Source organism: Xiphophorus maculatus, chromosome 3, assembly GCF_002775205.1.
Source record: "Xiphophorus maculatus strain JP 163 A chromosome 3, X_maculatus-5.0-male, whole genome shotgun sequence".
NCBI classification, from domain to species: Eukaryota; Metazoa; Chordata; class Actinopteri; order Cyprinodontiformes; family Poeciliidae; genus Xiphophorus; species Xiphophorus maculatus.
Genome location: NC_036445.1, coordinates 12,879,029 through 13,019,308, shown reverse-complemented (window position 1 = coordinate 13,019,308; position 140,280 = coordinate 12,879,029). Strand labels below are relative to the sequence as shown.

Genomic DNA, 140,280 nt, shown 5'->3' with positions numbered 1-140,280 from the left:
TTTTTTTCGTAGTTTTTTGCGAATTATGTCGCCATGTTAATCCCGAATCCCACCAAAAGTAATAGCTGGAATGGCGTGAATTTTCTGCACGTTTTGATACCTCTTTTGTAGGTGTGCACGCAGCGGTATGAGCCGCATTAACGGTTACGGATGAAAAATAAAGAATAACTAGAAAATTTCGGAAGAAATTTAGCCGGGGCCTGCCAAGGCGCGGCCGTGGGGTCTGGGCCCGGCGTCGTCACGCTACAAATCGGCATCGACGCTAAAGAACGCCGCAACGTAATCAGTGGCATGCGGAGAATCGCAAGAACGTTAAGTGAGGCGGACGTGCACCATTCAGTATTATAAAGTAAGTATATCAGCTAAAATCAGCAGAAACGCTAATGTTAGCGTCATTGCTTTCATCAGTATGTGGGAAATCACTAGGATATTTTCTGTAATTGATTTACTCCATTCAGTATACTAAACATTGCTAAAAAGTAAAATAAATAGCTAATAGCTTATTGAAGCTAAAATGCTAACGCTAATGAACCTTGCATTGAACTGTTTAGTAACAGTTCAATGCTCATAAACTGCAGGAAGGCAGTTCATTAGCATTTACCTAATGATTGTCACAAATATAAATTTTCAATAACGCACACACACACAACATATTACAGTTTAAAAATATATATTGACCTTATGTTAAAGATTTCTACAAACTTTTTACAGGTAAAGTTTACAATGAACCAAAATTACAACATTTAAAGAATACCATAAATTTAAGAATCTAATGTCTCTGCAATAAAAAGAAATTGCTATCTTTTTTATTTTTAAACAACACCTCATATTGTTAAATAACTGATTTTATGTATTCAAGTTTTAAATATTACATTTGAGTTTGCATGGATGTAAAATTACTGCTCAGTTTAAAAATTACAGTATTTTTAAACTGAGCAGTTTAAAAATATGCTCAGTATTTTTAAACTGCTCAGCTAAACTTCGCTCTTTAGCTTGTTAGCTTGTCGATGTTTCAGTTTTATTCGCTGGGAAAATTATTCTTTGTCTGCTTTGAAGATAAGCAGACAAATAATAAAAAACAAGTTTTGATATTAACTCTCAACTTCATTCACAAAACTTTTTCGTTATTTATTACACAACGAACATGTATTTCACATAAGAACAAAACAATGAGGTGACGTTGCCTGTAATTGAACACAAAGCTGATCCCTCTTCACCCTGTCACCAACTCACACACATCCTCATTGCGTTGTGTTCTGTAAATAAACAAAACACAAGCAAAATCAATAAACTATATGCATATTCCAGTATACTGAGTTTTGGTTTTACATTCATTCTATTTAAATGTAGTTTGTTTGTGCTTACCAATGTTTTCTGGCCGGATGTCAGGCACCATTTCCCCCTGGTCAGTTCGTCGATGTCTGGTTTTAGTTCTATTCTGTGGCAATCCGCAAAACGGCGTGTAGGTTTTCGTCAGTAATGCGCGATCTGTGCTTGGTCTTGTTTAAAGTCATTATTGAAAACATCTGTTCGCACAGATAGGTGCTTCCAAACGTGGACAAAACACGAGCTGCATGGAGTCGAAGCTGTGGCATCAAATCAGGGGGCAGTAGACGGTAAAAGTCCTCGATTGAAACATCACGGGACTTTGCTCTTTAGCTTGTTAGCTTGTCGATGTTTCAGTTTTATTCGCTGGGAAAATTAATAATCAGCTTGAGGTGACTCTGCTGCACTCTAGTGGCGAGAAGCCGTAATGTTGGTTGGTAAGAATCGGAAGGCATTATGGGATATGTAGTTTGTAGTCAATTCGTGCTCAAAACCTATTTTAAGTCAATCAATGGGGCTGTAAAACGGTGGTAGGGGGGAGAGGGCCACATAAAATGACGTAGCGGGCCACATGTGGCCCGCGGGCCTTGAGTTTGACACATGTGCAATAGAGGATCTATCTGCTGCTCATGCAAAACAGTCTATTTTAATCCCATGTGTAATAGTCATTGGGTTAAATCAGTTATATAATGCTCAAAACACAAGTAGCTGATGTAAAAATATTCAAGGCTTTTATTTTGAAATTTTCAGTATGCTTCATTTTAAAGTTCTGAACTAATACCACGTGTAAGAGTGCTTTGGATGAAAAAGTCAAATAAAGCCAAAAAGAGCAATTACGTCATGTAAAAATATTCAAGGCTTTTATTTTGAAATTTTCAGTATGCTTCATTTCAAAGGGCCAAACTAATACCATGTGTAACAGTGCTTTGGATGAAAAAGTCAAATAAAGCCAAAAACAGCAATTACCTGATGTAAAAATATTCAAGGCTTTTATTTTGAAATTTTCATCAAGCTTAATTTTAAATTGCCACACTAATCCCATGTGTAACAATTGCTGGGTTAAATCAGTTATATAAAGCTCAAAAGAGCAATTTTCTGATGTAAAAATATTCAAGGCTTTTATTTTGAAATTTTTGTTAAGCTTCATTTCAAAGGGCCAAACTAATACCATGTGTAACAGTGCTTTGGATGAAAAAGTCAAATAAAGCCAAAAACAGCAATTACCTGATGTAAAAATATTCAAGGCTTTTATTTTGAAATTTTCATCAAGCTTAATTTTAAATTGCCACACTAATCCCATGTGTAACAATTGCTGGGTTAAATCAGTTATATAAAGCTCAAAAGAGCAATTTTCTGATGTAAAAATATTCAAGGCTTTTATTTTGAAATTTTTGTTAAGCTTCATTTCAAAGGGCCAAACTAATACCATGTGTAACAGTGCTTTGGATGAAAAAGTCAAATAAAGCCAAAAAGAGCAATTACATGATGTAAAAATATTCAAGGCTTTTATTGTGAAATTTTTGTTAAGCTTCATTTTAAAGTTCAAAACTAATCCCATGTGTAACAGTTACTGAGTTAAATCAGTTATATACAGCCCATAGCAGCACGTAGTTCTAAAGGCCAGTTCAGTCCTGATCTGTTTCAACTGAGGATAGTTAGAACTACAATGATGCGTATTTGTAGTCCAAACCAGCAGCCAATAGCCTCTTGAGTTCCGTTGCTATGTTAAATAAGTTTCACACCAAGGTGTGAAGTGTTAGTGAAACAGCCTGAGAGCCTCAGAAAATCCTGTCGCATGACTTTGCTCTGAAGCACCGTGACAGAAAACCGTACGGTCTAGATAAATTTCGAAAACATTTTACCGGAGCAGACAGGCGTATCAATGTCAGGACCGATTTTGATACTAATCGTGCGATATTTGTGGGCGTGATGGCGATTTCAAAAATGATTTGGGCTGAAAAAGTTGTCTTCATCTCTCACTCTAATCAGCGAGAGAAGCACTCTAACTTTAGGAAAAATGAGAAACTTTGGGTCGCTTAGAGACAAATTGTGGACAAACCGTAACTGGTATCGACGAGCCGTCTTCACTTTCGAAGAGATCACAGACGTATCTACAAAATGAAATTTGAATGGCATTTCTAGGTGAATTTGTGACGACACAGACAATCCTCAAAAATAGGGTATTTCCAGGATTTTTCCCATTGACTTATAATGGGGTTTTTTTCGTAGTTTTTTGCGAATTATGTCGCCACGTTAACCCCAAATCCCACCAGAAATAATAGCTCCAATGGCGTGAATTTTCTGCACGTTTTGATACCTCATTTGTAGGTGTGCACCCAGCGGTATGAGCCGCATTAACGGTTACGGAAGAAAAATAAAGAATTATAATAATATTAAAGAGACACTTTGTTGGGTGTAGAGTAATAGGTTCCTGCCATTGCTTTGCATGGCAGGCCCCAATAATAATAAAGAAACTTTTCTTGGGAGAATAGCAATAGGTTCCTGCCATTGCTTTGCATGGCAGGCCCCAATTACAAACCAGCGTTCTGAAAACTCAGTTCATTCCCAAAATGAATAAACAGCTGTTTATTATTTTCCCGAGGTAAAGTCAGTGACGTGGTATTTTTGTGACACAGTTTATCTTTTAACAACAGCAAGGTGTAACATATAGTGGAGGGGAACTTTTCCTCCATTCAATAAACACGTAAAAAACAGCCTGATGCTGTTACAGTAAATCAAATCACAATATATATCCACTTCCACTATAACCATTGATTGGTTCATGTTAAATTCTCTGCTGCTGCTCTGTTCCCGTGTTTCTACTGACTGATCGCCTTGAGCTTAAACTGCGTCGTAAGCTCGTCTCTTAATAGGAGCCATTTTGGTGTCTTTACACAAAACCCAGCCTGCACCGCGCGCTTCTTCTTCTACGGGGGAAAATGAAGTCGGCGGCTGCTTACCGTAGTTGCGAGACCAGTTGTGGCTCAGTATTGGTCCATATATAAGGCGCAGCGGATTATAAGGCGCACTGTCGGCTTTTGAGAAAATTGAAGGTTTTTAGATGCGCCTTATAGTGCGGAAAATACGGTACAATGAAATCCACCACGTGTCAGTGAGACGTTAGTTACGGCATACATCGCCCTCTGCAGGGTCAGATTTGTTATTGCACACCTTTCTGAACGGTTAGCGCTTCAGGAAGTGGAAGCAAAACTTTCACGGTTTCAGTTTTGTAGTTGCTGAGTTTTGCTAACCCTGCTGCTGTTTTAGCCTGGCCTGGTCAGGTTTTAAACTGTTTCCTGTGGGACTACAGAGATGCATTCTGGGTAAAGAATGAACATCAGGTGGAAGAACATACAGACAGGAAATGGAACCACTGCATAGACGCTCTTCACCAACTTCAAAATAAGAGCGTGAATATAAACAAACTGAAAGTTTATAAACAGCAAAGTAAATTTAAGCAAAGTGCTCTAAATGTTTTCAAAGTTCCCTAAAGCGATAAACAACAACAACAAAAAAACATGCTTCTCATGTGACATTACTTCCAGGAACTTTGTAACTGGCTGACAGCCATCTTGGTAGGCAGGTGCTATGGCGTTGCTATGACAACAATAAACAGTCACCAGAACCTCTCTCTTCACATGGAGAGTTTGTTCGTCCTTTGAGACGTTGAATCTATCCGACCAAAGTCTTCAGCTGAAGTTCCTCTGAACTCATTCTTCACTGTAGCATCAGATCAGATGCATTCTGGGTAAAGACACATTTACCCAGAATGACACATTTTCCTTCTCCGTCTCATACGGGTCGATCCCGACAGCAGCCATTTTGTTCGTGTATATTTCTAATGCACATTGGTTCATATATTTTTGATTTTTTGCGGTCAGCTCTGCTCTGTGCTTGCCTACCAAGATGGCGCACATCACTTCCAGTTCTGACTTGTTGGAACTACGTGTTAGCTCCGCTCTGAGCGCGTTAGCAGATCAGTGTCCAGCTCTGGTCATCTAGAAACCATCTGACCCAGAATGACAGAATTTCTAATCTAGATGTCTTCTGTAATTTAGTGTTTGCAGATAAGTGAGTGATTAATGGAGGAAATATGAGATCTCTGTTTCTGTGGCCTTCAGTCAGACTTTCTTTGTTTAGTTGTGAAACCTCCGCCGCTCTGTTTTCACTCTCCAAACCACCAACAAACCGGGAGACAAAACCCTGAAACATGAGCGATCATGTCATTGGTTCAGAGCGATGCAGACGTGTTTCTGGGTGATCCCAGCGTCAGAAACCACCACAAAGCCAAAAGCTCCATCTCAGACTCTACAGTTAGCAGGCTAAAGGTTAAAGGTCATGACAGCACCGCTAGAAAAACTCTAGAGCTGCAGAGCAGATTGGCTGAATAAAGAGAACGACGGCGTTGTGAAGCTTCCATGTTTTTCTCAGAAACGATTTAAACTATTTGCTGATTGAATCTGAGTCCTGATTCCTGATAGAGACTTTGTCTGAACCGTCGCAGGATTTCACATTCTCCTTAAATCCAGGTTTCCATGGTTACCTTCCTGGACTTAATGTCTCATTTTGCTGCTCTGGACCGGTTCCTATGATGTCAGGCCCAGAGAGCGGTCTGAGTGGCCCGGTCCGTTAAGCCTGGGGGGGATAAAGTGCTGACACGGCGTTTATCAGGCTGCCTGCGGCTCGGACCAACAAGCCCCGACACATCTCTGCTTTCCTTCCAACTGTCAGAAGCAGCTTCAGGACAGAGGGCTGCTGAAGTTCACCGGGTCTGAAATAAATGAGGTTTTCCCAGAAACAGGAAGGTCTGAGTCCAAACGTCGGCCGGTCACCCGACCCAAACGGGTTCTTAATGGATACTCTGATCTGCAGAGGGACAAACATTTAAATCCCTTCCAGGTTTTTTCTGTTGTGTAAGAAAATCTGTTACTTTCACTTTGAGTCTTTAGATTCCTGCGGCTTGTTTTTGAAATGAGATTTTATTTCTCTATCATAACATCTGGGTTCATTATTTGCTCCTCCCAGATCAGCTGCAGCAGATTCTGGTGTTTAAACTGGTTTCCCTCCCCAGCATTGCAAGCCTGTCCATTTTGCTGCAGTTACTGTCAGATCCTCCTGGCTTTCAGGCCCCGGTTTGTCTGTCACCAGGTATTTGCTGTCTGAATAGTTTTCGCCTTTACCAGAGATCTGGGTCGGACTCCACTTATTTATTTTTCCTCCTAATTTGTTCAGATCTTTTTGTTTTTTCTTCTTCTTTCCTGTAAATTATTGTTCAGACCAATTTGCTGCTGGAAGAGAAGTTTGAATCCGTGGCATCTCTGAGTAAAGCTTGTTTGGATAACAGCAGCTCTTCTAGCCGCCCCAGGCGCCGACATGCTGGTGCCCATATCATCTCTGCTGCTGCATGAGGCTGGAACAGACCTGCAGTGTTTTAACCGCTGGATTAGCTGAATTAGCTGAATTAGCTGAATTAGCTGGATTAGCTGGATTAGCTGAATTAGCTGAATTAGCTGGATTAGCTGAATTAGCTGAATTAGCTGAATTAGCTCCTACCCTGTGTTGCTAACAGACCTGGCAGCTCTGCTGAGGCTCCATTAGCAGATCAGGTTACTGATGGCATCTTAAAACAACAGCAGGTTTTAAAACTCCTTGACTTGAATTATAAAACAGAGATAAAAAGTTTGACAGTAAATCCTCTTTCTATAACGAATGCAGGAGAATTTTTCTTTTTGTCACACTGTTTCAGATTAAAGACATTTTTATATCAGATGAACCTGAGTTAACACAACAGAGTAGAAAAATATCCAAAACAAACCTGGATGAACATGTAAAGATAATTATTCACCTGTTTAAATCACAAGTGAACTGAATGTAGAAATTAATTCCTTCTCTGTTATTTGAGAAGTTGGGATTTTCAGGATTTATGTATTTTTTAGTTCTTACTCATTAACTTACCCTACATTTTAATTTGTCACCTTTTTGATGCTTTCATGTATATTGCAATATGTTTACACTGTTAAAGCTATATTGTTTTATTCCCCCTTAGCTTAGCATAAGCTAGCTTAACCTTAGCTAGCTGCTACGTGGATGCTAAGTGTTCCTACCTTCCCCAGAATGCAAAACGTTACGTTAAAAATATCTATTTTAACCAAACACAGACCCGACCCAGCAGGAGGCGTCAGCTGAGGAAGCCTCTCGGCCTCATCCAGCGCCGGCCATGCGGCTCGGTTCCGTCCCGGTTCTGCGCTGTGATGGACGGCTGTTGGCTCTGGCTGGCGGCCAACCAACACATGACCCAACCGCTGGAACAAACTCAGCTCAGCAGGATGAGAAAAATGATGAGCATCCATAAAACAAATAATAACAAACAAGATGAAACGGAGAAAACCCGTCCCACGGAACCAACAGAAACTTCTGGGTTTTATTGCAACAATGTCTCTGATGTTTGTGGGGGTTTTCCAGCAGTGGCGGAGCTAGAGGTTTAAAGTTGGGGGGCCAAAGGGGGCCAGGGCTATCTCGGGTGGGGAGGGGGGGCAAAAATGAGAATGTGTGTGTGTATATATATATATATATATATATATATATATATATATATATATATATATATATATATATATATATATATATATATATATATATATATATATATATATATATATATTTCCGTTCCCTGGCACCACAACAGGGAACGGAGGTTGAGGTGCCAGAGATACCATCATGGCAGGAACAGGCCCTAAACACTAGAGCAATAGAGGCCCAGATCTACCACACCAGACAAGACCCAAGGTGCAGGCTGTGCAAGGAGGCCCCTGAGACAGTCCAGCACATAACAGCAGGGTGCAAGATACTGGCAGGGAAAGCGTACATGGAACGACATAACTAAGTTTCAGGCATAGTGTACAGAAACATCTGTGCAGAATATGGACTGGAAACCCCGAGATCAAAGTGGGAAACACCCCCAAAGGTGGCGGAGAACGCCAGAGCTAAGATCCTGTGGGACTTCCAGATCCAGACAGACAAAATGGTAATGGCGAACCAACCAGACATTGTCGTAGTGGATAAACAACAGAGGAAAGCCGTTGTGATAGATGTAGCAATACCAAGCGACTGCAACATCAGGAAAAAGGAGCACGAGAAACTAGAGAAATACCAGGGCCTCAGGGAGGAACTGGAGAGGGCCTGGAAGGTGAAGACCACAGTGGCGCCTGTGGTCATCGGGGCCCTCGGGGCAGTCACCCCCAAACTGGACCAATGGCTACAACAGATCCCAGGAACAACATCAGACATCTCAGTCCAGAAATGTGCAGTCCTTGGCACAGCCAAGATACTGCGCAGAACCCTCAAGCTCCCAGGCCTCTGGTAGAGGACCCGAGCTCAGAGGATAAGAACCACCCGCGGTGGGTGAGAAGGGAATTTTTTTATATATATATATTTATATATATATATATATTTATATATACAGGTTTTAGGAAAATGTTATTTAAAAATGTGGATATTTTAACTCTGAAGTTTGAACTAATTAATTCTGTTTCCTGACAGGAAATGTTAGCAGTGACGATGAAGAAGAGACGATCCAATCCAGTTACAGTGAATCAACAACGCCTTATTATGACTACGACTACAACGTCACCTTCGATTATTACTACGGTAACAGCAGCGCTCCGGCACACGCAGCTTCATTCATATTTCATTTACTGACAGAAGAATCTGGGTTTTCTGTCCTTCCAGTGAATAACAGCTTCATCGGCTCAAACGAGGTGAGTAACGGCTCTGCTGCTCTCATTTATCCTTTTATATCATCCATCCGTTTATGATCATCCAGTACTTTCCTCTTTAGCTGCAGTAGATACAAAGGAAATCTTTTACAACTTGAAGTCTAAACAAATTTTATTTAAGAATGATTTATTTGTTTAAAAAATGATCTATCAGAAATATCCAAATCAAGTCAAAACTGGAGATGGGCTCTTATCCTGCTTCCGTTTTTACTCACTTTTTATTCAGTAAATAGAAACATTTCAGATTTAGGTGCAGAAAGTTTCTGTAAAGTTTGTTTGATGAAAAGAAGTAAATCTGCTTTAAAATGCACAACCTGGAAAAATATGTTTACAGATTAACAGTTTCCAATGAGAGAACAACGGCGACACCTGCTGGCTGCAATGTTAAAAATCATTCTAAATAAATTGTCTTAAACCAGAAAACTGTCAGATCTGAGCAGAGGGAGAAATCACCCAGCAGAGTGTGCAACATGAAAATATCGCATTTATTTTGACAGAAAAGTGTTTTTGTTTTATCCAAGTGGTTCATTTTAAAAACATATTTTCTTTCTCTTTCAGACTTCTCCAGAATCGACCACTACGGTAAAGACAATAGATTCTCAATAAAAACGCAGCTTCCACGTGTTTCCGGTCTGATTTGTTTAAACTGAATATTTAGATTTTAAATATTTATAAATTAGTAAATTAGTAGCTCGTTAGCGTAGCTTGCTAGCTTGTGTTGATAGTTGCATGATTAACATTAATAGTTGAACAACTTAAAACTTAAGCAACAGGAGAAATTTGAGGATTGAGTCAAGTCAGGAGAGTCTGAATTCACACACTAATTCATTAGTATGGAGCTAAATTGGTGTCGATAAAGTTTGTTTAAAAAATAAAAATTTAAACGCAAAACTGTTTTTTAACTTTTCTTTCAGTTTAAAATCTTTTTTCGCTTCAAAACTTTTAAAATCAGTTTTATAAAAATAACATTTAAAAACTTTTAATTTCATAAAAGGATGTTCAGTTTGAATCATTTGCAGAATTGTAGAATAAAATGTCTCAACATTTCACTAATTAGAACAAACTTATAATCCAGAGAAACTACTCATTACCTTAGATCAACTTTATCAGAACAAGAATCCAGAGAAACTATTCACGAGCTACGATTTAGCTTAGCACTAATAGCTAACGTTAAAACTTTACTGCGCTGAGCTTCCCCTGCAATATTTCCAGGTAAATATTAAAGCACTAATTGACTTGGCTGTTTTATAAACTTTCAGTTGAATAAAGTTTGAGGTCTGTTGAATTCTTCAAGTAGTCAGACATTAATTTTGGTTATTTTGAAGTGAGTGAAGATTGTTTACAAAGGATTTCCATTTCCTCTCATCAAATTTTCACATTCCCCAAAAACCATTTCAAACGGGAAACATTCAGGAACAAAATGAGATGTAAACATAAATACAGTATCAAAGGGCATTGTAGAATATGTCATGTCAAAAATTAAATTGAGCTGAAGCTTCTAGTGCCGAGGACAGATATTTGAATGGCTTTCCTGTAAATATTTTCCATAATAAAAATGTTAACATAAGTTCTGCATCACTAAGGTCACATTTTCAATTCCAAATCCAACAGCCTGATTTGTTAAATAAATTTTTGTCACTAAAATGTTCCTCCTGTCCTCCTCCACCTGTGATGCTGTGCATTAAATGCCTTGTTGTTGTTGTTTTTGTGCTGTAGCATTAGCTTCTGCTAACTAATTTGTGTTAGCATAGCATCTTAGCGTTAGAGGAACTAAAGTTTGATTCTTCTGGTGTGTGGGAGAAATCACCCAGCAGAGTGTGCAACATGAAAATATCGCATTTATTTTGACAGAAAAGTGTTTTTGTTTTATCCAAGTGGTTCATTTTAAAAACATATTTTCTTTCTCTTTCAGACTTCTCCAGAATCGACCACTACGGTAAAGACAATAGATTCTCAATAAAAACGCAGCTTCCACGTGTTTCCGGTCTGATTTGTTTAAACTGAATATTTAGATTTTAAATATTTATAAATTAGTAAATTAGTAGCTCGTTAGCGTAGCTTGCTAGCTTGTGTTGATAGTTGCATGATTAACATTAATAGTTGAACAACTTAAAACTTAAGCAACAGGAGAAATTTGAGGATTGAGCCAAGTCAGGAGAGTCTGAATTCACACACTAATTCATTAGTATGGAGCTAAATTGGTGTCGATAAAGTTTGTTTAAAAAATAAAAATTTAAACGCAAAACTGTTTTTTAACTTTTCTTTCAGTTTAAAATCTTTTTTCGCTTCAAAACTTTTAAAATCAGTTTTATAAAAATAACATTTAAAAACTTTTAATTTCATAAAAGGATGTTCAGTTTGAATCATTTGCAGAATTGTAGAATAAAATGTCTCAACATTTCACTAATTAGAACAAACTTATAATCCAGAGAAACTACTCATTACCTTAGATCAACTTTATCAGAACAAGAATCCAGAGAAACTATTCACGAGCTACGATTTAGCTTAGCACTAATAGCTAACGTTAAAACTTTACTGCGCTGAGCTTCCCCTGCAATATTTCCAGGTAAATATTAAAGCACTAATTGACTTGGCTGTTTTATAAACTTTCAGTTGAATAAAGTTTGAGGTCTGTTGAATTCTTCAAGTAGTCAGACATTAATTTTGGTTATTTTGAAGTGAGTGAAGATTGTTTACAAAGGATTTCCATTTCCTCTCATCAAATTTTCACATTCCCCAAAAACCATTTCAAACGGGAAACATTCAGGAACAAAATGAGATGTAAACATAAATACAGTATCAAAGGGCATTATAGAATATGTCATGTCAAAAATTAAATTGAGCTGAAGCTTCTAGTGCCGAGGACAGATATTTGAATGGCTTTCCTGTAAATATTTTCCATAATAAAAATGTTAACATAAGTTCTGCATCACTAAGGTCACATTTTCAATTCCAAATCCAACAGCCTGATTTGTTAAATAAATTTTTGTCACTAAAATGTTCCTCCTGTCCTCCTCCACCTGTGATGCTGTGCATTAAATGCCTTGTTGTTGTTGTTTTTGTGCTGTAGCATTAGCTTCTGCTAACTAATTTGTGTTAGCATAGCATCTTAGCGTTAGAGGAACTAAAGTTTGATTCTTCTGGTGTGTGGGAGAAATCACCCAGCAGAGTGTGCAACATGAAAATATCGCATTTATTTTGACAGAAAAGTGTTTTTGTTTTATCCAAGTGGTTCATTTTAAAAACATATTTTCTTTCTCTTTCAGACTTCTCCAGAATCGACCACTACGGTAAAGACAATAGATTCTCAATAAAAACGCAGCTTCCACGTGTTTCCGGTCTGATTTGTTTAAACTGAATATTTAGATTTTAAATATTTATAAATTAGTAAATTAGTAGCTCGTTAGCGTAGCTTGCTAGCTTGTGTTGATAGTTGCATGATTAACATTAATAGTTGAACAACTTAAAACTTAAGCAACAGGAGAAATTTGAGGATTGAGTCAAGTCAGGAGAGTCTGAATTCACACACTAATGCATTAGTATGGAGCTAAATTGGTGTCGATAAAGTTTGTTTAAAAAATAAAAACAGAAGCATTTGGTGAATCAAGATATACTTTTGTTTGCATCACAAATAAATGTGAGTCAGGTGTGTTCATTAGTAAATATTGAGACCATTTTAGCTCCATAATGAATGGGATCAGGTGCTGCTGCTTGTCTCATTGTTTTTCCGATGATGATGATGATGACATCACGTTTCATTCTTTTGCAGATGGTCGACATCAGACAGCTCAAGTCTGAGAGCGACAACAGCAGCTGCAGATCAATAACCGACCGATCGCTGCTGATCAGCTCTCTGCTGCTGTCTCTGGCGGCTCTTTTCCACTAACAGCCATCGTTTCCATGGCGATGCTGCCACTACACTCGGTTTTATTGTGTAATAAATGATTTCACTCGCATGAGGAGCCGTGTTGGTGAAGCAGCTTGAACCAAACCTTAGTGGGACGTTTGGGTTCGGACTTAAAGTCGTCGCTAATGTCTGATCAATGCTGATCCATCCAGACGGGATTTCTGTTAGCAACGGTACCAGTTAGCATCTGATGGTTACCAGTTATTGATATGGGATCGTTGTTCAGCCATGATGCTAAAACAGCTGTTTTAAATTCAGGGTAATTATGACACCAGGACGGGTGAATCCTCCGGATAAACAACATTTTAGCCACATTAGCATAATAATCTGAAGATGAATGTATTATATCCTAACTTGGACCCAAATGAAATGTTTGTTTTTGAATTTAAATCTTTGTGTTTGGTTGGACTGATCTGATTCTATTTGTCTTTTTATATAAATGGGGTCTGTTTGTTCTCATGTCTTCTGAGGTGTTGGTGTTATAAAAATAAACTGGATTTACTATTTCTATTCTATTTTTTAAGAGTATTGATGACTAAAGTTTTACATTAAAACCTGAGAACTGTCCCGATAGGTCAGTCTGATTTATTAAATTTTAAGACTTTAAAGAAAAGCATCACATCATCTGCATTCCACCTGTATCTTAGAAATCACATGTTAATATTTTAATCGTCTTTCTTTGTTACAGAGAAACCCAACAGGACCAGAACTTGGCCTGGAGAGTCAGAATTGGCTGAAAAATGTTAACATAAGTTCTGCATCACTAAGGTCACATTTTCAATTCCAAATCCAACAGCCTGATTTATTAAATACATTTTTGTCTCTAAAATGTTCCTCATGTCCTCCTCCACCTGTGATGCTGTGCATTAAATAACCTTGTTGTTGTTGTGCTGTAGCATTAGCTTCTGCTAACTAATTTGTGTTAGCATAGCATCTTAGCGTTAGAGGAACTAAAGTTTGATCCTCCTGGGTGTCTCGATTTCAGACGTCCAGCGTTGAGTTATTTTCTGTTTCATATGAGCAACAAAAACCAGGAGGGAAGAAAAACCCGACAGAACATTTTCATTTTGAATCCGTTTATTTATGATTATAAGGCCACTGTGGACTGTGCAGAAGTTGGAAAGGAGAACAGAAATTAACTGACACTGAACCCAATGATACCTGTCCCGTTCACTTACTCTTCTCAAGGAGTAAAAGTCTCAGTCTGTCCGACCCAAACTGCCGTTTATGGATCAGAACCAGGCTGGAGTGTCTAAGGCCATTTCCCATCTACGTGACAAGCCAGGCGTCTGGGACCTGGAGCTTCAAGCAAACTAACATCAAGTGATATGAAGAATGAAAACTTCTTTGGTTTCTTCTGCCAAACTCAGAGGATTAGAGAAATGTTTTCACACAATCAGCCGTCGGAGTGAAGAAAATGCAGGAATTCATTTATCATCCACAGGAAACGAGGAAAAAGAGAAACTGAAGCAGTGAATCTGAAACTGACCCAGGCCCGATCAGCTTTCACAGATCCGACGTGAATCTGCGTTTTCTAAGCAGAAAACGCTCCAGCAGCTTCCTCCTCTGAACTCCCTCTACGCTCTAAGGTCTACATGAAGAGAAAAGACGCGATTCTAAGGCCTCATGGTTTATACAGCGGCGACAGCGCCTGACACACAAACTCACAGAGTCCAACCAGGTTCCTCCTCTCCGCAGCTCCGGACGACCGCAGGAGCCACAAGGGGGAGCTATCGCTTCATCCTACCACAAATCACACCAACAGGATTATTTCACAGCAAGTTTCTCCTGGAGTTTGTTTGAAGAATTGGCTGCAAGCTTCTGTGCTGCAGCTTTTTCTGCTGCAGGATTCTGTGCTGCAGCAGCTTTCTCCGCTGCGGGTCTTGGCGCAGGCGGGCGCAGGCCAGACTCCGTCCCGATGTTGACGGTGATGTTGGTGTAGAGAGGCAGGTAGTCCCTGGAGACGACCTCGTACTCCACCGTGTTCATGCCGTCCATCTTCCAGGTCTGACGCGTCTTCGCCAACATGTTGAACCTGAAGAGAGACGAAGTTAGATTGACACAAACAACAAACGTTTTCAATTCAAATGATTTGATAAATAGACACAACATCACTGATAAAGATATTCTTCAGTTTCTTCTGTTTCAAATTAGTGATCATTCATTGAACTTTAGAGATATGGATTGTGGACGCCAACATTAGCAACATGTTTAGCATTGAGCACTAACTCCTTCTACAACTTGAACAACAATATATTTATTTTCCGGATCATTGATGAAGCAGGAATTAAGCCCAGTGGGTCGAGAGCAGCAGCGTTGTCATCAGTTAGCGGACGTAGCTTGTCCGTCAGATTTACGGTTGTACCAGAAACAAAATACAAAAGTTCTGGCACTTGTATGTATTAAAACTTAAAAACGCAATTGTGTTAAAAATATATTTTTTAATGTGCCAAAATCTATGTAACTGATTATTCAAAATTAACTTTAACATATATTTTGTCTATTTCTGACTAAATGTGTCATTTTGTTTGACTTTGTGTGGGTAATAAGTATTAACATAAAATATGACAGAACCAACTCCAAAATACACTAGCAGTTAGCAGCTAAGCTAGCATTGCAACTGGCATGCTACATGCTAACAGAACTTTTGTTTTTATCTCAAAACATTGTCAAAATAAAAAAATAAAAATCTTAAAGAATCATCATTTGGTGAAAATTATCAACCTGGAATTAAAACTCTTTACTGCTTGTCCACTTCTTCATGTGTCTGTGATGACGGGAAAATGATGCATCGCCACCCTCTGGTGTAACTCAGTATTACACCCTCATTCAATACACCTTTACCTCCTTTTAGTTCAGTTAAATTACCAGTAAAGCCAAATGTTAATCAATATGCTACATGTAGGATTCATGCTAATGTGCATTTAAAGGCTGGTTGCTTTGACTAGACCATGGAGTCCAGGCTGGGTGTCCAGCAGCAGTCGTGCGGTTGCTCTCTACCTCTTGGGATTCACGTCGTTGCCTTTGTCCAGCTTGTGTTTGATCATTTTGTAGCGGCCGACTTTCAGAGACGGACGGCTGATGAACATCCCCGCCAGAGACACCCTGAGGACGGAGAGCAGAAGGTCAAAGGCAGAAGGTCAAAGGTCGGTCGTAGAGAATCGGAACGGGTCTGACCTGACGCCGATGTCGTCGTCCTCGCCGCCCCAGCCCCAGTAGTTGTTGGGGAACCCGTTCATCTTCAGGTAGTGCAGCGGCGACAGCGCCGACACGCCTCCAAAGTACATTTTGTACGGAAGCCTGGAGGGGACAAGCAGCAGAGGCAGCGTGAGTCTACCAGTAGGAGGCGCCGCAGACTCTAACGGACGCTGCAGCGGCGCACTTGTAGCCAAACTTGTCCATGGCGATGGCGGCGTGCTTGGGGTTGGCGTCGCAGACGTAGAGGTTGCGGTCGTCCTCGGGGATGAGGTCGACGTCGTGGAAGAAGAGGCAGTCCCAGTCTTCCTCCCTCATCGCCTCTCGGAAGCCAACGTTCATCAGCTTGGCCCGGTTGAAGGTGTAATTCCCCACCTGCGCCGCAAAAACACCCAGAAAACCCAAAACTTAACAGAAAACTTTAGGAGACACGCTGCAGCTGCAGCCCTTTTTATTTTATCTGCTAAATAATGAACTAAACTACTTCACTTTTACTAACATAAGGAAAATAAAGTTTTGTAGAAAACATGTATAAATTACTTTGGAGACAGAACATGAACGACCGGGTTCTCATCTTTTTTTTTGCTTTTGATGAGAAGTAAAATTAGCTTTTGTCGATATTTGTGGTTCCATTTACCCCAAAATTTAGATCAATGCAAAAAACTTTAATGGCAATTTATTATTTTTATACATAAAATTTTAAAGTGTTGCTTTGTAAATAAAACAAAAATAAATGCAGCTGCAGGGGGCCGCCTAAAATCCACCACAGGGCCACACATGGCCCCGAGCCACACTTTGGTTCAGAACAAACCAAAGGTTCATTTCTGAGTCATGATGCCGATCCTTAATGCGGCTCTGCATTCAGGGCTTCGCAGCCAGGGGGCGCCAAAGATCCGGCTGGATGAGGTTTTAATCTGGATTCACTGCAGATGTAAAAACGTTTCTGATTCCTGTCGACGTCATTGAAGCGGATCATACTTTTATTTTTATTAATATCTGAATAAATCCAGGAAAGAATTAAAAACTATTTGATTTTATAAAGAGAAACGTTTTCCATAATAATCCAGGCTGCATGTTTTCCAGAACCAGTTTATGGTTCTTCACATGACCCTGTTTTCACCAGTAGACCTGAACTGGTTTCCAGTCTGATGCTTTCAGAGCCAGACTGGAGACATCGGTATGGGTCGATACCGAGTCAATGTTTCAATCGCTGCAGATCATAAATAATCTGGTGGAAAAACAGAGAAATGACGAGATTTTCCTCAGTCATGCAGAGAGCAGCCAGCAGAGGGAGCAGCAGAGCCGGCAGCGCCTGGTTCTGCCGGGTTCTGCTGGGTTCTGCGGGTCTCACCTGGTGGATGACGTAGATGCCGTAGCTGAGCTGCTGCCGCTGCAGGAACGGGTGCAGGTAGTAGAGCAGGAACTTGAGGTGATGCTCGCGGTGGCGGTGCGGGATGATGATGGCGGTCCGGTGGCGGGCCTCGCAGTCCGGCGGCCGGTACCGCCCCCCACTCACCACCAGGGGGTTCTTCCTCTCGACCTGGGCCAGGGTCAGGCCGGACGGGAAGCTGACGTGGATCGGCCCGCCTGCGGACACAAAACGGGTTCTGGTTTACCGGACCGGAGGCAGAACCACAGAGCAGCATGGAGGCAGAAACCGGGTCGGCGGGCGGTTCAGGTGGTTCTGACTCAGACCACCAGGTAGCCAACAGAACCAGCTTAGAGCAGCAACAGTTTCATAATGGCACCCTGAGGAAAAGCCAGCAGAAGCAGAGCTGACTGGATTGATCCATTATGGAATCAATGTAATCAATTAATCATTAACTGGAGAATATAGACTCTAAAAAGGCTGTTAAACCTTCAACTGTTTGACCCAGAACTATTCTGGTGTTTTAGCTCCACATGGTTCAGATTCTGGAAAAAAAAAATTTCTATCTGGTTAATCAATAAATAATCACCAGATCAGAAACGACTGAATTTTTCACTCATTGATTGATGATTTATAGAAAAGCAGCTAAAAAATCCTTCAAACATTCAGTAAAGGAAAACAGCTCTGCATTTTAGGCAAATTGTTCATTTTCAGATTTAGAAAAGAAACTGAATTATTTCTAACATTGAATAAAAATATGCAGAATCTGGGCGAGTCGTGGCGGCGCAGCCAGGTTCGATTCCCGATTAATCGTTAGAACAATCGATTAATCGATAACTAAAACAATGGAGAAACACCCACTGACTTCAGCAGAGGGATGACCTCTGACCTCAGCTGGTCGACATGCAGACCAGCCACTTCTGTCAGAAAATTTTCCCAGAATTCCTGGAGTTTTCCACCTGAACCACGATGAGACTGGAGTTGTGTAATTCTGCGATTGATGGGTTCAGCGGCACAATCTTCATGTTTTAGAGCCTAAAAGGCAACAAATAAACAGCAGAACCAACCAGAACCATCCTTTCTGGTTCTGGTTCCATCTCTGCGGCGGAACCAGCGGCTGCTGCGGAGGTGAAGTCAGACGACAGATTCATCCTCCTCTTTTCCGTCTTTAGAAGACCGACTTTCACCGAGATAATTAATCCCAAATCCCCAAACGGCCCGGCAGCGCCGCACTCATCAAGCTGGACCCGGTAAATTAGCGGCGCTGTGCCTTTAAGGCCTCCCTGCTGCAGCGTCGGCACGGCGACGGGCTTACATAAGCCCTGATCTCGCCGGAGCAGAACGGCACAAAGATGCAAAGCAGGAACACAGGAGGGAGGAAGAGGAGCGGGATGAAGAGCCCGCAGGCGGCGCCGGTCCGAATCAGAGCTGGAACATGAAGGTTCTGACCCAACAGAATCTTCAGCCCTGCAGGATCAACATTAAAACATGGCTGCTGGACGGGAAATACCATAATAATAATAATAATAATAATAATAATAACTTGGCGAGACGAAGGCAGCAAATGTTCTGATCCGAATCAGTTTCTGTTCATCTACAGAACCAGAACCAAACAGCTTCACAGCAGTTTAATCACGATTAATCGATTAGTGAAATAATAGTTTAATTCAGTAATCGATCATTTAGTAGCATAAAAGATATTGGACCAAAACCGTATAAAAATATTTTACATTAAATAAACCTCAGTTATCCAGTTATTGATCGATCGATCGATTAATCCAGAAATAATCCCCAGACCAGCCGAACGCTGCATTAATGTTCAGCTGAGGATTTTTCCTCTGGTCACTAAACGCCTCGAGGTTCCAGAGGAGGAACCGGCCCAAATGACCGGGGAGAGGGAAGTCTGGACCTCCCTACTGACCCCGCGACCCCGGAGGGGGGTATGGGGGAGAGAGAGAGAAAGAGAGAGAAAGAGGGGGATGGATGGATGGATGTTAGTTTTATTATTTTCTCCACTCTTTCCTCCCTGAATCGTCGTTAAATTTTAACAATTTACTCATAAAAAGTATTTATGTTTGCTGCATCAGGCAAAAAAGTAGCAATAAACAGTTTTTAAATTTTTATCGTTATCGGAATAATACCAAAAAATATCGTGATGAAATTCTTGAAATCATCCCTAACTTTGGTCTAGTTAAAGTCCGGGCAGAGTAAACTGCATGTGTTTACGTTTGTGATGGTGGGACAAGACATACTCGTCTCTGGCCTGTAGATGGGATGCAGCGGTTGCTATGGAAACGAGCGAGTTTCCATAGCAACAAGTGGAGACGTTTACTGGATGAAAGCAGCTCTTCTGTGTCGCATCATCTTTATTCCCCCAAGAAACCGGAAGTCATTAATCACCAACTAGAAGGTTCCCCCTTGTTTCAGAGGGAAAAACGGCAGTGATGATTTGCCGGGTTCTGCCGGGTTTGGACCGGAGGGTTCTGGACTCACCGATGAGCGGGGACGTCTTGGGGCAGTAAGGCATGTCGTCGGCGTGGCCGTGTCCCCGGGACAGGTGGGACAGGTTGGCGTAGACGTCCCCGCCACCCAGCGCGGCGCCGGTGCGGTTCCGGACCAGGCCGGCCACCTCACCCTTACGGAAGATCCGGATGAAGTAGCTGACCCGCTTGTGGTAGCCCTCCCGGGACAGCAGCGCCATGACGACCAGCTGGATGCCCAGGAACATGAACAGGAAGCGCCACTTGGACTGCAGGGTAACCATGGCGATGGCTGGACGAACGGAGCGGTTCTGAAGGGTCCAGGTGAGGACGTGAGGCAAAACGGATCAGTTCAGGGACAGGAAGGCACTTCTGGCAGGCGTGGGGGAGGAACGTCCCCCCCAGACAGGAAACAGGAAGTATCAACCGGCAGGAGAGGAAACGAGCGCCTGGCGATCCTTCAGCTCATCACCGGGCCGACCTCTGAGACCTCTGGAGGTCCGGCTCGTCGTGGGGTGAAGACCCGGCCCGCGGGCAGCCCGGCCCGCTCATTCTGCCGCCGTCGGCTGATTCTGCCGCCGCCCCCCCATCATGGCCCCCGCAGGCCGCCGCCGGAACAAAGGAAGCGAGGATTACAGCCGGTTCTGGAACAACGATGCCGGCCCGCAGGACTCACTGGCCCGTTGCCGTGGAGACCAGGCTCTGAAAGACAACAGAAGAAGAAAAGGCGTGAACAAAACGATCGAGAGTGACCTCTGACCTCTGCTGCAGCGTCAGAAACAAACCCATTAATTAGTCGGTTAAAGCAGCCGGCCAGGCGGCGATAATCCTAATCCTAATCCACTGAAGGCGAGCAGCTTCCAGCTAATCACCTGATCGCGTCTGACAGAGGAGGAAGAACGACATGAAAACTAAATCTGAAGAAAAAACTGAAATACAGGAAACGTCGATCCACTTCACACAACATAAATGTTTCCACTCTAAAAATAATCATGTTTTTCTCTAATGACTTTGAAAAAAAACAACAAAGTATTTTGTCGCAGGTCACTTATAAAAAAATCTGATTTGTTGCTACTGGCTGTTGTGACAGAAATAAATAAATGTATGACAGGCTGCTAAAGCTGCTGCTGGTCTCTTAGGAAAAGTCCATCATTTTTCACTAGTCGCTTTAAAAAATGTGTCAGATTCTTACAAAACAAATCAATTTCCATTCGTCACTTTTCTTAAAAAGATTTATTTTAATTTTACTGAGGAAAAAATAAGAGTCTTGATTTGCTGCTTGAAGTCAGAGTAATGTTTTAGATTTGTCGCTCAGTTTTAAATTGTGAGAGAATGAACATGAATCCCAGGAACCGGATCTGGAGTCGGTTTGTTTGGGCTCAAATGAACCATCATCCTCTTCATCATCTTCATCCTCTTCATCAGCTCTTAGAGAAGGTTTCATACCATACCAACTTTATTTATAAAGCACTTTAAAACAACCACAGCTGATACAAAGTGCTGTACATCAAAACACAACATAACAATAAAAAAAAAAACATAAAATAAAAACTTACAGTTTAAAAACAAAAACATACAATTTAAAACTAGATCCCGCTAGAGTTGAAAGCCAAATAAAATAGATGGGTTTTAATACGAGCTTTAAAAGTGGACAGTGAAGGGGCCTCCCTGACCTGCAAAGGCAAGTTGTTCCATAATTTGGGGCCCATGACAGAGGAAGCCCTGTCCCCTCTGAGCTTCCTTCTTGATCTCGGTACCTCCAAAAGCAGCTGATCCCCTGTTTCAGGGGAAAATGCAGATGATCCACCAGAACCAGAACCGCCGGACGGCCCAGGAGACCCAATAAGAGCTGCAGAAGCTCAGAGCATAAGCGGCCTGCCTCCTCACATCCTCAGCACCGAACATTTATCCTGTTTATGATGAGAATCAGGACAACTAGCTGCCTGAACCACAGCCCTGCTCAGCAGCGCCCTCGGTGGAGACGCCACTGCACTGCATGCTGTGTTGTAAACAGATCGGTGAGGAAACGCTTCGCACTCAGGAGCAAAGCAGAACATCAGGACGGGTTCACAGCGCAGCAGCAGCAGATGATCCGCTTCAAATCCGACTTACACGCGAGGAAGGAGGAAGGAAAAGCAACGAGCCAAAAAACCCGCTGGAGTTTTTCAGACAAACTGTCTAAATTGGTCTTTAATCTTTTGATCTGTACGTTTCTGTGCAAACAGACACTTTTGTGTATAAAGATTCACTAGAATTAAGAAAGACTGAAGATTTGTCGCCTGTCACTGATGAACAAAAGCTGCTAGATTTGTTGTGACTGTTTAAACAACAACAAAAAAAACAAGCCAGTGTTGTTGCTAGTTGCTTTTTTGGGGGGAAAATGGCTGGATTTGTTGCTGGTCGCTTTTAAAAAACACACACTATATTAGTTGCTAGGTTTTTTGAGAAAGATGCTACATTTGTTGCTTTCCTCTGTTGGAAAACGTTCAGCAGTTCAATCAGATTTGATTTTTGACAAATGATTTGATTTGACAAAAGAAGATGCCAGTGTAAGTTGCCACATTTGTTGCTAATCACTTTACTGAAAAAAAATCACTCAATCTGTCGATAATCGTTTTTTGTATAAAGGAAAAAAAACACAGTTAGAGTCTGTTGCTACATTTAGCAACTTTTCAGATTCTAGCGACTTTTTTTTCTTTTTATACAAAAAACGACTCAACAAATTTAGTGACTTTTCAGATTCATTAAGTTAGAAACTCCACTGTTCCTCCTGAACACACCCTGCGAGCGCCACACCTGGCCACGCCCCTCACTGGCTCTTGGCTCCGCCCACTGTGGAGTTTTTCCAACAAAATCCCGAGAATCAGTGGAGTTTTGTCCAGAAGAAGACTATATGAGCATAAGTTATTTTTAAATTGGTCGGATGTTAAATACTGACTGAATTTTTCCAGGTAGAAATAAACTGACATGTGGATCGCTCTTCCTTTGGTAGGAGATGATAAACTTCTGCTCATGTTTAACGTCCCAGTAATCTTTAGCCGCAGCAGCGGATGCTTTCAGTGTGCAGCCCATCAATATTGCATCTGCTGCAGACTTAAGAGAGAAAGACTGCCATGAAGTTAGCTTGAGGATGAGAGGAAGCTGGCGGTCACTAACAGGAGGTAAACTCATTATTCTGAATGCGTTAACCCATGACATCCGTAATGATGACTGATTGAACATTATGAGTCATTATCAGCCGAGCTGCATTTCCTCCTGATGCAACATGAAGCCGACTCCTCAGACTGGAAGAGATCAGCAGCAAATCCACCCAGTCCACCAGGTTTCTGACGTTTAGCTCATTTTAGCTCTCAAACAGGCGTTTGCTCACTGAATGGAGTAACTTAATGTTAGTCTACATACTATTGATGGTATTTATGTTAGCATTTGATCTAATTTTAACAAAGTTCAAGCTAACATACTACATTCAGCATATTCGCTTTAAAAACGATTGTTTCCAATGTCATTTCAACATGCTAACGTTAGCTTTGCATCAATCATTTACATTTGAGCTAAATTTAAAATTAACATACTGAATGGAATGAATTAATGTTATAAAACAATTAGCTCTTTATCTAACATTAGCTCATTTTAGCTTAAACTATTGTTTCCAACATCAGGTATCATCCTACTGATAGCCCACATGCTAATTCTAGCTTTGTATTCATCAGCTACATTTTAGCTAATTCTAACATTAACATACTGAAGTTAATGTTATCCAACATGCTAGCCTTAGTCAACATGCTACCGTTAGCATGTTGTCTAATGTTAGAATTGCATCCATTATATTTGAGCTAATTTTAAATTAAAAGCTTCAACTTACATCCTGAATAGAGTAATTTAATGCTGTCAAACATGTCCGTGTTAGCCAACATGCTATAGTTAGTATTTTAGCTAGCTTTAGCTTTTCAGTTCATTTTACCTTATAACTGCTGTTTTCACACTTATGAAACATGGGCGTTAGCAACCCACAACATTTAGCATCTTAGCTAAAAACATTTTAGCTCATCAAAACAGAGCGCTCTTATTGATCTTTTGCTCATTACGCTCCTCAGCAGAGGGTTTAGCTTTGTATGCAGAGTTCTGCTCTAGTTTCTAATACTCGTCTTCTTCTCATTCTTTAGGACATTTCTATAATTTACAGCACAAACATTCAGCTTACAGAACTCAACGCATTCTTACAGGAAACGTCCATTTTCTAGCTGTGTTTATAGCCTGAGCTCTTAAAAACTGCAGTGAAATTCCTTGCTGAGCCTCAGTCCAAGTCAACAAATCTGTTTCTGATTTTACGCCGGTTGACCCGAGCCAGATGTTCCACACACAGCTGGTTTGGATCAGAACCGGTGAGGCAGCAAACAAAATGTCCCAACAGAAGCTGGAAGAACCTCATTTCTGAAGTTTCTACATGGAGAGAAAAGCTTCAACCACCAACGACCGTCATCCCCTGACCCCCGACCCCTGACCTTCTGACCCCTGGGGATCTGCTGAGGCGAGTCCAGAATCCGAGCCAGGAATCCGGGCCAGGTTTTCAGGGAAACCGTCAGCAGGAAGTCTGCTGCTGGGAACGCGCTCCTGACCGGCAGACATCAGGAAGTGCTACGGCCCGAGTCGGACGGCTGGTTTCCATGGAAACGGAGAGGAATTCACAATCAGATTAAAACCTGTGAAGTCGGGCCTAAAATCGGTCCTGGATATCTGGAGTCATTTAAGAAACTAATTAAAACATAACGGATTGAAATATTAGTTTGTGACTTCACTAAAGGGTTAATTTGTTCAAATGTATCTGAAATATTCATCCATTCATCGACCCAAACCAGGTTTAGTCAGTTTTAGTTTAGCTTTATTTTATTGTAATTTTGTTTATTTCAGTTAGTTTTAGTTAGATTTGATTAATTACTAGTTTTTATTGGTCATTTAGTTTTTATTAGTCATAGCAGTAGTTTTAGTTTTTTCAGTTTGATTTTTAGGTGCAGAATTTAATTTTTTTTAAAGTTGTTATGTTTACATTGATTGGATGATGAATATTCAACAGAACGTTTTCTAAAGATGGACTCAATCTTTATCACAACTTCCACCATTTTGTCTCCAGGAGGAGAATGTGGCGCCGTAATTTACCGACAGCTGACGTAAACTGCTTGTATGGGGAAAAATAAATGTCGCATCAAATCGAAAGGCTAATAGATTAACAAACATGAAAATGAAGGATATATCTCTATAATTTCAGCATGTTATATTATAGCTCCAGTTACTTATAGTTTTCCCCCATTAAATGAAATGTATTTCAATTAACAAAAATATTTTCTAACTTTCAGTTTTTATTTTGTTCGTTTTAATTAATAACCATGATCCATATATTGATTATTCAGTCGATTGTGTTTTTAGTCAGTTTCTACAATAAAATCTGATCAGGGCTGATGAACACAACGCAGCTAACTTTATATTTCTTATCCCTACATGTTGATAATTTTGTGTTTAAAGTGACTCCATACATCGGCGACGGGCCCCCTCCTGTCGTCTCTGACCTCTGACCCATATGGAGCCGGAGAGGTTTGGGGGTTTCCGTCACATCAGACTTGCAGGACAGCAGAGTCATTAAATGATGCAGTTGGAGGATTTTTCCCTCCAACACGGTAAAAACAAAACCAACTTCCTGTTGGAGGTGTGAATATTTCCTCCACCACTAATGAACTTCTGTCCTTCCAGCCATTTTTTCTGTCTGATAACTTTATGGCTCATATTTTAGGCTGCAGCTCTACATACATGACAGCTGCTGCTCTCCGTGACGGTGCGTTCAATGACAAATGGGAAATCAAAGGTCAGGTGTTCCGTGTTATTGTCTGATTGCTTTGATTTAATCTGCAGTTCATCATGAAACAATAATCCAGGCATCCCAGTCCTTCAGATGATGTGATGAAGCCAGTATGAAGGAAAAATTATGTTTTTCTGATTCAAAATTAATTTATTCATTTGAAATCATTCTGTTACGATAATTTAAAATGTTTTATTTTTTCTGTTTGATTTTTCTTTCAAATCTTTTGTTCCAGACTTTTTTAAAGTTTCTAATTCTTTTTATGTCTTAAATTAACTTTTTAGTTTCAAAATGTTTTTTCTGATTTAAAATGATTTTTTCTGTTAAAGATTATTCTGATCCTATATTTGAATTATTTATTTCTATTTTTTTCTGTTTCCGGTCATTGTTTAAATTTAGTTTTTCTAATTCATATAACTTCTCTTAAAGATGTATTGTTTCAAATATTTTTTTGAAAAAATTAAATTACAATAATTCCCCCGATGTAGCTCCGTAGGCCCAGCAGTCCGTCAGACTGCAGCTACTCTGTGTTTACCGGACTTGCAGCAGGTCCGGTGCTGAACAGGCATCACCAGCTTTTTTCTGGAAAAGCTGAACAAACACTGAACATCATTCTTATTCCAACAACCAACCAGGAAGAATGCGTCGGCATGGCGACGCCTGCCAGCTTCCTCGTCATGGAAACGCATCCAGAAGCCAGTTCGTGTCTCCTGAGGCCAAGGCGGACTCGGTCGGGACACGAGGTCTGCCGCCCCCTCCATCCGGTCGCTCTGATGACGTTTCCACCCCCAGGTGAGGTCCCGCCCCCATCCAGGTACCAAGCAGCCGCCGTTTCCATAGCAATGGGGAAGCCTGAAGGGAGCCAACCGACCCACAACAAAACCAGAGCAGCAACTTCCACCACAAGGAACACGGCGGTTCTGTTTGCACACAGTGAGCCGGTCCAGCGGCGCTGATATCATCAGGAGACCCGACGGATTAATATGGATTCATTATCGTTTTAAACTGCGAACACAGATTTGGTCCCAACAGATCATTGACTTGTTCTCATAGCAAGCGTTATTTAAAATAATAAAACATTTAACGAGACGTTTGTGACTATTTAATCCCAAAAGCAAACGTTAAACACCTGGTACAGAAAGTTGTATAATAAATCATTGGTGTCTGATAACACAGATAATAAAATAAGCAAGTTAATGTAAAGTTAAAGATTTTAGTAAATCATTTTTTTCTTTTTCTTTTAAATAAAACCATTCTGAGCGGAACCTTTTATTTGAGTGTTTCTGGTACACCCATATCTCTGACGCACAAACAAAGCGACTTCTCTTGACCTGGAGTTCGTTTCTGCTTCAAAAAGCATCTGATTGGATGCTGGAAAAGACTTTGTGTTTCAGTTGCACTTTTCTCCAATCTGATGACTGAATAACAGATTAAAAACAATAAATATATTTATTAATGAGCTCATGTGTCTATTCTACAATTTAGCAGAATTATACAATAATTTTTAGGTTAAAAGTTTTGCTCATTTGGTGAATATAGGTCTATATCTCTTGCTATAACCCCTTATAGTCCATACATACATAGTCTTGTACATCTGTAAATAAATATCTATATCTCGTAGAGCACTTCTGGATAGATGCAAACTACATCTCGTTGCTTGTACTTGTGACAGTGCAATGACAATAAAGTTGAATTCTATTCTATTCTATTAAAAATACAATTAACTTGATTAAACATCTTAATCAAGTTCCAAGACTAAAAAGACCTTCCAGCCTTTTCCGCGCTCCAGCATGAAAAACATCTGAAAGCGTTAAGGATTCTGACGTCCGCTGTAGAAAAAGCACCAAGAACAGACGGACATCTTGTTTCAGACGTCAGAAAGTTTACAGTAAATAAACATGACTCCATCAGAGCGGTTAAAACTTCGCTCCAAACACGGCGCCGCTCTGCAAACTCCATGTAAAACTGGGACAATCGCTTCGTAAACTCCACCGACTTAAATCTTAGTTGGTTTTTTTTTGTATTTCAATAAAACAATAATAAAAAAAATATTTTTCTAAAACCTGGACTTCTCCTCCGTGGTTCTGACCCATGTTTTTCAGTTTGCTCCAACGTTTTTGCGCCATCGGATGAAAGAACTCAGGGGAGACAATTTCACTTTTTTCAGCAAAAATGCAAAATCGTTTTATTGTTCATTCTTTTCGTTTTACCCACTGAGCAAGAAATCAAAATGTATTTTAATTAAAAGGTAGGAAAAAGGGCCGTTTCCTAACTTGTCAGTCAAGATATTAATTTTACTTTATTCCCAGCAACAAAAATAAGGATAATCTTTTAAAACCCTCAACTGTAACGGGTGTGTTTTTTAAAAAGTCACTGAGGTTTGTGGTCCTACTTACCTAATAAAAGAAACATTCTGGTTTAGAACCTACAATTTTCTATATAAGTTGTAAATTTCATACAAAGAAAAACGCAAAAAGTCACTCAAAACCAGTGAAACGGCCGCAAATTTACAGAAGAGCCGCAAATTTACAGAAGAGTTCCTGTAAATCCTGAAGGGGGTCCGGTCATTAATATGGAGGAGGAGGAGGAGGAGGAGGAGGAGGAAGAGGAGGCCCTCAGGGCCTTTTGTTTGGAGCAGAACAGTGAAACTCCTCCGATAACATAAATCCCGTTTCAGCTGGAAATCGGCTCCTCCGGTCGGAACCGACCAGGCCCTGAAAGCGTCTCGGTTGACCCAACTTAGCCGCTGATGAAACAAAGAGTTTCCGGTGATGATTAAACTCGGAGCGAAACTTTTCTTTGTTCCTGTTTTTCCGTAGATGTGAGGGATAAAACTAACAGGCTGAAACGTGAAGCGCAGAAAACGAGCTAATACCCGCTGAGATGTTCAGGTGTCCTCGGATCACCCAGCTCCAGAACCAGCGTTTAACCGTTAACAGCAGCGGTTCTGCTCCCGGTTCGGAGAGGTGCCAACAAGTCCAAACAACTCCCAGCAAACGCGAACAGAACCAGGTCCACCCCAGGGCAGCTGTGGTTCGGTTCCGGCAGCGGAACCAACTCTTTAACCCAGGCTCAGGTCGCCAGATGTGGGGGAAGCCGAGCCGAGACGAACCGAGCTAACGACTGTTAGCTCACTAGCTGGCTAGCGAACGCGACCAGAACAACAGTATCAAAACTTAATTATTTTAACTTTATTCCTTTATGAAAACAATAAAACTTACCGAGAGAGGAGGCGTGAGTGTCGGACGGTGCTTCCCGCAGCCGCTCCGCCGCGTTTCTGACGCGTTTGTGAAGTCAAGGCGGTCCGAGAGGAGCTGGAGGTTCCCTCCCCTTCACCACGAGTCCCACTCCGCCCACGACAGCCGGCGCAGGGGTGGAGGTTCACGCTGCCCCGGCAAAAGTACAGAACTACCGAGGTGCCAAAACCACACGCGGAAGAGTCACTCTGCCACAAGAACATGCACTGAGCAAGAACAAGAGTCAAAGAAAGGGAAAATATTTAGGATACATAGTTAAAATTACAGAACTACCGAGGTGCCCAAAGAGAGTAAAGATTCCCTCTGCTGCAATAAAAATACAGAAGTATTGAAGTGCCACAAACAGAGCCAAATGAAGGAGAGACGTTTTAGTGTGCCACGTTACAAATTACAGAACTACTCAGGTGCCAACACCAAAGATTCACTCTGCCACCATAAAAAATACAGAAGTATTTAATACATATACATAGTTTGTCATTCAATTGCACATTTAAAAATTTACAAACTGAAAGAAATTTTGTTGCAAGGCTCCAATAATAAATAAATAAATAATAATAAAAGTATCAATGTAAATATATATAATAAAAGATGAAACTAATGGGAGTTTATCATCCTTATGGCCTGAGGGACGAAGCTGTTGTGGAATCTGGTTGTTCTGCATTCTGAACGTTTTCCCAGAGGCAGCAGGGAGACCTGACCTGCGGAGGGTGGAAGGGTCTTTCTTAATCGCCGAGTCCTGGACAGGCAGCGACTGTGAGGACGGAAGGAAGCTCAGTCCTGATGACTCTCAGCTGTCCTCTAATTTCAGAAGAAGAGAGAAGTTTTGAGATGTTGTGATTCTTCACCAGCCTCTCGAAACTCTTCATCATGATGGCAGCAGGGCGGAAGTCATTCAGTGACGAAATGGCGTTTTTTTGCCCTGGAATGATGATGGCCGTCTTGAAGCAGGATGGAGCAGCTCAGCTCAGCGAGGTGTTAAATACATCGCTGAGGACGAGAGCCAGCTGGTCGGCACAGGTCTTCAGAACCGGACCCGGTATCAGGTCCTGCTGCTTCTCATGGTCCTCTGAACATCGGCTGTCTGATTATCTGTTCCTCCGGATGAGGAGAGGATTTCCTCAGGACTGTTGCTGAGGGCTTCAAAACGACCAAAGTATCAGCTCAGTGCATTCAGAAATCTGTAGCGTCTTCGCAGCCTGTGATTGTCCTGATGCTTTGCCACCTGCACAAGAGCTTCACAAGCAGAGCCAAAGGAACAAGGAAACATTCCCTTTGAAAAAATTACAGAACTCCTGAGGTGCCAAAAGGCAGAGATCCACTCTACGGCAATAAAAAGTATGGAACAACTTAAATAAATCTGACTGTGAAGTGTTTCTTAACTCCAACCTTTAAAGAAATAAACAGGTTTGAAATTTAAAACCTGTCACTGAGCCAGGTCTCTGTAGAAACCAGAACCAGCTAGAAACCAGAACCTGAGCAACCTGTGAGGTTCCTGAGCGGTAACCGGATCGTGATGTCAGAGGTCAGAAATGAGAAAGAATGAGGTCACTGTTGCTTATATGGAGTTATGGTTTAAAAACTGATGCAGTTCTAGAACAAAATCCCAGTTAAAAGTCAACATTTCACCCAGAAGATCAGCTTTGAAAATCACAACTACCCGTAAGTGACCTTTACCTTTATGAAAGCGTTGAACCAAACCTCATTTCTTCATCCGATACCATTCACAACCCTGGTGGAGACTTTTAGCTCCTGCATGAGTCTCAGGTCAAAGGTCAAAGGCTTAAATAACAACACACCTGGAAATGTTCTGGTACCAGATTGGAAATGAGAAAAAAAGCAGCAAAAATCCCAAAATAAGACTTCAGGTTGCATTCACACCAGCTGTTTAATCCGCTTTAGTCCAACTCCGGTTCGAACCCAAACCTCGGGTCTGGGTTCGGCTGAAGTGAACTCTGGTGGTTCGAATGCATATATGAACGCCAAGCGAACTGGAGACCGCTCCAAAAGCAGGAAGCGAACTACAGCACAGAGCATTCTGGGTAAAAACAACCAAAACAAACACGCTAGGCTAGTGCTAGCGAGAGAAATGGATCCAGAGATAAAAGAGAAATCCGACAAACACTAAAATCTGACGCCACTCCATTTTTGTTTCCATTGGGTGAAGAGGGAAGTTGCATTCAATGTTTTCTTCAGAGGTTTTTGTGTCGTTTCTTCAGTGGTTTTGGTGTGGCGCCCCCACAGGTGAGGCAGGGAACAAGTTTTTCAAACGGTTTAGTTTATTTGACACAGAGCAGTGTGAAAGAGAACAGGTTTTTCAATTAATTAGGATCATTTTACACAATAGTTGAAATGTTGGTCCCAATTGAACCGGGTCTACCGGATCATCAGGCGTGAAAAAAGCCTCAGAAACCCAGGAGAACTTTGGACCTCCTGAATCCGAGGTTTTGGTGCAATGCCGTCCGTCCGTCCGCTTTCTAACACCCTTGTCCCTGTTGGGTCAGAAGGTGCTGGTGCTTCTCCAGTTAACGTTCTGGGCGAGAGGCCGGGTCACCTGGACAGGTCGTTTTGGTGCAGTGATCGTTTTGTTTTCAGGGTTGTTGGAGAAATGGCCCAAACCCGTTTGTACCGGTTGCTTCCTCGCCGGGTCTCGGCCGCCCAGACCAGGATGGACAGTCTGGTGCCGGTTCTGTGGGACCGGATGTTCCCCAGGCTGCTTTTCGGGCCCAACCACAAGTTGGAGCGGATCTTTGGCGGCATGCTGCACCACCCGGAGCGCTCCGCCATGCAGATCTGCCCGTACTACTTCGACCAGGTGACCTGGAGGCTCCCGGCCGCGTCGCCCTGGTTGGTGATCCGCTCACACTGACGTCACGTCCGCCGCTGGTTTGTCTCTGTGTGATCAAACTTCCCTCCTGGCTATAAGGCAGAACAACCTGGAGCTGCACTGCTTCGACTCCTGGGGCGACGTGCAGAAGGAGAAGCAGCGGAGCGCGGAGCAGCATCAGAGCGGAGGCAGCCAGCCGGGGAGCCGGCCCGACGCCGGGGTCTACCTGAGCCGGCTCTGCCAGCTGCAGGACCTGCAGACCGGAGGCAGCATGACCACACAGATGTTCATCCACCTGATGTACGACTACAGCGACTGACGCCTCATTAAAACACGCCTTATTTTTAAAAACGTGAATGTTGGAGATGTGAAAACATGATTAATTAAGTTTACGCACCCAGGGAGAGAAGAGCAGGAGAGGATGACCTTCAGGATCAGCGCAAGGTCACGGCAGAAATATGGGGAGCCGTTGGTGACGTTACACTGTCAAAAATTAACAGCAATAATTTGAGTTATTTAGCCTGACATATTTGACCAAACTAAATATTTAGTTAACAAGCTAAGTGTTTAGCTAGCAAGCTATAAATTTAACTTCAAGTAAAAATATTTAACTCCAAACTGAATATTTAATTAGCAAATGAAACATTTAACTTCAAACAAAAATATTAATTTTAGTTAGCAAACTATAAATATTTCACTCCAAACTAAATGTTAAGTTAAAAAGCAAACTGAATATTTAGTTAGCAAGCTAAATGCTAAGGTTGCTAACTAAATATTTACTTAAACTACATATTTAGCTCCAAAGTAGTTAGTAGGCTAAATATTTATTTTCATGTTATTTGTTACTGAATTCACTCATTAATAAATATAAATAGTTCATGTAACAACTGAATTAAATGCTTTCACCTTTTTTACAACTTGGTTTATTATATATTTATTTCGTACTCGCTTTATTTTTGTCCAACAATTTGCTGTAATATTTTTTCAGTCTTCTTATTAACCATGTCAAATTATTGTAGAATATCATGTTTTAAAAACATTCTGTACAGATAATTTCTTTATCCCATTTGTCGTCCAGAGTTTAGTATTTTTCTTGATATTAACATCAGTTTTGGTCAGATTACAGTTCTTATTATACGTCAATAAATCAGTTTTATCATGTTTCCATGTAATCTTTATAAACTTCATCCCATCTCTGGGTTCCTGATGTCAGCTGATCTATTCCTTATTGATCTATTCATCAGATCTTGTATCATAGCTCTATATTGATTCTCATAATTTATAAATATGGGAAGATGATCCCATTAGTCATTAAAATTCCACCTAATAACATACTGTCATCATTCCTAGTGTTGACAATTTCAATAATTAATTTCTGGCTTAGCTAGCAAGCTAACTATTTAGCCTCAAGCTGCATATTTAATTTCAAACTAAATATTTTTAGACAAAATCCTTCAAGATAAACATTTTGCTGCACAGCTAAATATTTATCTGGGATAAAGACAAGGATTTAGTGTAACTAAATATTTAACTCCATCTCAAGCTCAGAGAAATAAAAAACTAAACTCAAGTTTTCAGAAAAACCTTTTTTTGATGAAAGTATTGTTTTCTGATTGTTTTTGAGCTTTAATGAAAATGTGTTAAAATTATAGTATTGGGTAAATGGCAGAATTTCTTATAAACTATTGATAGTCATAATAACATGGAAAGAAGTTTGTACCTCAGTAAAAACAATTAAATGTTTAATTTACTCATAAATGATGACTAATATTCATGGAAAACTACCCTGGTACTGGTCATTGCAGCAGATGTTCCAGTTCCAGCCACATTTAAAGCCCCGGCGTTGCTTTGTGCTGATGCATTGTCTGAGGTTCAAAAACAAATTGAGGACATTGTTTGGGGTGAAGTTACATCTGCCTGGTCGGCATGTTGAGCTCAGGAATGCTGATGGCTGCCTGGTGTTGGGCCAAACCTTGTATCGTTGAGCGCTTTCACCTTTTCCACACAATGCTGCCAGAGGAAATAACTTTTATTTACTTCTTTTTAATTAATTTGGTGAATCCTGTAGCAAACAACAAGGTTCAGAGTAAAAAACACAGAAGAGAAGTCAACCTTTGTACATTTCCTTTGTTTGAAGTTGTAATATTGCAACACTGGGTTTTACAGGGTCAAAGGTCATAGGAGGAGGATTTGAAAAGGAGTAAACAAGTTTGGCTTGCTGAAGCAGAAAGTTTGTTTCTCAACACAAGATGGCTGCAGGGTTTAGGTTAACGAAGCTGCATCTGAATGAAGGACAAGACTTCTGAATGATGCACTAAGACACTAACTAACACTAAAATTAACTTTTATTTTCAGATAAACTGGACAAACAGCTTATATTGGATTCTACCTGCATGTTTCTGTGAAAATCTGCAGCATTTTAGATTAAAACCGTCTCGGTGCTGCCCTCTTTGGGTTGACCGGTGGTACTGCAGCTGAAATATCCTATTGGTTCCCGCTTGGTTGCGTCATTCAGGCTCAATATAAAACCATTTCACTCAGACACGCCCCCTGGTGGCGAGTCCGGAGATGGAACTCCAGACGAGCCGCTTTTTTAAGTCACTAGATTTGTCGCTGGTTGCTTTGCTGAAAAAACACTCATAGATTTGCGTGACTTTTAAATAGATTTATTGTTAATTTCCACATTTGTCTCTAAGGCGTTTTTTATTTTTTTAAGTTGCAACATGTGACAAATCTACTGATTTTGAAGGCACCGAATTTGTCGCAAGTCGTCCTGTTGGAAAAAAAAAAAAGAAAAAGATTTGCAAGAGATTGTGAAACGTTGGTAAAAACTGAATTGAAATCAGAGTTGGCCACCGGTTCATCCTGATTTCTCCTGGCTCCGCCCACTTTGCTGTTATTTGTCGTCCTGTTTGAGGCCTAGCTGCTCTTTCACAGGGTCGCTTCCACTTTAACGACCGTTAATCTCGGTGGTTTGATGATGCAGGTTTGTGTTTGTGAATCCTGGGATTAAATAACCAGTGAAACTCAGACGTTAATCGCCTGCTCTGACTGAACCCACTTCATTAATCTCAGCTTTATTTTCTAAATAAAACACAGATCCTCTCCTGTTGTGGAAAACGTGTTTATTCTTTATAGCAACACTTTGTTGAAGGAGAACATCCTATTTATAGGAAGCAGCAGAGGCTCAGGAGCGCCTCTCCCTGACGGTTGGGGGCGCCTCAGGGCTCAGACTGATCCGAGGTCAGGCCCGGCGCCACGACGACTAAATTTAGTCCAGAAAGACAGAATAGTGATGAATCCACGCAGACAGAAATCGATATCTGGAACCGCCGCCTCTCTACTTGTAGAACTCGTGCTCCTGCTCGTCCTTCTTGATCACCGTCTTGTAAGCTTTTTCGAAGTCTTTGGCGAGGACGATGTACCTGTTCTCCCGCACGGCCAGCATGCCGGCCTGAGGAAGAGGAGGAGAATGAGCCACAAGCCGACCTTTAACCTGGGAATGTAGAAGTGAAGGGTCAGCTCACCTCTTGGCAGATGGAGTTGATGTCCGCTCCAGAGATCTTGTCGGGTCGAGCCACATCTGAGCAGTAGTTAAAGATGAAACGGACGGAGGAGACGCGGCGCAGCCTGCCGGCAGCAGGAAGTGATGCGAGCGTCTGCAGGACGTAAACAAACCACCTGACCTCCACACACCTGAGGAAGACTCCGGTCGTCAGGTGTGACTTTCCAAACCGGAAGCAGAATGAACCGTGGAGCGTTTCATTTAATTATGACAGTAAAACCTTTATACATTCACAGCCGTTCATCAGAAGTTTGACGTTTCCTTTCTAATCTGAACCTGCTTTACCTTCACATCATGCTGCGTTCACTGACCCTCCGTAGCTGGAAACCAGAGCTTCCCCAGCTCTGTTTTCTGCTTAAAACGTCTGTTGCCAGAGATAAACCTTTCAGGTTAAGAGTCTTGAACTCTTACAGATCTGATTTTTAAAGCGAGGTTCTGTGATAATTGATTTATTCAGTAAATCTGCATTAAAAAAAACACATGATGCAAAATCCACTTTTTTAGCCCTTAAGAACATTTTATCATTTGATTCTTGGAGAGAAGAAAAGGTGAATCTAGTCTCTCCTGCTGCAGTATATATGTCTTAATATTCTGTTTGGGTCTTCAGTTTCAATCTGTTCAGTTTTCTCTTTTCCACATTAAGATTTTTGATCTATTACGTCACAGTTTTTCCTGCCTAAGTGCTAAAAAGAGTCAAGAACGGCTAACGCTAAGGCTGGATGACCAAGTCTACCAGTGTTTACATCTTTATCCATTTGGGAATAAAAAAGGTTTCTGTGCTGCTACATGATCTGCTATCAAACTACAAAAATGACTGAAAGGGGTGGAGCTGGATGCTGTGCGACCTGGAAGTGCTTCAGCTGCATTTAAAGAGACGGAACCAAAACGAGTTGCTCTCTAACGCATCTCTGACCAGGAGTCAGGGAGGAGCCTGTGGATTAGTTCCAGTTTCCACTGGATGATTTAGAAAAGGAAGAATTAAAAGCGTGATGAGGTTCCTTTAAAATGTGACCCAAACGTTTCTATAAACCGTTACTTCTTTCATGTCATTGCTAACATGTTTTCATGCTGCTGAATATCTAAAGTGTTGTGTTACGAATATAATAAGATATAAGGTATCTGCATGAAATTATTCACACCCTGGCAGACCTGGACTTCACCAAGAAGTTCCTTCCTGACAGGAAATGAGACAAGCGTCTCAGAAAGACGATAAACGACTGACAAATGTCAGCCGAGGTGATTCAGAAGGATACAGTCCTCCAGGTCGACCTCCTCCGAGAGGTTCATCTTGCTGGTGATGGTGGAGAAGATGAGGCGTTTCTGCCGGCGGTCAGGCAGCGGGAACTCGATCTTCCGGTCCAGACGACCCGGTCGGAGCAGCGCCGGGTCCAGGGTGTCGGCTCTGTTGGTGGCCATGATGACCTGAGGGAGGGACAAACACAGCGACGGTGAAAAGGCTTCCAGGTTCACAGACTTTAAGAAGAGAACTAATTTTCTATTTTAAAAAATGGAAAAATGTGAAGTGAGTTGCTCTCTAAAGGGGATTTTATAGCACAATAAAGTAACTGTGTTACCTTCAGAGGTCAAATGTGACTTAAATTAGGAAGTAAAATTTAACGCCTTGAAATTGGGCCTCTGTCTCTTTAAGAACTGATGGATCTCAGAAACGCTGATTTTACATGATACCGCCCCTTTAACAACGCAGGATTTTCTTCTTCTCCTGTTGATCAGAACCCAGCTCGCTGTTTCTCTGAGCATTTAGTGACCTTTTAAGAAACAGAGGCGGGCAGCTGGCTTTTAAATGCCTCACCTTTAAAGAAACGGCCTGAACTCAACCAGTAGCGTCTTGTTTTTGAATTCAGGCGTTTCTGCAGCTTAATGACGATCATTTCCTGATCTTTTCACTGCGACTGGGAGAGAATCCGTCGTTGTCCTGCTGCTAGACGCTGCAGGTCTTTTCAGGCGAGATAAGCTGCGATGACGTCAGCGTTCATTCATCAAGATGAAAGGTTCAGTTTGAGGCGGAGCAGCAACACAAGCGCCCAAAGAGATAAATGTGCCGTAAAACATGAAGCTTTTCACTCCTTTAAAGACCTTCTGTTGATGTATTTAATGTTTCATAACTAAATGAGAAGACGGACGTTTAGTGGCTGATTCTGATCTTCTGATTCCAGCTCTAACACAGTGAGTTTGCAGATTCTTAGAAGCTTTTAATCCACCAGAAAACAACAAAAATAAGAATAAAATGTTAAAACTTTTCATTCTCTCTCTGTTTCTTTCTTCATAAAATTAACAGCTGGATCTGGCGCTTTGCTTCGGCTGGACCTGAACCGCTGCTTCACCAGATCCACCAGGTTCTCTGGTTTCTATGGAAGCCCAAAAGGTCCAACAGAAAGTCATAATTACACATTTTAAAGTTAAAATCTTACATTACCATTTCAAGTTCTAAAGTTTTTGATCATTGTTTTGCCTTTTGAAGTTCACATATAAATGTTACAGTTTTGAGTTTTAAATCCTAATTTTGAATTTCTAAGTCATAATTTTGAGATTTAGGTCCTAATTTAGAGTCTGTGGACCGACCGGACGATGCCTCACCTGCAGCTGACGGCGCAGCTGCAGGTGAGCCGCAGCCGGACTCACCTTGACGTTGACGTTCTGGTCGAAGCCGTCCATCTGATTGAGCAGCTCCAGCAGGATCCGCTGCACCTCCCTGTCAGCTGCAGGGAAACAGAGAGTCAGCCGCGGCCGGCCGCTGTCAGACTAACCCGGACGAAACGCAGCCTCACCGCCGGTCTGAGCGTCGAAGCGCTTCGTGGCGATGGCGTCGATCTCGTCGATGAAGATGATGGCCGGAGCGTTCTCCTTGGCCAGCCGGAAGACGTCCCGCACCATCCGCGGCCCCTCACCCAGGTACTTCTGGACGAACTCCGACCCCACCACGCGGATGAACGCCGCTGCAGGAGAACAGGAAGTGACGTCAGACACGCAGCCAGCCGGCCTCCGGTGGAAGCACGGCGGTGGCGGCCTGACCTGTGGTGTGGTGGGCCACGGCCTTGGCCAGCATGGTCTTCCCGCAGCCGGGGGGGCCGTACATCAGGACGCCTCTGGGGGGGTCGATGCCGATCTGAGCAGATAAAGAGCCGGACGCATAAACTTTGGTCTCTAGTTCAACATTTCCTGGTTGAATCGTCTCCGTTTCTTTCCTCATAAAGTAAAAATCCAAACCGCTGCTTTCTGTGTGTATGAGAATTTAAAGGGCCAGCACTTTATTTTCCAGACACATAGTGTCATTTTATAGTAAACTTAACTATGTTACCTTCATTTGGTATAAAAATATGACTAAAAGTAAATTTGACTTCCTGATTTAACACCTTGAAATTGGGCCTCTGCCTCTTTAAGAAGTTCCTCCTCTTTCTGAAGCTCCGCCTCCAGGAAGTCATCCAACATGGCTCCTCTATTAACCCTTTAATGTTTTCACCAGCGCTGCTTTGAGCAGCAGCTCGTATAATGAGCTCAGTAGGTGTTTGCTAATCCTGCTGGCTAGTCTGAAGGAGCTGAGAGGAGGGGGGTCGTGGGCAGAGTACCCAAAAGTTTTACCAAAGTAAGAATAGCAGTACTTCAACATATTTTTACTCAAGTAAAAGTAAAAAATGTATTTGGTAAAAAGTCGACTCAAGTACTGAGTAACTAATCAAATTATCAATTATTTAATAATTAAAAATTACATCATCAGACATAAAAAAATATAAAGTTAAGTTGAAATGTTGGTATTTTAAAGACCAAAATGAAGATAATTAATATGAACAACATCATTGCTATAGTATAAGGCCAGTTTATTTCAGTATAAAACTGTGTTCTTGCATCATTATTATTATTATTCTGCCATTGGTTGAAAATGTTCTCAGAACAACAACATTATTGTTTATCGCATTAACTGGGACAATTTATGGCCCAGTAAAATGGACTATTGTGACAAATTTTACTGTAAAGTAAAAGTTTATTAGAGATCATTTTATGCCAAAACCGTCAGTTTTAACTACAAATTAAGCGCTCATGATGACCGTAACAAAAATGTTACTGAACAAACTTCCACAAGCGAAGAGAAAGCAGACGCCGATGAGAGGAAAGATTAATTTGGTGTGTGGAAGTGGTTCGCGTATCTAAGATCTGATAAACTTCAGCGCGTTGCAAAATGTGCCGCAGAGTCGTGCCGACCAGCAGCAGGAACATCGAATCAGTCGCACAATCTGAAGCATTTCCACTCCACAGATTATCAGTCAGAAGATGAAGAACAAACATGGCCCTGTGAATGCACCGATCCACCGTTTTCACTTTCTGTACCGCTTTAAAATGGACCGATCTGACACAGAAAAACAGCTGAACTGATTTAAAACATTCCTTTTCTTAAACACAGACATAAATGTATTTAAGTGTGCAGCAGCAGTTCAGCTCAATTAAAAACAGCAGCAGCTTCACAAGCTGGTCAAAGATGGAAAAACATCTTCAGTCTGTTCAGACAGAGGGAAATAAATAATAAAGACACTGAAACTGATAAAAACAACAGATTCATGACCAAACAGTAGGAATAAACAGCAGCAAACCTTTGTAAAGTTTATAAGAGGCTTAAATGTCATTTTAAAGCATCGTTTAGTGAGAACCCGGATCCTGACCTGCTTGTAGAGCTCAAAGTGAGTCAGTGGCAGCTCCACGGCCTCCCGGACCTCCTGCTTCTGGATGTCCATGCCCCCGATGTCTGCGTACATCACGTCCGGCTTCTGGTCTGTGGGCGCAAAGCACACAGAGTCTAAGGTCCGGTCCGGTCCGGCCCGGTCCGGTCCGGTCCGCAGCGTACCTGACGTCAGCATCATGATGCTGCTGTCGGCCTCCGGAGGAAGAACGTCCACCAGCGCGTTGCTGTGCTTGTGCAGAGCCACCGAGGCGTTGGGCTTCAGCAGCTCTCGGTCGATGGTGCTCAGGATGCGGACATAATAGTTGGACCCTGAATGCAGCACAGAGCCGAACGCTTAATAATTAAAACATAAACTCTTACATATAACCTTTAAACTCAAATTCAATACATATAAACCACCCACAGTTGACACTAAATATTCAGCAACTCAGTTTCATTTCAGGAAAACTAAAATGTTTTTGATCTTGAGTCATTTTAAGAGTTTAAAGTTTGTCCTTCAGCAGATTCAACATGTCTAGAAACATAAACTGAAGAATATTTGAGCTTGAAGAGGAAAAACAGGAACTGAATACTAACAATATTCTGATTCTCTGATGGTTTCAGGCTCTTTGAAAATACAGTTATGTAAACAACACGACTTTAGCGCCCCCCACAGGCCAGAACGCAACTGCACAGGAGCTTGATTTAAAAAAAACATATTCCTGTTTTTAAAAAAAAAAATTTAATGAAAAAAGTGAAATTTTAAATGGATGAATAAATAAGAGAAAATATTTAAATAAACTAATACAACACTAAAAGTAATTTAGATAAATAATAAAAAATAAGGTAATAAAAACATGTTTCATTTAAATCAGGATTTTCCAAGAAAAATTAAAAATATAAACAGAAAAGTAAAAAAAAATAAATTAGTAAGTAAAAATGAATGAAAAATGTGTTTACTTTGAAACAGGATTTACCAAACTCTCTCAAAATCATTGGCCCATAGAAAACAGCTTTTTTCTCTGTGCTAAAAATCCTGAAAGTTTGCAGTACATATATTTTAAAATCAAAACTAAAAATATATATTTTAGTTAAGCTAATAAGATAGATTTCTTGCAGAAACAGTGAAGTGTATGTCATAATAGAGCGAAAATGTTTAAGGGTTTTGGATAATTTCCACAGCCAGATTCTTTTGGGTTTGATTGAAAAAAATAAATAGATTTTATTTTTTCTCAGGATTTGTGTCTTTGAAAACAACTGCTGTATTTAGCAATAAATTACCGTATTTTCCGCACTACAAGGCGCACCTAAAAACCTTCAATTTTCTCAAAAGCCGACAGTGAGCCTTATAATCCGCTGCGCCTCACATATGGACCAATACTGAACCACAACTGGTCTCACAACTACGCTAAGCAGCCGCCGACTTCATTTCCCCCGTAGAAGAAGAAGCGCGCGGTGCAGGCTGGGTTTTGTGTAAAGAGCCCAAAATGGCTCCTATTAAGAGACGAGCTTACGACGCAGTTTAAGCTCAAGGCGATCAGTCAGTAGAAACACGGGAACAGAGCAGCAGCAGAAAATTTAACATGAACCAATCAATGGTTATAGTGGAAGTGGATATATATTGTGATTTGATTTACTGTAACAGCATCAGACTGTTTTTTACATGTTTATTGAATGGAGGAAAAGTTCCCCTCCACTATATGTTACACCTTGCTGTTGTTAAAAGATAAACTGTGTCACAAAAATACCACGTCACTGATTTTACCTCAGGGAAAATAATAAACAGCTGTTTATTCATTTTGGGAATGAACTGAGTTTTCAGAACGCTGGTTTGTAATTATTAATAAAGTTTGACTGACCTATCTGACTATTTTGTCGACATTCCCTTTAGCGCAGCTCCATCTAGTGGATGCATAACGTAACCCAGCCTCTACTGTAGCGTCTATTCTATGCGCCTTATAATGCGGAAAATACGGTACTGAAAAGCAGAAAAGTTAGAAAAGTTACTGTTGAACAGCAATGTGGAGCCAAACCCTGACAAACGCTTCACTGAATTAATGCGTCTCGTGTCACCCTTCCGTATGCAGCCGACTGATCTCATGCTGAGCTGGAGGAACATCACAGCGATGCGGTCCGGACCCGGATACCTGTGGTGGAGCCAACGATGGCCGTGTTCTGGTCCACGGCCTCCAGGAACTGGCCGATGACCAGAGGGATGCTCTGGATCCTCTTCACCTCCTCCTGGGCGTGCAGGAACTCCTTCTTCAGGTTCTTCTGTTCATCCTTAATGTACTCCTCCTGCACCTCCAGGAACTCCAGCTCCTGCTGCAGCTTCTGCACGCACGCACACACACACACACACACACACACACACACACACACCATTTGTTTATTTGGCTATTCTTCCTGGGGTCCAGGTCAAAGAGCGGCGCACCAATTGCAGTTTTCTGAACGATCACTAATCACTGATCTTCAGAAAGCCTGACCATCTGATTCTAGTTTTGAAGATTCAATGTTTTGCCTGGAAAGTCGCCAAATAAAGCAAGAAAGTTGCTGAGTTGGCAACAGTGGGGTGACTATTGTTAACTGTCAGGCAAACCTCTCCCTGCAGTGGCTGAGTTTTAAACCTTTGCTGAGGAAGATCAGATCAGCTTCACCACCGATCACTGATCTCTCAAAACAAAGGAAATCGGCACTGATAAGATCAGGGAACCACTAAAAAACATTTATTACAAAAACAGTCACACACACTTAACATTAGTAACATAGCATATTGATTCATAAATGTACAATCATAACACTTTGTATAATAAAATAATTAAGAGCTCTTTTTAAAGCTCTGGCATTTGTTTTAACTTCTCTAAAAATAGGAAGTTTTTTGTCCAGCGTTTCTGTTTCATGTTTTAAAAAGTGGCTTGTATTAAAAGTTTGGCTAAATAAAAGTTGATGATGTAAAAAAAAAAAGCCTAAAGGGAAATATCTTACCACTCTAATGCTTTGAACAAACTGGAAATATTTGTATATTTGGAACAATTCGGTCCAAGATGAGCTGCCCCATGTTGGACTAACAGCAGCAATGAACAACACTGTGGCACAAGACAGACGTGGTACTGATTTAAGGGACTAATTTTAAGGTTTAATGTAAACATCTTTTTATAACTAATATTTGTCTCAGAGATGATTTATTCATCGTCTCTCCCGGACAGACAGAGAAGCAGGAGACCTTATATCTGGTGTAGAGATCCTCCAGGTCCTCTGGTTCTGGAGCCAAGAAGGACAGGCCAGTCTGGGGCCTGGAGCTCAGGATGGAGGGAAGCTCCTCCTGTCAGGGGTCCAAACACACACACACAGAGTCACAACAACACACACACAGAGTCACAACACACACACAGAGTCACAACAACACACACACAGAGTCACAACACACACACAGAGTCACAACAACACACACACAGAGTCACAACACACACACAGAGTCACAACACACACACACAGAGTCACAACACACACACAGAGTCACAACAACACACACAGAGTCACAACAACACACACACAGAGTCACAACAACACACACACAGAGACACAACAACACACACACACAGAGACACAACAACACACACACACAGAGACACAACAACACACACACACAGAGTCACAACACACACACAGAGTCACAACAACACACACAGAGAGACACAACACACACACACAGAGAGACACAACAAACACAGAGTCACAACAACACACACACAGAGTCACAACAACACACACACACAGAGACACAACAACACACACAGAGTCACAACAACACACACAGAGAGACACAACAACACACACACAGAGTCACAACAACACACACACAGAGACACAACAACACACACACACAGAGACACAACAACACACACACACAGAGACACAACAACACACACACACAGAGACACAACAACACACACACACAGAGACACAACAACACACACACAGAGTCACAACAACACACACACAGAGTCACAACAACACACACACAGAGTCACAACAACACACACACAGAGTCACAACAACACACACACAGAGACACAACAACACACACACAGAGTCACAACAACACACACACAGAGTCACAACAACACACACACAGAGTCACAACAACACACACACAGAGTCACAACAACACACACACAGAGTCACAACAACACACACACACAGAGACACAACAACACACACACACACAGAGACACAACAACACACACACACAGAGACACAACAACACACACACAGAGTCACAACAACACACACACAGAGTCACAACAACACACACACAGAGTCACAACACACACACACACACAGAGAGACACAAAACACACACCAATAAGGAAAAGCTCACTTTAAATAATTCAAGGTAATGTATATTTGTCTAATTTGACGTTATGTGAAATATTCTTTTAGTTTTATTGCTGTCATTTTGTTAAACAGTAAGGAATTGATTAAAGTATAATTTATTAAAAACAACTAAATCTTCTTTGGGTTTTATATATTTGTAGAGTCAGAATCTCACTGTTATCTAATCTGCAAATGTATCATCTCATCATTAGGAAACTTAAACTGGCTCCTCGATGTTGCTTCAGCTTAATGCAAGTATAGAAGAAACTCAAAACAATGAGTCAGAATAAAGTTTTTGTTCATCTATAACTAACTTGAAACGTTTCCCATAGTATTTTAAATATGAACATGTTCTACAAACGGGTACAGAATTGATCTAAAAACACTTAGTAGCTTAATAAGAAAATAATCCAGAAGTATCAGGAAATACAGAGTGAAAAAATGAAAAGCTGATCCCTGTAAGCATTTTATGTAAGTATTGGTTTGTTAAAGAGTCACAACAAACGGTGGAAAACGTAGCGAAACGTTTTTAATATTCAGTTTAGTCTAAAGACAGATCAACAGTCATCATAAAACGGTTCATAAAAAAGGATCTAATTTATGTACAGAAGAGACTGCAGCAGCCATCCTTTGGTAAAACTATTACATGATGCAACGACAGAAATAGAACATTTTATGTGGTGATTATCAAAAATGCTGCCTCATTTTTGTTTTTCTTATTTTTAGAATTTATTTATGGTGCTGCTGGTAGTCAATTAAAAAGATTGCACAATTATTTCATTGTTTATACATAAACAGAATCATTTTTACAGCTTACATATAATTTTCAGACAGATTTTCATGATGATTTCACAGAGACCTATTTAGGTGGTTAGCAGTCAGCTAACGTTAGCAGCTCAACATGATGAACCACAGCACCAAACAGCAGGGCCGCCGAGCAGAAATGCAACAACGAACATCCGTAAAATATTAACACAAATACGTAATCCGGTTTTAGATATAAGTTCGTCACAACCGTAAAATAAATTACTTTTATTTCTCTCTAGACGGGATGCTAACGCTAACAGCAGCCGCACCGAGCGGAGAATGAATTGGCAGGTTTTCCGAGTAAGCTGCTTTAAAGAGCTAAAAAAACAAAGAAAATCGACCTTAAACTAAGTCTGAAGAATATACTCCAGAACACATTACTTCACTAAAGTATGTTATTAAAAGTAAACAGTATAACAAAGGCTAAAACCTGATCTTACCGGGCTCTTTTCTACAACAACGCAGTCCTCCATGTTAAAATTCTCTAGTTTGACGCGTTGACGTAATGCGTCAACATCAGGGTTTATGGGTAATGGAGTTTTTTCCCTCCTCTCGGAGTGTTTCCAGGCAACTAACGTCACTAACTGGTGGAAAGTCCTGGTGGAAAAGCACATGAACGTTTGAGGAGCATGTAAAACTAGACTGAATTTATTAAATATCAATAAAATAAAAATAAAACATTAATTATGATTAACTTACATTATTTTGTTTTACATGACTTTTTTATGATTCACTTGTCATCTGTTATCATTATTTTCACATAAAAATATATATGTCCAGAAGAAGAGCAGCTCCAAGGCAAAACGAGCTAAGTCGGCGCCCTAAATATTAAGGATTTGTAACATAAACTTTTTTGGAGTAAATATCCATCTGTCATACAACTAAAGTTGGTTGAAATTCTGCATTTACAAACTATTGAATCCATTTAAGGCTCATCTTTGGTTAATAAATAACGACACTGACGAAAAAAAGTATTTGGAGAAATAAAGGGACAAAACAATCCCCAAAAGACTGAAACTATTTGTGGTACAATAGAGAGTTTCTGTTTCTTGGAAGTAAAAACAGTTCAAACTACATTTACAACTTCAGTAAAGCTGAAGATGGAGGTTGTATTATGATGTGGGCTGCAGCACATGTAGCTACATGTAAACACATAAAACATACTGCTGTATAAAACATACAGCACAACACAACAGTTGCTCTTCATGACTAAACTTGTTAAGTAATGTGAGAGACTGATGGATTTTTCCAGTTTTTAGTATTATTTTTTAAGGGTAGGCGTAACGTGTTAAACAACATCCTGTTGAAGAGCGAGCGGTGGTCTGCACCTCTGCAGCGCTCAGCAGCTTGCTCTGGTCGCTACCGATTATCAGCAATAAGTCAGTTGTCTTGGAAACCTGTCACCTTGAGGCGGAGCAACGGAAAAAGGCGTCCAGAGGCAGAGTAAATGTGTGAGACTGGTTTCAGCAGAACTAACTTCAGGAGACCGTCGCTGAAATCATTACAGAGAAGAACACCTGATCAGAGCTCAGCAGGTGAATAATCACCAGCCTCATGTTTTAAAGTTCAGATTTCATTAAAAAGAACAGGGAGCAGAACATTTTTATTTTTATTCCCATCTGTTGTTTTTTTTCTTCAAAAGACTTTTGGTGCAAATCAGAGAGAAGAAGAACCGTAAGCCAACAAATGCTTCATTAGGACAGAGGAAAGGGGGTTTGCTGAATGCAAAGTTCACCACATCCTGTTTGGGTCTTTTTCTGGCATTTTCAGTTTCATCTGCGTGATGAACTCTGTCTGAAATCCTCCGTGTCTCTGCTTAGGTTTGGAAGTAAAACCCGGCTGAGTGAGCGGTCCTGTCAGGAAGATGGAGCGTCCTCTTTCTCTTCGCCTCTCTGCAGCAGCAGGAAACATGCAGGGTTTCAGCCGCCGTGGGAAGATGTTGCTGCATGTCTGCTTCATGGTCTCAGGTAAAAACAAACCTCAGCTCAGCGTTAATTAAAGGAAATCAGACAATATGTTCCTCTCTTCAGCATCTCCAATAGATTTAAATAAAGAAGCATCCTTATTTGTCAGCCATAACAGAATAATGTCATTTGGGTCATGTTTGGCTGATGCACTGTAAAAAGAGAAAATAACAGAAAACTAAAGGAAATGTTCAAGTTTTGGACTTTAACTCAACAATTTCATCTTTGGAGAAGATGCTAATTATGTAAAAACCCATTTGGGGGAAAATTCCTGAAATTATTCTAGTGTTTAGTTTTCATTTCATTTATCCAACAGTTAATGCTAACAAGAGATTCCAAAATCATTTTAATCAAATTAAATAAATGCAAAACATTCCTAACAAAATCAGAAACCAACTCCAAAAATGGGTTTTCCTGGTTTTCACAACAAAAGAAAGAAAAAAACTTTAGACATTAAAGTACTGAGAACTCAATAAATAATGTAAAAAAAAACTACCTCGGTTTTCTGGATTCATTAAAATTGTTTCAAGTTTTCACAACTTAAAATATTTTTCCAACCAAAAAATAGGAAGTTTCTTTTCTAACTGTAAGTAAAGTTTCAGAAAGAAAATCACAGCAGGAGTTTCTTTCAGACTTCATAATTCATTTTATTTCTGTTGTTTTGTTTATTTATTTTGAACATTTAAAATGTCTTCCAGCTCCAGTCTAAAATGTTCATCAAATTTTAAAGGTTATAGATCTTTGAGAATACCATATTATTGAAAATGGTCTCAAAACAGCAATAATTGATCACAGATGCAGTTTGATTTGGCAGCCTGAGCTTTATGGGCTGGTTTTTCTGACTTCTGCTCTGGCTGCTGACGCGGTAGCGCTTGTTTATGCGTTTAAAGTTTTTATGGGAGAGAAGACATTTTGAATAGTTTGAGGCTTTAGTGGCACCACAAAACGAAGAAGGTGCTGTGTGAAGCAAAAGCTCGTTACCCACCGGGGCCCAAACGCACCAGCCGGCCGGGAAAGTCCCCAGTGGCCCCGATTACCAGTCTGCTCCTGCTCTGAACCGCAGTTCCACTCCAACACCAGCAAACTTATTAAAGTGATAATATATGAATGATGATGCAGTGGGATTGTCTGTTCATGTTATTCTCTATGGGAAGATATAACAGTCATAAATAACCTATTTACATTGTGCCTATAACAGTTTGAATTTCAAAAACTATTAAAAAACATAATAAAAAATGCCTCTCTGTAGATTTTTCACCTAACTACACCAGAAATACAGCAGATAAAGCATATTATTGCTGCTTTTTAAATCTTTTAATCCTACAGATATATTCAGTGTCATTCGGTCCTCAGGTGAGGCAGGCGGTCATGAAGAGAGAAGATGAAACAAAAACATGTGCTGGACAATGCAGCCGTGATTCATTTAAAATTTCCACAGAAAAAATCTCTGTCCCACTTCATGTTTCTTTTCAGAGCGAAAGTCTCCTTTCCTGTTTTTCAAACAGTTTTTGTTCCTGGATTCATTTTGACTTTATAATAATCTGATGGAGACCTCGTTTGTTCATATTTTCCCTCCAAGAGGTCAACATTTCCACGTTAAAGCCATTCTCATCACTTGTCCAGACTTTCTGAATGAATTTCTTTGGTCTTCAGGCTTGTTTTAGTCTACAGATACGTTATGTGTTTTAAAATAATCAGTGGAATCAAAACAACGTAAAAATAATGGGAGAGAACATCACAATTAAGGTGCAACAGCTGAAATTAGAAGTAAAAAAACTTTCTGAGATTAGAATTTAACTAACACTATATTCCTGAAATCTTTCTGATTTCAGGAATATTTTCATCAGTGATTCAACTGTAAACATCTTTAAATTAACCATAATCTTAATCTTGACATTTTAAAGGAGTAACATACAGTAGGAAAAGATTTGGGCCAAGAACAGATCCCTGCGGGACACCATGAGGCAGATCTGATGGATCAGAAATCATTTCATTAATGCAGGTCCTGAAGGATGAAAGATAGGATTTAGATGTGTAGCGTACCCCAAAAGTGTGCTTGCTTATTACTTATAAATAATAAGTCACAAATGTTTTATTTCTCTTACCTTTCAGGACTTTTGTATTATTCACTGTAATCTGCATAAATATCAGAAATCGTGCTGAAGATTTAATCTCGAGACTTCTTCATTCCTGATTTTCTTCAATCAGGTTTTATTTCCAAACATTTCAAAATTAAATATGTAAAATCTGCATTAAAGTTCACGTTTAACCGGCTGAATTTAGGGATTTATTCCATTTCTTGGTTTTCCCTCAGATGCAGCTTTTCTGCTCTGTTTTCTCCAGACTGGGGGGGAAAGTCAGATTCTGCTAAACTCTGACCGTTAGAAACTGGCTCCCAGGATGAGTGTTGCTCACCACAGGATGCTTGTTCCATGTCAGCTTACACCACATGTGTGAAACTCAAGGCCCAGGGGCCAAATTTGGCCCGGCATAGCTGCTTATGTGGCTCTTTACACTCCACATTACATGAATTAGTCCCTTGGGGTTTTCACAAATCTGAAAAATTTATACAAAATCCACACAAAGTCAGCAGATCCCCACATTTTGTTCTGATTTTTACTGCAAATTTTTCTTAAAATTGGCCAAAAACATTGGGTTTAAGTGATTGCTGTCTCAGCCTTACTTGATGTCAAGCTGTAGTCTGTGAGCAACATGGTGAGTGAATAAAAAGTCACATTTAGCATCAAATATTCCTAAATTAGCACCACAAAATCTGAGATTTTGATTGGAAAAAACCACACAAAAACATTTTTTAAAAATCCTGCAAGGAATAACCAGGATTAATTTTAAGAAACTGAATACTTTGCAGCTTAGTGGGTTTTATTAATACATTCTGGCACAACTGGCCCTTTAACAACATTCAGATTTTTGATGCGGCCCAAAATGAAAATGAGTTCGGCACCGCTGGTTTGAACCAAACCGACCCAGAAATAGGTGTTCATTTCCACTGCGGGTTTATTTTACGTCCTTGTTTCTCAGTAGAGCTCTTCAGCTTCAGTTGTGGTCACTGCTAATGGCAGAGCTAACATTTAGCTTTCCATTTTAGCTAACTTTAAATTAACTTTAAAGTTAATTTAAAGTTTCCTTAAATTAACTTTTCCAGACCATTTCCAAAGCTCTAACATACTTGGCTGTTTTGTGAACCTCCAGTTGAGTAAAGATGCTGCTTTTTAAGTTTTCTAAAGGTTCACAACCACCGCTGCTCTGTTTCCGTCCTTGTTTCTCAGCTTGCTGTGGTGGTTTTCCTGCTGCCGTGGCCGAGTTCTCCCTGTGGCAGCCTGTGGTGGTCGCTGGCCCGCTGGGCCACAGCGTCCTGCTGCCCTGCCAGCTGCAGGACTCCCAGCGTGAGAAGCTCCTCAACCGGCCCGTCCTGTACTGGGAGGTCGATGGGAAACAACTCCCGTTTAACGAGAACAAAACCTCCGCCAGTCCCAACAAATCTATTGAGCTGTCGGAGGTGCGGTGGTCCGACGGCGGGACGTACGAGTGCAAACTGTCCATCAGGACCGACAAGAGAGGAAGCTTCAGGCTGAAGGGAAACAAAACCACGCTGATCGTCCACGGTAGAGTCCCAACCTCTCTGCTGCCTAAGAGAAGGAAGTTTGTTTTCGGCAGGATTTTATAGAAATGATGAGTTTTAACGAGGCTGACAGAGCAGACAGACAGAAATATGAGAATGAAGAAAACAGATTCCTGGTGTCTTGAATTTAAGATTCAATCATCTGCTGAAGAATTAAAGTAGGGGTGTACAAAGTGCGGCACGGGGGCCATACGTGGTCCTTGGACTTATTTTTTAGGGCCTCAATCTGCAGCTCAAGACTGACATTAAACTTTTTATTTATAATCAGGGTAAAATTAATACAAACATGATTTTCTTGCAATGGAAAACATTAAGTACGACACAAAGCTTTTCAAATTAAATTCAATATTTTATTTGAAAATAATGTGTTGATCTCAGAGGGAAATTAAATGTTGTAACTCAAATTAATTCAGATTCTTCAGAGAGTTATTGCAGAAAATAATGACTGTTGGTATCATGTTATTTATAATAACTAGAATTATATTTATCCAGACACTTTTACTGAAAGGTCGACTTGTTTAATTTATTAAACTGGGCTGAATATAGCAAACGTTTTGAAATAAAATGACAAAAATTCTGTTTTAAAAACACAGAATAAATTTGTGAAGTTGAACCAAAACGAATTTGACGACTAGAAATTTTTCCGTAAATACATCAAACGTGAAGAAATTTCTACCCTTTGAATCTAGAATGGATAAAATTACTTTTCTATAAAAAATGTATCTGAAGTTTGTACACCCTGAATTTAAACCTAAAACACATTTTAAAAAACCTTTTTACCTAAATCACAGAGAAAACAGAGGGAATCAACTGAAGTTCATCTTAAAAGCAACAGTGTGTCATTTCAGATGCCATGACCTTTGACCTCTGCAGCCACCATGACTCCCTGCTGCGCTGTGAGGTCACCGTGTCGCACGATCCGGGTTTGACTCTGACGCTGAGCAGAAACGACTCCGTCGTGCAGAGCTCCGCCCCCTCAGAGCGCCGCGCCGCCAACGGCACCGTCACTCTGGCTGCAACCGTCCCGCTGACCGGCAACGGGCAATATGTCTGTCAACTGAAGCTGCACGACGTCCTGATAACCAGCAGCAACTTCCACAGCCAGCAGGCGGGTAGATATCAGCTTCAAGCTGAATCCTTCAGCAAAACAGGAACCAGTTCCATCAGAATATTAAAGCTACATGCAGGTTATAAGATGTTTTTCTGTCTAATGCAAAAACGGTTTAAAATTAAAACAATCTGGCGACAGTAAATGGGATCATTATTATTTTTCATTTCAGCAGCTGGAGAAGCTGGAAAAGATGCAACATCAACATGTAATTCTTAGCAACTTTCACTTTTCTTCCTGCTGAAATTGTCATTTTCTGTGAGCCGTAGTTAAAATCCCAGGATGCCGTAGTTCCAGCTGTGTGTTTCTGTGAGCAGTAGTTAAATTCCCAGGATGCCGTAGTTCCAGCTGTGTGTTTCTGTGAGCCGTAGTTAAATTCCCAAATTCCCAGGATGCCGTAGTTCCAGCTGTGTGTTTCTGTGAGCCGTAGTTAAATTCCCAGGATGCCGTAGTTCCAGCTGTGTGTTTCTGTGAGCCGTAGTTAAATTCCCAGGATGCCGTAGTTCCAGCTGTGTGTTTCTGTGAGCCGTAGTTAAATTCCCAAATTCCCAGGATGCCGTAGTTCCAGCTGTGTGTTTCTGTGAGCAGATGAGCGGCGCCGGTACCCGGAGCCGTGGCTCCTCTACGCGGGCCTCCTGCTGGTGCCGGCCCTGGTCCTGCTGGCCATGGCGGCGGCCATGTTGATGTGCAGATGAGCTCTCCGGTCCTCCAGGTCTCCCGGATCTACTGGACCCGCACGCAGCTCTTCAGGTGGGATTCACATCCCCTCGTTTCCATGACAACCAGCAGGACATGTGGGAGGTTTCTGAGTCTGGACCGGAGGATCAGAACTGGTTTGATGTGAATCCCAGCCCGCTCGTCTCGGTTCCTCTTCCTCTGGACTCATGTTTAGTTTCTGTGAAACTGTTAAGTTAATGTTGTCATTAAAAACTTTAAGAAATAAAACTTTTCTCTCTTCATTTCAAACGTTCTGGTTGGTTTTATGGTTGTTATGTTCATTTTTTTATTGAACAAATTTTTTGTTTTAAGCAAAAAACATTTTTATATTTTTATTCATGGATGTCTGCTTGTTTTCCAGCCCCACAGCATGATACTGCCACCTCCAATAACCAGTTTCATTCTTTCATAAAGTTTTCCTGTTATTGTGGTGAAACTGCTCCATTTCTGCCTCGTCTGACCTTTGAACTCTCCAGAAGGTTTTCTGTTGGTCCAGTGTTTTCTCTCTGGACATTCAGTCCAATTTTACCTGAGACGCATTGACAATAAATACTATTGACCAAAGTAAAATACCAGAGGAAAACATGGAGAAAGCTGCTCAGCTGTTAGCTGAAGGGTCTGATGTCACTGAGAAGGTTATAAAAAACAAATCAACTGTTTTTACGTTGTTGTATTATTGGTTAAGAGATGCCCGTTTTATTTATTAAATAAAACTTCCTGTTTGATTGAAGGATCTAGAAATGTTGCCTGATTTCAAAACTTTGGCCAAAGTGTGTGGAAAAATGTTTGTAACATTACACTGTAAAATATTAACTGCAATATTTTTGGTTTATGTTATAAAGAAAAAAATGTGGGAGAAATACATATAACAACCACAAGCAAAAATAAAATGGACTCTCAGTCTGTTAACAAAATAAAAGCACTTGAATAAAAAGAAATAAAAATACATTTAAAAAAAGAGTACAGATTATGAAGTCTGTATTGCCCTTCAATAATCAATCAATCAATTAGATTGAGATAGAAAAGATGGGCAATAGTTCACTCCGTCCTTTCACTAAGACATGAGGAATGGAGGCTCAGTGGGTTTGAGCCGTTTTTCATCAACAGAAAGAGAAAAAGGCAGAAAGAAACGATAAAACGAGGTCAATAATGTTCATTTATAATCCGATTAATTGATTTATTGGTAATCACGACAGGCTAGGTGTTCTTTTTTCAAAGCCATATTTTCATCATTTTATTAATACATTTATAAATATCAGCGTTCCAAAATACATATTTACTTAACAGGTTTCAAATGAAATATTTAGTTAGAAAGCTACATATTTAGTTTTCAACTAAATGTTTAGTCCCAAACCAAATATTTATTTTCCAAATGTAACATTTAATTTCTACACTAAATATTTAGCTCAGACCTTAATATTTAGCTATTTAACTAAATATTTACTTTAAAAGCTAAATATTTAGTCTGCAAAATAAATATTTAGATTGTTAGCTATATATTTATCTAATAACTAAATACTGAGATCCAATGCGAAATGTAACTCAGACCTCAATGTTTAGTTTGAAAAATACATATTTAGTTTCAAACAACATTTTTAGTTTGTGAATTAAATATATTCTTCAAAATGTAGACAATTATAAATATGACTTTGAAAAATGAACATGACAATATTTTCTTAAATAAACCAAATTGCTGCTGTTAGTTTTTTACAGTTGAGCCGAATCTCTTTTCTCAGTTTTGGCCTCAAAACATTTAATGTTTTTTTTTTCTTCTGCTGTTTAAATTCTGCAGAAACTCAGAGCTCGGAAACTTCCTGCTTTCCTGGAAACGAAGCAGCAGATTAGTCACCCTGAGACTCTGCGGCGGTTCTGCCTGACGCTCTCCAAACGCCCCCGGCCCCGACCCCGACCCCTGACCCCGCTTGCACGCGCTCACACACACGTGGCGTGACCTGACGTGCGCCTCTGTGTGAAAATGAACTAACAGTGGCTGTAAACAGGCAGATTTTGATTTAAAATGTTAGGAAATTACTGAACGCTAAAGCTCCGGTTTAAAGGTGATTCTATCAGATATTTGGAGAAAAGATGAAGAAAGTTAAGATATTCTGTAAAAGTCTTGGTTTTGGACACAAACAAAAATCATTTTGTAATCCAGACTGAATCAGGATAACCTGATTTAATGTCAGACGACGAGACATTACCGTGTGTTTATGCAGCATAAATTTCTGGTTTTGATGATAAATGAAGGTAAAATGTGTAACTTTATGAGTTTAGATGGGTTTTATGAAGCAGCTGTGAGTTTTAACATTTGGGTCCGGGTCTCCTGCTGTCCTGTTTTTTTACCAAATGCGAAGTTTTCCAGTGGTGTCTTGCAGCCGCTGCGTGTTGCAGGTTCATCACTGAATCTGTTATGCACCAAAAACGTCGGTTGTCCCTCGAGTTTGGAGGATTTTATTTAAAATTAGTCAAGGATGGAACTAAAACTGAGATCAACGTCCAAAGAAATGTATTCAGAAAGTCTGGATGTTGAAAATCTGGCTTCCTGGAGGGAAAATGATTATTTACACAATAGTCTTATAGTCTATTATTATTTATAATAAAACCATTACAAAATAATAATAGACTATAAGACTATTATTTAGTCAAAAATGAATATAGGATCGTTTAAAAGCAGGAAACGTTTCACAGCTGTGGGTTCAGGCTGCAGAAATGTAAAAGTTCATCTTAAATGCCACCTGCATGTTTTACCATAAATGTTTGCAGCCTCTGCAGATAAAATGTGAAACAACGGGACCAACATGTTTTTTTCTTGGGGATTTTTAAATGAATCGCAGCGTTCAGCAGAAACTGTGTTTTTGATCCATTCTCTATTTCTATAGTTTTTTTTAGATATGAAACATAAACAGTTCTTTTCAGGTTTTACTGATTAATTAAAAACAACATAAAATGTCCTAAAATTTTCACGTTGATTATCTTTATCAAAACATTTTTACTTTTTTTTTTATTTCCAGCAACAAGAACAGAATATCGCCCATTTTCCCTTTTTTAAAATTTTTTTTTATAATGTATTATTAAGTTTCCTATTCTAGTAAAAATCACAGGACGCGTTTAACTGCTGGGCAATAAACACAGTAAATCGTTAAAACAAGAATGTTTCTTGTAATAAAGAGTTTTGTCTGTTATTAACACTAAGTTCTCGTTTAAACCAGAAAGTCGTAACATCTAAACTTGAGCAGCTGGCAGGAAAAAATCCTCCAGCTCCAAAATCTGACGCCTCCATCTTGTTTTCATCTGGTGAAACAGGAAGTTGCTCTCAGCGTCTTCAGAGGTTTTTGTGTCGTTTCCTTCAGTAGTTCTTTGTGCAGCGCCCCCACAGGCCAGGAGGGGAACAGGTTGGTTTGGGTCAGAACCACAGCAGCTGGAGGTGGAGCAGATGATGGAGTTCTGGTTCCAGTAGAACCGGGTCGACCGGACCATCAGGTCCTGATCTGCAGGGCTCTGGGCTTCATGAAGATGTTTTCAGTGAGCGTGTCTAAGTTTGTTTTACCAAAAACAAAACGAGAGAAAATGTTACCTCCTCCCGGTTTTTCTTTTTTAAAATAAAAACTTTTAAAATGCAGCTCAGGATTATTGACCTGCTTTATCAACGTTCCTTCTGTAAATAATGTTGGATTTTTTAACTCAGATCTCCTGAAGTTTGATCTGCTGAGGTCAATGTCACAGCTTTGCTCTGCTGTCTCTAAATCCACTAAATGTCACTAAATCTGTGGTGAGATGCTGTTTGTGATGCTGATGTTAGCAGCAAGAACATCATGCAGCACCAAATCAAATTCTGCTCAAGGCCTCATTCAACATTGAACTGCCCTGCATGATGAATCTGCTGCACATCTCTGCTGCTGGATGTAGAGGGACGAACTGCATATTTAATTTATGTAGTTTTAGTAGTTTTTTCATTTCGTGCCACAGAGACTGTTTTGGTTGCTCGTTCTGATCTCCGCGCAGCAACTCTACCTGACTTTAAGTAGACAAAGCATTTGATGTGCATTGTGTCGCCGCAAAAATTTAAATTAAAATAAAAACAGACCAGCGTGCTGCGCTAGTCATGAGGCGAGCATGAAAGCTCCTCCCGGGCTGAACCACCGGTCCATAACGCACCGGCTAACCGGGAACTCAAAGCGGACGGAGTCAGCATGTTGAGGTGTAAACGCACAGGCTGCACATAAAGCTTTGTTCACCAGGACATGTCATGCTCACGTTCAACGTGCGCCTCTAAATGTGCACCTGTGAAAACATGTGAACACTGAGAGCAGCTCAGCCTGAACATTCACATTGAGCTTGTCAAGAAAATCCGAGCTCATCCCACTTCCCCATGCTGGAGATTTTAGTTTAACAGTAATAATAAATAAAGTTATCTTTAAAATGAATCACTCAAGTGACATCAAGGCCCAACAGTAGACTTAAGTGTCAATAAAGTTAGTTTAACAGTAATAATAAATAAAGTTATCTTTAAAATGAATCACTCAAGTGACATCAAGGCCCAACAGTAGACTTAAGTGTCAATAAAATAAATCTGGTTGTGTGTGTTGTTTTTGTCTCATGCAAACTTTGCTTTAATTCTACTTTTTTCTATCTAATCATAAGAAATCATAGTCAGTCAGAGAGAGTCATTAAACAGGAAAAGCAGGTTTCCTGGAAAAAGAGGAAGTAAGTTCCAGCCTGCAGATTTATAAAAAATAGCTGAGACTATTCCTTATTTTAAATCATGAAAGTTTAAAGAATGAAATCTAAACATTTTGGTAATTTGATAAGATTCAAAGTAAAATACTTATATTAATATTGGTTTACTTGTAATAATATTTACACGAACATTTGTGGGAACACTTACAAGAAAAACAAGTAACTGTAACTTTGGCATCAAATAATTAGAATCATGTATTATTCTTGGTTTCTTTTCAGAAAAACATCTGTAATAACTCACATTAGGATTATAATAAGTATAATTAATAAGTTATGGTTATAAAATCATAAATGAATGATAGATCAGAGAAGCTGAAGAAAATAAATGTGATATAAGTTATGGTTATAAAATTATAAATGAATGCTAAATCAGAGAAGCTAAAGAAAATAAATGTGATATAAATGTGATTTTGACATTGAACTTGAAATGGTGTAAAAGGTGTAACTGCAATTAAACATCACTGATATGTTGGAGGTAGAGAGTAGGTGAAAGGTGAAAGGCAAGGAACTAACAGGAGAGCAGAGATGATCAACGCCTTATTTAGAGAGTAGGTGAAAGGTTGTGCAGGCAATGGACAGGAGGTTGAGCAACTCTGAGACATTAGCACAGACATCAGGACATAATGTCTGTAAGACAGTGATGGATATGAGATCATCTGTCTGAGCAGTCAGCCAATGAAACAAGCCCAGCAACAGTGCTAGCCAAAGAAACCCTATAAAAGGTGAGTGCAAAAGAGGAACCGTTCGTTGGATCCTCCAGGCAGCTTCGAGCCAAGAGATGGACAAAGAACTCTGCAGCTGAAGAAGAGCCGGGGCCACGGAGCCGAAGACTGTCCGGCCATGGGGACCAACCCGTCAGCCCCACAACCTGTGGCTTCAAATCGCACTTCTCTCATCGGCTGGGTTCAGACCCCAAAGACAAAGATGAAGACAAAGGCAAAGACAAAGAAGAAGAACTGGTGCCTTTTTTCCTGCCAGCACCAAGTCCTGTGTGACCTCACCATCCATGCGGAGAGGAGGCTCATCAGACCTGCGGAGATCCTGGCCTTCATCGACCGGCGTCTTCCTCCTGCTGCAGCACCTTCTTCATCATCGTGCCAGGTCTGGGGTTCGAAACACCAAACTCCGTCCGTCTCTCTCAAAGGTTCCTTTTTTAGTTCTCAGTGTCAGCAGTAGGGAAAGATAGACTAGATGATTGATTTTACTTATTTGATTATTTCTGCTACTGAATTAAGCTGTACTGACCCTTGCAAAACTGCCTTACTAATAAAATATTTAGCATAAAGAAAATCTAAAAGATGTTGTGGACATTCAGTTAATGAGTCACCTTAAAGTTCTTTGATGGTTGTAAAATAGCTGTGATGTTTGATTCTGGAGAGGAAAAAGTTTAAAATGTTTTTAGGTTGCTGGTAGCCCAAATTTAAAACGTCATCCTTGGGACTCGCCCGAGTCACTAAAACCTACCTGGTTCAATAACAAATGCAAGTTGTAAAATAGAGAACGAGCGACCGTTAACAGGTGTGCTCTGTGAAACTAGTTGGCTGTAGGCTGCTCAGTCTGGCTAATTCACAGGGGGAAGAAGGGTGGGACACCTGGATGTTGGCCGTCAGAAACCAGGCGAATCGTTTCTCGAAACCAGCTTAAACAGAGTTTACTTCAGTTCTGGACAGGGTAAATCCCGGCAGATTTAGGAAACTCAATTAACCCGTTAGATGGAGAGCTGGTAGCACATCTCCCCTCTCAGAAGAGGAAGCAGAGAGTGAGAGAGTAGAGACAGAAAGGAGGGGGGGGGTGTTGCGCAACAACAAGTGGCGCCCAACGTGGGGCCGAGACTAACAGAGTAGGAGGGCCCTATGTGCCAAGTCAGTGAAAACAGATGTGAGGATCTGAATAGCTCACTTGGTTTGTTAACTCTTAGGGAATAGAGTTAATGGTGACTGATAAGGCCGTCAGTCACAAACCCTTGCAGTAACTGTATGGCATACAGGTGAGGGAAAGCTTCTACTGAGGATAAATGACCGGATCCAGACAGTGAAGCTAGTAGCCAACATAGTCTAGACCCATCCCTGCTCAAGAGCGCAAAGAGAGGCTTTGGGGGATAGACAACTCGAACCGACAGAGAGACGGAGTGATGGATGATCACTTCGAGGAGGAAAATCTGGGGAAGAAACCGGAGGAAGCCGGCCGTCCAGATCGTTTGGAAAATGAGGAGAACTCAACAGAACTGCATCAGCTTTCTGCACAGCTACCCAGGGCACCCAGGACAGCGGATGGAAGGTTTGTTCATCAAGAGCACAGTCCCATGGGGTTCAGTCTGCATGGATGTAGCAGAGCCAATGGGGACAACAGGAAAGAGAGGTGAGAAGTACCTCTTGGTGCTGATGGACACAGTGACAACTGCTAGAAGAGCAGGTCTTCCCCTGCAGAGGAACTCCGTTCACGTCACAGAAAGCAGGGAGGCGAAGACACTTCTCCTTTTTGCTCAGAAGGAAAAGGGAAGTTGCAGCTCGAAGTGTCACTGAAAACAGGGCAGAGAGTTTGGATTAAAGCTCAAGATCGGCCTGTAGCTACGGGGATCAAGCTGAGATTCAACGCCCAAGATTTTGTAAAGTAAGTACTGAACTTCAACACAGTACTACTGATGAAGAAAGGGGTCCATGAGGAAGCAGTGCTCAAGCCAGTTCTTAGCTACAGCAAACCAGAACATTACGAGAAGATGGCCAGAGAATCAAGCACCATGCCATCCTACAGTAGACTGGCCACTATTACAGGAAGGTTGCCGTTCAAAGAACAACTTCAAGGCTTTGGACTGGGAGGGCCGTGAAGAAATTGGATTATGCTAAAGAAGAACTCCTGTCACAACCTGATGGATTAAAATGGAAAAGGATCATGATTACGGATAAAGCGTCATGATGCTTATGCTTTTTGCTTTGCTCTGCTGAACAGCCAGAATTTTTTTTTTGTTTGAGGCCTTCTGTCTCAGCCCATCTTCCCTAAAGAATCATCCCACATCCTGAAGAACTGACAGTTCATCCAGCGAAGGTTCCTGTAGAAGAATCAGAGCGATCCAAGTTTTCTTCGACATTCATCACCTCATGGGGGAAATCAAAACTCCAAGGAGGGGGTGTCAAGAGAAGTGGAGTTTTGATGACTACACTGAGCCCTCTGTGACAACTGAGGATGAAGAATCTGCATCTTCACATCCCAGACGAACATCTTCTCTTTCCAGGGGATGAGGACGGCGAACTGCAGGAGGGTGATGGACTCCCAGCATGTGAAAGGTCTGACCTCGTGGAGGGGGTGTCAAGAAAATCCGAGCTCATCCCACTTCCCCATGCTGGAGATTTTAGTTTAACAGTAATAATAAATAAAGTTATCTTTAAAATGAATCACTCAAGTGACATCAAGGCCCAACAGTAGACTTAAGTGTCAATAAAGTTAGTTTAACAGTAATAATAAATAAAGTTATCTTTAAAATGAATCACTCAAGTGACATCAAGGCCCAACAGTAGACTTAAGTGTCAATAAAATAAATCTGGTTGTGTGTGTTGTTTTTGTCTCATGCAAACTTTGCTTTAATTCTACTTTTTTCTATCTAATCATAAGAAATCATAGTCAGACAGAGAGAGTCATGAAACAGGAAAAGCAGGTTTCCTGGAAAAAGAGGAAGTAAGTTCCAGCCTGCAGATTTATAAAAAATAGCTGAGACTATTCCTTATTTTAAATCATGAAAGTTTAAAGAATGAAATCTAAACATTTTGGTAATTTGATAAGATTCAAAGTAAAATACTTATATTAATATTGGTTTACTTGTAATAATATTTACACGAACATTTGTGGGAACACTTACAAGAAAAACAAGTAACTGTAACTTTGGCATCAAATAATTAGAATCATGTATTATTCTTGGTTTCTTTTCAGAAAAACATCTGTAATAACTCACATTAGGATTATAATAAGTATAATTAATAAGTTATGGTTATAAAATCATAAATGAATGATAGATCAGAGAAGCTGAAGAAAATAAATGTGATATAAGTTATGGTTATAAAATTATAAATGAATGCTAAATCAGAGAAGCTAAAGAAAATAAATGTGATATAAATGTGATTTTGACATTGAACTTGAAATGGTGTAAAAGGTGTAACTGCAATTAAACATCACTGATATGTTGGAGGTAGAGAGTAGGTGAAAGGTGAAAGGCAAGGAACTAACAGGAGAGCAGAGATGATCAACGCCTTATTTAGAGAGTAGGTGAAAGGTTGTGCAGGCAATGGACAGGAGGTTGAGCAACTCTGAGACATTAGCACAGACATCAGGACATAATGTCTGTAAGACAGTGATGGATATGAGATCATCTGTCTGAGCAGTCAGCCAATGAAACAAGCCCAGCAACAGTGCTAGCCAAAGAAACCCTATAAAAGGTGAGTGCAAAAGAGGAACCGTTCGTTGGATCCTCCAGGCAGCTTCGAGCCAAGAGATGGACAAAGAACTCTGCAGCTGAAGAAGAGCCGGGGCCACGGAGCCGAAGACTGTCCGGCCATGGGGACCAACCCGTCAGCCCCACAACCTGTGGCTTCAAATCGCACTTCTCTCATCGGCTGGGTTCAGACCCCAAAGACAAAGATGAAGACAAAGGCAAAGACAAAGAAGAAGAACTGGTGCCTTTTTTCCTGCCAGCACCAAGTCCTGTGTGACCTCACCATCCATGCGGAGAGGAGGCTCATCAGACCTGCGGAGATCCTGGCCTTCATCGACCGGCGTCTTCCTCCTGCTGCAGCACCTTCTTCATCATCGTGCCAGGTCTGGGGTTCGAAACACCAAACTCCGTCCGTCTCTCTCAAAGGTTCCTTTTTTAGTTCTCAGTGTCAGCAGTAGGGAAAGATAGACTAGATGATTGATTTTACTTATTTGATTATTTCTGCTACTGAATTAAGCTGTACTGACCCTTGCAAAACTGCCTTACTAATAAAATATTTAGCATAAAGAAAATCTAAAAGATGTTGTGGACATTCAGTTAATGAGTCACCTTAAAGTTCTTTGATGGTTGTAAAATAGCTGTGATGTTTGATTCTGGAGAGGAAAAAGTTTAAAATGTTTTTAGGTTGCTGGTAGCCCAAATTTAAAACGTCATCCTTGGGACTCGCCCGAGTCACTAAAACCTACCTGGTTCAATAACAAATGCAAGTTGTAAAATAGAGAACGAGCGACCGTTAACAGGTGTGCTCTGTGAAACTAGTTGGCTGTAGGCTGCTCAGTCTGGCTAATTCACAGGGGGAAGAAGGGTGGGACACCTGGATGTTGGCCGTCAGAAACCAGGCGAATCGTTTCTCGAAACCAGCTTAAACAGAGTTTACTTCAGTTCTGGACAGGGTAAATCCCGGCAGATTTAGGAAACTCAATTAACCCGTTAGATGGAGAGCTGGTAGCACATCTCCCCTCTCAGAAGAGGAAGCAGAGAGTGAGAGAGTAGAGACAGAAAGGAGGGGGGGGGTGTTGCGCAACAACAAGCTGCACAAGCAGAGCAAACGCAATGGATTTAAACTTGACCCTACATGGATCCTCACCCTCACAGGGGGTTGATATAAATGTCCAGATAGGTGAGCCTATATCAGGTCAGAGATAAAGCCAGATCAGCGGCTGACGTGTGATCGGTGCACTTCCTGTTCAATGCATCAACTATAAAGAACATAAAAATTATAAACTTTTCTTTTTTTCAGGAATAATTCAGCCCCGCCAGTAAAACGCTCACAGCAGAAGAGACGCTTGCAGTTCGTAATGCTCTGGGGGAAACCCTGCTGTTTCTGTCGCTCCACATAAAGGTGGGTGACGGAAAGTTGGTGTCATGCATGTTGGCATGAAGTGTCTTACTTTTGTATGTCCTGAGAATCGATCAGTACCAGCAGGCAGGATGTTGCTGTTCCTCTGAAACCCAGCAGTTTATCATTTCACGCCTTAATTTAATACCTAAAATCTAAAAACTGAGAAAATATGTACTTTTATTCTCCCACAAGTTAAATATGAGATTGATCTACTGTGGTCTCCGTGATGCTGCTTGTTCTCTGAAGAACCTCGAAAGCTGCAGGATTCCTGCTGAATCACCAACAGCAGCTCCTGTTCTGCCATTTGGCCTCTAGGTGGCAGCATGTCCTACACCTGAACGGGATGAAAACGGAAACATGAAGGTTTGACTGGCAGAAATGAAAGATGCGTCTGCTAAGTTTATCTTCTTCTCATCAGACGGATTTTCTTAGCTGGATGAGTTGATCTCCTGATGGTCAGCCTGGGAGGCAGAACAGAAGAAGAAGAAGCAGCAGCTGGTTTTCATCCAGTTGGTTCTGATGGGTCCCAGTTTGTGATGCTTCAAACTGAAATTGTTCTCCTCCGTTTCCTTCCTGCTCGTATTATTTCTGTTTATCGTTTTATTTTTGCTCACTTTATGTTTATTTTATTGTTTTATGAAACAGTTCAGAGGTTGTTGGTGAAACGCACCATTAGCTTCATGCATTAGCTTCCGCTAAATACCGTATCAGTACTGTGTAGCATTTTAGCTTCAGCTAAATATTGTGTTGAGAAGCTGTTTAGCTTTAGCTTCTAATTAGCGCCGTGTAGCTTATTAGAGCTCACATTAAATATCATGTTGGCAAATAACACGTTACTGTAGCTTTGTAGCATTAGCTCTCACTAAATGTGTTTTTATAGCGTTTTAATATTAGCTTTTACTAACATTATGTTGGCGTAGTGCTTTATATTTATGATTAGAGGTTTGGGGTTTGTGCAGCTGACTCTCTAGCCCCCCCAGCGGTCAGGACGATTTAAACTCACCTGCAGATGTGAACTCTGATCTTCTCACGTCGGTTTTATGTTTGTTTCTTAAAATTGTGTCATAACTGTTGAACATGGAGCCGTTTATTATGACGCTGGAACTGCTCAGCATGACCTTCCTCTCCCTCCAACCTCCTGCTCCTGTTTGTGTTTTTGCATCTTGTCCTCTGCAGCATGTGGGACATTCGGAGGACATGGAAACATCACATAGGAAAATCCGTTACCATAGCAACACCTCTATGGCTCCCCCTCCTTCTCTTCCTCCTCCTCCTCATCTCTGCTGCTATGCTTCGCCTCCCTCCCCCGTCCCGGAGCGCAGCATCCCTCCCTCAGTTTCCGCGCGTCGCTCTGAGGGAATAAACGCTCCAGAGCCGATTTCTCAGCCTGTCTGAGGATCAGCCCGTCCTCCTGCTGGACGGCGGGATGGAAGCCGCTCACCTTTGACCCATCGGGGGTTTTGGAGGAGAATACCAGATTTTTCTGTGGAGGAAGCAGAGAAATGTGAGAGTAAAAGCAGGTGAAACGTCTCCAGAACCCGACTTTGCTTCCATTTCCTGCTCTGGACTCTGAGCTCTTTATTCATTTGGACCGGCCGTCCTCCATCAGGTCCTCCTCCCCCCTCCCTTGGAGGCTCCCCTCTTCATCAGGAGGAGAGGAAGAGGAGGGCAGACCACACCCAGAGTCCCAGCAGCGCCGTCCTGCTCTTCCTGGCTGCAGAGTCCGGTCGTCTCGGCGCTGCCAGCTGCAGGGCGCAGAGTGTGTGTCGGTGTGTTTGGTGCCTGAACGGAGCCGGGATGCTGCTGCTGCCTCTGACCCTGCTGGCTCTTCAAGGTGAGTGGCTGTTTGTTGACCTCTGGCTTCACCAGGGTTCCTGGTTCAGTTTGTTTTTACTGGAGTTAGCCGCAGGAACAAGGTCAGCATGCAAACTTTGGTATTTTAACCAACACTTCCTCAGGCTTTCTGGGACTTTTCCTCATGCATGACCTTCAGAGATGCTGCAGAAACATCATCGTTGGGGATTAGAAGAACTATAAGAGCTGCGTGGAAACCAAAATAGGAGAACATGAAACAAATAAGAGCCAAAAAAGAGAAGCTTAAAGACGAGCTGTGAACTTCTGGACGCCTCAATCAGTCATAAAATATTCAGATCAGGCTGCAGATAGAAGTAAAGATGGACAGGAAGGAAACGATTAGCAGCGATTAAAGGTTGAGTTTAAAAGCTTCTGAACCATAAATATCCACACTGAGGCTGAAAATGTCTCCAAACAGGAATTAATTCTTCTTTTATTAAACAGTGGATATGTTGGGAGTCTCATCTGACAACAAACTGCTCTAAAATATTATTATTTTAGTTATTTTCCTGAACTTTACCTGTATTTACAGGTGGTTTTACTAATGAAAATTTGAGTAAACGGCTGAAATGTAGAAAAAATACAGAAAGTTGCAACACGTTAAGTGATGCTGCTTAATGAAGAGTTGCTATTAATTTCCTCTGCAGAGGCAAAACTGTCCTCCTTTAAAACCATAATTTACATTAAAATGCTGGGAAACATATTTAGCTGATAAAAATGTTGATTTTTATTTAACAGCTTCATCTGTGGAGCATCAGCAGGAAGGATGAGTGTAAAAGTTCAGTAAAATAAAGAGGGATGAGTGGGAAAAACCTAAGGTTTAAATATGGAGGAGGAAGATGAGTGGGATGAAAAGGAGAATAAACAGGAAAAGGAGGGATGAGAGGGATGACGAGGTTTGGAAAGAGGAAGAGAGAAAAACTGAGATGTAAAGAAAAAGGTGGAAGATTATTATTAAAAATGGATGATGATGATGAGGAGGAGGAGTCTTGAAGAGGGATGAGTGGGAAACAGATGTGAAGAAGAAAGAGGAAGACTATTGTGATGAAAAGGTAAAGAATCGATATGATACTTTGGACGTGGGAATAAATTAAAAAGTCAAATAGACTGTTTGTATTGAGATTTTTTTTTGTGTGAAATTCATCAAACAACCAAAACATTTTTTAATATTTAGTGATTAGATTTAGTGTGAGATGCTGTGTTTTTTTTATCATTTCCACTTTAAGGCCCAAAAACATCTGCTGGTCTGAAAGTGAGAAAAATCCCCTGAAACCTGGAAAAGAAGAACGTTCTCCGCCAGTTTATTCATCTTCTAAAAGGTCAAAGTTCGTCTTCAACAGGATGCAGGAGCTGCAGCTGAACTCACTGCGGTTCAGGAAACTCATGCAGTAAATAAAGTTCAGCTGGACGCAAAGCAGGGAAACAGAAGGAGGAAAATGCTGCAGATTCATGAATTATCCACCGGCTTTAATCTGGTTAGTAATTAAACAGTGTGGAATCCAGCAGCCGCCGGGATAATGACTGGCCTCCCGCTGAGAGCTGCGGCGCCCGGGCTCTTTGTGTTGGCCGCCGCATTACGGAGCCATTAGTCTGCAAATGGATCCCGGAGGCAAGTTCTGGTCAGAGCAGATCGCTTTTATCAAGGCGGTGAGAAAACAGCAGCGCAGCAACGAGCTGCTGGCTGGATGCAACGAAAAGACCGAAACCAGCAACAAATCCCCAAATCAGGCCACAGAGGATCGAGCTGCAACATCAACAGGCAGGAGGAGTTTCTGGTGATGTGCTGGACTCCTTTTGTTATCCAACAGAACCGGTACCGGGTCTCCAGGGGTCTAAACGACCCAAAGTTCTGCTCAGTCCAGCAGCTGTTTGCTCCTCTTCCTGTCAGGGCGGGACGCTCAGCTGATTCTTAGCTTTACCTCCCACTGTTTACTGTGTTGATGTAGCATTTTAGCACTAGCAAACGTCCAGTTGGGTTAGCATGCTAGCATTAGCGGTGTGGTTAGCGCTCTAGCTTAGCGCAGCTAACTTTTCACTGATGTGCATGATGTCTTTAAGGCTCTAACATCTTTCCTCTGTCCCAGAAGAGGATCCAAACCATGATGCCGCCTCCTGTTCTGACCCGCAGAACCTTTTTTAAAAGGCAGTTTGACCCAAAAGCTGGTCAGAACCGGTTCCTTACATCCTTCAGAATGAGTCGCTGCAGTTTTACAGCTGGTCTCTCAAACAGGAAGCTGTTGATTGACGCTCTTCATCGGAGTCATCGCTCAGCCAAACGGGTCGGATGTGATTTCGCCACTCGGCTCCGTCTGGCAGCTGAGTCCAGACGGGACAGAGTTCGGTTCTGATTCTGTTTGAAGCTCCGGGTTTCCTCCACGGGTCTGTCCCAGACAGACGAATCTGGAGCGAGATAATTCTCTATGACCTGATTACACACACACACCCACACACACACACCCAGACACACACACACACGCACACACACGCAGACACACACACCCACACACACGCACACACACCCAGACACACACACACACCCACACACACGCACACACACCCAGACACACACACACACACCCACACACACACACCCACACACACGCACACACACCCAGACACACACACACACCCACACACACGCACACACACCCAGACACACACACACACACACGCACACACACCCAGACACACACACCCACACACACACACCCACACACACGCACACACACCCAGACACACACACACACACACACACACACACACCCAGACACACACACCCACACACACGCACACACACCCAGACACACACACACACACACACACACTGACTGTTGGCGCTGCAGGAATCTTCTAGAATTTCCTCCTGACTTTAGTTTTTTCTTCTGTTCTGGTTTCATTTCTCCTTCATTTTGCAGTTAAAACAAAGAATTACCATAAAATCTACGTTTTTTTCTCCGTTTCTCACTAAAAGTTATTTTTCTCACCAAAACAAAAATGATTGTTGGAACAAAAACAAAGTAAAGATTTTAATATTATTATTTCAAAAAGTGAAACTTTTCAGTTAAAAATAACAAACGAAGACGAAGCAGCAGAGGAAGATGACAGATGGACCGAGAAGGACAGGAAGTGCTGCAGCTTCGTCAGCGTTGGTGATGCATGGCTGCACTGTGTGTGTGTGTGTGTGTGTGTGTGTGTGTGTGTGTGTGTGTGTGTGTGTGTGTGTGTGTGTGTGTGTGTGTGTGTGTGTGTGTGTGTGTGTGTGTGTGTGTGTGTGTGTGTGTGTGTTTCTCATTCGTGAGAAACGTCAGGACGGACAGACTGTCCCAATCTGAGGAACGGGACTTGGGGGGACAGAGGACCCCATTGTTCATCTTCTACTGAAAAGTATTTTCGCTCTTTTGGATTCAAAGGATCTAGTGTGGACACACACACTGAACCAGAACCAGAACCGGGCCTTTTGTGTCGCCAGCAGCTGCAGAGTTTGTCCTTTTCTGCAGCTGGAGGACGTTTCAGTCCTCAGAGACAAACAGCTGCTGATGTGACGGATTAAAACCAGCAGCAACAAAATCCTAATCTGCTGCTTCTGCATAATCCCAGACGTCAGAGTCCAGCTTGCAGGCCGGATTCCTGCTGCTGGACTGGGTCAGCGTCCTTCCTGATGTGATGACTCTGCTCTCCTTCCTGTCGCTCTGCATCTTCGTTTCTCTCCGCTGCGTCTTTTCTCTGCCTCCTGCTGCTCTGGTGGGTCCGAATCGCTCAGCGTTACAGAACCAACCCAACGGAACCAACCCAACGGAACCAACCCAACGGAACCAACCCAACAGAACCAACCCAACGGAACCAACCCAACAGAACCAACCCAACGGAACCAACCCAACAGAACCAACCCAACGGAACCAACCCAACAAATCACTGGAACAAGAAAATACTAGAAACAGTCAAAATTCTCCGTCCACAGCGGCGGCCATCTTGGATTGAGTCGGAGAGTCCGAACCGAATTCTCAACTCCCGTTTAAAAAACGTGTTTGAACTTTTATTATCCAGCCTCATTTTACTGCAGTGGAGACCAAAAGTTTACATACACCAGGGAAAAGAATCGTGCAGCTTTTTAATGTGGCTGTCTGAAGTTAACGTATCTTGTTCCAGGTCAGCAAGAATCACCAGGGTTATTTCTATGTGCCAAAAGACAGAAATGATCTGTTATTGATTGTTTAAAATCTTTAAGGTCAAAAGTTTTCATACGTTCCCTCAGGATCAGGACAGCCGTCTTTAAAACTTTGTGGCGGACATCGTCCATCTGCAGCTTTAACTTCCTGGATCTGGATCTGGATCTGGATCTGGATCTGGAGCTCGTCTCCTTCCTGAGTGTGACGGTTTCCCATCCTCTCTTTAACGTCATGAAATTGTTTGAACAGATGACGGCGGCGCCTCCCGGCGTCGGCGGATCATCGCAGGATGAACCAGAATCACGCAGCTCCTGATTCTCTTCCTGATTTCTGCTGTTTCTGAAAGGAAAATTGTCTTTAAGCATTTCATGTTGAGGACAAACAGCAGCAGAGGAGATTCATGCAAAGCAGCAGCTCCGCCTCAGGCGCACACACACACACACACACACACACACACACACACACACACACACACACCCACCCACACACACACACACCAACCAGCAGACCCCTGATAAACTCCAGCAGACGATGCTGACCTTCAGTTTCTGCTCTGATGTTCTTTTACTTCCTAAATGAGTCACTTAAATGATTTATTTCCTCTGCTGCTTTTATTTCTCGGGGATGTGGAGTCGTGAGATTTTACACCTGTGACCTCTCTGACCTCCAGATTTGAAGTTTTTGCTGCTCTCGCTTTGTGACAGCTTCCTGTTGAGCCTGATGAATCCTGCAGCCAAACTCCAGTTTTTTCCCGTGTTTGCCGCAGAGCGTCGTGAATAATCTGCGTTTTGGTACCGGAGGCCTGCTGCCGTCTGTGTCTCTGCCGTGAAGTGATGAATGTCTTTGGTCGACCTCCGGCAGCTGGAGCTGCAGCCTGTAATTAACACCAACAATCCTGACAGGCGAAGGAGATGATTGCAGCAGAGATGAAGCTGAAGCAGCAGCAGTAGCTGCTTCCTGTGGAAGCAGGAAGTATTTATAGATGCACCTTTTGCCTCCGGTCTGTTCGGCTGCGGATCTGACAGGCAGATAACCTGAAAACCGGAGAATCTGGCCTCAGATCAGCCGTCGCTCCGGGTTGAAACGTGAACCTGTGAGCTGCAGCCGAACTGCGCTGGACTCAGACCGGAGCAGCAGGAAGCTGCTTCGGTTTGAGTTGGAATCAGGGTTAAAGGTCAAGAATCTGATGGAGGAGGAAAGCTAACAGATACCAGCAGAATATCATGTTAAATCATTTTGCAGAGATTTTTTGCTTTGTTTTATTAGTTAAATTGTTGCATTTCTATGTTTATGTGGGATAAAGTTGTTTGCCGTTGATCAGCTGATGTTCAGAAGTTGATTCGTCTCAGAAACCCGATTTCTACAAAAATCAGCCAGAATGTGGATCCATCATACAGTCTTCGTTCTGCTTGGGTCGTCTTTAAGGTCACAGACGTCTCAGACGGCCTATCCAAAGTCTTGCTGCGATATTGAACGTTCTTCATTAAGTCTTGGTTCTGTTTTAGGAAGGACTTGGATGATCAGTTGGACGGTCAACGCCAAGTTTTATTGCGATCCTGTTTGGTCTTTATCGGGTCTCAGATGGTCCGACTAAAGTCTTACTCGGGTCTCGGATCTTAAAGCTTCACAGTTTGTGGGTCAGAACCTTCTCTGATGGAGGAAATGATTTGTCCTTCGGTGTTTCTGCAGCGCAGCAGAACTCAGCTGCAGCGATCGATGCTTCCTCACCTCACAGGCAGGAACAGGTTTAGAAACATTCGTGTTGCTGCTGGTCAAATGAACAACTGATGAATAAAAACAGTCAGTAAGTGAAACGGTCAGTTGGTCGATATGAAACGATGATGAATAAACAGTTTTCTATATAATTTTGCTCCTAATATTCTCTTTTCCTCCTTTTCCTCTGCAGCTAACCTTTGACCTCTTCTTGTTCTCTCCCCTCATCTCCATCTTGCGATCGTTTTCCTGTCTGTCCTCCATCGTTCTTCCCCTTCATGCTCCTCTGCTCTTCAACAGCCTGAGATTTAAACCAAACACATTTAAAGGTTTTATCAGCGTTGATCTGATCTGGAGTTTGTTTCCTGTCTCCTCCCCCCCCTCCATCTCGTTATTTAAAATGAAAACCTCCCATTCCCTGCCCCCCATGCCCCGCCCCCCATACCCCTCATGCCCCGCCCCCTGAGGTGAAAGTTCAGGGTAGCACATCTTTGGTTGAGAGCGCTGCTGAGGCCTCAGTGGAAACTGCGAGATGCAGTTTGAGACAGAAACGTTTGGAGCTCCAGGTGTGTTACTTTGGCCGATGACGAGTTTGTGTCATGATAATAATGATAATAATGATAATAATTGGCATATATAGACTCTCGCCTCTATATATGATGTTGGCTCCGGTTGGGAACTGACAGGATGCAGAACAACCGTCTAACTGTAACCTTTTATTTCCTCTCAGTTTCACATTTTGAAGAGAAAATTTCAGCAAAACTGAAATCCAAATTTATGGAATCGCCAAAGTGAAGCGATGAGCGGAAATAAAAACAATGCAAGAAAAAAAGAACCAAAAAGATAAAAAGTCACGCATGTGTTGAGGAAGCACGCAAAACTACAGCTACAGTAGCTCCTGCTGTTTTCTGAAGTACTGAGAGTTTGCCTGCGAGTACTGAGAGAAAACGCCGCGGCTCCTCCTGGAGCCCCACGGCCGCCCGCGGCTCTCCTCTCTGACCTCTGACCTGCGACCCAGCAACCGGCAGGAACTGACAGAAACTCCTCCTCGCTCTGCAGCCGGCCTGTGCGGCGGCGCCTGCGTGGAGGTGGACTCGGACACGGAGGCCGTGGCCAACGAGGGCTTCAAGCTGGGCTGCATCTCCTGCAAGATGAGAGCCGAGGTGCCGGCCAAAGCCGTGGTCACCTGGTTCTTCAGGAGCTCCGACGACCAAGACTTCTCTCAGGTAAGGATTCACAAATGATCACTCTGCTGTTCTCACGCCGGCAGGTCGGGTGTTGTTGTCATGTCAGGCTTAACAAAAGATGACAAAGAAATGATTTTCTTCAGGGGAACAAACTGTTGCTGAGGTCAGTCAGGAATGTGACGGCTCCAGGGTTTCCAGGGTTTTTCCTGTGCAGGTTTTTATAGTTTTGTGATCAGCAGAGAAATCCTGCAGAAATGATCCACCTGCTACAGCTGGAAGCAGCATCACTGGTTCCCTCACTTCCAGGAGCTCGTCTGCAGGATTCCTGTTCGGTTTTCCAGCTGATGTTTGTTTCCTGCCTGTGGGAATCGGATGCCTTCATCAGCAGAGAGCCGAGTCTGACGGCCATCCGCTCACTGCAGGAGTCCAGACAGGAAGCCTGAGGTCCTGCAGCGGCTCGGCGTTCCTCAGGGTTGGGTTCCTTCAACGTCTCCCGTCTCTCCTCTGCTTCCTGTTTCAGCTCTATGAGTACGAAGAGAAAAGAGGCGACATTCTTGACTCGCGTTTCGAGGAGCGTCTGGACTGGAACGGCAGCAAAAACACGGAGGACCTGCAGGACGGATCCATCTACATCCTGAACGTGACCTTCAACGACACGGGGACCTACACGTGCACCTTCAAGAGAACCCTCATTTACACCAACTATAACTTTGAGAACAGCACCACCAAGCTGATCCACCTCCACGTGGTTCCAAAACGTAAGAACCGGGTCGACGGGAATCTTTCTGCTCCTCTGCTGCAGAGTTACAACAAAAATCTGTTAAACAAAAATAGGGCTTCATTTTTCAGTCATATCTTCACCATCTTATTCATTCGTTCATTAATATCACAGTTTAGTTAGCAAACTAAATATTTAGTTTGAAGCCAATTATTTAGCTTCAGATCTGTAAACGGAACGATTAGCTTCAGTTTACAGATCAATATATTTTCATATTTATATTGTGATGCCCAGCTTTTACTTTTGAAAATCTACTTCTGCTTATCAGCAAACAAATTTTAATGTTATCTAAATATTTAGCTCAATATTTTAGTTTTGAGCTAAATATTAAACATGCTAAATAGTTTGGAGCTAAATATTTTGTTGGTTAACTAAAAACTTAATATTTATTTAGAAACTCTGAGGTTTGAATAAATAACATGAATTTCTTCCTGTTTTCTCTCCTCTGAGCTTCTTATGTTCACTTTTCGTTTCGAGGTGGACAGAAAAACTGCAGCCTGGTCGTTTTCTCACTTCCTGACGACGTTTAAGGAAAAATAAAAGGAAAACTGAGTCAAGATCGTTTTCTTTTTTTAAAGCTTTTTCTATCAGAGAGGTTTGATGGAAACATGAAATCTGCTTCTCAGGTTTCGTGTCTGATTGTTGGCAGTAATCTGATCCCGCTGAACGTTGCTGCAGCTGCAGCAGCTCATGCAAACGCTGCTGCAGTCGGTTTGTTTGCTGAGCTGCTTTTCAAACAAACTCATCTCATGTTTGCTTTCAGTCGCACCTTTATAACATATTTCTACTTTTATTAAATGTTTGTGTTGGAAACGAGCCTAAAAACATCCATTCATACGACATGAAGCTGCAGCCGATCGTGAAAAGAAGCTTTTAGTGGAATTTATTTAGGATTTCAGTCAGAAACCAGAGAAGTGAGCGGAGAACACGGCCTACCTGCTGGTCTGCAGCTGTTCCCACTGCGCAAACGACTGGAGGTCACTGGGTTTCCGTAGCAACCACTGGCTGTTATCTGTGTTCCCTGTGTGTCGCCGTAGTAACCAGAAGCATGGCGTCCATCCTGTCTGAGGTCATGATGTACGTCTCCATCATCGGGCTTCAGTTCTGGCTGGTGGTGGAGATGATCTACTGCTACAGGAAGATCTCAGCGGCCGGAGAGGAGGCGCTGAGGGAGACCGAGTGAGTGATCCAGACCCGGATCGGGACCAGGATCTGGATTAGGATCCAGATCCAGATCTGTTTCAGTACGTCTCTCTGTCCCTGCAGGGCCGAGTATTTAGCCGTCGCTTCAGAGAGTAAAGAAAACTGCGGCGCCGTCCAGGAGGCAGAATGACCCGGTACGTCTAACAGGCTTCATGTTTGACTTTTCTTCCAGGTTTTTCCACCAATGTAGTTCCATACCAGCACAATCAGAAAGCTCCACTGGTTTCTGATTTTATTTGTGTTTCTTCATCTTTTCTGCAGCCAAAACAAATGAAGTGAAACGTTTCTGAGCTGCAACTTTTCTTCTGTTTGCTTTAAATTCCAGGTTGATGGAGAGTCCAAGACGACGTCCCTGAGGAACTCCGCCTGCCTCTCGTCTCTCCTCGTGATGGAAACCATGGAAGCCATGAGCGCCGGCAGGACTCAGAGAAGACGAGAGCGGAGCCGCTGTAAATATGCTTCAACTCCAGACCGCCTCCCACTGCATGCTGACCAACAGCCAGTCCTTCCTCCTCAGGTCTAACTCACCGTTTGCATTTAAAGATGACATTTTAAAAAGAAAAACGGCAACAAATAAGTCTAAAAAAAATCCTTTAAGAACTGCAGCAGCTCACTGCCAACTGTTAAAGTAGCTGAAGTTTTTCCCCGTTTGGATTTTTTCTTCCAAAACCTGCAGAAAAAGAGAAAAACAAACATTATTCATCAGTTATGTATCAAAACAAAACTGGCATCATGTTTCACGCCTCTGCATGTTGTTTAATCACAGACTCAACAGCGCTGCAGCAGCGCCACCCAGTGGACCAAAAGAGAAACGACACGTTTCACCTGGATGCTCAGAGGTTTACTTATCAAATGAATCAATAAATTAAAGTCCAGGGGCCTCAGTCTTCACATATCACAGCTGAATATTCTGCAGAATATCAAACTGTGGACATTCTGTCAGTAACCTGCATTATTACAGCTGAAACATTTTAATTGTGAATGTTTACTAACCTGGAGGAAAACGGGCCGATGTGGGATCTGCTGCTCCGGCAGCGAGGAGATGAAGCCATGAAGAGTTTAACATCCAGCAGACTCAGGTCTTCCTCCATGCAACTCTGGGACCAAATTAGGCTTAAAATGATCTATTAAAAGGTGCTTTGACCAGTAAAAAGTCGGTAAATATTCAAATATACCTTGCAGTCGGCATATTTGGACAGTTTTTAGTCTTTTTTCGACTGCATGACTCCAGGAGTGCTTTAAGAAGTGAACTCACAGCCGATTTCTGCCTTCCACCGATTATAATCTGTAATCAACCGTTAGAGTAAAATAACTCCAAGCTCCAGCTGAAGCCTCACGCTGCTGCAGCTCCTGAAGTTTATTTCTAATATATTAATGAAGTGAACTGAATGTCCAGCGTCTTTCTGAGCAGAATCAGAACTAAAACCCTGCAGAACATTTACATTCAGTCCAAAAGTTTCAACTTAACGAAGGAATAACTTACATTTTATTTAATGTTGATTTGTTTGTAACCGACAAAACTGAAGCAGATCAAACCAAATCTGTCTGAAAAAAGACAGAAAATCTGAATTTTTCACATTTAAATCTCAAATTTCCCTTTTTTTAAACACGTCTGCTAATCAGTTTTTCTTCCTATTTCAATTTGACTGAATTGAACTGGAAATCTGCTGGTGGTTCTGTAGACGGATTCCCATGAGACCAGAACCGGTCAGGAGTTCTGGGAGCTCACAGAGCGACAATCAGACCCAGAAACGCAGAAAACAGGAAGTTTAGGCGCAGAGCCGAGAAGGAAGCTGCAGCTCAAAGCGAGACTTCCTGAGTTTCACCTGCAGTCTCACTGCCGTGCAGCAAACGCTCCATGACACCAACAATCAGAAAAGGTCAGAGGTGAAGCCTGGTTTTCAGGTTGGATAAAGTTCTGGCACTTAAAGGCTTCTGTAGAAATTGACTTGATCTTCCTGTTAAAACTTTCTCCACCAGCAGCGTTTTAATCCGGATTAGGTGAAATCTGGAAAAGGGGGCGGAGTCTAATTGGGTGATTTTAGAAGTAATCAGTGATCATTTGTTGTTATGCATGAGATTGTTACTATGGTTACACAGCAATTGGATAATCCAGATTATTTGCACTTTTACAAAGTAAAACTTTCCAATTTCAAATCTGATATCTAAATTAAAATCTCTTCATGTGAAACAGTTTTATTTTTAATACAAATTTTAAAATGTAGAGTTTTGTGACGTGGGGCCAGCTTATGCCTCGGGCCGGCTCTGCTAGCTTTCCATTTTTGAAACTTGAGCTCCAGCAGCTTCTTCCTGCCTCCAGTGAACACGAGGGGGCAGCAGAGCGCTGCTCCTCTAACAGAACACCAAACTGGACAGAACCCGGCTAAGCTGCTCCGCTTCCGGTTCTGCTGCATGGAAACAAGAAAACCGCAGATTGGCTGCATGTGTCGCCATGGAAACGTCAGTCCCAACAATAAAAACATAAATAAAAGTTTCTCAGTCGGGTTCTGAGTCGTTCTTTGGGTCTGAATGTGTTTGTGAAGAAGAAAGGATCAAAAACCAACCATCAGCTGGTTCGGTTCTGAGAACCGAACAGAACCAAGAGAAAACCCGGGGAATAAAAACCGACGGAGCCGAAATGGAAAATATTTATGGATCTTCTGAAGATGAATGTGACAGAAAATCTGAAATATCAGGAAAAAATAATTTTTACTTTGAAGACTTTATAATTTTGGTTTTCAACGCACAAACATGAACGCAGATCAAATTAAACGTTTTAATTAGAGGTTATGAAAAATTTGTACAATTGGTTATTTTTTAGGATACAAAATAAAATAAAATATTTTCTATAAATGACAAATTCAGATGTTTAAACAACTAATATTGTAAAATATCTAAAAATGAGAGAATTAGTTTTACTATTTAAACATTAAATTTGTGCAAATTCAGAAAATAATCTAAACTATTAAGAAATTATATTAATTCTATTTGTAATGTGTTTGCAAAATTTTAGGATTTAATTGACGTTTAACATTCTTAAATAGTTTTAAGGACATAAATGTATTAAGGGATTAATTTTCTCAGCTTCATATTCATGATTGAAACAACCTTAAAATATCAAACTGGAAGTTTATATTTGCTTTTTTAGTATTCCACAGCAAAATAAAAACATTAACATTTATTAATTACAATTTTTATTTATTATTTCTAAACATTTAATTGATATTTTTCAAGAAAACGTGAAGAAAACCCTCAGAGTTGTTGCATGTTTTAGGATTTTCATTTTTCTCCATCTTGTTTTGTACAATCACAATTTTACAGTACATTCTCTCCTCATCCTTCCATAATAAATACACCAGCCTCTCGTTTCCATGACGACCGTGCACAGCAGGGCCAACCAGCTTCTGCAGCCGCTGAAGTCGGGACAAAACCCCAAAAAGCAGAGATGAGACAGCGTTCCTCAGTGAGAGAATTAGAACAGGAAGTGAAAAAGTACAAAATAATGACGAGTAAATTCAGATTAATTTCACAAAAGATAACAAAACAAAAAAAACACTGTTTCCCTTTTTGTTCTTCCGGGCCTGAAAAGTTCTGCTTGGTCCGTTTCATTCCGACTCGGCTGAAGATTTGGACACAAAGAGAAATTTGCAAAAAGAAACAAAAACACTGAAGAGAAAAAGTAGCATGTGATAACGTAACCATGGCGACGCACTCTCCTCGTTCTTCACGCACTCCTCCTCATCATCACTATTATTATCATTATAATTATTATAATAAACTAGTTTTCAGAGAAACATTCGTAAAGAGCAAAAGGTTTTCATTATTGCTGAACCTCGTTCTCCTATTGGTCCAAACATCAGCAAATCAGAGCGCAGAACAGCCATCACATGACTTGTTCAAGCAGGACGAGACTTGGGAGGTAATAATAAATACTGAGGAGGTCCGTCTGCGGCCGGAACCGGTCCAGAACCGGTCCCGGCGCCACGCAGCAGGTCAGGAACCAGTCTGGAACCCGGGGGCCCGCCTGTGGCCTGGTTCTGCTCATGTACATGGAGCGGTGGGGGGAGGGGCTTATTGCTGTGGTTCTGGAAGCTTCTCATTGGTCGAAGCTAAAGGCGTCTGATGCGACTTCAAGTCAGGCAGGAGAGGGGGATTGTGGGTAGTGTAGTTCATCTGTCTGTCCCACCCAGGACCGGGTTCTGATAGGAAGTGTCGGAGTCCTGAGACCGGAGCGGAAGGGGTGGGGAATGCGGGTCGGAGGTCAGAGGTCAGGTCTCAGACAGGGTCTCTGTGTCAGCAGGCGGATCCGGCTCCCCATCCGGAACCACGATGTTCCTGTGGAGTTTCTCCAGGGAATGCTTCATCTGGGGAGCAAACAGAACCGGTCAGCTACTGCGGCTGAAAGCGGGCGGTTCTGGTTCTGTGTGGAGCCGGCGGGTTCTGACCTGGTCCAGCAGGGAGACGGAGGACTGCAGGATCTGCTGCCACTTACTGAGCTGCGCCTGGTGGAACTGCCGCTGGAGGTGCAGAACCTGGGCCCACTCGCCCGCCGTCTGGGGCAGAGGACTGACGGCACAACAGCAACAAGTCACAACGGGTCAGAGGTTCTGATCCAGTCCACAAATTCACCTCCAAAAGGTCACAACAGTCCTGACCTTTTAATGAAGGACCTAAGGCAAGCTAAGCTAGGCTAACTAAGCTAGTATAAATCAAAATATTAAAGATATAAAGAAAATATATTAAATAAATTAGACTAAACTGGAACAAACCAATTAAGCTAAAAATGTTCAATTCGCTAAGTTCTAATAAATTAACTAAGAAAGGCTAAGCTAAAGTATGCAGCTATGGACGATTATGCTAGGATAAGATTCAAAAACCAAAAATAAGCTAAGCTAACTTCATGTAAAATAATCTAACATAATCAAAGCCATACTAACTGACACTAAGCTAAATAAGCAAAATTAACAAAAAAATCAATCAAAAAATAACTAAAACCCAAAAAAGTTAAGCTAAAGTAATTAAGATTGACTAAGCTAAGCTAACTGACACTAAACTAAACAAGCTATTTTAATGTAACATCGTCTAAGTTAACATCATCGAAGCCAGTGCAGCTAAGCTACTCACGCTAAGCTAACCTATATTGAGCCAAGTTAGGTAACATAGTATAAAATAATAAAAGTTCAAATCAATCCAGCTAAAGTAAGCTAACTGACATGAAGCTAATAGTTAAGCTAGCACAAGAAAAGCTAAGATAAACTATGCTAATCTTATAAAAATAAAAACACAAAGAAAAACTAATATTAAATAGTTAAATCAGAGCTAATTAGTTATGAAGGTAATTACTAAGTTATGTTTAATTTTTTAAAATAAATTTGTCACATTAAAAGCAACATAACAGTTTTTTTCGTGCTCTTGAAATGAAAGGTTCATTCTTTATCTAATCAGCTGCAAACATGTCAAACATGAAAATCCCAAAGAAAATAATTTCGCAAACTCTGGGCTCTCTAAGTCTAAATGAATCGTAGAATATTTAACAGAAAGTGTTCGGCTAATGAACTGTAAACAACTGGAAAAGTAGCTAAACTGTAAATTATGACATAATGATGATAAACAGTTCAGTGGTTGTGAAAATGTCTGGAGAGCAGAACCCTGCTGGGAATCTCCTCCTTTACCTGTCGGCCACAGAGTAGGAGTGCCACCGCTCCAGTGTGTGAGCTGCTCTTTCCAGAGCGTACAGCTTGTAGAACAGCAGCATGTTGAGAGCCACCAGCACCACCAGGCTGGGGGTCAGAGAGACGGAGAGGTCAAACACACCCGGACCGGACCGGACCGCACCGCACACAGCCAGAAAACAAAACAAGATGGCGACCAGAGCAAACGGGATGGAGAGGAAACAGAAACAGTTCAGACTCATCTGGAAAACACAACACACTCATGACATTATGGGAACAATCCACCAAAACCAGAATCATCCAAACTGCTACGATCTTTTTTTTCATGTCTCGGTGTGAAACATTTCAGAATCCATCAGATAATCTTTAATACTTTAATAACAGTAATTTGTTTCCTATTTAAAGGTGAAGGAATACCTGCAGAAATGCTACAACTCTGCCTCCTGTTGACGTAAACAGGAACTGCAGCTGCTCTTCACGTCATCAGATTAATTTAATATCAGTGGAAACAGCAGCTATGTGGAGGATTATGGACTCCATGATTTCAGGTTCTGAACTGAAAACAAACAGGAAGCAGTTTGCGAAACCTGCGGCGGCGCAGTACTTCCTTCAGCTGCTAGGGGGCGCCCTTTAGCTTTGAGGCTAAACTTGTTTCTGAGACTTTTAGTTATCACATCTGAACTGAAACTGTATCAAACTGAAGCCATTTTCCAGAAAAACGTCATTTATTTAAACATTTACTAATATTTGTAACTTTTGTCTCTCAGCCAATAAAACCTGACAGGAAGTTCAGTGAATCATAAACCATCTATAATCTGTGTTTTAATCCAGACTTTCTCCAAGTGTTTACACATCTAACTATTTTATTCATCGCCTCCATATTTTATTAGAGCCACATAATAATAAAACGATTATGATTCTGCGTTTCAGGTTATTTGTTTGAATATTTCAGAGTTCTGGTTCTGGTTCTGCAGCCCAGTTTTCTCATTAAATGGTGGATTTTTCACATTTTGGGACATTTGTGATTCACATGGTCTCATTTATGCAGCAGAAAAGCAGAAGCTGTCATACGAACCTGATACAGATCCTACGCATGGGGGGGAGAAACAGGAAGGCCGTTAGTCCGACCCACAGAGTCAACAGCAGGGGTCAGGGGTCAGCGTGCAAGGTCAACTCGGCTTCGTCTCAGTAAGTTAAAAAATCATTGAAAAGTTGATTTAAATCAATAATTTGGTTTAAAAACGAAGAGGATCATTTATAGAGCGACAGATTACAGATAGAAACCAAATAATCTGTTTCTATGAGAAGATGAAGATTATCTCACACCAACAAAACAACTTTAATAAAACTATTTATATTTAAACATATTGGGGGAAAATTGAGTGGAAGGAAAAAGACGGTCCATGTGGACAGAGCTACAACAAACTTCAAATCTGTTTTACTGGAAAATATAAAATCTGAGAAACAGATTGTGTTTTTTAACCAGAATCATTCAAATGAAGAGAAATAAATATTTATTTTACGTTTCTCACTGATTTTCTGACTTACTGAGACGTAGCTGAACATTCAGAGAGAATCAGAGCAGAGCTGCAAACATGCAGGACCAACGGCGACCAGAGGGGGCGCTTACATGAAGCTGACGATGAGGAGGACGGTGGAGATGCCGCCGTGCCCGCCGGCGCGCCCGCGTTCGCCCAGCTTGAGGAACGGAGAGCCTGCAGACACCAAGCAACGATTCAGCAGCAGGAAACACCGAGCCGCGCTCTGACGTCTCCCTCCGGCCACCGGGGGGCGGCAGAGGGGCGGCCTGGACTTACTGGCCTCCCTGCGGTTCCGCTCCTCCCCGACGCCTCGCTCCCCTCGATCGCCCGCCTCCACACCGCCTCCCTCCCTCTCGCTCTGCCGTCGAGAGCAGGCGCGCTTTCGCCGTCGCAGGGACGGCGGCGTCTTGGCGTCGGCGCCCGCGGCGTCGCCTGTGGTTACCACGGAAACCTCGGTCTGCAGCAGCGTCTCCAGCTTGCACACTTCGCTCTCTGCATGTGGGAAGCAGGAGGAGGAAAAGTGAGAAGGAGATAAACATTCACACCCTGAGAACTTCACTAGAGTTGGGTTTGGACTTTGACTAGGCCATTCTAACCCTTAAATCTGCTTTGATATAAACAAGAAGTCGGCAACATTTTTAACCAAAAGAGCCGTTTTTGCTCAGTCACTAAAAGAAATCGCTCAGAGCTGCGAGTATTAATCAGAACCTCATTTGTTTCTATTTTAAGTTTCAAAATAAAGAAAAACATCAAACTTTTCCCAAAGGAGGAAATGTCTGGAAAATTATTTAACAACTAAAAAATGTGTCTGTTACTTGTGATTAAATCTAAATCAATTCTTTTAGTATTGTTCTATAGTGAAACTCCAATGAAAAAACAACCTGCATTTGTTATTTTCACGTTTTAAAACATGATCTGGTTTTTATGATTTTTAAAGAAGCAGGAAAACCTCCAGCCAGTCTCATCATCATCATCATCATCATGAGAACAGACGACGGCTGATGGCGGCGCTGCGCCTCACCCATGTTCCTGTAGTAATCCTCAATGCCGCTCCAGGTGTTCTTCTCTATCAGTGCTTTGACTAGACTCCACGGCTGCTTCCTGTAGCAGATGTCTGAGGAAACTCTGCATGGAGGGAAACCAAGCAAAGCCGTCAGAGATGCAGCAGCCGCCGCCGCTGCAGCAGCCGTCAGAGATGCAGCAGCCGTCAGAGATGCAGCAGCCGTCAGAGATGCAGCAGCCACCGCCGCTGCAGCAGCAGCTCAGAGATGCAGCAGCCGCCGCCGCAGCAGCCGTCAGAGATGCAGCAGCAGCTTGGTCGATTCATGAGGACAAAAATGGCTTTTATTCACTTTTAAACTTGAACCTTAGATTTGTCCTCACGCTTATCCATCTTATTTTAGGAATGATTAGCATAGTTCATCTTAGCTTATCTTGCTTTAGCTTCTGTATTAGCTCAGTATCAGTTAGCTTAGCTTTGATTATGTCAGCTCACCTTATTTTACATCAACTTAGCTTAAGTAACTCAGCCAAGCTGTCTTACAGTAGTTACCCCAGCTTACTTTAGCCTGTTTTATCTTAGCATCTTTGGGTTTATTTAGGACTAGCTCAGTTAGCTTAGCTTACGTTACATTAGACAGTAACTTTAACATTTCAGAGTTTATTCAGAAACGACTCCTAGATGTTAGCATGAGAAAGACGACAGTAAAACAGTTCAGCCGGTTGAAAATCATCAGTTAAGTCCTCAGATGGACCCAGACGGGTCAGAACCTTTCAGCCTTTTCTTCTTGTGTGAATGTTTGACATGCAGCTCGACTCCTGCTGGTTAAACCCAGACAGGCTGGCGTTAGGAGCTGCTGCCAGCGGTTAGATGCCAACATGTCTGGAGGAACGAAGCAGCTGAAATGAAAGTCATGTAACCAGGAGGCAGCAGCGGTTCTGACCCGACCCGCGCTCACTAACACAATCATTCAGTCTCTGTTCCCTTATCTAATCATGGATTGGTTTGTTATCGCAGAGCAAACAGTGATTGAGTGAGGAAACCGGCTCGACCCGGTCAGCAGGCCAACGCGGTCAGAGCAGCTCAGGAATGCAAAACAAACCAAAGTTATTAATATTTAAATCCACAGAATTAAATCTGGGTCGGAACCACAGCTTTAATATTTTCCACCAATTAAGCCTAAAAACACTCAGACAGTCATGAAGCTCCCACATCATGACTGGAACTTTATTTTATTTCAACGAAGCGACAGCAGCTGAGCAGGAAGCGGCTCTACCAGATTAACCACCTGCTGTGGCTTCTTCTTGTTGATGTCTTTTATTTTTATTTATTTATTGGTCGTATAAAGTTTTATTAGCTCCGTTTATCGTGTTGTGGCTTAATTTGCCAGTTCAGATCTTTGAAGCGACTGAATGAGTTAAACCATCCATGCACATGTTTTACACTAAACGAGGCTTTGTGCAACATAAATGACTTAAATATCAGTTTTTCATGTAGACAGAAATATTGAATCAATAATTTAACAATGTTGCTATGAACAACATAAAATGCAGAAGTCTGTATTTTCCAGGCGCAATCAGACAATGTTACCTTCAGTTGTTATAAAAATGCTACAAATATCATAAGAAGTTTGACCTCCTGATTTAATGGCTGGAAATTGGGCCTCTGTCTCTTTAAAACCTGCTGCTCTTTCTGAAGCTCTGCCTCCAGGACGTCATCATGAAAACGTTTCTCTGTTAAACATTTTACAAACGTCTGCAGAGTGAAGTAGAACTTAAGATGCGCTCAGCAGGAGTTCAGCTGAGATGTTTGCTAATTGCTGCTGGCTAGTCTGAAGGAGCTGAATGGAGGGGGGGTGGGCTCTGAGGAGGACACTGCAGCTGAATGGTTGCCATGGAGACTATGAAAGAATGACAGTCCAGGTTTCATCCTCATCCTAACATGACTTTACATAACAGATTTCTGCTCACTGACTGAAACACGTTATTTTATCATTTTGCTAAACGTTTGTTTCTTCTTACTGTGTGTCCAAAGATAACTCTGAATTTTAAACCAAGACACCAGCTGGCGTCCCCTGCGGGTGAGGCGACCCTCATGTTGACCCACCTGAGGCGGCTCTTGTGTTTGCTGATGGAGGTCAGGCAGTATCTGTGGACGGTGTAGAAGTAGTCCTGGTAGGGGATCCCAGAGGTGATGACCTCTGAGTCCACCACGTAGCACTCGCCTCTGGAGCAGCTCTTATGCAGCGTCTGCAGGGGGATCGGGGTTAGTTCTGCAGGGTCAGAGGTCAGCTGGACCTGGTCGCTCACAGCTGCAGAAACCAACCTGCGTCTCGACCACCGGGGCGGTTTTGGGGCCCAGCGGGTTGTTGAGGGCGATGGTGTAGCTCAGAACCCGGCTGCTGGTACCGCTGGCGCCGTCCTGCTGCCACTCGCCCACCGACAGGTCTGAGAGAGAGAGAGAGAAAATGGCAGACATCAGGGTGAAAACATGAAAACGTCCAGAAGGTAAACAGTTGATGTTCGCTATGGTTGTTTTAGATCTTTATGTGATTTAAGTTTAATGTGGTTAATCGTTTCTAAACCTGGAGAAAAGCTTTGAACTCTGAGCAGAGTTGACCTTTGACCCTCCCCATGTCATTGCTGATGTCTTTCCACCCTGGCGTTGTGCTAGCACTGATCTGGAATCTCAAACTGACTGATCGGGTTTAGATGATCTGATGAGCAGGACGTTTCCTCATCACTGCTGCAGAAAACAGCAGGACAGAAACGTGTGTGTGTGTGTGTGTGTGCGTGTGTGTGTCAGCAGTCTGAGGAGCTCAATGAGAGCAGCAAGAAAACAAAACGCTTCAACGGTCACCGCCTCGACAGGAAAAACTGGCATTCATGTTCCACAGCGACAAGTTCACACACGCTCTGCAGAACCAGACGACTGAATAACTGAGCCGCCAGGCAGGCGGGCCGGGCCGGGCGGAGCCGCCGGGCAGGCGGGCCGGGCGGAGCCGCCAGGCAGGCGGAGCCACCAGGCAGGCGGAGCCACCAGGCAGGCGGAGACGCCAGGCAGGCGGAGCCGCCAGGCAGGGGGGCCGAGCCATGCCGCCGGAGCCCGGTCTGGACCCAGACCTGGAACCGGGGTCCAGGGTGTTGCTGACCTACCGGTGAAGTGCCTCTGGGAGAACAGGTGCTGGAGGAAGTGCGTGTCTGCGGAGAACAGCAGGTCGTGCAGCTTGTCCACGCTCATCCGGACCGCCGTGTTGATGTTGAGGCGGCCGCTGAGGTTCGAACAGAACGCCTCCACCTCGCCCGACGCTGCAACACACACAGGCGGGTCGCTCACTTCCCATCAAACATTCAGCCCAGACGGCAGCCCTGACATCCGACCCAAACTGTTACTGCTGGCTTCATGGAGGGACCAACAGCAGCAGAACCGGAAGTCAAAGCTGCTTCATCAGAGAAACGATGAATCAGAAAACATCTGAAAACTAATCTGTCATTACCAGCATCATTGTTTCTGTATTTTTCTTTTGCCTGACAAAAAATTACAATTCTGTGATTTTACTGTAGTTAGTTAAGCTGTAGTTGGAGCTAAACATTTAGTTTACAAACTAAACATTTAGTTTACAAACTAAACATTTAGTTTACAAACTAAACATTTAGTTTACAAACTAAAATTTTGATTGTAAACTAAGTACTTAGAATAAAGCTAAATGTTTAGCTTCAAACTAAACATTTAGTTAATGGATTAAATACTATATATATATAATAATCTTGAAGTTAATATTTAGTTCAACTAAATTGTTGGCTTGCTAACTTAATATTCAGGTTCTAAATTAAATATTAAATTAACAAACCAAAAATTTTGTTGAACTAAATATTTAACTACAAGACATGCATTTAGTTCAATATTTAGTTTGATGCTAAATATTTAGCTCCAAGATAACAAAAACTAAACTAAATAAACTTTACTAAATTCAATTCAATTAAAACGCTTGGTTCCACCCAAAGGGAAGTTAAATTTTAAGCACATATTTTACTTATAAAATCAGAAAAGAGCCAATTGGAGGCTCCTGTATATCTGCAGTAAGTGAATAGTTAAAGTAAACCGTCTGCAGCAGAACCTCAGCACGGATCCAGGCAGCAGAACCGCTTAAAGGCCGGTGAAAATAAAAAGTTTCCTGGGTATTTACAGACATTCAAACTCACCGCTTATTAAACCCTTACATTCCTGTAAGGTCAGCTGAGGTCAGGGATCAGTTCAGAGAAACCCTCAGGTTCTGCCGGATTCACCCAGGCAGAACCAAACAGGTTCTCCAGTCACTGCTGGGTTAAAAAAACCGCAGCGACTCAGAAAGAAACAATTTAAAGTTTGAGCTGGAAGGAAAGAGTTTGTTCATGAAACCAAAGACGAGCTGAAGACAGAAACCTTCAACCGGCTGAACTCTGAGGTTCAGTTACGGTCTGGTTCTGCATGAACTTTGTTCTTAAGGACACTGGCTTTTACATGATGACCTTGAACTAAGCACAGCTTGTTTGAATCAAATAATCGAGATATCTACTATTAATAAGAGCTTGGAGACGACACTCTTTGCTTTAAAGAGTGTGTGTGCGGATCTGGCTGCAACACACACTCTGACCCCGTCACTTTAATTTAAGTAATTACTTTAATTTTAAACTTCGCCAGCCTCAAAGTGCTTCCAGGCTGACATTAATTAAGAACTGAGTCTTGGAGGTAAAAACTCCCCTCTGACTACAACAGAAACGTTTTCCAGAGTTCAGACACTTTTAACCAGTTCATGTGAGTAAAGAAACAGACTTACTCTCCTCCTGCGTGTCGGACGAGTTGCTGGGGTCGGTGGGCAGCTCTTCGTCGTTGGTGATGTCCAATGAGGAGAGGTTTCCCAGGCTGGCGGCCGGTGGGGGCGGCATGTGATTGGTCGACTCAGGCTGACTGTCTCCTCCTTCCTCCAGGGTCTGAAGCAGAGGGGGGGGAGGGACACACGGCCCAGCGTCATGTGACTGGTGGGAAACGGGCCGTGGCGCTGAACAAAGCTGCTGCAGCTTATCTGATATTATCTGGTCACATCTTTACGTTTTAGCCTGATGCATGATGGTTGTTTTCATATTTTCACTCAGTAGGAACACAATTAACTGAATGTTAATGTTTCAATAACTGACAAAATCTGATAATACTTGCTAGCTTAACTTAGCTTAGCTGGTCTCATCAAACCCAATGTTTCACTACGTTAGCTTAGCTTACTCAACCATATATTTTACATTTCTTTATTTTGAAATTTCCTTGAGCTTATTTTAGTTCATTTTACATGAGCTTGGCCTATTTGATCTCATTTCACACTGTTAGCACATCTTTTTATACATCGTTATTCTAACTTATGTTAGCTCTTAGCACAACATTTTTATACTGTTAATGTAGATTATTTTATGCTTTCTTGTAACTTATTATGTTCTACAGTAGAATAATTTATTTTACACTGTTAGCATAGCTTAGCTTATGCTACATTATTGTATCTTATTTTTGTTATTAGCACAGCTAATTTCATGTAGTGTGTTAGCACAGTTTGTTACTTTGCTAGCATAGCTTATTTTACGATATGTTACCTCAGCATAGCTAACATCAAGTCTGTTAGACGTCATCTTAACTTAGCTGAACTTTCTCAGTTGAGTTTATTTTTCATTTTCTTGGCTTATTTATGCTTCTGATTTCTTATTTCACATTATCAGCATATTTAGCTTGGTTCATTTAAATTCAACTATTTTGCAGTTATCTAGTCTGGTTCCAAAATTGTGATTCCAAAAAAGCTATAAATTAATAACTTGACATATCACAACATATTTTGCTCTTCATCCTTAAATTAATTTGGAAAATTAGAAGATATGCAGAAAAAGCAGCAGAATCTGGAGGAGAACATTCATTTCAGAGAACTGAACAAAGTGTCAAATTTCAAGGACATTAAAATTTTAAATCCTGGACGTGTTAAAAAGGCAACTTTAAAGGTTAAAGCGTAAAAACAATCCGTTTCATATGTTTCTCTATTTACTGCAGTTTCTGTTTCAGTAAACTGCTGCAGCTTTTCAGCTGGACTATAGAGATCAGATTATAATCCCATCAGGATGCGTTTGTAAATATGGATGCTGCGATCACTTACGAACGATGCGGCTGCAGAGACTGAGGCGGTGAGGGCCAGCAGCGAGCCGTGGCAGCTGGGCGGGCTGGGCTCCAGGGGTTCTGGGCCGGGTCTACTTCCTGAAGAGGACGGCACCTCGATGGGCTGGCAGGCGGCGGAGGGGGGCGGGAAGGCGCCGCTGAGGACGGGGGCGGACGCTGGACTGGTCAGACTGCAGTGGACCGGGACGGGAGGCGGGGAGCTGCCGGCGGACGGCGCCGACACCGTGCTCAGGTCCAACAGGTCTGCCACCGACATGGACTCCTCTCCCGGCCTGAGGCGGCAGGCAACAGGAAGAGGAATGCAGGCGGTTAATGTAAAGCAGTCAGACAATAGAAATATTGCTATGCAAACGAAACCCCAAGGGAAGCATTTGCATGCTCACGCCGAAAACTGGCTGTGCTTTTGAGGAACAGATGCAAACAACAGAGGAACTTTAGTTTTATAAAGTCCAGCTGGAAGAAGTTCATCTGAAGCTCGGTGTCTGGTTGGTTTCCATGGAAACACTCACAGCAGGCCGTTGATGTGTTCGCTGGTGGGAGAGACGTAGTCGTCGTCCTCGCTGGTCAGGCCCAGCTCGGTGCCGTAGCACTGGTGCACGATGTGCCACAGCTCTTTGGGGGACAGAGACTGAAAGCAAACAGAAGCGAAACTCAGACTTCACATCATGATGGTGACGTCAACCAGCAGCCTCCCTGTTTCCCACTGCAACACATTCAGATCCTGCAACATCTGCTGAAACAAACAGCCACTCTGTAGAATCAGCGACAGACTAAAGAAAATTCTGGTCAAGTGCTTAAAATGCAACGTTTAAATCGTTTTTCACAATTCATTCAATGATTAACGTTTCAGGAACTCAGCCTTCAGGTTTCAATCCAACTGATCTGTTTTTATGGCTACTGAATGAAAAATGCGCTGAGCCAACACTGGAGGAGGTAATTCCAGATTATAATCCCATCAGGATGTTTTATGGGTCAGGGCTTCGTTTCTGATCCAAACAGAACTCAAAACACGTGCTGCAGCATGAATCAAAAACCTAAAATAATCCAGCCAAACTGGCATGGATTACTGCTGCGTTGATAGAACAGGTTTTATTTTGGCTCAAACCAAAATAAATCACATGATCAAATCTAGATCCTGCAGTAACCTCTGCAGCCATTTTAACCCTAATGACTGGTGACGACTGGTTTAAGACCAAAATTAAAGAACGACATGACTTCAGTTTTTTACTCCAATAGCAGGAAGTGGACTACAGCACAGGGCATTCTGGGTAAATGCACCCAAAACAATCATGTGAGGCCGGCAGGAGAAATGGCCCGTGGTCTTCTCTAAAGACAAGAGAAAATCCTGGAGAAGGAGGAAGTTTTTCAGAGGTTTTATCCAGATCTTAAAGGAGCAGCGTCATGCGTTTCTGGGAATATAGTTACTCGATTTTGCTCTAAAATGGAAAATATGTTACCTTCAGTTGTTATAAAAAGGCTAAATAACTTGAAATTGAAACTGGGCCCCTGTCTCTTTGAAAATTCATTCTGAAGCTCCGCCTTCATGGCTCCTGAAGCCAACATGGCTCCTGTATTAACCTTTAGTGTTTTTACCAGCGCTGCTCTGAGATGCAGCTCCTATAATGAGCAGCGCGTTGCTAATTGCTGCAGGCTAGTCTGTAGGAGCTGAGTGTGTGAAGGCTGCTCTGTGGAAAAAAAGCTTGGAACCTCTGAGGAGGAACTTTGTCCTCGAAGGCGGGGCTAGGTCCACCCAGGTGTTTTTCAAAGCTGAATGGTTGCCATGGAGATGATGAGGGAATAACATAAAAACATGATTTAGAGCTCAAAAATGTTTATCTTACTTGATACTGATTCAAACGTTTTCCAGACTTTTCCAGATTCAGGATTTATGCAGCCTGGAAAGGTTTAAACTGGGTCTGATTTTACTGACAAATAAAAACTGTTCTGATGTTCAGAGTCCAATCAGCAGCAGGTGGTTCTGTTTCTGTTACAGAGTAGACAGTAATTAGATCCGTTCCCTCAGGCCTCTGGTTCTGTTTTCACAGCTCCTTCCTGACTGTCATCCACTCAGAGACGGTAACCGTGGCGACGTGGGGGGTAGCCGTACCTTGTCCAACAGTGCGTTCTGCCACAGGCGGAAAATCATCATGAAGCTGCGCTCCCTGGCGCCGAACGACGTGAAGAAATGCTGAGGCAGGAAACAGGAAGCAGAGACAAAAGACGGGAAGAAAGGAGTGAGAACAGAGAGACAGCTGGACTTCCTGCGTCCGCTTCATCGGTGTGAGGAGATCCAGCCGAGTCAGCCGGTTCCGTCCTGCCACCGCAGCAGGAGGAACGCTGCGCGTGTCGCTGCTGCAGCAGCAGGAAGTGCGGCGGGCGGCGTACCTTCTCGCTGTCGGTGCTGATCTGGATGGCGTTGGGGATCAGCTTGGCCGTCTTCTCCTTCGTCATCGACGTCACGTCTTTTAGCTGGATGGTGATCTGAGAGACAACATCAGCTTCATTCATCAAAGAATTCATTTCATTCATTTCATCATTCATCAAAGAAATATGAAAACACAAAACCTGCAGGTTAAACTATATTTCATACAGTCATTAACACAGGATGAAAAGTATTCGCTCCATTAGTTGTTTCATCATTTTATTTTATACATTTATCTTGACCAACAACAACAAACAACAACAACCTTCTAATGTCAAAGTAAAAACTGATTCTACAAATAATGACAAGTAAAAATATGAGACATAAAATAAGTGACTGCATAAAGATTCACTCATTTTGATTCACTGACTGAACTGAACAGAGGTCCAGACAGCCGGCGCTTCTAGTTTTACAAAGAGTGGAAAACAGATCAGCTGAGAGCAGACAGGCTGCAGCAGCGCTGAAACCTTCGCCACGAATCGATCACTGAAATAATCAACCAGTTCAGAATCAATCAATAAATAACTGGAGTGTAAAAAGGAAATTTACTGGAGATGTAATTAAGCCAAAACTGTACGCATTTCCTCCTAATTCCCATGACGGAAACAAAAAAAAGCTAGCTAGCTAGGGTATATTAGCAGCTAATTAGCGCTAGCCTAAACCGCCTTGAGTTACAGAACATAGTGAAGATGTTTCAAACATTTTCCTGACAGAATCTATGAGATTAAATAATCCTGTCCAGACAAAATGTCAGCCTGTGTTTAACGTATTAAAGGCCGACCTGGTTTTTAAAATAAGTTCCAAATATTCTCAGACTTTTTAAGGATGCTGGGTTAAACTAACCCAGTTACAACCGTTAATAACTTACTGTGATGGAAATAAAGACGTCAGCATTTAAACCTCAATCATAAGTAAAACCTCAGATGGTGAACTGAAATCATTTAACCTTCAAACAGCAGAGTTTGAAAAGGAAGTAGATATCTGCAGTGAGGTGTGTGTTTGTTTGTAATACCTTGTGGGGCCCGGTTTTCTAACACATACTATGTTGTGGGGACCCACTGCTCCTTGTGGGGCCTGAAGCCTGGTCCCCACAAGGGGAAACGCTGTTTTTGGGTCAGGTGTCAGATTTAGGACTAAGGTGTGAATTGAGTTATGAGTTATTTGGTTATGAATGGAAGTCAATGAAAAGTCCCCACAAAGATAGCCATGCAAACATGTGTGTGTGTGTGTGTGTGTGTGTGTGTGTGTGTGTGTGTGTGTGTGTGTGTGTGTGTGTGTGTGTGTGTGTGTGTGTGTGTGTGTGTGTGTGTGTGTGTGTGTGTGTGTGTGAGACGTACAGTGGTTTCCCAGCGGAAGATGTTGCTGTAGAAGCAGAGCCAGTTCTCTGACAGATAGAGGCGTCCCTGAAGCAGAATGTCCTTCTGCAGAGCGCAGGAGTAGTCTGGTGAAATCAGAGCAGAGAGCAGGTCAGCTGACACACACACACACCTGCAGGAATCACTTCAACTCTAGACAGCAGGCTGAAAGTGGCGATTAAACCGTTTAAACGCTCCTCCATCCTCCTGAGGGATTAAACCGAGTCGCACTGATGAGAAGAGAAGAGCTGAAGAGATTCATAACTAGAATAATCAGGACTGGTGAAGGTATAACTGTGTAAATCAAACTTGTTTCAGTGTTTTGTGCTCTTTAGACACATCAGCTAATCAGACACATGTCTTTAATCTCCAGGCAGATTTTAGTCTGACCTTTAAAGCGAACCTCAGCGCAGGTTCAGGTGGACAGTGTGGATCCGGAGGATTTCCTCTGAAACCTTCTGACTTTCCAGCGATCCGCAGCTTGTTCTGAAACTAACTCTGTTCCCGTCAGCTGCTGGGATCAGCGCTGTGGTTCAGTGGAGAAGGATCCAAATGGATTCAGTCTGCAGAGATCATCAGATCAGCGTTCTCCTCCAGGTTCTAACTCAGCCCGCTTAATGTCAGCAAGTCCAGCTTCTCTGCATCCATGATATGAAACAACACCACTGCTTTGTGGTGTCTCTGCCTGGAAAATGATGCTTTTGTATGATTTTTTTGTCTACAACAGTAAAATGACCCCAGAGGTTCTTCCTTGGGTCATGCACGACATTCATCTTTTTCTGAAGCATATATCTTGTTTTCATATTGCTCATATCCAGTAGCGTGCACATCTGCTAATGTGCTAGTAGTGAAGCTACTTTAGCTTAACCATTTTGCTAACTTTAAACATCTTTACTGCACTTAGCTTCCCATAAGCTAATTTTTTCTACAGTAAACAGTTTAAAATCTGCGGACGTCCTGCTGCGTTCTGACTGAAGCCCCACTGCCGTCAATTAGCTGCAGAGTTAATAAAACTCAACAACTATGAGACAGAAACCTTGAAGGGAAGCTGAACCACAAACTGCCTGCAGGGTTCTGCAGGTTCAGACTCCGCCTCACAGAGAACCCACTCCTCCAGACTAGTGGCAGCAGCAATTAGCAAACACCTGCTGGAACCATAGCTCATCGTAGAATGGTTGTGAACGGCATCATGGAGGAGCATTGTGATGACGTGCTGAAGGCGGCGTGTTGGAAACGGTGGGAGCTTCTTAAAGAGACAGAGTCTAATTTCAAGGCATCAGGTGTGATGCTTTGATGTAAAATCTAATTACTTCTAAGTTATTTTTATACCAACTGAAAGGAACATAGTTACTTGATTGTGCTGTAAAACATCACTATGTGCCTAGAAAACACAATCCTGCCCGTTTTAGACTCTGTGTGTGAACAGAGCGCAGCACCGATATCAGCTCCGATTGTTCCACATTTTCCAAATTCATCCCTTCTGTCCGACTACGGCGTTCCCATCGCTCTGCACCGAGACGAAACGCCAACCTGCTGCTCAGGCAGCGCATGCAGAGAGAACGTATATTTTTAACATCCCATCCCGGTGTAGCGTGGGTTTTTAGCGTCATGGTAACCGCAGCTCTAGTTCTGACCAGTTCTGCTTTGTTCTGAGGCTGATCTAAGTGTGTGTGAGAGAGAGAGAAACTGTGTGATGGTCGTTAGATGCAAAGCGTGTGGGTACCCTGTGGTTGACAAACAGCAGCGATTCATTCGTACTTCACTTCTCCTTTCAGCCGATGCTTTTCTAACTAAATCCCCAAACTCCTCTTCCTCATTTCATTCCCGCCGGGCTGAAGAACCGGGCTTGTCTGAACTTTGATCCCAGAACAACCCGTACACGTCCTGAACTCACCCACTATGAGCCGCTCGGAGTCGGGGAGCTTCTTGAAGATTTTTCGGAAGTCCTCGTTGCGCTGTTTGTACGTGGGACTGAGGACCTGGGAGAGGAAGGCAGACATGGCTTCAGAGGCCAGAGGCTTCAGATGAAGCCAAAGTTCAGCGGCGGTGTTAATGAGTACTCACGTTGTACCAGCTCTGCATTTTCTGCAAAGAGAAACAACACAGTCACTAAGCTCTGCAGCCAGATAAGGTCACCACAGAAACTCATTTCACACCAGCACAGACAGTTGCTGGGCTTTAGCAACCTGCAGAGTTTCCACAGCAGGTTGCTGCAACCCGTCAGACAAAAAAAAAAAAAAAAACTGACTGAAGATTGAGAAGCTGCAGCAGCTGAGAGGAAGCAGAGAGATAAAGTCATGAGGAAGAGCTGCTCTGCCCCCCGGAGCACCGAGCCAGAGGGATTCTGGGAAAAATAACGCCCCTGATGGACGCTGCTGTCAGATTGCTCCAAGCAATAAGTATTCACACCCTGCTGGTATTAGTTTAAATAATATTAACAGCATTTTGTTGTTTTCATTAACAAATATTTAAAGACATTTTATGCACTTTTTAAATTATGACATAAACAATAATCTCACTCTGATTCTTTGAATCTGCGTCTGCTGTACAGACTTATTTTTATTTTGTTGGACATCGGCCCTCAGTGGACAGAGTTCTAGTTCTCACTTTTGCTAACAGTCTTCAGTCAGAGGCCTTTTCAGATTTGTTGCAACACTGACTGCTACTGGAGACACATGGATGATCAGAGTTACGGCAACATTTAGCTTCCCTTCAGGGTCCAGCTAGCGTCGGGCCTTCAGAGCCGTCCTTACCTTGGCGTTACGGCTGAAGTGGCGGGAGGCCAGGGGGTAGGCGGAGGACAGGGAGGAGGCGGAGGGCACGGAGGGCAGAGGGCTGTCGGCGCCGCCCACCCCTCCCTCACCCTCGCTGGCCTTGCCCCCCCCCAGGACCCTCCGCCGCAGGGAGGGGGAGCTGCCGGGCGTGCTGCGTGGAGAGTTACTGGCCGTGCTGCAGGGACACACACACACACACACACACACACACACACAAAGATTAGCTGAGTAAAACCAACAAACTGAACTGAAATCATGTAATTATTCAACTGCAGATGGAGTTTGACTTCAGTCTTATGAACTCTGATTATTACTGATGGATTCAGTCTCCACTCTTTATGTATAACAGCTTCTCTATAATCAACACAGCGAAGCTTCAGCTTCCTGCAGTCAAACTGTCCAGAGGAAACGCTGCAGGGCTTCACGTCTTTCTCCAGGCTCTGCAACGCTTCGTTCTGCTGCTGGATCCACGCAAACGAAGCCGATTAAAGAGTTTATCTGCAACCAGAAACAAGCCCACAGCATCACACGTCCTCTGCTGTACCCAGAAGTGGGTCTGAACTGATCGTCTACTCCGTTTCACCAGCAGCTGCAGGAGGGACATCAGAGTCAAACCAACTCCATTTATCTTTTAGATTTCACCACTAGTGTGACTTTTGCTTGTAAAGTTGATACAGGAACTATGAGCAACATGCAGAGGAAACTGGATGTTGCTCAGAACAGAATCATGGTGCTTTATGTTTAACATCTCTTTAGCAATGTTTGGTAGTTTTATGAGGCATTAGATGGTCTGACGTCCAACTGAGCCACCAGCTAAACAAAACTGACGTCTTTAACTGATTGATCATGAAAAATCCCTCAGGAACATTTTGATTCCCCCTGACAGGAAACCGTTAATGTGTCTGAAAGCTCCAACCAGCAGAGGAAGCCGATAATGTACAGAGCTAAAAAAAATTTAAAACCTAAAAGAAGGATCAAAAATGGTGCATCAGTCTCACAGCAAACAGAGGAAAAATATCACCAAAAAATATAAAACATGGTCAAAATCTAATAAAAAGCAACAAATATTCCAGAAACAAACATGCTAGTTACTCCAGAGATCTTCCTCATTATGCAGAATCTACATTTTTAGAACATTAACTGTATACAGCCTTCATTCAGCCAGCTGAGCAGCAGTGCACGGCATAGTAGACATGTTATTTCCACTCTGTGGGACGATAAAGGTCATTTCTATTTCTATACTAAAACTTCATGAGGGAAATTTTGAGCCATTTTGAAACCATAACTCTTCCTGTCACATATTACCAGACGATAAACTGGTCCAGTAATTATTAATAATAATAATAATAATAATGTTGTAGTGAGACCATTTTCAGTCATTTATTGATAACATCATCAGGCAGACCGATTAAGTTTCATTTTGTAAAGAACTTTTAAAAATCCAAAACAAAACAACCGAAACCAAAAATAAAATGGATTCTGATGTTTCTGTAAAGAACATCAGAATGAAAATGATTTTAATTCATGATGCTCAGCAGGCAAAACCATAACTGCTAAAACTTCAGTACTCCCTCATACTGGAAACCAGTCCATGCTGGTTAAAGATGGAGGCTAACCAGGAAGCAGCCGATCAGATCAACAGGTCAGGACGGTAAATCAGCTTCACTTCTTCTGCCTTCATCACATTAAAACCGCCAGTAAATCATCCGTAGAGGCTTCTGCTGCTCAGACTGCAGCTAACAGGTGAGCAGCAGCCCTGCAGCATCAGCAGCATCAGCAGCACAACGGTCCGGAGGCCGAGCAGCAGCGTCCATGCGGGGCCGCGCTGTTCGCGCTCCGTGCGGGATGGAGGAGCCCCGCAGCAGCAGCGAGGGTTCAATCAGATCTGTTTACCTCCACCAACCGGCGCTGCGCTCTAATCTGCAGGATACGGTTCATTTCCCCGGAGATAAGCCGGGCTAGGAGCGCAGAGAGCCGGCTGGCAGCGCGGCGCGGCCCCGCTAAGCAACACTTACTCAAACATGTCATGAGTCGGCAGAGGTCCAGATGAAACCCGCCCAGAACCGCCGACCGGTTGCCGCTGGCCGTCTGTTCCCCCGGTGAGCTCACTCAGAAAGCCCGGGGATCCGGGCAGGGGGGCGGATCACCGTCCGCCGCTCGGCCGCCTTTCAGTCGCTCTGCCTCGGATCGGAAAGCGGCGGCGTCCCGCGGGCGGAGCTCCCCGGTACCGGACCGACCCAACCCACTAGCCCGAACACAAGAGCCGGCAACGGGCTGCCGTCTGTCAGCCGACCCCTAATCCCTCTGCAGCCGAGGAGGAGGAGTAAGAGGAGGAGGAGGAGGAGGAGGAGGAGGAGGAGGAGGCAGAGCAGGCCTTGCTGCTCTGATAAGGATGACCAGGCAGAGGAAAACTGAAGGTTTGAGCTGAAGGACAAACTGCAGCCTCACGTTCACCACCAGACCGTTATACATGTAAAACACAGATTATTTAATCTGGCTTCATTTGAGCAGAATATCTGGCCTGACTGGAGCAGAGCCCACCCAATCCCTTAACCCCCAGCCTGCGTCCATCTCTCTGGATTAGAGTCCAGATGATAATCCAGGCTGGCCTGAGCCAGGCCTGCATGCATGGCTGTCCCTCTGTGTAATCTGCAGACGGAGAGGAGCGGTCCGAACCCGAGCCAAAGAGAACAGAGATGAAACGAGGCGACAGCGTGGAGAGGATGTGGGTGAAAGCAGAGGTCTGAAGATGGTGGTTCAGGACATTTCATCAACTTCCTGTCTGTGTTCACATCAGGTTAAAAACCGAGAAACGCTTCAAGAGTCGGTGATGACAGGAAGAAAACAGCTCCAATGAACAAACTGCTGATAAAACAGCAAACCGAACGGAACCAGGACGAGCTGGAGGTCAGAGAACGATCCGGAACCAGCAGCCATGTTGCTCCCCACCGTCAGTGTTTACAGTCAACAGTTTTGTACCTGCAGCCTGAAACAGAAACTGTGAACGCAGCTCCGCCTAGTCACCTCCACCTAGTCACCTCCGCCTAGTCACCTCCGCCTAGTCACCTCCACCTAGTCACCTCTAGCTAGTCATTGTGGGTATTGGTGCATATTAGATTAGATGCATGTGGCAGATGAAAATATGAAGAATTGAAAATGTTGCATTCAGGGTCTCCAAGTAATTAGAGACTGTGATATTAACTAATTTACATTACATTCTGAAGAAACTTCAAATACAAGTTAAACAATTTTACATTTTTCTCTGAGGATTGATAAAGTACTTCTGAATTTGAACTGAATTGTAGTGAAGGTCTTACATATTGATGGATTTTAGCTGTGAACTCTGACCCTGTGAATACCAGGGGTTCACGATAATATAAAAATGTAGAAAAATGGGATTTCTAGCTGCTTCCATCCACTTTCCCAAAAGAAGTGATACAGAGGAGGCTGGTGTAGAAAAACTGACTTCTATGGAAGAGCTGACAGGTTGTGATACTGTGATGAACAAGTTCTCACGCCAGAGGCTGACTGGTGTTACTTTCACAGATTATTGCAGCAGATAATCTCATCTGGTTTGTGGTTTGGCTCTGGCATGTTAATGGAGGATTAAACATCAAGCTAGTGTCATGATTTTTATCTGATTAAAAATTAAATGTGCTCTCGTTCCTCTTCCTGTTGCTTCATGACTGAGCGCCGATAAGGAAAACTGGTTTCCAACGGCAACACACTGACATGAAAGACTCAGAATAATCCACAACCTGGGCAGATTAAATTAAAAGAAACGCAAATTATTTCAATTAAACTTTAAGCAGAATGTGTTTATTTCTACCCAACATGCAGCAGATTATTTAGCATCGTTATCATGCAGCAGATTATTTAGCATCATTATCATGCAGCAGATTATTTAGCATTGTTATCATGCAGCAGATTATTTAGCATCGTTATCATGCAGCAGATTATTTAGCATCATTATCATGCAGCAGATTATTTAGCATTGTTATCATGCAGCAGCAGTAAAAGGCAGCAGCTGCTCATGCGGCCCACTGCAGTGATGCACGTCTGATCTGATTGGATTCACATGACATCATCAGAGCCAGAGCCTGCTCCCATTGGCTGGAGATGATGTCATCACTGTGAGGAATGGTCCCGCCTCCTCAGCAGCTTCTCCCTGTTTGTTTACATCATTCCTGCTGCTCACAGATTGGGATTAGAACCCCGGTAATCTGCAGGTTCCATGCAGGTTATGCAGCCAGATTGTTCTGACCGGGTCAGAAACGGGCCAGCTGACATCAGACAGAACCATGAATCATCTGAAGGTTCTGATCCGTTCTGCCCTATAGATCCAGCCGGTTCTGAAATTCTGACAAAAACGTCCCTGATCTGATAACTGAGGCCCGGTAATCTGGTACCGGCTCTCTGGACCTGAATGTGAATGAGCTGAAGGAGAACTGCAGACCGGTCCGGTCCGGTGCTGACTGACTGCTCACTAACCTGCAGCCGTCCACGTCTGAGTCTCTGCTCAGCAGGCTCCTGAGAGACCAGCGGGAGCGCCGGCTGGGGGAGGGGCTTCTGGACCAGGACCGGGGCGGCGGCAGCAGCAGGTCATGTGACGGGCTGTCCTCGCTCCGCCGCTCCGCCGAGGGAGACGGGCTGCGGCGCCGCTCGCCGTCCTCCACCACAATCTGCGGCGTCTCGCCCCATCCTGGCCGAGTGGCGCCGCCATGCAGGCCCGCCGGGCCCTCGCAGCGCCGCTTGGTTCTGGTCCTGCTGCGGTGGGACCGGCCCGGCGGTCTGGGGCTGGGGGACCAGGACTCTGTGTCAGAGGACGGCGGCAGGACGGTGAGGGTGGGGACGGAGACGGAGACGGGCTCCACTCTGATCGGGGACGACGAGCTCATCATCAGGTCACTGCTGCGCGGCCACGGCCGGGTCCGACCCGGTCTCCGCCATGATGCTGCTGGCACCGGACAGAGGAGCTCAGGTCACGACCCCTGTGACGCTGAGGAAAGTTTGGTGGAAGACAGAACAGTTTCAAAACGGCTCCGCAGACGTTCCTTCACTCCAACAGCCAACCAGAACCAGAACCAGCTGCAGCCTCCGGACCTCTGGCCCAAAACGTCCCGCCAGACGGCGCCAGCATCATAAAGTCAGGCGAGCGTAGGCGTGGTGCGGCGGCGGCTCGCCACCCTGACCTGAGTCTGCCTGAGGAGTGGAGAGAGCAGAGAGCTGATGTTCAGCCTGGCGCCGCCGCCGCCGTGCGCTCTGGGTCATGTGACCACGCGGTTGATCATTAGCTCGTGTTGCAGAACAGACCTGATCAATACGCTTCACTCAACACACAGACCTTCATCTCTGGATGAAGTTCTGATCATTTTGGCTGCAGCATTAAATCACAGATTCTGCCACTTTAATCTAAGATGTTTTAAAACATTTAAAGGTTATTTAAACTAAAGACCAGCATGATAACCAGGAAGTTATTATATTCAGTAAAGTAAATAAACTGTCAATGTAAGTGAATGTTGTTCTGGTTCTGGTCTGTGACATCAGTACCTTCAGACAGGAAGCTCTTTGCCTCATGATGGCGACTGATGAGTTCAACCATCACAGAAAATCCCAGAATCAAACCACCGACTGATATGACGAGCTTACAGACGACGACTGAGAAAAACAACCTTTTCTCAAAGTCGCCAGTTTAACAAATATTAAAGAATTTATATTTTTTCTCAGATTTCAGAATTTTTTTCCTCAAATATCTGTGAAAATATTTTTAATTTTTAAATTTTTCCCTCTAATTTATGTAAAACAAATTTAGAATTGACATTTTTTTCAGTGTATCATCTTCCATACAAATGAGCCAGTGGTGAATAATATAACAAGTAACACACTGTTTAAGACATTAGTGAATGTAAAATGCATGAAAGGAGATATTTAAGAAATGTGAACAAACTCCCTTAGTAAGAACTGAAAAGTTGCAGAAAGTTTGTGGTTGTAGCCGCTCTGACCCGGCGACCAGAACCGAGAGAAGACAGAAATGCAAGCCAACATCAGCGGACCCGGATCCGGCCCAAACCAAGGCCGGCGGTAACCACGCAGCAGCCCTGCAGCCGGCTGCTCCGCTCCATTGTTGGTGCTCAAAGCAGAAACTTCCAGGGAAAAGATCCCGATTCCGTCCAGCGCTATCGGAGCGATCTGTTTGAACAAGAACAATCTGGGCAGCGGCTTGTTTGTCCACAGTAATCCACCGTAATCTCAGCAGCCGCACAGCCTGATCCTTCAAACAATCTGAGCGATGAAAGACAACATGATGAGCCGACAACTTCCTGGAGCGACCAGAACCGAGCCGAGCCGAGCAGAGAGAGGAAAGAGGAGCTTTAGAGTCAGACTGATTAAAGGGCTGTTCCACTGTTTTCAAACGATTCAGGCCGACAGCTGCAGTTCAACATCTGAAACACCTGGACCAGTCAAAGCTCAGCTGAATTATACCACCTTTAGTCCAGGTGTGAAAACACACAAAAAGGACAAATTCAACATGTTTGTTTCAGGGTCAAAGGTCACAACAGATGGGCTCCAGCGGGAGAAATGCTGCTGATTACAGAGTTCAAACACATATGAAGGCATTAATATTTCAAAACACACCAATTAAAGATATTGATGGGGGAAGTTGGTCATGTGGTATTTGTTTGGTCATGTGACAGAGGTAGGAAGCAGCGCAGAGGAACATCAGACTCCCTCCAAAAACCATAATATCTGGTCAAACACCAAACATACCTTAATATATATTAAAGTACTCAGGTGGTTTTGGCGCTAAAGCAGATGCTAGCATCCACAGACTCCTATTCAGCTCTTGGCGTTCAGCCAATCAGCACAAACGGGGTAAAAATGGCGCTCCTGGATTGGCTGCTTTGCAAATGCCAGCCAATCAGTGTCAAGTATCGCGTAGACCATATTTCAGCTTCCCATGCTGGGTTTTCTGTCCAACATTTTACAGAAGAAAAACGATAGAAAAAGGCGATTTTTCCACAAGTAAGTTTTGGTTACATTCTGCAGAAAAATCTAGTGGTTTACTGTAATAATGGTAAATATCAGTTATCGGCCTGAATGTTCATATTGGCGGCATCTTGTCTTATACTGAATATTTCAGAGAGAAAGTCAGAGTAAAGTTTCAAACCTGTCCAGGTGTTCTATATTCCAAAAAGATTGATATACATGAATAATTAGATTTAAAAGCCATAAACTGTGAATAATTCTCCTCTAAGTTGTTTCAGTATTTTTGTTTTCATGGTTAACCTCCTTAAACTGCTCTGAACAGGGTGAGATGACTCCTACAATCCCCCCATTTTATCTGCCCAGTTGGACTTGCTTCATCCAAGGAGACCTAAAGGTCAGAGCATTGCAGTTTCCACTGTTTGGTTTTCACACTGAACAACATTTAAACTGCATTTCAGAACCATCTGAGCAGACTAAAGTGACCCAGTTCGGATTAGACTAGACTAAGTGTTTCAGATTTTAATTAAAGGTGGTGTAAATATGTTTAACAGCCCTTTATTCGCTTCAGCGCCGGATCTGAGAAACTTTACGCCCAAAGTTGGAGCTCCTACCTCCCATTGGAAGAGTTTCCTGCGGTTCTGCTGTCTTGTTCGGCCTCGAAAACGAGCCGGGCCACGGTTCGGGAGCCGATGCTGAAATCCACTTTCTCACAGGAGCACATCAACATTCTCAGACGAGAAACGGAGCAGGAGGAGCAGCTGCAGCAGCGGGAGGCGAGGGTGGAGGAGGAGGCATCTACCGGCCGCAGCTAACGGCTCCTAGCCGGCTAACGGCTGCTCCCCGCGGACCCCCAGAGGCCCGAAAACCGATCACCAGCAGGGTTCAGCCTCCAGCAGACACAACACCGTCCCAACGCCTTCCATCTCCAGTCTCTTAGAGTCACTTTTATCAGGTTAATTTTAGGTTAAATATCGAAGTGAGCTTGGCAAGAGAGCCGAACCGTCTCGGATTAAAGAGCCGAACAAAAGCGGTTTTTGTCGGAAAGTGAAAAAGAACGAAGTGAGTTAACCGGCAGACTGGGTCAAAAGACAGGGGAGGACAGCGAACCTCACCGGAGCTACAGAAATATAACCGGACATACTTTATAAATCATTACATCTGCAATTGTGTTTTCTGTTGAACATTTTAATATGTCATAGATAAAAATGGTAAATACCTCCTTAAAATGGTGATAATTTTTAAGTCTAACACGCCAACCCCCCCCCCGCCTGAAAACTTTTTGGTACATTCCGGGAAAAATAACTGTACCCAAAGATGTGGCGAGAGGAAGGAGTGTTTACACCACACCAAGCACAGCGAACAGATCAAAATAGGCAATTAACTCTAGTCTATGGTTTAAATAAAGGACCATTCAGTTGGTCCGAGGCAGTTTTATTAATGAAAATACACTTCGTCTAAATAACGAGTTTTCTGTACGTTCACAAGAAAACCACAATGACAGATTCATATACGAAACTGAAAGCAGCAAATGCAGAAAAAAATCCCACAACTTTCTGAACTTTAAAGTTAATTTAAAGGGAGGAAAATACAAGCTGTAAGAATTCATAGTGTCAAAGCGACATCTGGTGTCCGATCAGTGTCTGTGCATCCATGTTTTAACCTGAACTCCTTTTTACGTGTTTAATGAAGGCATATTCAGAGCAAACTCTGTGAAATTATTAATAATAAAGGGGTCGATATTTAGGATTGGGTGTGTGAAACACACTGAGGTCCCACCTGCTTCCTGTAGCTGCATCACTTCATCTGATCCACAGAGTCCCACCAGGAGATCAGATGTCTCCAACAGAACCAGCGGGTGGGAGGTCACCTTGACTACAGCTGAGAATAAAAACAACGTAAAGAAGGAAAACATGCTGCAAACATGTAACGCTCTGTGTGAAGAGGTTTTCACTTTTCATCAGCGTGTGTTATTATTTTAGGTCTCTGAAGAGTTTCAGAAAGAGTAGTTTGGTTCATTTATTGGATTATCTCAAACTCTTTTCACCAAATTTACAGATCTTATTGTTTGGATGGATCGATGTCAGAGCCCCGGATTCAGGAGGAGCTGCATTGTTTGCTTCGTCCCTCATTATGAAAAAACAAAGCAATTTACTTTTATACATGTTTGGTTTCAGAGCAAAACATGTTTAAATAGTTTAAGTTGGAATTTCTTTATGGAGGATCAATATCAATTCTGAAAGTCTTCTGGTAAATGTTAGCAAACAAAAGAAACCTGCAGGATATTTCCCATAATAACTGACTCAACATCTTTTAAGCTTTAAAAAGAAAGTTTTGTGCACTGAACCACGCTGAACTGAAGTACAGAAAAGAATAAATATTCTCACCGTCTCAAAGATGAAAAACAAAAAGGAACTTATTAAAATTCAAAGATAGAAGCCACTCCACATATTAAAAAAGCTTTTGGTTTACACCAGGTTAAAAGAGCAGATGATAATTATTTTGGATGAATACTTTTTCAATATTATAAGGATTGCATTATGTGTTTGATTGCATATGAAAGTACATCATGTGTATTGATGATTATGATGATGACTGTAGTAATGTTTGGTGACAGTCTGCTGTTTTTATGACTTTATTTCTGTGTTTTTATGATGTTAAACATTTTGAACTGCCTTGTTGCTGAACTCTGCTATACAAATAAACTTGATTAGTTGAAAAACTCACCTTGTGAATTATTAATTAATTTTACAAAACAGCTCTGCAGTAGATTTGTTGTTACTTTAACCAGATTTCTTTGTCCCAGAAACAGAAGAAATATGCAGATATTCTCATATTTCTTACAATATTTTGTGTCTTATATTTTTTTATGACTATAGCAACTGTTTCAAGCACAAAACTCCTAAGATTTTTACAGAGTTTCATTGTTCTGCATTAAAACCCAGATTAGAGGAAATGTTGTCCCACTCTGGGCTCTAATCTGTACTGGGATCAGTTCACGGCTCTGAACGATGCAGTCGCTGCATAAAGAATAAAAGAGCGTTTTTACCTTCCCGTTTCAGAGCATCACAGTGACTCTGCAGTTTCCAGACGTCTCATGCTGCGTCCCTCAGCCTCCGGTTTGTCGCCTCCTGCAGCGGTCAGCTCACATGCTGCAGCCTGTGCAGCAAACTGCTTGTGTCCGGCTGGCTGGCGGACGCTCAGCCTGCAGCAGCTGAACCGACGGCTGGAAACTCGATCTGAGCTAAAAATAAAAGAAACGCCAGCAGCAGCAGCAGCAGAGAGAGAGAGAGAGAGAGAGGAGCAGGCTCTCCCTGTTCTGGTCAGGGTACAGATGCATGCAGGGTTTATCACATGTCAACATTTCCTTGAAGCCCCCCCCCCCCCCCCGCTCTGTCTGATTGTTGTTCTTGTTTAAGGTCGAAGGCTCAGGGACGCTTCGCTGCAGAAAAACAAACTCCCAGATGACCACATGGTGTTCAAGCTGACCCGACGGGGTCAGGGGTCATTCATCCCGTCAGTGGCCGGGCCGGGCCGGGCCGGGCCTCCTGTCCATGCCGTGGCCTTCAGCCAGCATCTGCTTTGTGAGCCTGGACTCCAGATGGACCGGGCTGAGCCTGGTACCAGCTCACACAGATTCACTCAGATCTGTGGATTATGTCTCAATTATGGTAAAAATAAAAATTAAAAATGAAGCATTTTCTATAGAGGAGATCTGATGTCAACAGCATAATTTGAAGCTTAGAGAAACATTTTTTAAATTTCCTTCCAGAAGTTGGAGATCCAGATTCATGTGATTCACTTCTATCTCCACATTTCCCCGTCTGGAGACGCCGTGCAGCACATCGCTGCTCCCTCTGCAGTCTGGATGTTAAAACCTGCTTTGCTGCACTTTTTGTTATCAAGTCAGCTAAATATCTGATGCCATAAATCATGACGTCTTTTTGGAAAGAGTTGAGTTCTGGTTCTACCAGACAAAGCAAACAGCTGGGAAACTTTCCACAAACGTTTTCATCCTCAGTCATGAATGTTTCAGATGTTTTTATATCTTATTTTTGTGGAGAAAAGATGTGAGAAGTTGCAGCTTTGAGGTGCCCAGACTAAAAACAGCGCCTCCTACAGGCACAACAATCAGATGCCTGTTGACAAAAACTGGTTCAGTTTTCAGTTTTATTTTTTATAGATGTTATTTTTTATTACTTTTAATATGAAAAGCAGATAATTTGTTTCTGACCATCAAACAGAAAAAGTTTGTATTTCAGAACAAAAATCAAATAAATAATTTTTCTTTGTCTTCTGATGAAAACATCAAAGATTAAAATCTGTAAAAATACAAAATAAATGAAGCATAAAACAATAAATTAAACCAAACTGCTGACAGAAGAGTGTTTGTCCTGCTGGGACGTCCCTGATCCGAACACTGAATCCCGTCCAGCCTGAGCCCTGACCTCTGACCTGTAGGACATGATCTGTATTTACAGACAACATGAAGCCCTCCTGCTGCACATGACAATATTTACTTTCACCTCAGTGTTTACTTGCTCTTCACATATTTGTTTAACAAAACACGGCGTGGTGATTTTACATGAAGGACGTCAGAGAAGAAGAAACAGATTTTAAACTCAAATGATCTTTTTCCTGAAGGAAACCCTCCAAAGCGTCTCTGTGTAACTCAGCGTGGACGGTCACGTTGCCACGGAGAACATCTCATCATCTCAGGTTTCTGCTGCCTCCCAACACGCCCGGCGCCGGATTCTCACTCTAAATTTAGCCGCCTTAAAGTCAGATGAGACAGCAGAGGGACAGCTTACCGTAAAACCTCAGAGGCTCTGAATGTCTGATGATTCATATCTGAAGTTCTGATGGATTAGTGTGGAGCGGTCCTGGAGGAGGAGCATGGTGCCGGTCCGGAGTCCAGAGTAACTCCGCTCTGCAGGAACTTTCCTGGATCTGGGAACGTCTGGCATTTTCTGCAGCAGCTGTTTGAATATTTCCCCTGCAGAGCGATGAGCTGCTGGACGTTTTTAGTCGCCTTCAGCCTTCTTGGTGAGTCCAGCATGAAAATGCACTGAGCTTACAGCCAGAACCAGCCAGAACACGAATCGGGTTCCTGCTGGTTGAAGTAGCTTAAAGAACCACAAAATGAGAAATCACTGAAACCAAGTCAGCTAATAAAAACAAAGGAAATACAAGATTAAAAAATATTTACATTCAATTCAGTTCAAAAGTCCTGCAGGTGAATCAATTAAATGTTTCTGTGACTCTGATCCTCCAAGAACCTTCAAAAAGTCGAGTCCAGTAGCAGTCAGGCTTGCAGCGTGTCTGAAGAGGCCTCTGACTGAAGACTGTTATTAACAGTCTCATGAATATCATGACATGCTAACAGCTCAATATCTGATATTTCACAGTAACAAGTCCTGGATGACATCATCAGTTGCTAGCCAGCTGTGCTAATCCGCCTCCTTTGCTTTTGCTGCTGCTCTTTCAATCTGTCAGGCTGTTTGGTTGAACTTTGAACTCCTTCCTTCTCCTTTCTGCATCCATGAAGCCTCTGGGACTTGGGGTCAAAGTTCAGGTGTTATTTGAGCTTCTGAGATGCTAATCACCTGCTCTGTTGGAAAAACAATATCTTGTTTCCACGGTTACACAATATAGCAACTGGAAATCCTTCCAGCTGCCCAGCATCCAGAACCAGAGGGAGAAACTGTGAAAACGGAAACGATGCTTCCAGAGAAATGATGAACTAAAGAACAGAACCAACAGAACGGCTCAGACATCTGCAGATCAAACTGTTACTTTAAAACTTAAATCCTGATTTGGTCTCAGATCAGAATCCATGTCTGAACTCATGGATGGCAACAAAAAAGGAGAAGAATCATTGAATTGATGAAGACAAAGTTCCTGAGAGGGAGAGATTTCCATATTTCTCCCTACAAAGATGAAAACCACAAAACTAACAGGATCACATTTCATTTTTTACACATCTGATCCCCAGACTGACTGATAATGTTTGTTGTTGTGTAACCGGTGGGCTCTCCGGTGAAGCGCCTCGGTGCCACGCAGGCTGTGCGGAGGTGGACCCCATGACCGAAGCCGTGGCGGGAGAAGGATTCCTGCTCAACTGCATTTCCTGTAAGAAAAGAGAGGAAGTGTCGGCCCGAGCCACGGTGGACTGGCACTTCAAACGGCCCGACGACCACGAGTTCACACAGGTGAGTCAGAACGATCAGGAAATCAGAAACTGCTTTCAAATAATAAAAAAAAACAAAATCATGGGGATTAGTGATTAATCAAGGTGTGTCTGGGGGAGGAGGCGACAGGAGGGCCTGATCAGCCAATCAGAGCAGAGATAACATGATTAGATGTTTGTTTTTTTTTTCTAGCCATAATTTTCTGTTTCTCAAAACATTCAACAGATAAAACAACAATTTCAAATTGAAACTTTAGCAGATTATTTAATTATTTCACAACTCATAAAAAACATTTTTTATCTAAAAAGGAATTAAAACACTTTAGAGATATTAATGTGATACTGTTTAAACCTAAATAAAATATAGTTTATTTTAGCAAATATATAATTTAAAATTAGGTAAATTGCACCTAAGTTACTTTAATTTATACTTTTCCTAATTTTTATGGCTTGTCTGGTGAGTGGGAGGGTTTCTGGTGATGTGGGTTGGGGGGTTTCTGAGGGGTTTTATCAGCAAAATATTTTCAATAAATATAAATAAATAATAAATTCAATTCAGTTCAATTCAAAATTACTTTATTTATGTTGCTTAAACTCATTACAGTTTCTTTAAAGAGTCGCTGTATTTGCTGATGGTTGTGGTCAGGAAGGAGCTCCTGTAGCAGTCAGTACTACAGTGACGGCATCGAAGCCTCTGACTGAATGCACTTTCTGTACTGTTCTTCATTTTATGAGGAATCCGTCTTGGCGCCATCGGGTCCAGAGGTTTCCGTTCCTGATCAGCTGCAGGAAGCCAGTAGCTACATCATCCCGCTGATCTGATTAATCTCTGCGTTCTCGTCCTTCTCCCAGATCTTCCACTATAAACACCCCAAAGCTGAAGTCCTCCATGAAGACTTCAGCGACCGGCTGCAGTGGCAGGGAACGCTGAACGACGACATCCAGATCGGCGCCGTTTTCATCCAGAACGTCACCTTCAACGACAGCGGGACGTACCGCTGCACCTTCAGCCGCACCCTCCTCCTGCCGCTGCAGCCCGAGAACGTGGTGGTGGAGAAGGAGGTGGAGCTCACCGTGGTGGCCGCAGGTGAGCAGGCGCGGGGGGCGGGGCCAGGCCCGTCCACCATTCTGACACGTGATTGGCTGGTGTCCTGCAGCCAACCGGGAGCTGACGGCGGTGATCTCTGAGATCGTGATGTACGTCCTGATCGTGGTTCTGCAGCTGTGGCTCATCCTGGTCATGGTCTACTGCTACAAGAAGATCTGGAACGAACACGAAGCGCGAGAGGCGAAGAAAGCGCTGGAAGCGGAGGGATCGTGAGTCTCCACTTCCTGTTTCTCTGTTTCCTGTCTGCTGATTCTCACAGCTCTTCTGTTTCCAGACTGCTGGAGTCCAAGGATCACTGTGACGGCATGCAGGCGGAGTAACGCCAGAGAGCGTCAGCACGCTCACCTGGAGCTGCAGAAAGGAACGTTCATAAAATATATGTTTTTACATATTTGTTGAAACTGAGGTGATTGACAGCGCTAAGCCCCGCCTCCTGGCTCTGATTGGTTGTTTGTGGGAGCCAAGCATCTCTTCAGACAGCAGATTGATCTTTTCACAGATTGTTTCTCTCACAACAAAATGTAATGGTGACAGGTTTGATAAATATGTAAAAACATATTTCACATATTTACTTCTGTAACCTTCAGATCATCATCATCTCTGAAACACTTTTAATGATTCTGAGGTTTATTCTTGAGGAAAACGTCTGACCTGCTGTTTGGTTTGTTCTCCGGTTCACCAGAACCTCTCCGGTGGTTCTGAAAGCTCCATCAGCTTAAACTGAGAGAACATGAAGGACTCTGATGTCACATCCTGTCTGTTGCCATGGGAAACCGCCTGAATCAAAAAGCAGAAAAAATATTTTCTTTCTTCTTCTTGTCCGTCTCTGGATCATTTCTGTGTTTTCTTACTTCTAGGGATGAACTGATGTGAAAACTTGGGCCGATATTAATATCCGATAGATAATCAATATTTATCGATATTGTTAGATATATTTCCAGGTGTCTCAGTGCATGTCTTCCTCTCTGTTGGACTTTGATTTTATTTCGATCATCTCCTTCCATCCTGTGTTTATTTAATTGTTCCTGATCTGTTCTGATTTCAGTCTGTTTATTTCTGTTGCCTCCAGTAATCTTGATCCCAGTAGATTTTTCTGTTCCCCAGTTTCACTTTGTCAGTTCCTCCTGTTTTCTTCTTGCTCGTTTTTTTGTTCTGTTTCTTCCATTAAATTTTCCTTCTCATCATCTTTCCTCCAGGTTATTTGCAAACACAAGTTAATTTTAAATTCCTGGTATTTAAAATCCATTGATTTATACTCTAGAGTTCACCTTGGTGCAGCTACATCTGTTTTTACTAAAACTGGGCTAAAAACAGGAAGTGTTTTTACATAAGTCTGACACAGATCCAGTTTTTATTGCTGAGAATAAACAATTTAATAAAATTAGCCTTTCATTTAGTAAAGCATACATGCTAAACTTTTTAATTTTTGGATTAACGCATTCTGTTCCTACAAAGAAAAAAATTTAAATAGTTCATGTTTAGTTTATTGTTGATCAGATAAGAAAATGCACATCATTTTTAGTTAATTAAAAAACATTTGTTTGAGTTTGTGATTTTGGCCCACTGCTCAGTCCATGATGCTGCCACCGCCGTGCCTCAGCAGAATAACTGAACCAGGTTTTAATTTAACGTATGTTAGAAATGTTGGATTTCTGTTGAATCCGATCCACTGGACTTTTTATATTTCCCTTTCCAAGCATCAAACCTTCCTGTAGTGTTTCAAATGGATCTTCATCAGCTTTCTGAAGGTCAATCCAAGGTCATCTTTGGAGAAGAAACGTTCAGAAAACCTGGAGAATTTAAAGTTTGCCTCCTTGGAAAGAAAAACTGCAGAACCGAGAACTGGACCAGAACTTTACCGGAATCATCTGCCACCATGAAGGAAACTTTCTGAACAAATTCATGTTTACATCAGTGGAAGATAAAAAGAAGCAGTTTCATGCATAATCATGAATATTTTCAGCCAGCAGTGTGTGTGTGTGTGTGTGAGTGTGTGTGTGTGCGTGTGTGTGTGCGTGTGTGTGTGTGTGGGTGTGTGTGTGTGTGTGTGTGTCAGAGGACGTTTGGAGGAGGATCTGCTGTAACTTAATCTCTGCTCCGCTGCAGGTTTTCAGTCTGAAAGCAGCTTTGTTCTCTGGCTGCAGATCAGCGTCACACTGACCCAGTAAGACCAGTAAGAGCCAAACAGAACCACAGCATGTGACAGAACCTTGGCTTTCTGATCCAGACTCACGCAGAACCAACAGAACCAGCCGGTCGGACCCGTGGTTCTTCTCCTGAGCAGCTGGAGGAGCATCTGCAGGGATCCGTTAACCTTTCCCTGCGACCTCCCACTTCATCAGACGTGTTGACATGTGGTCTCTACGTGGAGCGCGACCTCGACAGGCGGCAGGGGTCAGAGCTGGAGATGTTCCTGAAGCTGCACCAGGTAGGTCAAAACCAGGCTTTCAAATGGATCTTATCCTTCAAATCAGACAAACTGGCTCTGAAAAGGTCGGCCAACAAAGATAAAGATGTTCAGGATTAAAACCTGAAGTTTGTTGGGTAGAAAAAATTCCTGTGAATTCTGATTCATTTGAAATATTCTCCATTATGAGGTTTTTAAAGATAAAAAGACGTATTTTGCTGACATAAACGCTAAACATATCGTCAGAGTCACATTGAAGATGGATTATTTCAGGAGTTAAGTTTTTCTCATGGAGGCTTTTCTAAATTAACATGATCAGATTTATCCTCCAGTGCAACTCAAATATCTTTGGAAATGTTTAAAATGCTTTAAACATTTGAAATTCCTGCATATTATTTTTTTAATACTTTACCATAAGTTATTTTTTGCAAAAGAAAACTTATGGAAAACCTTTAAGCATTTTACTTGATTTTTTTTTTTACTAGAAATGAAAACGATAAGCTTAATATTTCTGTTATATTTTGGTATTTAGGTGCAAATAAAACCAAAATATTTCTAGAATAACAGAATCAGAATAAACTTTATTGGTTTTCAAGGGGAAATTAACTACTCCATCCAAAGTGTTAAACATTAGCAAATATAAATATAAAATGTATGAAAAATATATAAATATATATGCATAATTTAAATATGAACTGTATATAAAATAAAAATAAGCATAGAAACATCTTCGGTAGGTTTTGTTTTCTTTCTGGTTGCAGTTCACCGAGTGGCCAGCAGAGGGCAGCGATGCTCCGCTTCAACAGCACCGAGCTGCAGTCTCTGCTACTCTCCGTCCTGCAGCACTGCCTCAACAGCAGCGGCCTCCAGCCGCCCGGGAACCACACTACCCATTATGCTTTGCAGCAAGCGGCGGCCTCCGCCAGGGGGCGCCCTCAGCCTGAGGAGCTGATGTTCATCCTGCTGGTGGTCGGCCTCTTCAGCTTCTTCACCTTCGGCATCATGCTGAGCTACATCCGCTCCAGGAAGCTGGAGAGCTCCCAGGACCCGTACCACCAGTACATCGCCCACGACTGGAGCGCCGTGGCGGGGCCGCCCAGGGCCGTAGCCGAGGCGCTGCAGCGGGGGGCCCAGGACCCGGTGGTCCTCTGCAACCCTGCGGCTCTGCAGCCGCTGCCGGAATAAACCGACGACGATTCTCCAGGCCTGGAGGATCATCTGAGGATGACACAGCCACCCTGCTGCCACCGGACAGTAAAACAGCCTCTCAGCATGATGGTGACCCCACCATGCTTGACACTGTATGTCAAAAAGTGGGATACTGGGAAGATTTTAAATAAATAATCTTTAATGTCTCACAGCAACCAAACATTAGTGTTTGCTCTGTTTTTTCCTTCTGGATTCTTCTCACCTCATTCGCTATGTTTACAAGTGTCACGCAAATTATGAGTGAACTTTTAAAAAGCTGCAAAAAAAAGTGAATTCTGCATGTTTCCATCTACAGGGTATGAAGAGTAATTTATTCAGATGTTGATGCTTCGCGTGGCTGGAATAAACACGAAGTAGAGGAAAACCACGCTGAAGATTGGGACCATTTCCTCTGGTAAGGCACGGACCCACCAGTGGTTCATCTGTGCCTTACCAGAGGAACAAAACAAGGAGAAAAAGAACAAATCCAGATTCTCTCCTTTATATTCAGAGATGTGGTTTATGTTAGTTAGTTACTTCCTGTTTGCTGCAGACAAGCGTAACGTCAACATGTGACGAAGTGACATGTCCTGGTTGATTCACTCTAAACCAGTAGGTGGAAACACGGCTAATTCACTTTTATTTTTATTTTTTGAAACTCTAAACTTTAAAAGTTTGCTCTAAATTCCTCAGATGGAAACAAAACTAATGACGACGCAACGTTCGGTACCAGAGAGACCTTCAGTCTGTGTGCAAAGGAGCATTAGAACGGATCATGTTAATGATCATCAAATTAATTCAATAAGAATTGTCCATACAGCAACAATATCCTGGTTTGATGATAAAACTTATTCTTTGTTTTCCTCTTGTGTTTTAGTTTAATTTCCCTTTTAAAGGTGAATAAAGCAGCGGCTGGTCGGAGACTTTTGCCCGTTGCTATGCAGGGTTAGTATCCGAGCAGACTCTGCATCCAGGACACCAGGCCTCGCCTCTTAGCTGGAGTCCTGTTTGCAGAGTTGGCTCTCTTCTTCTCCTCCTTCCTCCGCTCCCTCTCTTCCTGCCGGACCTGCAGAAGCTCCGCCCTCCGTTGCTCGGCAACCCTTTGGGCCCGCGCCGCCTCCCGGGCCAGGCTGAAGTGGACCATCTGCATGCCCAGCATGGGGACGATCAGGTTGTAGTCGTCCACCATCTTGTTGAGCTTCGCCAGCTCCTCCTCCACGGCGCTGCAGAGCCGCTCCCAGTGGCGGCGCTCTGCCGGGGTCATGGGGTCGCCGAGCCGCGCCCGGCCCTCCAGCAGCCGGCTCCGGACCCGGGCGGCGCCCTCCCGGATGTCGCGCTGCGTCACCACCCAGGGCGGCTGGTAGCCGTTGTCGATGAGGATGCGGTTGAGGTTGTGGGTCATGGGGTCGGCGTACGGGTTGTGCTGGAACTTGTTGAGCGGCTTCCCGGCGCCGCTCAGGTTCCGGAAGTCTCCGCGGGCCATGGACTCCTGGATCAGGTCCTCCACCAGCCGCTCCACCGCCTGCGTGATCTTGATCTTGTGGCTGCGCTGACGGGCGTCCCGCTCCGCCATCGCCCCGTCGGCTGCCGCGGCGCGCTCGTGCTCTCTCTGGCGGTAGCTGAGGACCTGCTCGGCGGCCCGGTCCACACGGACCTGCCGGTACTGCCGCTCCCGCTGGCTGGGGGTTCCTGAGCCCACGCCCTCGTAGCTCAGGTAGTGTCGGTGCTGCAGAGCGTTTCCTTGGCTTTTGTCCTCGTCGTCCTCCGTCGCTCCGTCCGGCTGTCGGGTCTTACTCTGATGGGCCAGGACGGCCCGGTACGCCTCCTCGACCAGAGCGAACAGCCCGGCGTCGGCGGTGGGCTCGCCGCAGTCCGGGTGGTAGAGCTTGGCGAGGCGTAGGTAGGCGGCCCTCACCTCCGCGGGGCTGCTGCGGCCCTCGGCAGGCAGCTGCAGCACCCTGTAGCTCTCCCGGAGGCTGCGGCTGATCCGGTCGTCCGAGCTGAACCACCTGGACCGCCGGGAGGACAGGAGCAGGAGGCGGCCATGACGGAAACCCCGGTGCCATGGCGACAGCAGGAGGCTGCTGCTCATCTCTGGGACCGTCTGCAGATCTTAAATGAAAACATTCAGAATCAGGAAAGTGAATCTGCATCCAAACATTTCTCTGATATTTCCCGCTTTAAAAGAAATTTTAGAACATTCCAAGTGGGCGGAGCCAAGATGCACTGAGGGGCGTGGCCAAGGCAGGAAGAGTGGGGGGGCTGAGCGGGGCTTTGGTCAAAATGAGGGACAACGATGTTGCCAACTTAATTTTTTTGCTATATTTAGCAACTTTTCAGGCCCTTTATTGACTTTTTTCAAAAAACCATCTGGCAACAAATTTAGAGACTTTTTCTTTTCTATAAAACAACCAATGACAAAGTGACGTTTTTTAAAAAAAACAACTACAAAAAACCTAGCAGCTATTTCCAAAAACAACTAACAACAAATATTGCAACTCTTTTTAAAAATAGCAACTAACAACAAATGGACTGTTTTCAAAAAAGTGACTAGCAATAAACTTAGCAACCTTTTACCTTAAGAATGCAACTAGTGACAAATGCAGCAACTTTTTTCTCTGTTATTAGACTTTTTGGACGCGTGAAGCAGCAACCGCTCTGCAGAAACCGTCCTGAGTGAGTCTGCTGCCGTCAGCTCTTCCTCAGCTGCTGTCAGTCTCTCCCAGTCGTCCAGACCTGCTCCACTCTGTGTCCGCTGCACATAAATCACAAATGACGATCAACGCTCGCCACGATCACTATTCCGCCTCCTGACTCGCCAGCAGGGGGCGTGTCTGAGTCAGGTGGTTTTATACCTGAACTTGGGCTGAGTGACGTCAACCAATCTGGACCGCCTGGTTAAGTTCAACTGCAGCAGCCACTGTTTGACCCACAGAGGGCAGCACTGAGACGGTCTCAGACTAAAATATTGCAAAATTAAATACATTTACACGAAAATATCACACTTTGCACAGACATATAAAGAAACCAGCCTTAAGAACCAATTTAAACAGCTTATCGGCAAAAATAATAACTGGATTTGGGTTTTATTTACTCTTTGATTTGTGCCTTTCAATGTTCGTTTATCTCCAGAATGCAAGGAGTGACAACATGCAGCTGCAGTAATGGATTTAAAAAGTCTGACTTGAATCATCTTCAGAACCAGACAGGTCCAGAGTGCAAGTCAAGGGTCAGGAAAAGGGCAGCAGACATCTCTGCAGACCCCACACATCCTGGACATGAACTGTTTAGACTTTAACTGAAAAAGTTAACTGTTTCAGTTAACTTTTAACTGAAACAGTTAAAAGTTAAATTATTGTTTGCAAACCTGCTGGACCTGAGCTGAGAAACAACCAGTTTTAACAAAATGCCAAGAAAGATGGCAGGAACTTCTTGAGCAACAAATATTACTGGGTGTTTATGGATATACTTCAGCCTAATTTGATTTTATGTGATTTAAAAAAATGACATGATCAATAAATCCAAGTTTTCCCCAAAACCTTTTTAAAAATCCTTATAATTCTGATTTCTACTAATGCAACAGCAGCTTAAATAAATCATAAAAAGGTCCAAAATAATCTGACATTGATGCTAACGACTAATGTGTGATAAACTCGCCGCCGGGTGACATAAGTCCACCTGATTTATTACAACAGTAGATTTAATTGCGTCTAGAACAATAAAGAGCGTACTGGTCCTTTAATACCAGCCTGAATAACACCTGCAGGCATTTCTCTTCATAACACCTGTTCAAAGCGCCAACTGTCTCCTGAAGTTTGAGCAGCCGGTTCAATAACAGCCTCAGTGTTTGGCTAAAAGAATCAAACTAACGGCGGATTTACAGGGAAAAACACCGAGAAACGCGACAGAAAGCTGCGGCCCAGACCTGCTCTCAGTCCGGCCGGGAAGCCGCGTCCAGGCTCCGGGAGCCAGAGGATCTCCTACCAACAGCTGGACCAGCTCACCTGAGCTGAGAGTCCGCTGTGTTGTTGTGTAGCTTCTTCCTCGTCCCGCGCCTCTCCGCCGCTGAGACTTCCCACCGCCCCCTGCCGTCAGGTCGGGGAATTACAGCCACACATGGAAACGCTGCGTTTGTTCTTAAACTTGCATACATCAAAAAAATAGCAAGTTAATAACTAACAGTTTCTAGTCTAATTTGGTAATAAATAATTATGAGCAAATAGGTTTCTGGTGTAACTTCTTTAACTTTATACTGTTCTTTGTTTTATATGGTATTTTTTCCATTTGTCTAGTTTTAGGTGTGAAACTTGATGTTCTTCCTCATATTTTGTAAAAACTTGTTTTCATAATCAGCACATGCTTTTGCCCACCAGTACCACTTTAATGAAAAATAGAAAATAATTTCTTGGAGCCATTTATTCTTTGATTTCATTACTTTTAAATTTTTTTGCATTTGGTTTTGATTTACTTTCAATTTAGGGATTTAAAAAGATTATTTCTAGGTTAGTAACTGTTTAGATATTTAGTTGGTGAATTAAATATTTAGTTTGTGACTCAGACATTTATCAATGTTGGAATAACATGGTGAAAATATGACTTTCCAAAATGAACACACATTTTTATGAATTTATTTTCATTTAAACAGAAACCTGCTGTTACGATCAAAAACATTTAAAACTGAGGAACAAAAATGTTCAAATAAACTTTCAAATATCAGTAACGAGAGAATCCAAAAGTTCTTTCAGCAAAGGATGGATGGTTGGATGATCATGGATGATGGATGCATCCAGCAAGGTTAAAGGTCATGAAGGGACAGTTAGAAAGAGACTGAAAATATTTTGGGAAGCAGAAAGTCTTTTCTTCCTAAACACAACATGTCAGCAGAACTTCTGGTCCTTTGGACTCATGAGATTAAAGTAGAAAAGTTTAACCGTCTGTTTCTGTCTACTTGATATTTGCTGGATTTCCATTCAGAAAGAACAAAGTTTAAAACTTTGCAATAAATTTCATTGATTTGTGCGACAGATTTTTGTCTCTGATCTGTTTAATAGTGAAGCAGAAGCATGGAGGATGACAGGCAGCTCGTTTTAATGGTGAGTAACGGAAATGTTTCGTTCACAACATAATGTCAGCATTTAAACATTCAGAGAGTAAAAAGGTTCTACAGAAACTGGATGTTTGTGTTGCAGGAAACCTGAACAGCAGCAGAAGATGGAGAGATGACCTCAAAGTGTCCTTCAGAAATCAGGAAGTCCAGCTGCAGGATGGAAACTACTCATTGGCCCATTCAGTAATTTAACGATGTCACCCCAGTGCACTATGGGATACGTGGGAGCTGGACGCTTGCAGACAGTTGCTGCCAACGTGATTTATGGAAATGTAAGCTTGGTTCTTCTGGACTGTTTGAGCAAACCAGCAGAAGTTTACAGAACAAAACAAGTTGACCTTTAAAAGGTCAAACTGGATCATTACAGGACAAACATTCAGTTCAGCTGACATTAAATATCACCAAAACAAGATCTTCTGAGTCAGCAGAACGTTTTTACTGTTGGTTCTGTTTCACTGTGATCACATTTTAGTGGTGAATGTTGACATCATAAAGGTTAATATTACAGAAAATGGTTTTAAAATATACAGGTTTTATCAATAAGCAAATATTAAAATATGACAAATAAAAGAAACATAATAATATCCTTTCACAGTTAATAGCTTTCATTATTTGCACTTTCTTGAAGAAAAATCTATAAGTTTTGCTCCATAAAAATCTCCAGTAACCTGATGTTCAGGTTGAGTGTCAGTGTTTGGCTCACCAGGAAACTGATGGTTTTCAAATATTAAACTGTAAACTGACTTTACTGACATGTCGAAGGAAGGAAAAGGACTCAGTCCAGGAAGCTGCGGTCAGACCTCTCACTCCGCCCTGTTCCTCAATCTGCAGCCGCGGGTTCATCAGCTGCTTCAAGAGGAAACTATGAAGGATTCACTGTAACTTTATGGATCAATTGGATTAATTTCAAACGAGCAACAGCAGGTAAAATTTAGTTAAACATGAAGTTGTTCTTTTTGCTTTAAGTCTTTAAGTCGGTTCTACAACTTGCATTTCCTAGCTTGAACTCTTTGCTGTCGCTGGTGAAAACAAATAATTGAGTGAAAATCTAAAGAAAACGTTTCATATTCTGGATGTGTGGCGAATTTATTGTATCGACTGATCAGTGACGTGAACTGAGCTCTGATAGGAGAGATTATATACATAAAGAAAACAGATAAATGTGTCCTAAACGTTTTTATTCGCGATAGTTTAAATAAACACAACATTTAAACCAAAAACCAAGCAGAGCAAGTTATGCCGAGAAACATGCCTGACGAGAATTGTGGTTCTGTTGGACCTCAGTGTTGATTATAACATACTATTGAAGCAACTTGGGTCGGACTCTCCGGTGTTGTGGATTAACTGGTGGCTAAATTAACTGGTTGAAATCTATACGCAGCACAGATGTTTCTAAAACTTAGGTGGCTGCGTTAATGCCTGTTGAAAAATGCTGACTTTGTAACGAAACCGTTTGCAAAACTTTCCTATAAATCCATTGATGCATATATTTTTAATGTCATAATTTTAATGGCTTTTCTATTTTTTGAATACTTGAGAGGTCTAATATATTGTGTGAATTTTTTATTAGTGGGATAAGAGAAGAATCCAAGCAACATATTTATATATGTGAGGGAAAAGTTATCAAGAATGTTTTGGGGAAATAAATGTACAAAATACATGAGAAATGGCATGACCAGAATAAATGACAGAGATCTTCTTCACAGAGTTGGCAGAATGAACAGTTTGTGTTAATGTCTTTTTTGTATCGTTGAAAGAAAAACTTGTGGGGATAAAAACAATGAATCACCTTAAAAGACACTTCTTTAATCTTATTAACAATTTAATATTTAGACAGAAGACACCAGACTTTTTTCCAGTTCAGGTTTGATGTGAAGTTATTTCAATAAGAGAAACATTAGGAACAGAGACGATGTCCTTCTGGAATAAGACACGTACATCACGGTTATTCTTTTTAGTGGAAAAACAGATTTGACCAACATAACAGGATCCAGACTTTGTGGAGTCAGAACTGAAATTATAGAGGATTTAAGAAGCATTATAACAGCATTATAGCATCAAAAACAAATGCATATTCCTCTGGTGGGATGGGAAGACCAAACTTTTCTAGAAGTTCAGAATAAAACATTAAGACGCCATCAGGACTAAAAGCTGCTGAACTAAGAGGATTCCATGTTCAAACCAATTTCCCAAGAATAAAGATTTATGTTTGTACAGAAAGTCTCCATTGTTCCAGATATGATATCGATGGGGCGAAAAATTGTGCTTGTAAATTAGAGACCAGCAAAGAAGCATTTGTTTGTGGAAATGATTAAACTTTATGGGGAGTTTTTAATGTTGTAGTTGGAAAGGAGAATAAAATTAAGGCCATAAAGTTTTGAGAATAAATAATTAGGTATAAAATTCCAGATTGAGGGTGAATATTTAAGAAACTGTTTAATCCAGTTTATTTTGAACATATTGTTTAAGGTTGAAAACTCAAGAGAATTGAGGCCACCAAGTTCATATGAGTTCATTAACAGGAATATTATAAATGGAGGATGTTACAATTTTTAAGGGCTAAAAGTTCACATTTATTAATGTTAAGGTCCAGAGGCTCTAGAACATTTATCAACTGTATTAATTGCTAAAGAAACCTGAGAAGCATCTTTTAAAAATGAAGTGCTATTGTTGACTAATTCTAATCTCTTTATCAGCCATAGTTTCAAATGGTTGAGTTGAATGAAATCTGAAAGTGAGAGCAGATCAGGGGGAACCGGGCAACCTGACCCGACGCCTCGCTTTAGATCAAATCTGGGAGAAGTATCGGTATGAAGCTCGACTGAACAATTTGCATTTTTATACATGGTTTTGATTGCTGCACAAAAGTAAGGGCCAAAACCAAATTTCTCTAATGTTTGAAAAATAAAATTATGTTCAATGGTGTCGAAAGCTTTACTGAAGTCTAGAAATAATGTAAGGCTGTCATTATGGCACAGATCTGCAGTCAGTCAGATCCAACACCAGCCTGATGTTGTTAGCATAGTGACACAAACTGATAAAGTTTGTGAAACCAAGAAACCATTTTGAGTTTCATCAATTATAAAGTTAAGAACACTTTTCATCCTCATTGAAAAAATTTGAGCTAGTATTTTGTAGTCATTGTTAAGAAGGCAGATCAGACCCAATTATCAATCAGAAGAGGATCTTTTCTGGGTTTGGGAATTAATGTCAGAAGGCCTTGACTCAGAGGAAGAGTTTGGTTATCGATGCATTCTGCATCATATTTTAAGTCAGACTAATGATGAGTATACTTCAAGTTCACTTAGGATTAGTTAACTTAAAGTGTGACATTTTGGAACAACTAATTTTGTGCTTGGTGTATTTTAATAGTATTTAAATTGTATTAAAGCACAATTTAAAGTGTACTTTCATGAATGTTTTTGGACAACTTAAGTTAAACTTGGTATACTTTAAGTTTAGCCTTGTTTAGCCAGTTGAGGTTCAGGCATCTGGCCAGGATGCCTCCTGGACGCCTCCCTGGTGAGGAGTTCAGGTCCCACCGGGAGGAGGGGAAAACCGGGACACGCTGGAGGGACGATGTCTGTCGGCTGGGCTGGGAACACCTCGGGATTCCCCTGGAGGAGCTGGAACAAGAGGCTGGGGAGGGAAGTCTGGGCCTCCCTTCTGAAGCTGCTGCCCCCGCGACCCGACCCTGGATAAACGGAAGACAACGGATGGATGGATGGATGTATGGATGGGTGGATGGATGGATGGATGGATGGATGGACAGTTATATTTTAGTGTGTTTAAAGTCCAGGTCAGAGCTGTCAGTCTGTTTTCATCCAGGACTGTAGGAAATACTTTGTTTGGCAGCGAGACTATAGAAAGGATTTGAACATCATTTATTAGTTCAAATGTAAAATAATTTATATTCTAAATGCTCCCACTTGTACATTGGAAGGAAGAAAAAAGTTTTTGGTTGAATTTAAAATAACTTTTGATTCATAAACAATGTGTGTCACTGAAACTGACTGTGATGCTGTGTGAAACATCCAGTTTGCAGCATTAATGTTGAGTTTTTAGTGTTTTATTGTCCAGGTTGGAGCGATGGAGACCAGCGAGCTTCTGGCTGAAACCCTGAAGCAGCTGAGCCTGGAAGAGTTTGCAGAGTTCAGGACTTTGGCTGAAGCAGAGCCGAGCTTGGTGACCTCCAGCCGCCTGGAAGCAGCAAATGTTCAGGATGCTGTTGATCTGATGGTGAAGAGCAGCAGTGGAGGATGTGTGGAGGCCGTCAGAACCGTTCTGATGAAGATGGACCGCTTGGATCTGGTGCAACGATTGTCAGCTACTGACTCAGGAGCAAAAGGTGAAACAGAGGAGAGAGAAATGTTTCCTCCTGAATCTGTTTCAGGAAACCTTGTGAGGAAATGAAACTTATTGTGATCAGTGAAGGTTGTGAAGATAAATGAAAACATGTTGGAAAAGTTTTGTTGCTGTTGTGAAACTTTGTGGTTAAAATTTTACAGTCCGGATAATAAAACTTCTGCTAATCTGAATGTTTCTATTTTTCTTGTCAGATAAACTTTCTGTTGCTGAAGAACATCCTTCACTGGACCAGAGGGTAAGTACGGCTGCAGGATGTGACTGCAGAGGTCAACTGATACTCAGACCATGTGAAACTATCTTAGACACAAATTTACTAATCATTCAAATACATTATATGTAAAAATCCAGGTGCTTGGTTCAGGTTTGGTTGGATTAGATGTTGAGGGAAATTTTGTTTTCTTAGAAAAGTTGAAAGAAACCAAATAAAATCCAGATTAATGTTTCTTAGCATAATATGGATCATGAAATAGAAAACTGTCATTTATATAATCAGGATTTATGTCATGAACTTTTCATCCATATTTATCTAGAAACACATAGCTACATATTTTTTCACAGTTTTTTTTCTCTGACTCTCACAGGTAGAAAAACTGAGCCGTGATTTTTACCTGCTGTTGGAAACACTGAAGGATCTGAGTGATGATGAGGTTCAGGAGTTTAAAATATTCCTGAGAGACTCTGACTACAGGAGGTCTTTGGTATTTCTTCCATTTTCTAATAATTGCACCAACTGTTCTTGCCTTCTCACCAAGCTGCTTGCCTATTGTCCTGTAGCCCATCCCAGCCTTGTGCAGGTCTACAATTTTATCCCTGATGTCCTTACACAGCTCTCTGGTCTTGGGCATTGTGGAGATGCTGGAGTCTGATTGATTGAGTGTGTGGACAGGTGTCTTTTATACAGGGAACGAGTTCAAACAGGTGCAATTAATACAGGTAATGAGTGGAGAACAGGAGGGCTTCTTAAAGAAGAACTAACATGTCTGTGAGAGCCAACATTCTTACTGGTTGATAGATGATCAAATACTTATTTCACACAATAAAATGGAAATTAATTATTTAAAAATCATACATTGTATTTTTCTGGATTTTTGTTTTAGATTCCATCACTCACAGTTGAAGAGTACCTATGATAAAAATTACAGTCTTCTACATGCTTTGCAAGTGGGAAAACCTGAAAAATCAACAGTGTATCAAATACTTGTTCTCCCCACTGTACCTGTTGATGTACTTTGTATATATTTCATGCTCATATTTTCATTTGTTTTACTCAGAGATGCCCTTGGGAAAACAATCTGATCTGATCCATAAAGTGAGTAAATCTTGATTTTCCAGATCAGTGGACAGCAGAGGATAATTATTAGGATTATTCTCGTCTCTCTGTGAAGAAACGTCCTGAAAATGTTCTTGAATCTCCAAGGTGGCGACCATGGCAGCTGCTAAAGACGTTCTTCTGGAAACTCTGGAGGATTTAAATGAACCTGAATTCATGGAGCTAAAACTGTTAGTGCAGTTCACAAACTTCCAGAGAAATATTCCACTAATATCATGGCATGAACTGGATTATGCAGACAAAACCAGAATGGTGGATCATCTGGTTGATAAATGTGGTAAACAATCAGTGGATGTAATCAGGGAGGTTCTGTTGGACCTGAACAGAACTGATCTGGCGCTGAGGCTGTCTGAGACCAGCTCAACATCTAAAGGTACCAGATGATTGGATCTTTAACATCTGATGAAACTCAAACATCTATCAGAGCTTCAAGCTGGATCAGTTAGTCTCTGTTTTCTAATTGGTCCAGAATAAAATGATTTTAAAGCAGAATCTGTGATAACTGATTAATGTTTCATCTTTTCTCCTCAGAGAAACTTTCCATGAAGCTGAACTCTGCTTTTCTCCAGAAAGTGAGTTATGTCAGTTTTTATTGAATAAATGTAATCTTTATCCTGAGGAGTTTGTTTCTTCTAGAGCTAAATCAGCTTTTGGTTGCTGCACATGAAGAAGAAACTCCTGGTTTCATGAAAAGCTCTGATGTGTTTCATCCTGAGAGATGATGAGTTTTTATTCACCAGGTGGAAAAGTTGGAGTTTGTGATGGAGCTGCTGCTGGAAACTCTGGATGAGCTTCATGAAGGAGAGATCTGGTGGTTCCTGGAAATCACACACAGGAAATTTCTCCATGACAGTGGATTCATACCGTTTTGGGCTTTCCCAAATGTGCGATACATTGTGGTGGTTTTTGTTCTGACTTATTTCCACCGGTCAGTGAAGAAGACCCTGGATGCTTTAAAGGAGATGAAGAAGGATGGTCTGATGAAGAAGCTGTCAGACAGAAGCTCAGGACCTAAAGGTTCAACATTTCAGACTAAAACATCTCAAACTTCTCCAAATGGCTGATAACAGTGTTGTGATGTTTCTCTGCATGGTTTGGATCACATCGTATTATGTTGCACCAAGAAACGATGGTCAGATGTGAAACTTTTCTCCTTCCTGTTTCCTCCTCAGAGAAACCTTCTGCAGGTCGACATCGTTCTGCTCTGATCCACAAAGTGAGTAAAGAGACATCAGGAGTTTATTTCATGTCCTTCAGCTGAAAGAGTTTAAAACAAAGATCATTTCTAACCTCTATCATTTAATGTCATAGTTTGGCTCTGAGGAAATAAGCTGCAGTTTACTAATGTGATGAATCTTAGCCGCCATGTTTGTGATTTTCCCCTGAATGAAGCAGCTTTCTCTATAATGAACTGAATGTTTCAGGTGGCGACGATGGCAGCTGCTAGACAGCAACTCCTGGAAACTCTGGACAAATTAACCCGGAAGGAATTTTTGGGAAAGTTTAAAGGAAATTTATCAAAGTTTTCACCAAGATTGATGTTCATAACACAGAGAGCAGAACTTGTTGATGAGATGATGGAGGAGTTTGGCCAGCGGTCGGTGAAGATGATCAAAGATCTTCTGATTAAAATAAACAGAAAAGATTTGGCTGAGAATCTTCAAGAAACTGGTGAGAAACTTTTCTGTCAGACTATTACAGTTTGTATATATTTTTTTTCTTGCTCTATAAAATATTTTCTCCACAATATTTTTCAATCTTTATAATTATTTGCTGTGTTTTGAGTAAAATCAGTTTGAATTATTTTGTATGTATTTTTCCTCAGGTGAATCCTCAGGGAACGAAGACGATGTAAGTGTGACTGATGAACAGATTTAGTTTAGTGGAATTATTCTTAAATATAACTTATAGTCTTTCTCCTTTTTTAACCATTTATCCTAAAATTACCAGAAGCAATTACTGTAACTTGGTTCTTGACACTTTGTGTTTTGTTTAAATAAAACAGTTGTGGCCTATTTAAAGTCCTGCAGCTCTCAGGACATAAATTAATATCTTTATGAATCTCCAGATTCCTCTGGTCTTCATCAGTCTGAAGCTCCTTTGTCCTAACAGTGAAGGTTTAGTTCATCTTTTGTCCTGTTGGATGAAGTGACACCAGATCACTTTGCCTGTTTTTACTGCAGTTATTTCAGGAAACAAGCTGATAAACTGACTCCAGTTTAGTACAAACTTTGTTTGTGAACGACCAGCAGGATAAAATAAAATCATCCTATAGTATGAATACATGATCTCTGGGCCTTATCATGACTTTAATAATTCTGTTGTATCATAAACATAATTGTCTGTTTAAGACATGGAATCTGCTCCATTATTATTGAGAATCAGGCATTACAGGTAAACTAAATAAAACTTCTTTTATTTCCTGTAGTTTCAGGATCCATCAGAATCAGATGTTCATCAGAATCTTTCTGAGATTCTTCAAAAGTTGAACAGGAAGCCTTTGCTGAGATTCAAGTCATTTCTTCAGTTCACCTGCTTTGAGAAAAGTCTTCCACAAATACCAGAGTCCAGTCTAGAAGAGGCGACCTCGACACAGAGACTGGTGGATCTGATGCTGAAGGAGTTTGGTCAGCAGTCAGTCCAGATGGCCAGAGAGGTTTTAATGGACGTGACTGATCTGGAGAGCAGGTTTAAATCACAAGGTAGGAGCTTTATTAATGCATAATATTCCTTATTAACGTTTTAGGCTGCATTTCCCATTCATCTCCTGCTGCAATGTTGGATCTGAAGAGCAACAGAACCATGAGGGAAACCCAAACATCTCTCAACTCTTTTAGATTTATAGTTGTGTTCAGAATAGCAGCAGTGATTCATTACAATATTGTTTCCATAAGAGTTTCACAAACAGCATTTTCTATTTTAATCCAAAGAAAAACAATAAAAATGTATCAGATTTATCTCCACTCTGCAGAAAGTGTTGAGAAGTGAATGTCAGGCTGTTCAATAAATAGCCAGGCTAACATTTTCTTCACCAACTAAAACATTGAAACTGAACATTTCATGAAAGGTTATCTCTCAACCATTAGTTGTTGGTTGTGAAACGACTCAAGTTGAGGAACTTGTGACGGCTGTGAACAGATATTGATCCCAGGATGACTGGAAAACTCTCCATGGCTTCTGATTTTTTGTTTTTCTGTTGGATTAAGGTGTGGGATTGGGCCGGCTGCACTATAATCTGAATCTTGATGGTCTGGAACCAACATGCATCTCCTTACTGCTGTGTTTAATGTAGCATTTCCTCTTTGTTATGAGTCAAGATGATTTTGTTCATATTGATCAATAATCACCTTCAGGTGACTGAAAAAGCCAGAAATCGTTGTATGAAAAATGGTTGACATTATGCTGCCTCACCAGCATGTAGACCAATGAGAGATTGTTAAAAATATATTAAATTACACTAAAATGGTGAAACTTTGTGGTTAAATATTTTCAGTCCAGGTGAAAAAACTTTTGCTAATCAGGATTTTTCTATTTTTCTTGTCAGATAAACTTTCTGTTGCTGAAGAACTGTCACTGGACCAGAGGGTAAGTAAGGCTGCAGGATGTGACTGCAGAGGTCAACATTGACTGATGATAAATTATCTGAAACACAAATTAATGAATTTAACTTTAAATAAAGTCTAGGTAAAATACAAATGCTTGGTTCTTGTTTGGTTGCAGCAAATTTTGAGGGAATTTTATTTTCTTAAAGAAGTTAAGAGAAACTAAATAAAATTCTATTTAAAAGATTAAATATTTCTTAGAAATACAGTGTAAATCCAGATTATAATAAAAAACTTTCCTTTAGATGATCAACAATGCAGTTTTCAACCTGTGTAATTTATCCATAGCTGCCTAAAACTAATCTGTGAAAATATTTTTTCCATTTTGTTTTTATTTCCTTCGATTCTCCTAGATAGAAAAACTGAGCAGTGATTTTAACCTGCTGTTGGAAACACTGAAGGATCTGAGTGATGATGAGGTTCGGGAGTTTAAAAGACTCCTGAGAGACTCTGACTACAGGAGCTCTTTGTCCAGACATCAGTACAGTCTGCAGGAGACGAGTTATCCAAGGAAGATGTTTGGATATTTTAGACATGAAGACCTGGAGAAACAGCCAATGTGGATGGAAAGTAAAAACCTGCAGGATGTTGTGATTTTCATTATTCAGACTCATAGAAAAGAGTCTATAATGGTGACCAGAGATGTTTTAGAGGACATCAACAGGATGGATTTGGTCCAGAGGCTCAGCAGCAGCTCAGCCTCCAGAGGTAAAAACTGATAAAAACTGGAGATTTAGAAATCAGTCACACACGATTCTTAACATGTTCTATATCCTCATTTTTACTTTAACAAAGTGAGATCAGCAGTGTGATCACAGTTAGGAAGGTGAGCTAATGATGAACCAGAATGTTGGGCTTCATCATGTTAGACAGCACAGTTAGTGGCAGCTGCTGCATCTATGAGAGAAACAGAGTTAAACCAGACAGACAGACAGACAGACAGACAGACAGACGGACGGATCATCTGTGCAGAGATCACCAACTCTTCTGGACTTGATCCTGAATAAGATCTACCTGTTGATGTACTTTGTATATATTTCATGCTCATATTTTCATTTGTTTTACTCAGAGATGCCCTTGGGAAAACAATCTGATCTGATCCATAAAGTGAGTAAATCTTGATTTTCCAGATCAGTGGACAGCAGAGGATAATTATTAGGATTATTCTCGTCTCTCTGTGAAGAAACGTCCTGAAAATGTTCTTGAATCTCCAAGGTGGCGACCATGGCAGCTGCTAAAGACGTTCTTCTGGAAACTCTGGAGGATTTAAATGAACCTGAATTCATGGAGCTAAAACTGTTAGTGCAGTTCACAAACTTCCAGAGAAATATTCCACTAATATCATGGTATGAACTGGATGTTGCAAACAGAACCAGAATGGTGGATCATCTGGTTGATAAATGTGGTAAACAATCAGTGGATGTAATCAGGGAGGTTCTGTTGGACCTGAACAGAACTGATCTGGCGCTGAGGCTGTCTGAGACCAGCTCAACATCTAAAGGTACCAGATGATTGGATCTTTAACATCTGATGAAACTCAAACATCTATCAGAGCTTCAAGCTGGATCAGTTAGTCTCTGTTTTCTAATTGGTCCAGAATAAAATGATTTTAAAGCAGAATCTGTGATAACTGATTAATGTTTCATCTTTTCTCCTCAGAGAAACTTTCCATGAAGCTGAACTCTGCTTTTCTCCAGAAAGTGAGTTATGTCAGTTTTTATTGAATAAATGTAATCTTTATCCTGAGGAGTTTGTTTCTTCTAGAGCTAAATCAGCTTTTGGTTGCTGCACATGAAGAAGAAACTCCTGGTTTCATGAAAAGCTCTGATGTGTTTCATCCTGAGAGATGATGAGTTTTTATTCACCAGGTGGAAAAGTTGGAGTTTGTGATGGAGCTGCTGCTGGAAACTCTGGATGAGCTTCATGAAGGAGAGATCTGGTGGTTCCTGGAAATCACACACAGGAAATTTCTCCATGACAGTGGATTCATACCGTTTTGGGCTTTCCCAAATGTGCGATACATTGTGGTGGTTTTTGTTCTGACTTATTTCCACCGGTCAGTGAAGAAGACCCTGGATGCTTTAAAGGAGATGAAGAAGGATGGTCTGATGAAGAAGCTGTCAGACAGAAGCTCAGGACCTAAAGGTTCAACATTTCAGACTAAAACATCTCAAACTTCTCCAAATGGCTGATAACAGTGTTGTGATGTTTCTCTGCATGGTTTGGATCACATCGTATTATGTTGCACCAAGAAACGATGGTCAGATGTGAAACTTTTCTCCTTCCTGTTTCCTCCTCAGAGAAACCTTCTGCAGGTCGACATCGTTCTGCTCTGATCCACAAAGTGAGTAAAGAGACATCAGGAGTTTATTTCATGTCCTTCAGCTGAAAGAGTTTAAAACAAAGATCATTTCTAACCTCTATCATTTAATGTCATAGTTTGGCTCTGAGGAAATAAGCTGCAGTTTACTAATGTGATGAATCTTAGCCGCCATGTTTGTGATTTTCCCCTGAATGAAGCAGCTTTCTCTATAATGAACTGAATGTTTCAGGTGGCGACGATGGCAGCTGCTAGACAGCAACTCCTGGAAACTCTGGACAAATTAACCCGGAAGGAATTTTTGGGAAAGTTTAAAGGAAATTTATCAAAGTTTTCACCAAGATTGATGTTCATAACACAGAGAGCAGAACTTGTTGATGAGATGATGGAGGAGTTTGGCCAGCGGTCGGTGAAGATGATCAAAGATCTTCTGATTAAAATAAACAGAAAAGATTTGGCTGAGAATCTTCAAGAAACTGGTGAGAAACTTTTCTGTCAGACTATTACAGTTTGTATATATTTTTTTTCTTGCTCTATAAAATATTTTCTCCACAATATTTTTCAATCTTTATAATTATTTGCTGTGTTTTGAGTAAAATCAGTTTGAATTATTTTGTATGTATTTTTCCTCAGGTGAATCCTCAGGGAACGAAGACGATGTAAGTGTGACTGATGAACAGATTTAGTTTAGTGGAATTATTCTTAAATATAACTTATAGTCTTTCTCCTTTTTTAACCATTTATCCTAAAATTACCAGAAGCAATTACTGTAACTTGGTTCTTGACACTTTGTGTTTTGTTTAAATAAAACAGTTGTGGCCTATTTAAAGTCCTGCAGCTCTCAGGACATAAATTAATATCTTTATGAATCTCCAGATTCCTCTGGTCTTCATCAGTCTGAAGCTCCTTTGTCCTAACAGTGAAGGTTTAGTTCACTGTGACGTCGTCTTTGGTCCAGGAGACACGAGGGACGAACATGAACCCACTGATAAAAAGCTTCAGGGAGAGCTCAGCTCAACATAATAAAACCACACTGATGGAAAAATAAGAGAAACTTGTCTAAGTTTGATTACAAAATATACAGATATCTGTTTATTCTCAGATAAACAGGAGAAAACTGAAGTCAAACAAACAGCCAGCTCTCTCCTACAGAAGCAGTTACATTATTCACTTCCAGAACAATCAGCCTGTTCAACAACAGGGAACAGGGCAGTGAGCGGCATGGAGGTGCAGCTTCACGCAGCAGAACGTGGACGGGTTGTTGATCCACACCCAGGAAGCAGCTCTCAGTTAGAGAGGAAGAGGCGGAGCCTGTAGATACAAAGCATTACTGCAATGCAAAACCCAAACATCCACATTGGGGACTTGGCACTAACCTTTGGTGCTAGCTGCTGTTTCTCCAGATCAAAATGTGGCATTGAGCACTGAGGTGGTCAGGAAACAACCTGAAGCTGTTGGCAGTAAAACTGTTTTAAAAATAACCACCTGGATCTTCTGGAAAACAGAACTGGAGAGATTGAAGAAGCAAGAGAGCACGATCTCCTGGAATTAGCATGAATTTCACTGACATTTCTGTGAAACTGCAGAATTATTACTGACAACCAAACATAATTAATAGATTTAAAAAGCTGTTTTTATTTCCTGTTGTTTCAGGGAACATCTTTAATGGGCATGACTGATCCGGACCAAATGCAGCTGGAGACTGCACACAAATCACAAGGTAGGAGCTTCATATCACTGCATAAAGTTTCTGATTGAAGCTCTAGACCTCATCTTTCATCCACTGCCTGCTGCAGATCAGGCTCAACAGAGTAACAGGGCCTTTAAAGGAAACCCAGAAATCTCTCAGCTGAATTTGGGTTTACCATTAATACGAGTTAACAAAAATATTTCCATTGGAGTATTGGAAACAAAGCATTTTATATTCTAATAAAAACATAATCAGTAATTTAGCTCATGTTTTTCCATTCTGCAGAAAGTGTAGAAAATTGAATATCAGGCTGTTCAGTAAATAGCAGTTAGCATTTTCTCCACCAACTGAAATATTTACTGTATAAACTGAAAAATTCCTCTTTTTTTACTTCAATGAGTTGTGAACGGTTACTCATCCAGTTTATCAATCACATCATCAAACAGGCTAAAATCTAAAGTTAAGAGGCAATGCTAATATTTTAAATTAATTTGTATAACTGACATTATGCTGCCCTCATGATGTGTTGCTCTTACAAAGCTAGACAGCTAGCTAACACTTGAGTTGAAAATAATCCAGTCCTTGATAGTTTTCTTGTTTTATTTTGCAAGTCTTTTCTGATTAGTTTTTTCTTTTCTTTTGTAAAACTGTAACAAAGCACAAAAGTACACAACAATCACAGATCCAGAAAACAACTAGACTACAGCAAACAAATTACTCCCAATTCTCTCCAATTAGCTAACGATGTAGCTTTAAATATTGGTTGGGAAACGTAAAACCTTTCTATAAAATATTACACAATACTGGAATGACAATTAATAAGATGAACTTACTCAATACTTACTTTGTTATTCAATATATATATAAATTCTCAGGCTTTATTGGAAATATTTGTGTCTGTGATCTTTTCCTTACTGTGTGAAGAGTTTCTAATGCCGCAGAGATTCTTTATGACGTCCCGATTCAACTCAAGAAACTTTAACCGTCAATAATAAGAAATGTATATAAATTATAAATATCAATTATTACATCAGCCAAATATTGATTTTGATTCCCAATAGACATAAGTCCTCACCCATACTATAAATATTAATTACCGTACTGTTAATTTATGGTGCTCTTATGTCAGAACGAGGATCATTGGATTTGAACTCTGTGACCTCTCTGTGTTTCCAATAGCTACTTCAACAGAGATGGATCCTTCAGGTTATGGAGGTGTGGAGGTAATCCATGTGTTTTATAGTCCTCACCTTTGACCCTGGGTTTAATCTACGTAACATGTGAAAGATCAACATGTGGGATGATGTGGTGCAGCAGGACTCCAGCAGCTGGACCAAAGTGGACCCTGAGCTGGACGGGACGTCTCCAGATGAAGATCCAACTTACAGGTAAAACCTCAGAAGCTGGAGGTCAGCAGGTCAAACTGTGACATCAGCACCTCAAACTTCTTCTTCATGTTTGGTTTCAGCCTCCAGTCTGCAGCGGGCCGCTTTGAATGCAGCGTCTCTGGTCTGCGTTGGGTCTGCAGGGAGAAGGTGGGCTTTAGGTACCGGTTCTGCTCCTGGTATGGACACATGGAGAGGATGGAGGGCAGAGGATACCGGCCTGCTGGTCCTTTACTGGACATCTCTGTCCTTACTGGGAAGGTGATGGAGGTGCAGCTGCCACACTGGGTCTGCATCGGTAGGAGAACATCATGAAAAACTTTTCCTCCATGATTTATGTTTTCAGAACCGATCCAGAAGTTTCTCACCGAGTTTCTCTTTCTGCTGCGTTTCAGACGATGTTCCTGAGTTACTGAAGAACTTTGCTGTCCTCCATGTTAACGACTGTGGAGACGTTTTGGAGAAAGCGACCCGGGTCACAAAGACCCATGTCGGGTTAACAGAACCAGTTTTCTCTTTGCTGGGAGCTCTGATAAATGTCTTATTTCCTCCAAGAATCTCCTGCAACACATTAATATACTATCAGCCCAAAACATCCTACCTGAAAATGCGCTTCTACCTGATTCCACTGGATCCTGCTCTGAAACAGGTGATCATTTATTTATTTATTTCATAATATCTTTAACTGATCCACATTTGTTATTTTTAAATTAAAGTCTCGCTCTTCAACAGACAGCTTAACAAGAAGGTAGAATCTGATGTTATCGAGTATAAATTGAACTTAAATGATCACGGATGTTTAAGACTAATTGTTTCCATTTAACAAATGAAAATAATCACAGATTAATTCAATTACATGTCCTCCTATTAAATCCTGTTTTCCCAAATGATTTTTCTGTTTCTGCAGCATCAACTTTAAACTTGTAGTTTTAAATAAAAACATCTTATGGACAGGAAGGATTATTAAAACTTTGCAGTCTGTAGTTTTTGTCCCTGTGATCAGAGATGCTTTAGAGTTTTAACTCTTTATGTTCTTAAAGATAAACTGATTTAATGTTTAGGAGCGCCAATATAAGCTGGATGCTCAGTTTAGATATGAATCGTATTTACTTTACAGTAATGAAAGGGTGAAACTCCACTGTAATATAAATTCAGACATCATTTCTTCATTCTTATTCTCAGGTGAACTTTTATTTTAGCGGTCCCATTTTTTACTTTTATGACCTTCTTCATTGTGGAACCAATAATTATAATATAATATACTGTATTTACTTTAGATTTCTTTGCAACATGGCAGCAGCTTGTTGGTGTCACTTCCTGGCAGAGAGAACTCTCTTCTGATTGGCCGTCAGTGTGTGAATCACTGACTGTAGTTTAAAGCTCTTTGGGTTCCTCTGGATCAGATCAAGAGTTTTACAAAACATTTAACATTTTATTCCTCAGTGTTTTTGTCTTCAGTTAAACTCTTGGAAAAACATCTGAACTGGTTTGTGTCCTGACAGTCGGTCCACAGCAGAGAATCCTCCAAGGGATACGAAGAAATCATGAAGCCCCGACCAGACAAGCCTCTGAAGATGGGCTGTGGTTTCAGCCTCCAGGCCACCGTACAGACGGCCAGAATCCAGCCACCGGTACCGTTTGGACTTGAAGCCCCACATACTCAGGCGTACATCACTCTAGAGATTCACACAGATCGAAAGCAGACACTGACCAGATACGTTTGCCCTAAGATCCATTTCTATGACCGAGTCTCTGAGTGTCACAGTAGGAAACCGTGTTCACATCCAACTGGGTTGGATCCGACACTGAGCGGATCCGGTCGGCACAAACGGTCACAAAGACGCTTAGCATGACTCTGACTGATGGCTCAGCATCCAGCCAGCATCAGATTTACTGGCATCCATTCAGATTGTGGGAAATGAAGGAATTCATGAGAAACGTAGGCGATGTGAACGATCAGCTACCAAATCTGAGCCATTCACAGCCAGACTGCAGGTCACAGAACAACACAGAACCTGTAGTCTGAGAAACTCACTTTTCATTTGGTCCACTTTGATTCTGATGATCGTATTTCAAACCAGAACCGACCAGAGTGACTCTGGTATCATAATCATTAAGCTTCAGGCTGTTTTTATTCCCTGAACCTTTTTGAGTCAAACTGACTTGTTGCTTCACAGGAAATCACTCTGAGGCACGACAGCCTGGACCCGAACTTCTACGAGCTTTTTATTAAGAATCCAGGTGAAGGCTTCAACCTGGAGCTGCTGCAGACTCAATCAGAGAAAGTTTGGTTCTGTGAGATTAGGAAAGGTCCGTTTATGTCATAATTATCACTTCTGTAAACTTTCAGTCTGAACTTCATTCAGCTCGTTAACTCGGCTTAATAATTCATGTTTCACATTGAGATCATTTCTGTTCTTTATTTCTTAGATGATCATCCTAAATCTGGCTCCACTGAAGGTGAGATGCTTCATCTACTTACAAAAAACTGAAGGATTTTTAGGATTAAAATGAAATTTTTACACATTTTATGAAGATATTATTCAATGAGCCACTTTTATATGATCATCCAAACTAGTTGGAAACAAACAGAGTTCAGTTTGATGGGATGAGTTAGACCTTCATCACTTTGATATTAAGAAAGGAAACTACTGGTTGTATCTTCATCATAACTGAATTTATCATTAATATTTCTGTGTTTCTGTCTCTTTATCAGCCAGAGGATGTTCAACAGAAACTGTTACTGTGAAGAAAGAAGGTATGAAATCATAGAAACATCGTCCTGCATGTGAATATTAGACATAACTGACAGATACAGTTTTCTATATTAATAAATTAACAACATGCATTTACATTCAGGCTGTCTAACGTAAAGAAATCACATTTGTTTTTTCTCTTTTTCATCAGAGGAACATTTTGTGGACAAACACAGAGAGACACTGATCCAGAGAGTGAGGAACATCGGACCCGTCTTAGATGGACTTTTACAGAAGAAAGTTCTGGTGGAGGAAACCTACGACTGGATCCGATCTCTGCCGACCTCTGAGTCTCAGCTGAGGGAGATCTTCTCCTGCCTGAAAGCTGCTGAGGACTGCAAAGACATTTTCCTCTCCATTCTTCAGGAAAAAGAGCGATACCTGATCACCGACCTCCAGAGTAAATGTTGAGGAGGAACCAGGGACGGATCTAAGGGTGGCCCAGTGGGTTCTGGTTCCTGCTGGCATGATGTTACTTTTTAATGAGTAAAAACTGAAAGATTTTACATTTTTAAAGGTTTTCATCAGCTGATCTAACAAAGGTTGTTAAAGTGGAAGGGAGATGAAAGGTGTCGGTCGGGTCCAGACTGAAGTTCTGACCGACTTCCTGTCTCCTGGATTTGAACAAGGCATCAGCCAATCACATTCTACCACAACTGAAGAAATGTTTTTGAGATCAGTTTGGTGATATTTTATTAAAATCTTACTTAAAATAAAATGACAAAATCTAAAGGCAGATTCAGATTTTAAAGGCTCAACTGGATCAATCCAAACAAACAGTTAAAGTGACATTATATTCAAAATATCAAAACAAAAGATCCTTTAAACCAGCAGCACTGATTCATTGTTAAGCTGCTGGATATGTTTCATTGTTATTGTGTTTGGTGAATATTGGCATCATTATGATTATTACTGAAAATGATTAAGCATGTCGGTTTTTGAAAACAATTTCAAACGTTATAGCGAATTATTAAAATATAACAAAGAAAAAAGAAAATAAAATGAAAATATATTTTCGTATTCAGTTAATCCATGGCTCATCACAGTATATTACAGTGGAGCTAACAAACAGGGCCGGTTTACAGCATAGAGAGACTTAAATAGATCTACCTGCAGGTAAATCTCAGCAGGTAGATCTATTTAAGTCTCTCTGTGTTATGCCGAGAATTGCATGCCCTGTCGCGGGAGCACGCATCGCTCTAAACCAGGGGTGGAAATCCTGGTCCTGGAGGTCCGGTGTCCTGCAACTCTTAGACGTCTCCCTGGTCCAACAGACTTGAATCCAACAGCTGAATCTCCTCCTAGTGCAGTCAGGTTCTCCAGAGTCCTGCTGATGACCTCATTATTTGATTCAGGTGTGTTGAAGTAGAGACACATCTAAAAGTTGCAGGAGACGTTTAGGCCCTCCAGGCCTGGAGTTGACCCCCCCTGCTCTAAACTCTCGCATATTGATGAGAAAACGGACTGAAATCTGACTGAAGAGGAAACTTTTGAAGATATTCGTAACATTATCACGTTTCTTAACCATGTAAGACATAAAACGGTGGGTTTTATTTCGCAGATTAATTGAAATAAATACGGTTTTTACAGCTTTATTGAGACACATGAGTCGAACGTTTTTCAGTCAGTGTCTGATAAAATGTTCTCCGCAGATGGTTTGAAATTCCTTGATTTTTCTTTTAACACCATAGTAGCTCAAAGAAATGCAAAACAGAGGCCCGTTATGTAGAGCATTTTATATCATCCTTAACTGGATGATATAAAATGTAGGGGGATGCATTTTATCCCCCCTACATTTTATATGTAAAATGTCTAGTCTATTAATGTAAGGGGGTGCATTTTAATTTCTGAGCCTGCCAATATTTGCGTCCCCTGTCTATTATCCTGTTGATGTGAAACGTATAGCAGTAGCTCAGAGAACAAGTGTCATTACGTAGAAAAGGTGAAATCCCTCTTAACTCTTCATTTCTTCAAGTCAGTGATGTTTAATTGCAGTTACCTGTTTTACACCATTTCAAGCTCAATGTCAAAATCACATTTATTTTCTTTAGCTTCTCTGATTTAGCTTTCATTTATAATTTTATAACCATAACTTATTAATTATTCTTATTATAATCTTAATGTGAGTTATTACAGATGTTTTGTGAAAATAAACCAAGAATAATCCCTGATTCTAATTATTTGATACCAAAGTTAATATAAGTATTTTACTTTGAATCTTATCCAATTACTCAAAATGTTTAGATTTCATTCTTTAAAACTTTCATGCTTTAAACTAAGGAATAGTCTCAGCTATTTTTATAAATCTGCAGGTTGGAAACTTACTTCCTCTTTTTCCAGGAAACCTGCTCTTCCTGTTTCATGACTCTCTCTGACTGACTATGATTTCTGATGATTAGATAGAAAAAAGTAGAATTAAAGCAAAGTTTGCATGAGACAAAAACAACACACACAACCAGATTTATTTTATTAACATTTAAGTCTACTGTTGGGTCCTGATGTCACTTGAGTGATTAAATTTAAAGATAACTTTATTTATTATTACTGTTAAACTTAAATCTCCAGCATGGGGAAGTGGGATGAGCTTGGATTTTCTTGACAATGGGTAGCTACAATTAGCTGGCATGCTTTGCTACTATTATGTCTCCATGTATGACTGCATGATGATGCAGCTGTCTGCAAGAATTGAGATGACGCCGGCGCCGCACCCATGAGGAAGACGAGCAAACCTCAGACAAACGTGGAACTCACTGCACTACCCGAGACATTTTGAGTCATTTCTGCCCAACAAGTCCAACATGAGGCCTGCAAGGTTATTAACAGAAAACATCAGAGAAATCAGCGGTAAAGCCCAAGTCTCCCAGCCAGAAGAATGAGGGGCACAAAGTGTCATTGGATGAACGTGTGAACCATGAAACCCTTGAATTCACCGATTCCTGCTGCATTAAGTTGAAGAAAACAAAAACTTTTTTTGTGCAATGCTGAATATTTATATATATTTTTAAATGTTTTTTACCCCTCCAGGGGTTTTTTGTGGCTCTAGTGTCCCTTATATGACAGTAGGCTGACAGGAAACGGGGAAGACATGCGGCAAATGTCATCGGGTCCGGGAGTCGAACCAGCGACGGCGTCGAGGACTGAAGGCCTCCAAATACGGGTCGCGCTAACCGCTACGCCACCACGGCACGCCCCAGAATATTTATATTTTTAAAATATTTATTGCACTCTTCCTAAAAAAACAGAGTTAATACACAGACCATAATAGACTAAAAAATATTTTGCAAGTTTTTTGATACTCTTATTTATTAAGAGTAAGTATTTCTGACTGGAGAGCCGAGGTACAGGATTTAAAACAAAAGTTGACAGATATGATATTGTTTAAGGAATTTAGATCTTTATAGGATGAAGTTTGTCTGGTTACCTGGTGGGACTTGTGTTGTCCAACCACTTGTAGATAACTATTATGGCAACCAGAAAACATAAATGATAATGTAGCTGAGTAAACTGAGGGTCTTCGATTTGCTTCAGAAACATTTATAGAAAAAGTTTGAGTTCCTACATTTGTGCTGCTATATTTTCCTTTTTAACTTTCTTAGTGTGTGGAATATTTCTTTCCAACACTTGATGCTGATACATGAATGGTGTTTGAAAATGACCTTTAATTAACACATGGATTCCAAAAAATCAACTTTTAGAAAAGGCAATAAGAAAATAAGGATAAAGCTGAACGATCAAATAGAGTCGCTCTGGATTTTTCTATTTTGTTTTGTTCTATCTACCTGAATAATCAGATGCACCTGTTGGTCAAAATGGCCCCATAAGGCCTGATAAGGCCCCATAAGGCCTCATAAGGCCCCATAAGGCCTCATAAAGCCCCATAAGGCCTCATAAAGCCCCATAAGACCTCATAAGGCCCCATAAGACCTCATAAGGCTCCATAAAGCCCCATAAGGCCCCATAAGGCCTCATAAAGCCCCATAAGGCCTCATAAAGCCCATAAGGCCTCATAAAGCCCCATAAGGCCCCATAAGGCCCAATAAGGCTTGATAAGGCCCCATAAGGCTCCATAAAGCCCCATAAGGCCTCATAAAGCCCCATAAGGCCTCATAAGGCCCCATAAGGCCCAATAAGGCTCCATAAGGCCTGATAAGGCCCCATAAGGCCCCATAAAACCTCATAAGGCTCCATAAAGCTCCATAAGGCCCCATAAGGCCCAATAAGGCCTCATAAGGCTCCATAAAGCTCCATAAGGCCCCATAAGGCCCAATAAGGCTCCATAAGGCCTGATAAGGCCCCATAAGGCCCCATAAAACCTCATAAGGCTCCATAAAGCTCCATAAGGCCCCATAAGGCCCAATAAGGCCTCATAAGGCTCCATAAAGCTCCATAAGGCCTCATAAGGCCCCATAAGGCCGATCCAAACAGGAGGTGGCTTTTATGTACTCTGATTACTTCAATAAGGTTTTTTAATGTAGTTTTATTTCACAGGACTTTTTACTAGAGTAATATTTTTTATTAAATTTTGCTTCTATTATGTCTGTAAGATTTCTAGACATGTTTGGTGAGAGAGGAAAAATCATATTTTAAAGAAAGTAGTTATGAGACACTGA

The 140,280-nt window shown here is 41.9% G+C and overlaps 9 protein-coding genes across 27 annotated transcripts; 5 read left to right on the top strand and 4 right to left on the bottom strand.

Annotated features, from left to right (window-relative positions):
- Window positions 1–14,067: 14,067 nt before the first annotated feature.
- On the bottom strand, window positions 14,068–29,229 carry LOC102233588 (beta-1,4-galactosyltransferase 3-like). Its single transcript, XM_005801833.3, has 7 exons — window positions 29,122–29,229; window positions 20,066–20,754; window positions 17,555–17,790; window positions 16,391–16,578; window positions 16,186–16,308; window positions 16,009–16,113; window positions 14,068–15,043 (listed from the first exon to the last, which is right to left on the bottom strand). Exons 2-7 carry the CDS (start codon window positions 20,334–20,336, stop codon window positions 14,776–14,778), a joined length of 1,191 nt encoding a protein of 396 aa, XP_005801890.2. The 5' UTR covers window positions 20,337–20,754; window positions 29,122–29,229; the 3' UTR covers window positions 14,068–14,775.
- A 5,860-nt stretch (window positions 29,230–35,089) lies between these two features.
- psmc4 (proteasome 26S subunit, ATPase 4) lies at window positions 35,090–45,912 on the bottom strand. The gene is made up of 11 exons (XM_005801795.2): window positions 45,840–45,912; window positions 43,439–43,537; window positions 42,363–42,549; window positions 40,399–40,545; window positions 40,217–40,326; window positions 38,577–38,670; window positions 38,333–38,500; window positions 38,187–38,263; window positions 36,800–36,968; window positions 35,509–35,564; window positions 35,090–35,435 (listed from the first exon to the last, which is right to left on the bottom strand). Exons 1-11 carry the CDS (start codon window positions 45,870–45,872, stop codon window positions 35,322–35,324), a joined length of 1,254 nt encoding a protein of 417 aa, XP_005801852.1. The 5' UTR covers window positions 45,873–45,912; the 3' UTR covers window positions 35,090–35,321.
- An 814-nt stretch (window positions 45,913–46,726) lies between these two features.
- LOC111608022 lies at window positions 46,727–53,538 on the top strand. 4 transcript variants are annotated; one of them, XM_023330190.1, is made up of 5 exons: window positions 46,727–46,934; window positions 47,042–47,366; window positions 50,651–50,986; window positions 51,852–52,111; window positions 52,700–53,538. In XM_023330190.1, exons 2-5 carry the CDS (start codon window positions 47,264–47,266, stop codon window positions 52,793–52,795), a joined length of 795 nt encoding a protein of 264 aa, XP_023185958.1. In that variant the 5' UTR covers window positions 46,727–46,934; window positions 47,042–47,263; the 3' UTR covers window positions 52,796–53,538. The 4 variants fall into 4 exon arrangements, with proteins under 4 accessions (XP_023185958.1, XP_023185955.1, XP_023185956.1 ...); XM_023330187.1 differs by having other exon boundaries at window positions 47,042–47,073; window positions 47,220–47,366; window positions 51,852–52,793; XM_023330189.1 differs by having other exon boundaries at window positions 46,728–46,934; window positions 51,852–52,115.
- Window positions 53,539–64,577: 11,039 nt separating this feature from the next.
- Window positions 64,578–76,792, top strand: LOC102224234 (sodium channel subunit beta-1-like). 3 transcript variants are annotated; one of them, XM_023331152.1, is made up of 7 exons: window positions 64,578–64,907; window positions 64,997–65,221; window positions 72,180–72,346; window positions 72,828–73,065; window positions 74,123–74,264; window positions 74,352–74,422; window positions 74,614–76,792. In XM_023331152.1, the coding sequence occupies exons 2-6, from the start codon at window positions 65,185–65,187 to the stop codon at window positions 74,416–74,418; spliced, it is 651 nt and encodes a 216-aa protein (XP_023186920.1). In that variant the 5' UTR covers window positions 64,578–64,907; window positions 64,997–65,184; the 3' UTR covers window positions 74,419–74,422; window positions 74,614–76,792. The 3 variants fall into 3 exon arrangements, with proteins under 3 accessions (XP_023186920.1, XP_005801854.1, XP_023186921.1); XM_023331153.1 differs by adding an exon at window positions 71,421–71,686 and having other exon boundaries at window positions 64,580–65,221; XM_005801797.3 differs by having other exon boundaries at window positions 64,578–65,221.
- Window positions 76,793–77,549: 757 nt separating this feature from the next.
- gramd1a (GRAM domain containing 1A) lies at window positions 77,550–105,499 on the bottom strand. 5 transcript variants are annotated; one of them, XM_023331147.1, is made up of 22 exons: window positions 105,269–105,499; window positions 103,999–104,100; window positions 99,727–100,437; window positions 95,215–95,410; window positions 94,526–94,546; window positions 94,356–94,440; window positions 92,444–92,547; window positions 91,070–91,165; window positions 90,792–90,872; window positions 89,194–89,312; window positions 88,665–88,956; window positions 87,318–87,471; window positions 85,657–85,809; window positions 84,827–84,948; window positions 84,608–84,750; window positions 82,523–82,626; window positions 81,778–81,993; window positions 81,591–81,675; window positions 81,036–81,047; window positions 79,961–80,068; window positions 78,734–78,854; window positions 77,550–78,652 (listed from the first exon to the last, which is right to left on the bottom strand). In XM_023331147.1, the coding sequence occupies exons 3-22, from the start codon at window positions 100,134–100,136 to the stop codon at window positions 78,557–78,559; spliced, it is 2,718 nt and encodes a 905-aa protein (XP_023186915.1). In that variant the 5' UTR covers window positions 100,137–100,437; window positions 103,999–104,100; window positions 105,269–105,499; the 3' UTR covers window positions 77,550–78,556. The 5 variants fall into 5 exon arrangements, with proteins under 5 accessions (XP_023186915.1, XP_023186916.1, XP_023186917.1 ...); XM_023331148.1 differs by having other exon boundaries at window positions 99,727–100,234; XM_023331149.1 differs by lacking the exon at window positions 81,036–81,047 and having other exon boundaries at window positions 105,269–105,498.
- Window positions 105,500–106,988: 1,489 nt separating this feature from the next.
- On the top strand, window positions 106,989–110,703 carry LOC102234102 (sodium channel subunit beta-1-like). Its single transcript, XM_014469795.2, has 5 exons — window positions 106,989–107,265; window positions 108,265–108,431; window positions 109,262–109,496; window positions 109,567–109,726; window positions 109,792–110,703. The coding sequence occupies exons 1-5, from the start codon at window positions 107,226–107,228 to the stop codon at window positions 109,835–109,837; spliced, it is 648 nt and encodes a 215-aa protein (XP_014325281.1). The 5' UTR covers window positions 106,989–107,225; the 3' UTR covers window positions 109,838–110,703.
- Window positions 110,704–111,586: 883 nt separating this feature from the next.
- On the top strand, window positions 111,587–114,034 carry LOC102234360 (potassium voltage-gated channel subfamily E member 1-like). Its single transcript, XM_023331641.1, has 2 exons — window positions 111,587–111,945; window positions 112,686–114,034. The coding sequence occupies exon 2, from the start codon at window positions 112,714–112,716 to the stop codon at window positions 113,107–113,109; it is 396 nt and encodes a 131-aa protein (XP_023187409.1). The 5' UTR covers window positions 111,587–111,945; window positions 112,686–112,713; the 3' UTR covers window positions 113,110–114,034.
- A 2-nt stretch (window positions 114,035–114,036) lies between these two features.
- Window positions 114,037–117,159, bottom strand: dnajc28 (DnaJ heat shock protein family (Hsp40) member C28). 7 transcript variants are annotated; one of them, XM_023331635.1, is made up of 4 exons: window positions 117,038–117,159; window positions 115,968–116,072; window positions 115,690–115,867; window positions 114,037–115,224 (listed from the first exon to the last, which is right to left on the bottom strand). In XM_023331635.1, the coding sequence occupies exon 4, from the start codon at window positions 115,202–115,204 to the stop codon at window positions 114,059–114,061; it is 1,146 nt and encodes a 381-aa protein (XP_023187403.1). In that variant the 5' UTR covers window positions 115,205–115,224; window positions 115,690–115,867; window positions 115,968–116,072; window positions 117,038–117,159; the 3' UTR covers window positions 114,037–114,058. The 7 variants fall into 7 exon arrangements, with proteins under 7 accessions (XP_023187403.1, XP_023187402.1, XP_023187404.1 ...); XM_023331634.1 differs by having other exon boundaries at window positions 115,968–117,159; XM_023331636.1 differs by having other exon boundaries at window positions 114,037–115,216; window positions 115,968–117,159.
- Window positions 117,160–123,195: 6,036 nt separating this feature from the next.
- On the top strand, window positions 123,196–136,979 carry LOC111608146. 4 transcript variants are annotated; one of them, XM_023331234.1, is made up of 28 exons: window positions 123,196–123,285; window positions 123,859–123,896; window positions 124,005–124,290; window positions 124,449–124,489; window positions 124,658–124,934; window positions 125,090–125,133; window positions 125,342–125,588; window positions 125,743–125,768; window positions 126,346–126,619; window positions 127,462–127,502; window positions 127,873–128,227; window positions 128,589–128,626; window positions 128,735–129,020; window positions 129,179–129,219; window positions 129,388–129,664; window positions 129,820–129,863; window positions 130,072–130,318; window positions 130,473–130,498; window positions 131,493–131,559; window positions 132,709–132,752; window positions 132,844–132,917; window positions 132,998–133,212; window positions 133,310–133,563; window positions 134,417–134,545; window positions 135,092–135,224; window positions 135,345–135,374; window positions 135,631–135,672; window positions 135,822–136,979. In XM_023331234.1, the coding sequence occupies exons 2-28, from the start codon at window positions 123,861–123,863 to the stop codon at window positions 136,079–136,081; spliced, it is 3,834 nt and encodes a 1,277-aa protein (XP_023187002.1). In that variant the 5' UTR covers window positions 123,196–123,285; window positions 123,859–123,860; the 3' UTR covers window positions 136,082–136,979. The 4 variants fall into 4 exon arrangements, with proteins under 4 accessions (XP_023187002.1, XP_023187000.1, XP_023186999.1 ...); XM_023331232.1 differs by lacking the exon at window positions 123,196–123,285 and having other exon boundaries at window positions 123,698–123,896; window positions 132,847–132,917; XM_023331231.1 differs by lacking the exon at window positions 123,196–123,285 and having other exon boundaries at window positions 123,698–123,896.
- Window positions 136,980–140,280: the final 3,301 nt, after the last annotated feature.

Excerpts from the sequence above, each read along its gene's own strand:
- psmc4 (XM_005801795.2), bottom strand. The coding sequence starts at position 45,872 with ATGGAGGACTGCGTTGTTGTAGAAAAGAGCCCG. Across the intron at positions 43,538-45,839 it reads TTGTTGTAGAAAAGAGCCCG|GAGGAGCTTCCCTCCATCCT; the intron begins GTAAGATCAGGT and ends GACCCCTGACAG. Across the intron at positions 38,264-38,332 it reads CTTCGACGCTCAGACCGGCG|CTGACAGGGAGGTGCAGCGG; the intron begins GTGAGGCTGCGT and ends GTTTCCCTGCAG.
- LOC102224234 (XM_023331152.1), top strand. The coding sequence starts at position 65,185 with ATGCTGCTGCTGCCTCTGACCCTGCTGGCTCTTCAAG. Across the intron at positions 65,222-72,179 it reads GACCCTGCTGGCTCTTCAAG|CCGGCCTGTGCGGCGGCGCC; the intron begins GTGAGTGGCTGT and ends CTCGCTCTGCAG. Across the intron at positions 72,347-72,827 it reads ACGACCAAGACTTCTCTCAG|CTCTATGAGTACGAAGAGAA; the intron begins GTAAGGATTCAC and ends TTCCTGTTTCAG.
- LOC111608022 (XM_023330188.1), top strand. The coding sequence starts at position 47,264 with ATGGAGCGTCCTCTTTCTCTTCGCCTCTCTGCAGCAGCAGGAAACATG. Across the intron at positions 47,367-50,650 it reads TGTCTGCTTCATGGTCTCAG|CTTGCTGTGGTGGTTTTCCT; the intron begins GTAAAAACAAAC and ends CTTGTTTCTCAG. Across the intron at positions 50,987-51,851 it reads AACCACGCTGATCGTCCACG|ATGCCATGACCTTTGACCTC; the intron begins GTAGAGTCCCAA and ends GTGTCATTTCAG.
- LOC102233588 (XM_005801833.3), bottom strand. The coding sequence starts at position 20,336 with ATGGTTACCCTGCAGTCCAAGTGGCGCTTCCTGTTCATGTTCCTGGGC. Across the intron at positions 16,579-17,554 it reads GCATCTACGTCATCCACCAG|GTGGGGAATTACACCTTCAA; the intron begins GTGAGACCCGCA and ends TTTGCGGCGCAG. Across the intron at positions 15,044-16,008 it reads AACGACGTGAATCCCAAGAG|GTTCAACATGTTGGCGAAGA; the intron begins GTAGAGAGCAAC and ends GTCTCTCTTCAG.
- LOC102234360 (XM_023331641.1), top strand. The coding sequence starts at position 112,714 with ATGCTCCGCTTCAACAGCACCGAGCTGCAGTCTCTGCTACTCTCCGTC.
- LOC111608146 (XM_023331231.1), top strand. The coding sequence starts at position 123,714 with ATGATAAAAATTACAGTCTTCTACATGCTTTGCAAGTGGGAAAACCTG. Across the intron at positions 128,627-128,734 it reads AATCTGATCTGATCCATAAA|GTGGCGACCATGGCAGCTGC; the intron begins GTGAGTAAATCT and ends TGAATCTCCAAG. Across the intron at positions 135,673-135,821 it reads TGTTACTGTGAAGAAAGAAG|AGGAACATTTTGTGGACAAA; the intron begins GTATGAAATCAT and ends CTTTTTCATCAG.
- LOC102234102 (XM_014469795.2), top strand. The coding sequence starts at position 107,226 with ATGAGCTGCTGGACGTTTTTAGTCGCCTTCAGCCTTCTTG. Across the intron at positions 108,432-109,261 it reads ACGACCACGAGTTCACACAG|ATCTTCCACTATAAACACCC; the intron begins GTGAGTCAGAAC and ends TCCTTCTCCCAG. Across the intron at positions 109,727-109,791 it reads GCGCTGGAAGCGGAGGGATC|ACTGCTGGAGTCCAAGGATC; the intron begins GTGAGTCTCCAC and ends TTCTGTTTCCAG.
- gramd1a (XM_023331147.1), bottom strand. The coding sequence starts at position 100,136 with ATGATGAGCTCGTCGTCCCCGATCAGAGTGGAGCCCGTCTCCGTCTCC. Across the intron at positions 89,313-90,791 it reads AGAACGCACTGTTGGACAAG|TCTCTGTCCCCCAAAGAGCT; the intron begins GTACGGCTACCC and ends GTTTGCTTTCAG. Across the intron at positions 84,751-84,826 it reads CCCCGGTGGTCGAGACGCAG|ACGCTGCATAAGAGCTGCTC; the intron begins GTTGGTTTCTGC and ends ATCCCCCTGCAG.
- dnajc28 (XM_023331634.1), bottom strand. The coding sequence starts at position 115,204 with ATGAGCAGCAGCCTCCTGCTGTCGCCATGGCACCGGGGTTTCCGTCAT.